Source organism: Erpetoichthys calabaricus, chromosome 4, assembly GCF_900747795.2.
Source record: "Erpetoichthys calabaricus chromosome 4, fErpCal1.3, whole genome shotgun sequence".
In the NCBI taxonomy this organism is placed as follows: Eukaryota; Metazoa; Chordata; class Cladistia; order Polypteriformes; family Polypteridae; genus Erpetoichthys; species Erpetoichthys calabaricus.
This window is the reverse complement of record NC_041397.2, coordinates 242,795,728-242,939,906: the sequence shown is the minus strand read 5'-3', so window position 1 is coordinate 242,939,906 and position 144,179 is coordinate 242,795,728. Positions and strand designations below refer to the sequence as shown.

Genomic DNA, 144,179 nt, shown 5'->3' with positions numbered 1-144,179 from the left:
TCAGTGGAGTTTGCCCCTTAAATTGTATCCAAATACTGACAATTAGTGATGAGCAGTGCAGACACAAGTGCAAATGACACTGAATGTTAAAGAGGAGCTGCTACTTCAAAGTTACTTTCATTTGAGTGCTAATTAGTAATAAAAGACTTAACTAAGTGGTCCTCAGGTTCACTCCTGTGGACCACCTTAACTGCAGGTGTTCATCCCAGCCACCTTCTGCTTTTAACTGCACTCCTGCATTTATTAAACATGTTGTTATTTCACAGTTTGTGCCTTTTGTGTCAATACAGTAATTACAAAATGCACTTGCTAAAGCTTTATCATTTTGAAAATGCAGGAAAAAAAATGGAATTTGGCATCTGTTGGTTTGATTGTTAAAAAACACTTGCATAATTAGAGCCAGTTAGGTGTGGCATATACTCATGGACACATGCAAGTAAGAATTTCACTGTTCCTGTACACGTGACAGTAATGAACTTATAAACCTATAAAACTTTGGGTCTTTAAAATAATAATGATATTGTTTATGTAGAAAAATAGCTAATTTAGATTATTTTCTGTTGATCTGAACACTTTATTATTAGGATATACAGTATGTAAGACCGATACTCACTGTAAAGACATTGTATTTATCAGATACAGGCATTAACCAGTTCATCCAGCTATTTCATAAATCCACTAAACTTTTACACTTGGGATCCAGGGTGGTGAACTGGGTTTATTCTAATCCCATTGATAATAAGAGAAAACAGCCCTGGGTTTACTTTATCATTATTATTGAAGTAGTTAAACATTTAAAACTAATCACAAATCTCAAACTCAAACCACCTACAACTGAACACCAGCAAAACCAAGGAGCTGGTGGTGGATTTTAGGAGGCCCAGGCCCCTCATGGACCCCGTGATCATCAGAGGTGACTGTGTGCAGAGGGTACAGACCTATAAATACCTGGGAGTGCAGCTGCATGATAAATTGGACTGGACTGCCAATACTGATGATCTGTGCAAGAGAGGACAGAGCCGGCTATACTTCCTTAGAAGGCTGGTGTCTTTCAACATCTGCAATAAGATGCTGCAGATGTTCTATCAGATGGTTGTGGCGAGCACCCTCTTCTACGTGGTGGTGTGCTGGGGAGGCAACATAAAGAAGAGGGACGCCTCACGCCTGGACAAACTGGTGAGGAAGGCAGGTTCTATTGTCGCACGGAGCTGGACAGTTTGACATCCGTGGCAGAGCGACGGGTGCTGAGCAGGCTCCTGTCAATCATGGAGAATCCACTGCATACACTAAACAGTATCATCTCCAGACAGAGGAGCAGCTTCAGCGACAGACTGCTGTCACTGTCCTGCTCCACTGACAGACTGAGGAGATCGTTCCTCCCCCACACTATGTGACTCTTCAATTCCACCCGGAGGGGGGGGGGGGGGGGGTAAACGTTAACATTATACAAAGTTATTGTCTGTTATACCTGCATTTTTATTACTCTTTAATTTAATATTGTTTTTTATCAGTATGCTGCTGCTGGAGTAATAAAGTAATAAAGTATCTATCTATCTATCTATCTATTAGAAACAGTCTCACAAACTGCAGTCTGCCCAATAGATAGGTGCCTACCTTCTTTGTAACAGGAACAATAAGAAATGTTTTCCCCAGTAGTGTCACTTTCTGGAGCTTTAGGGACAGACTGAACATGTGATCTATCCTTCTATTTAGAGATTACGCTACCTATCAGATTCTAAATTCAAAGAGCAAGAAATTCAAACGCAAAAATAAGAAAAATGATTTTATGAGCATGTTTGAAAATTACACTGCCAAGAGACAGTTTCAAAAAGATGTTTGGGGACTGTGATGGATATATTTTATCCTTGAAGAGTGGCAAATGGTGAAAGAATACATGTGTGTAAAAATTTTTAACCCAGGATTTGAAGTCTGAGATTATAATTCTGTAACAGCCCAGTGTACGGTATATCACCGAGTAAAATTTAGAGTCATTTGAAATGATTGGCTTTTGTATTTTTCCATTGGAGTAAAATGTGATGGCAGACTTTGAAACCTTTCATGTTTGCCTGCTGCATTTTTCTACTGTAATTTTTATGGGTTTGTTATTGAGCAACAAACCGGTCAACTGACAAATGTAAATAAATGACTGAAATTCAGATTTTAGTGAAATACTTTTAGGGCATTTCTTTCTAGTTTAGTTTAAGGATGCCTGTCACGTATCTCTGCCTAAAGGCTTAAAAGTCATCTTGCACACCTAAAGTAGTGGAACCTGTTAAACAAGTGTGTAAACTTGTTAGTATGTTTCAAATGCCAAATTCGAAGTTTACTTCAAAACCATAATACTTTTTAGATATAGATTTACATGTATTTTACTTTGAACAGAAATTTCAATGTTTAAAAAAATTGCTGTACTGTAGTGGAGTATTTTAAAAACACCAACTATCTTCCTCTTCTTCATCTTTGGGCTTCATCCGTTAGGGGTCACAACAGTAGATCATCTTCTTCCATATCTTTCTGCCCTCTGCATCTTGCTCTGTTACACCCATCACCTGAATGTCCTCTCTCACCACATCCATAAACCTTCTCTTAGGCCTTCCTCTTTTTCTCTTGCCTGGCAGCTCTATCCTTAGCATCTTTCTCTCAATATACCAAGCATCTCTCCTCTGCACATGTCCAAACCAACGTAATTTTGCCTCTCTAAATATGTCTCCCGACCGTCCAACCTGAGCTGACTCTCTAATGTACTAATTTCTAATCCTGTCCATCCTCGTCACACCCAATGCAAATCTGAGCATCTTTAACTCTGCCACCTCCAGCTCTGTCTCCTGCTTTCTGGTCAGTGCCACCGTCTCCAACCCATATAACATAGCTGGTCTTACTACCGTACTGTAGACCTTCCCTTTCACTCTTACTGATACCCGTCTGTCACAAATTACTCCTAACACTCTTCTCCACCCATTCCACACTGCCTGCACTCTCTTTTTTACCTCACTTCCTCACTCCCCGTTACTCTGTACTGTTGATCCCAAGTATTTAAACTCATCCACCTTCGCCAACTCTACTCCCTGTACCCTCCCCAATCCACTGACCTGCCTCTCATTTACACACATGTATTCTGTCTTGTTCCTACTGACTTTCATTCCTCTCCTCTCTAGAGCATATCTCCACCTCTCCAGGGTCTCCTCAACCTGCTCCCTGCTCTCGCTACAGATCACAATTTCATCAGCAAACATCATAGCCCACGAGGACTCCTGTCTAATCTCATCTGTCAACCTGTCCATCACCTTTGCAAATAAGAAAGGGCTCCGAGCCGATCCCTGATATAATCCCACCTCCACTTTGAATGCATCCGTCACTCCTACTACAGACCTCACCACGGTCACACTTCCCTTGTACATATCCTGTACCACTCTTACATACTTCTCTGCCACTCCCGACTTCCTCATACAATACCACAACTCCTCGCTAGGCACGCTGTCAAATGCTTTCTCTAAATCCACAAAGACACAATGCAACTCCTTCTGTCCTTCTCTATACTTCTCCATCAACACTCTCAGTGAAACATTGCATCTGTGGTGAACTTTTCCTGGAATGAAACCATACTGCTACTCACTAATCATCACCTTACTTCTTCACTTAGCTTCCATTACTCTTTCCCATAACTTCATGCTGTGGATCAATTTTATCCCTTTGCAGTTACTGCAGCTCTGCACATCCCCCTTATTCTTAAACATTGGTACCAGTACACGTCTTCTACACTCCTTAGGCATCCTCTCACTTTCCAAGATTCAATTAAACAATCTGGTTAAAAACTTCACTGCCATCTCTCCTAAACACCTCCATGCTTCCACAGGTATGTCATCACCAACAGCCTTCCCATTCTTCATCCTGTTCATAGCTCCTTGCTAATCTGTTGCACTTCCTGGTTCACTACTCCACATCATCCAACCTCTTCTCTCTCTCATTCTCTTCATTCATTAGCCTCTCAAAGTACTCTTTCCAATTGCTCAACATATTCTCCTTGCTTGTGAGTATGTTTTCATTATTATCCTTTATCACCCTAACCTGCTGCTCATCTTTCCCAGTTCGGTCTCTCTGTCTAGCCAATGGGTACAGGTCCTTTTTTGCCTCCTTAGTTTCCAACTTCTCATACAACTCATCATACGCCTTTTCTTTAGCCTTCACCACCTCTCTCTTCACCTTACGCCTTATGTCCTTGTATCCTTGTCTACTTTCTTAATCTCAATGACTATCCAACTTCATCTTTGCCAAACTCTTCCTCTGTATACTCTCCTGTACTTCCTCATTCCACCAGCAGGTTTCTTTGTCCTCCTTCCTCTGTCTAGATGTCACACCAAGCATTCTTCTAGCTGTCTCCCTTACTACTTCTGCTGTAGTTGCCCAAATATCTGATAACTCTTCGTTGCCACCCAATGCTTGTCTTACCTTGTCCCTGAACGCCAGCTTAGAGTCTTTATTTTTCACCTTCCACCATTTGATCCTTGGATCTGCCCTCACTCTCCTCCTCTTCTTGATATCCAATGTCATCCTACAGACCACCATCTTATGCTGCCTAACAACGCTTTTCCCTGCCACCACTTTGCAAACTCCAATCTCGCTTTTTCTATATTATATATGCTTATTAATTTTTAAATCATACTGTATATTTCCTTCTACATACAAGAAAAGCTTCTACATATGAACAGCAAACTGGACTGGTCTGACAACACAATGGCACAGTATAAAAAGGGTTAGAGCAGACTGCACTTCCTGAGGAAACTCTGATCTTTTGATGTGTGCAGCAAGCTGCTGGAAATGTTTCACCAGTCTGTTGTAGCCAGTGTGTTGTTCTATGCAGTGGTCTCCTAGGGGCCAACTTGAGTTCAAGTGATTGAAAATGAGTAAACAAATGTATCAGTAAAGCTAGCTCCAACAGGACTCACTCTGGACACACTGGAAGCTGTTGTGGAAAAGAGGATGGTGGCAAAATTGGATGCCATCCTGAACAATTCTGCCCATCCCCTCCAGGGGCTCTTTCTTGGATTATTCTTAGCCACAGGCTCATACCTCCACTGTATCACAAAAAGCATATATGTCTTTATTCTATTGTCTTATATTGTACTTTGAGTTGATATCTGTGTATTTTATGTTTCTGTGTTTTTTGTTTTGCTGCGGAATGCATTTGAATTTCTTGTTGAGGATTAATAAGGCATATCTAATCTATTCAGAAGTGAATTACATTCTTCTGCACTGCATTACCATGAATGAAACATTAACTTGTTAAAATCGCTTTGTTCAAAGTTTATAATTCACTGTTTCTACTGGACAGGCTGACACTGCTGTACATGTTTAAAATAAAAAATATAAAATGACACACAGCACAGACAGACATTAATCTACACACTTAGACTTCTTGACGTAAGTTTTTAATGCTGGTTCACAACAATATGCAACCAGTAGGGGGTGCCATTGAGCCCCAAACCACAGACACATTTTTTTAATTTGTCACCAACCTTTCCAAGTGAACACACACAGCAAAATGCTGTTCTACTCCTTGAGTGTCGCTCATTGACTCCCGACAATGACTCACTAAGGTTGCAGTGGGATTCTTTTAAACTGGCACTTGGAATGCTTCTGGTATTACAGCAGTAGTCATATGGAGCACTTCCAGGTCATATGGAAACTAGGGCAGTAATTCCCCCGGCAGCGCCCTCTTGAGACACCCAAGGACCCTGACAGGGCTGCTCTTTGTGGAATGGAAATTTTCAGTTTACAGATAACTGTCCTTTTTATATTATAAGAAAATGTGTACTTGACAGTTTTGCAGAAACTGTATATGTGACCTTTAACATATATTACTGATGCTGACCTGTGTGAGCAGTTCAAAAGAATCTGACCTCACCAGAAAGCTGCCTTTACCAGAAATGTATTTTTATAAACTGTTCTTCCTGTTTTACGAATAAGCTAAGCTATGAACTCATCTGTAACTGCCGTCTATTTTAAGCCCTAAAAGGCTCATGCATTAATCTGCCTTTATACGAACTTGTAAAGTGTGCACACAATCAGCTGATATAAAAGAGCTGAACTCTTTCCTGTCAGCGCGCATGCTACTGACACTCCAGTCTAGGTATCTATAATAATAAAAGGCAAAGCCCTCACTGACTGACTGACTCACTCACTCACTCACTCACTGACTGACTGACTCACTCATCACTAATTCTCCAACTTCCCGTGTAGGTGGAAGGCTGAAATTTGGCAGGCTCATTCCTTACAGCTTACTTACAAAAGTTAGGCAGGTTTCATTTCGAAATTCAAAGCGTAATGGTCATAACTGGAACATATTTTTTGTCCATACACTGTAATGGAGGAGGCGGAGTCACGTATCGCGTCATCACGCCTCCTACGTAATCACGTGAACTAAAAACAAGGAAGACATTTACAGCACGAGTCACACGCGGGAACGAAGGTAAATGACGTTAATTTTTGACTGTCTTTTAATACTGTGTAAGCATACATATTAACACATGTGCAATTAAACGTGTGCATTTACGGGGTGATTTCTCAGGCTTAAAAGCTCACCTTTTATCAAACGCGGGAAGAAAGGTAACTGACGTTGTTCACTGTCTTTTAATACTGTGTAACCATACATATTAAGACATGTCCAATTAAACGTGTGCATTTACGGGGTGATTTCTCAGGCTTAAAAGCTCGCCTTTTACTAAAAAGGTAAATGCAAAACTATTTTCAATCAGTTTATTGAAACGCTCCCGTTAAGGATTGCAATAACATATTCGCGAGATAAAAGAACGAAGTAGGGGGAAATGGAGGAACAGCCGCAAACAGCGAAGAGCAAAAAATTAATTAAACAATTGAGAACGGAGCGAGTTAAGCATACAAGCATGTTCATAAGGGAAACAAAGCACGGTGTAAAACGTAAGTCTAAATTAAGTTTATAGAAACGCTCCCGCTGCGGATTGCAATAACATATTCGTGAGATAAAAGTTTAATGAGAAGACACGAGGTATAAACGAACCACACGCCGTGGCGCAACGTTAGGGGCAACAGTTTCAACCATTCTATGATCTGCTTCTCGCAACTGAAAGACGGCACATGGCGGATGTTAGCCGACTTGCTGACCACAACGTTAGGGGCTTCAACTATGGCGCTGACGCCACATCTCAGTGCCAACACTTTGCAGACTGTACTTAAAAGACACGCCCTCCTCACTGGACAGTTAAAAACACCAATCAATCTAACGATGACATCAAGTATTACCCAATCAAAAGTAGGAAAGGAGGCATCTTCATAAAATGCGTGTGGGATGATTTGCATGAGACGCTGCTTTAAAAAAAAAATGATAAAAAAAATACGGGATAAATCCCGTCCAGTATTGATTCAAAACGGGACGCGCAATTTCATTCTCAAACGCGGCACGATTCCGTATTTTAAAGGACGGGTGGCAACCCTACACTGCCAGGTAACCACCCATACAATCAGATTGTGATTCAGACTAGGAATGCAATGAATGTAATTACCCCGATCTACATACAAGGCGAAAGACTTGCAACATTCAAAGATGATGGTTTGGGATAAGTACACCATAGAACATAAAAGAGCTTATGAAGCCTTGAACCGAAAAAAGCAAGATCTCAGAGATCGTAAAAAAAAAAATAGGAGGTAATGTCGTTTTACTCGCTGTAGATTTTAGTCAAACATTACCAGTTATTCCACGAGGGAGACCAGCAGATGAACTCAACGCGTGTTTAAAATCCATGCTTCTCCCACGCTCGGTTATATGTCGCGTGTTCTCGGGTAGGTGCACCAAAAAATGTATACATTTAAGCATGTAATGGGCAAACAAAAAATGAGGTATACCCGAAGGCACTGCAGTAGTACTTAATGTAACTTTACTTCTTAAATGTTAATGTTTTACTGTTTAATAATTTATACGCTTCTTATATGTTGTTCAAATTCTTTTATCAAAATACCACTGACAGCGCAATGCACGATAACATGGAGTGAATACACCATACGCATCCGCCCACGGCTACCCTGCTGTGCGCAGATAGGAGTTGATTCTACAATAAAATAAAATAAAGATAAAAAGAGTAAAACAATCATCACCCATAAAGCGTGTGTGTGTGTATATATGTGTATATATATATATATATGTTGATATGTGGATGTGTATATGTATATATATATATATATATATATATATATGTAGATATGTATATATATGTGTATATGTATATGTACAGTGGTGTGAAAAACTATTTGCCCCCTTCCTGATTTCTTATTCTTTTGCATGTTTGTCACACAAAATGTTTCTGATCATCAAACACATTTAACCATTAGTCAAATATAACACAAGTAAACACAAAATGCAGTTTTTAAATGATGGTTTTTATTATTTAGGGAGAAAAAAAATCCAAACCTACATGGCCCTGTGTGAAAAAGTAATTGCCCCCTTGTTAAAAAAATAACCTAACTGTGGTGTATCACACCTGAGTTCAATTTCCGTAGCCACCCCCAGGCCTGATTACTGCCACACCTGTTTCAATCAAGAAATCACTTAAATAGGAGCTGCCTGACACAGAGAAGTAGACCAAAAGCACCTCAAAAGCTAGACATCATGCCAAGATCCAAAGAAATTCAGGAACAAATGAGAACAGAAGTAATTGAGATCTATCAGTCTGGTAAAGGTTATAAAGCCATTTCTAAAGCTTTGGGACTCCAGCGAACCACAGTGAGAGCCATTATCCACAAATGTCAAAAACATGGAACAGTGGTGAACCTTCCCAGGAGTGGCCGGCCGATCAAAATTACCCCAAGAGCGCAGAGACGACTCATCCGAGAGGTCACAAAAGACCCCAGGACAACATCTAAAGAACTGCAGGCCTCACTTGCCTCAATTAAGGTCAATGTTCACGACTCCACCATAAGAAAGAGACTGGGCAAAAACGGCCTGCATGGCAGATTTCCAAGACGCAAACCACTGTTAAGCAAAAAGAACATTAGGGCTCGTCTCAATTTTGCTAAGAAACATCCCAATGATTGCCAAGACTTTTGGAAAAATACCTTGTGGACTGATGAGTCAAAAGTTGAACTTTTTGGAAGGCAAATGTCCCGTTACATCTGGCGTAAAAGGAACACGCATTTCAGAAAAAGAACATCATACCAACAGTAAAATATGGTGGTGGTAGTGTGATGGTCTGGGGTTGTTTTGCTGCTTCAGGACCTGGAAGGCTTGCTGTGATAGATGGAACCATGAATTCTACTGTCTACCAAAAAATCCTGAAGGAGAATGTCCGGCCATCTGTTCGTCAACTCAAGCTGAAGCGATCTTGGGTGCTGCAACAGGACAATGACCCAAAACACACCAGCAAATCCACCTCTGAATGGCTGAAGAAAAACAAAATGAAGACTTTGGAGTGGCCTAGTCAAAGTCCTGACCTGAATCCAATTGAGATGCTATGGCATGACCTTAAAAAGGCGGTTCATGCTAGAAAACCCTCAAATAAAGCTGAATTACAACAATTTTGCAAAGATGAGTGGGCCAAAATTCCTCCAGAGTGCTGTAAAAGACTCATTGCAAGTTATCGCAAACGCTTAATTGCAGTTATTGCTGCTAAGGGTGGCCCAACCAGTTATTAGGTTCAGGGGGCAATTACTTTTTCACACAGGGCCATGTAGGTTTGGATTTTTTTTTCTCCCTAAATAATAAAAACCACCATTTACAAACTGCATTTTGTGTTTACTTCTGTTATATTTGACTAATGGTTAAATGTGTTTGATGATCAGAAACATTTTGTGTGACAAACATGCAAAAGAATAAGAAATCAGGAAGGGGGCAAATAGTTTTTCACACCACTGTATATATATCTTTATATGTGTGTGTGTGTATTTTATATATATAAAACACAGCAACACTCATAACAATGACAACACAATTACATTGACAATCATGTTACGTTATTTTTAAAATGTTTCCTTTTTTTTTCATAACCTCTTTAACACACTACTTCTCCGCTGCGAAGCGCGGGTATTTTGCTAGTGCAACAATAAAAGAAAGCTTATGAACATTTCTTCTGGTGTGAGACTCTGACTCCTTCCATTTTACGGGTCAACAATTCTTTCTTCGACAGTTTTTTGGCACCCCAGATGGGACCAAAGACGATCGGTTGACTCCTTCAACGGAATTCGGTCCGGTGATCTGACCCAGACGGCAGACTGTCTTTGAGCTCCGACAGCAGGAAAAATCAGTTCCGGCAAACCTTAGGACTGCCCTGCGCTGGTCGACTTCTGTGAACGGAGTCTCCGGTCTCCTTTGGACGTCCCAGAGTACAGGTCTCCTTTTTACTACACCAGTCCTAAATATCTAGACTGGGGTAAGTACCCCCGGGGGAACCGTTGGGTATTTTGGGAGTTTTTTAGTGGTATGGGTGATATTGAAAATTAAATAGAAACTAACTGACGGACCTGGAAAAATCTACTCATATAAATAAGTGTTAAACTGAACAGAAAGAAAGATTAGATATCCTTATCGGAATAAAAATTAAGGGAATAGTTGACGGGACATTAACGTGCGTGGCACACCAGGAAAAGAACCCGTGTTCTATTATATGGCGATAAGGTTTTAAGGCTGGGACAATAGTTTAACACAGGAAATATAGACTCTTAAAAGAGGAAAAAGAAGAATAAAGTGTACACTGGAAAAGAGTAGATCTTCATTGAAGGAAAATGGGTTCTGTCAGTAGTAAAGAAAAAATAAAAAATAATGAACAATCCGGGGAAAGGGGGAAGGGGATGACATTGGAAGGATTATTTTTGGAGGATCAACAGACGCCGAAAAAGGGGTCGCCGAGAAAATTAGTCGAGAAAAGTACAGGTTTAGATTTTAAGTAAGCATGTAAAAAGTGGAATAAACAAAGTGGGGCCGTTGGCCACTAGAGGGAACAGGTGAAGTAAATGAGATACAAGAGATAAGGAAGATTCTGTGTAGAAATACACAGGGATGTTGTAATGGAGGTCCATATCGGATGGACATGTTTGACAGGTGGGAATTGGTCATTAAAGATCGAAATCTGGAGACTGTCCAGAAACAAAATAAATTATTGAGGGTTAGTGAAGATAAGAGTAAAAAAGAGAAAGAAGAGTTATTAATTGCGTTACAGAAAGCCCGAACCCCTGAATCAGGAACGTCAACAGTCAGGAACAAAAAGAAAAATGATCCCAATAAAGACCCGATGTATCCCGTAATATGTCCTCCACCACCCTACCAACCACCACCACCTCCCCCTGCCCCTCCAATAATCCCGAGTGCCCCTCAGGTGTCAAGTGACTCGTCAGAAGATGATACTGATGTCCCTATAGACTCAGGGTCCCCTCATACGAGTTCTGGTCAAACCCCTGTTGGTCGCAGAACCAGAGCACAACTAATCCAAGGCCCAGTTTTCTCTGTTTCTTCCGTCCCTCCGAGTTCCCAGAGATCCTCAGATTTCACCACCTCTTGTCCACTAATAGAGGTCCCCAATTCCCGCTACAACCCTGCCCAAGCAGTGAATGCCCAAAACCCCACCACTGTTATGATTCATCGAAACTGTGACATTCAGGAATTGAAAGATGTTGTTGCTGAACTGCCGGACCCTAAGGCGGTGGGTGGACTGAAATTTGTGGAACAATTGGAACAGTTGGATAGTATGTATAAGCCCAACGCTGCGGAATGGACGCAGGTGTTAAGACGAAAGCTAGGCACTACTTGGGCCACTGTAAATCGAGGTACCCAAACGGGCAACCTTGGGCTTGGAATACTGCTCTACATCGAGGGGACGGGGTGGATGGAAACGTCGCATTCCAGGAACAATGGGAAACTTTGAAACAGAATATTGCAGGAAAATATAAAAAGGGCACAGATTGGTCACTTATTTCTGCCGCAAAACAAAAGAAAGATGAAACAGTAGATGAATGGGCACATAGAGTACAAGACTTGATGGCAAATCACTCTGGTTTGGAGAATGTGGACGACCGACAACGTGCAGCTGTGCCTCCTTTTGTTTCAGGACTGAGATCTGACATACAAAGTAAAGTACGCACTTCCAGTATTGGATGGGAAAGTGCTGCATTTGAGGAGGTGAAGCGTCATGCGGAACATGCAGAGCGCCAGACATCACAAAGACAAGACCAAACTGCTGCTAAGTTGTTGGCAGCTCAAATGAATTATTACACTGGGGGACGAGGAGGTCCTCCAAATCGCCGTGGGTTTGGTCCAAGAACAAGAGGACGAGGAAGAAGCCGAGGATTTGCCCAAGCCTCAGGCCCAAACCAATCCTCCTCTAGTCCCTACTGTTGTTACAATTGTGGTGAACCTGGACATTTCAGACGAGACTGTCCGAATAAAGGAAACCCTCGCCTACAACCGGGTCACCCCACTTTCAACCCCATGTTCCCTTCTGAGGACTATACTCCTGGTTTTCCAGAGAATCAAGGATGGCCATAGGAATCCACAGGGACCTACTGTTCTGCTTTACTTTCTCCTCTTTTGACTCCAGACTCTGAGACTGATCCTTTTCTTCCCCTGCATATTAATCAACAAGAGACTATGTTTCTAGTGGACACTGGTGCCACACGTTCAACTCTTTCTACAGTTAAGGTCCCTGCCTCGAACGATACAACCACCGTCCTCACCGCCTCAGGCCAACCCCATGTTCTTAAGGTCTTTGTCCCGTTACATGTCCAATCTAATCTGTCTGGCCCTTCCATCTCTCACCGTTTCCTCCTCAATCCCTTATGTCCTGTTAACCTTCTAGGCCGTGACCTCATGTCTAAATTATCTCTTTCCATGTCTGTGACTGAACATGGTTTTCACTGCTCTTCCCCAAAGTTATTTTATCAGGCCACCCGTCCTCGCCCCTCCTTCGCAGCTTGGACCTTTCTTCCCACCCCCACTTCCATGCTCCTCATGGCTGTACATTCCTTCCCCTCTTGTGTGTTTCCCCTACTCCAAGTCCCCGAGATTGCTCACTGTACAGCCCAGTATTTTCCCTCTGAGGTTGATATTCCCTGGGTCGAATCCTTCCTACGATCTGCTACTCCCCAGGAATCCCTATTTGTTCCATGTCTGTTTATTTCTTCCACCATGGCCGCAGCGGCTGTCCAACTTGATCACACCCAACAACCCTACTATTTAGGTGGATCTGTCACTCACATTTCTTTAGCAAAATCATGCGAGGTTACTTGGGTTTCCATAGGTCCATGGGTGCAACAGTGTCTCCAACGCACTGATTGGCTCCCAGTAAAGCCTAATGTCTACGATACACCTGACCATCGTATCTTGAAAGTACTCCTCTACACCACTGTTTATGTCAACCACTCATTCTGCACTCCTCCCCCTCCTGCCCACTCCCTATTACATGTTGGTATCCCTCCTTTCCCGTGGTTGTCTGACATTCCGGATTCTCTTTGGGCTCAGGGAAAAGATGATTATGGTCATATCGCCCAGTGCGAGCCTCTGGTGATCCACCCAAAATCCTTCTTCCGCCCGCATCGCACTCAATATCCGCTCTCTCCTGAGGCGGAAGCTGGTATTTCTGTTGTTCATGCCGACCTCGTAAAACGGGGTGCTATTATTCCTATTTCTTACTCACCTGTGAATTCTCCTATTCTTCCTGTAAAAAAGGCTGACGGTTCATGGCGTTTCGCCCAAGATCTGCGTCAAGTCAATGCTGCTATTTTTCCTCGGGCTCCCATTGTTCCAAATCCCTCTACCATTCTCTCCACTATTCCTCCTTCTGCCCGATATTTCTCTGTAATTGACTTGCACAAAATTTAGAGGGTTTCTGGCCAGAAGGAGGCAGCACACTCATTCAATATGTAGATGACATTATGTTATGTAGTGACACACAGGTCTCCTGTGAACAAGACACACGAGCATTACTTTTGTTTTTAGCAGAAAATGGACATAAAGTTTCTAAAGCTAAGTTGCAATTGGTTCGCACAACCGTGAAATATTTAGGCCACACCATTACCAACGGTACGAGAGCTCTTTCCTCCGATCGTGTGACCACTATTCAAAATCTTCCTCTGCCCGTCACAAAACATCAATTCATGTCTGTCCTAGGTATTCTAGGCTATTGCCGGCAATGGATTTTAAATTTCACAGAAAGGGCTCAACCACTACAGACATTGGCTAATACCCCTGACCTGCCTTTGACAGGCCGGGTAACCTGGACTCCGGATGCTGAACGCTCCTTCACTGATTTAAAGGCGTCTCTTCTTGCTGCCCCTGCTCTTGGATTGCCTGATTATTCTCGTCCATTCACTCTGTTTGTGTACAAAAAGGGGGGATATATGAATGCAGTCCTAACACAACTACACGGGGATAAACAAAGGCCAGTAGCCTATTTCTCAAAAAAGTTAGACCCGGTAGCAACTGCCCTACCCCCTTGTCTAAGAGCAGTGGCTGCAACAACTGAAGCCGTTCTAGCCAGCACCGACATAGTACTCATGAGTCCACTGATAGTAAAAGTACCACATGCCGTACATTCCATTTTAATACAGGCAAAAACCTCACATTTAACTGCCGCTAGGGTAATACATTATCAAAATGTACTATGTACCCTGTCTAACGTTACCATAGAAAGGTGCTCCACCCTCAATCCAGCCACGTTATTACCAACTGAGGGGGAAGGAGAGCCTCATAACTGCCAAGAAGAAATAACTCGTATAAGTAAACCACGTCTAGACTTACAGGAAACACCTCTAAATTCAGGTGAAACACTTTTTGTGGACGGCTGTTCACTAAGACTGGAAAATGGAGCTCCATCCACCAGTTATGCGGTGGTCCAAGGGGACCGCCTACTGGAAGCAAAGCGACTCCCATCAAATTTAAGTGCACAAGCAGCTGAACTCATAGCATTAACCTGAGCCTGCCAATTGTCTGAAGACAAGGAAATTACTATTTACACAGATTCCCGATATGCTTTTGGGGTGTGCCATGATCATGGGGCCCTCTGGAAATTGAGGGGTTTTAAGACCAGTACTGGCAAACCAATACAACATCAGGCATTGATTGAGGCATTGCTGGATGCCATAACCAAACCCTCAAAATTGGCTATTGTAAAATGCCAGGCACACACTGGTAAACAGGATCCTGTCAGTAAAGGGAACGAATTGGCTGACTATTATGCAAAAGACACCGCACACAGTAACTCTCCGATTTCTATATTTCAGCAAAGTCAGGACCTGAACATGGATAACTTGGTTGTTTCTTTGCAGAGTGCCGCCACTGACGCAGAAAAAAGACAATGGAACAAAGCAGGGTCTCTTCAAGAAGGTGTTTGGACCCACAAACAAACTAACAAACCTTTCCTCCCTAAAGCTTCTTTCCCAGGAATGGCTAAAATAGCTCATGGACTGGATCATGCAGGAAGGGACGCCATGATACAGGACATAGAAAAAACCTGGGAGGTAACTGGGTTCTCGAATTTTGCAGATCAGTTTTGTAAACGATGTGCCTTGTGTCAGAAATTCAATGTAGGAAAAGGCACTCAGGTAAGTCCCGCCGTCACCCCTAACCCAATGGGGCCATTTGAACATTTGCAAATGGATTTCATTGAGTTAACTCCATCAAGGGGCTACCGATACTGTCTGGTCATTGTTGATGTGTTCTCACGGTGGGTAGAGGCTTTCCCTTCAAAACATAACGATGCTAAAACAGTAGCAAAAGCTTTGGTCAAAGAAATCATTCCGAGATGGGGTATACCACAGAAATTACAAACTGACAATGGGACTCATTTCGTCAATACGGTCATAAATGAATTGACCACCTGGCTCCAAATTAATGTGCACCACTATTGTAAATATCATCCACAAAGTGGAGGCATAGTCGAACGGTGCAACGGCACCCTAAAATTAAAATTAGCCAAAATATGCGAACAAACTAATCTGTCTTGGCCGGATGCCCTTCTCTTAGCTCTGATGGGATTAAGGGGTCGGACACATCGACAATTGGGACTCTCGCCGTTTGAAATTCTTACCGGTCGGCCCATGCCCATTGGTATGGTTGTGGGAAATGTGAACTTGCATACTGTAGACAATGATCTTCTTTCTAGTCTTACAGGTCTTAGAACCGCCCTAAAAGAGGTTCATCAACAAGTGCAGCAGGCCTGGAGAGATTCTGGTCCGCGATACTCGGAGGAAACATTGGCATCAACCAAGGTGGAGAGGCCCATTCCAAGTCCTGCTGTCCACTCCCCACGCGGTAAAGGTTGAAGGACTTCCTGCCTGGATCCACGCGTCTCATTGTAAACCATGGCGATCCTGAAGATGATTCTTACTCTGTACCTCATTGTCCCTTCTGGGGGGCAACGGCGGACGGGAGGTGACAGGCTCCTTTATCAGGCCAAACTGGCTAACAACGATAAATATCTGAACATTTCACTCACCACCGGCATCACTACTACTATGAGAGTAGACTTTTGCTATATTGTGGACTGTGGTGACGGTCGCCAAACCGATTGGTTTTGGTCAGATAAGTATGTCTGTGTTTCAAGATGTAATCCTCTCATTATCACACTTAAGGGCCCATCTTTTTAAATCAGTTTGTATCTCCCTCGCAATAGGTCTCCTTTTGTTACTACTCACTTTGTGCTGCATCGTTCCTTTAGTCAGGCATCTGGTTTCCCGTCTTTTTTCCAACACCGTGACAAAAGCTTTCCTCCTCCATGAAGAACGCACTCTCGTCTATGATCCTGAGAATGTTTCCCTTTAGTTACCCGATTCTTTTTTCTGCTCAAAAGGGTCGAGTGTGGAATGGAAATTTTCAGTTTACAGATAACTGTCCTTTTTATATTATAAGAAAATGTGTACTTGACACTTTTGCAGAAACTGTATATGTGACCTTTAACATATATTACTGATGCTGACCTGTGTGAGCAGTTCAAAAGAATCTGACCTCACCAGAAAGCTGCCTTTACCAGAAATGTATTTTTATAAACTGTTCTTCCTGTTTTACGAATAAGCTAAGCTATGAACTCATCTGTAACTGCCGTCTATTTTAAGCCCTAAAAGGCTCATGCATTAATCTGCCTTTATACGAACTTGTAAAGTGTGCACACAATCAGCTGATATAAAAGAGCTGAACTCTTTCCTGTCAACGCGCATGCTACTGACACTCCAGTCTAGGTATGCAACAATAAAAGAAAGCTTATGAACATTTCTTCTGGTGTGAGACTCTGACTCCTTCCATTTTACGGGTCAACAATTCTTTCTTCGACATCTTCTACACTACAATTCCTACGCAACCTTGCAGGTGTCCTAACTGAGACCAGCCTAGAGGGATGCTGCAACCTATTGTGTGGGGGAATGAACTGCCTCTGGCATCCCTGTTTGCCGAGTCCATCCATTAGCTTTTTACCCTGACTAGAATAAGGACTGCTAGCCATCTGGCTGGATTGCAGCTCCTTCCATGCTGTCCTTCCATTATGGCCTCCTGACTCAGTAAGAATTCACTCTCTGTTCCAGTTGGTTGCCAGTCTTTTCACCTTGGCACCTATAGTAGTAAAGAGGCCAATTAGCAACAGAGAAAATGAAAATAAAACTCCAGGGTTCACGAGTCTTGGAGAAGGTAAACCCAGAAAATTCCAAGTCTCTCTGTTCTTGTCCAAGTGGATTACTGAACTGTAACCAGTTCAGACTACAATGCACTATGGTATAGGGAAGAATTCATGAATTTGGTGGAATACAATGTAGGTTCAAGTCAGGTGCATTGTTAGTTTTAGCAGTGTGGTGGATTGCCGGCTTCCTATTCCGGCCCTCACCCCCAGGCCGCCAGAAGGAGCTCTCCCAACAGCATGGACGTGCCCCGAGTTCCAGCAGGGCCTCATGGACTATGTAGTTTTTATACACAGCCCTGCTGGATACCTTGGGGACTACTGGGAGTCGCTGTCGGGAAGCCCGTGAACTCATATGTGCCCTATAACCTGGAAGTACGTCCTGGTCACGTGAACAGGAGAGATGACGTACTTCCAGGTTGAAGAAAAGGACTTTTACCCTGACCCGGAAGGAATAAGGAACTGTGGACTGTTGGGCAGGAACACTTCCGGGTCAGGGTGTATAAAAGGACTCTGGGAAAGCCCAGACACTGAGCTGAGCTGGGAGGTAGGGTGGCTAAGTGTCTGGGAGAGGAGGATTGGTATTGTGAGTAGAGAGTTGATTTATATGAGTACAGTAGTGTGGAGTGGAGGGTGCTTGGTGCACTGTGTTATTGTACAATAAAGAAGAACTGTACTATTACCTGGTGTTTGGAGTGGTACCTGAGGGTTCAAGAGGTGGACACAGGCCTCTACTGCTACAGCAGTTAGTTCATACAGCGGATCAAAAAGAGTTGAGTTGCTGTACATTGGAAGTGCCAAATTCTGGTATCTTCACATGCATCTTATTAATATCTGCTACTACACTTTTTCTGCTCTTGCTATTGCCACTTATCTATGCCACTAGACCCCTCTCACCTTCTCTGCTATGCTGTGCTGCTTCTCTGCTACTATCACATAAGTATTGTGCTATGCTAAAATACTCTTGTGACAAATTCCTTCATATTAAATAGTTTGTCCAGAACAAATGGTCAGACTGGAATGTCCTAAAAGACACTGGCATTGTGTGATGCCTGAAATATTTACATCATGGGCCAGGTTGCCACCACTGCCAGGCTGCGAATGAAAAGTTCAACAGCAGCATTTGTTCAGGAATACAGCATCCTATTCATCGCTTTGGAAATAGGAGTTTCAGTGCAAAATTTGCAGTTTGTTGAAATAAACTCTGATCATGGATATGTCCACAATGAACCCTCGCCAGCTAGTATTGCATTGTTTAACAAAAGATCAAAAGAATGGGAAAGACAAAAGAATGGGAAAGTGCCCGTGCTTTCAGAATTCATTAAAGAATCCAAACTTGACATGCTTTGCCTAACAGAAACTTCGAAGAGCCTAGCAGCTCAAGACAAGGAGGAGGAGTTGCAGTAATTGTTAGAACTGAACTAAACATCACAAGAATCCCAATTGACTCCCTATTGTCTTTTAAGTGCCTGGCTCTGAAACTAATAATGAAATCAGGTCCTGTCTTACTCATTGTTCTCTATCATCCCCCAAAATACAATCTTTCTTTTTTATCTGATCTGACTGAATTATTAACCCACTTAAGTTCTCTTTTGCAGAGAGACATTCTTCTTGGTGATTTCAATATCCATATTGACATTACTACATGTAATCTGAGAAGTCCTTACTGGACTGTTATGACTTGGTGAAACATGTAGAGAAAAGCCAAGCAAAATGACACCTTTTATTGGCTAACTAGAAAGATTACAATATGCAAGCTTTCGAGGCAACTCAGGCCCCTTCTTCAGGCAAGATGTAATCTTACATCTTGATGATGATTACATCTTGATGATTACATCTTGCCTGAAGAAGGGGCCTGAGTTGCCTCGAAAGCTTGCATATTGTAATCTTTCTAGTTAGCCAATAAAAGGTGTCATTTTGCTTGGCTTTTCTCTACATTCATAATGGCTAACACGGTACAACACCCTAGTACTACTTGGTGAAACATGTTAATTTTCCTACTCACTCTGGTGGTCATATATTGGACATGCTGGGTATCTCTGGCACTGCCCCCCAGTGGTTTAAGTCCTATCTGATTGACATGAAAGAGTTTGTTAGTCTTGGCAACAGCAGATCGAGCTCAGTGCCAGTCACACAAGGAGTTCCTCAGGGCTCTGTCCTTGGAACCTCTGCTCTTCTGCATCTATATGCTTCCCCTTGGCCATATTATTTGCAGCTATGGACTGGGTTATCATTTTTATGCAGATGATACTCGACTCTATTTCAATGTTAAAAGTGAAACTTCATCAGAGCTTTGTCAACTCACAATTTGCCTCAGTGAAATTAAAACCTGAATGAAGCAGAACTCTTTAAAATTAAATTGCAACAAAACTAAACTCCTGCAAATTGGCACTAAAGCACAACTTAAGAAAATGAGCTACTTCTCAGTCACTCTTGATGGTGATCTCATCAGACTTTCTTCTAATGCAAGAAATCTTGGTGTCATTTTTAATTCCTCCCTTTCTTATTCCTCCCACAAAAAATACATTAAGAAAGTTTCCTACTTTCACCTCTGTAACATATCCCGTGTTCGTTCATTCCCCTCCTTTTCTTTTGCTGAGAAACTTGTCCATACTTTTATCACATCCCTTACTGATTATTGTAACTCCCTATTGGCAGGTCCTCTGATACTGGCAATCTTGTTGTACCCCATACTAACTTGCACTCTATGGGTGACAGGGCCTTTAGCTGTATAGCACCCAGACTTTGGAATGACCTCTCAAAATTAATTGGATCAGCTGACTCCATTCATCTCTCTCTATATAAAAGGAAATCCTGGAATGGAAAGCAAATGCAAGGCTACGATACGTGATAATCTCGAAAGACATTTAAAAGACCCGCGAGACCAACAAGACTTGCCACGGTGCGTCTCGTGGGGACCGTAAACATGAGACTTGGTGCCAAGAGATTGTCCCAGGGCCATGGAAAAAAGGACAGCGGCTGTACAGGCTTTAAAAAGATCGAAGGGTAGCGCGATGGCAGCTAACCATACCCCCCCGAACGCGAGCAGCGTTATACATCCTACAAGAAAGAATTCAAACACGCCCGGAGCCACAAATAAAAGACAGGTATTGCTTTTACAAAGTCATGCGAGACCAGGCAGTGAGCCATCATTTAAAACAAGTCAACAGACCTCTAATCTAGCAGTTGTTGGATTGCTTTTGGCAGGCAAACATCATGTGCTCGGAGCTCTTAAAACAATGACATGCGACAGGCAGAAGAACCAGCTAGCAAGCAGCAAAAAGACAGCAAATGATCCAAAGGCATATCCTTAGCGTACGTTCAGCCGCAACACCCTTCACAACTCGAGCGGTATTATACGTCTGGAAAGAAAGAGATGTAAACACGCGCGGGGCAGGAAATAAAGAAACAAGTATTGTTTTTACAAAAGGTTTTAAAGTAAAAGTGAAAATAATGCATATGTAACAATTCACAAAAAATAACAATCTCTTTAAATTGTAGATTGCCTGCCTAAGGTAAAGTCATCCCTGATGAATGGGGACGTGGGAATGAGGGGTTCTTTCATCGGATTAGCGCTATTTCAGATGTGGAATGGCAAAATGGGGGAGGCAGCTTGATGAATGAGGTCTCCAGGACTTAAAACAAATCCAAATCATATTACGTGATATCATCTAATGTGAAATTCTACTCCGTACTTCTAGAATTTTAGCAGGTTGGAAATGGATGGATGGATGTATTGAGGATTTATTCTGTTCTATGTATTGTACTGTACGGCTCAGAATTAAAAGACAATGAGTAAAATGACAAACTAGAACTTCATAAAGACGTTTACAAACGTTGACGCTAAACACATGCAGAGCAGGTTAGAGACTATGAAACCAGTGAAATTAGAAAGGCTCAAAAAAAAAAACAAAACAAAAAAAAACGGCGCTATACACATGTGGAGAAAGTTAAAGGATATGAAAGTAGGAAAATTAGAAAATATAAGAAAAGAAAGTATAGATCGCAGTAGTGCAAACAAACAAACAGCCTCATTTAACTATGCACCAGTCTAACTTTGGTTTTTCACAATAATTACTACACTATTGCACCTTAACACTTAATTCTACTTTATTCACATAATTTTACTTATTTATTATGTTCTACTATACTGTTATCTTTCAATCTATGACTTTTTATTAATTTAACTGATATTCTTCTAACTTTGCACAGTTTTTGATAAGCAGATCAGGATGCATTTCACTGCGTGTTGTCCTGTATAACTATGCATGTGACAAATAAAGAATCTTGAGAATTTCAAAAACGGAGTTTACCGCACATGCATTTATTGGTTACTTTGTTCATGTATATATATTTATCTGTCTGCTTATTTAAAAAGCTACATTTATCCCATGAGTCAAAAACGTTCTGTCTAGCCCTTGTACAAAAACCTAGACAAAAGCTGGGGTATCACCTTGGTAACCCCATGTATGTTTGGAACTGTGAGAGGAAAATAGCACGACTTTACAGACAGGAGTCCAATGCAGAACTCTACTTACTTTTTTACTTTGTAAAAAAAAATTATTAATTGCTGATGATATAGATCGTTTTGTCTGTGCTGAAATTCCAAACAGAGAAACCTGTCCTGACCTCATTAAAAAGATTAGGCATATTGGGACTCGCAAGATTACAAATATTGTTTTTACAGAAGTTCTGAAATAAAAGTGAAACTAATGAAATAGCAACAATTCAAAGAAAAAAAATCTTAAAAGTGTGTATCCGGAAAACCAAAAACGTGGGGGTGGCGAGCGAAGCGAGCACGGGGCGAAGCCCCCTAGTTCTTTTAAAAAACAACTTAAAACTCCTCTGTTCAGGAAGGCTTTTAACTTAACCTGACATTCTGCCTCTTCTTTCAGTCTTCTTCTCTGTCCAGATGCTCAGGATAAATTGTGTGTGTGTTATATCACAAATTATGTTATTTGATAGGCTTTCTTTTAGTATTCAATCAACTATTTTACTCTGGTTTATTGTCTTTTATTCTATTTAGTGCCTTTGTATATCCTGTATCTATCTGTTTTAATGTTCTATTCAGGAAACATCTGTATCCAATGTTACATACTGTATACCTGCTGTTTCTTCACAAGACTCTGTGAAGTGCCTTCAATTGGAAAGGTGCTATGTAAATAAAAATTATTATTATTATTATTGTTATTGGGTGGGGCGTCAAAAGCTGGACGGCAAAAGGTTCAAGTCCACTTGGTGGTCCTAATCAAAATCAAAGAAAAGGCAGTATAACTTAGTCAAAGTAGCACTGAAAGCAACAGTTTGGCATTAACTATTAAAAAACCTAAATTACAGTATAAAATTTTACTGAAATTTTCCAATATCTAAAGATATCCATACGTTGCATTTCTTGTGTAGTTTTTATTCACACCTGCAAATCACTGAATCACTGATCCATCACAGGAGGCGCAGTGGTATTGCTGCTGCTTTGCAGTAAGGAGACTGTGGGTTCGCTTCCCGGGTCCTCCCTGTGTGGACAGCGCTTTGATTAGTGAGAAAAATGCTATATAAATGTAAAGAATTATTATTATTAACCCTCATTCTACTCCTGCCAAAACAGATTCGATGAACACAAAGACGCGTATTAACTCCTTGCTACAGACGACCTGTGCAGATCGCCGCGTGGAAGCAAAACAAAGCAGGAAGATCAACGTGTCACATAGCCGTTGAGTAGCCGAAAGCCTGCAGTTTACCCAAATGATGTGTGTCCCCTCCTTCAACCGCCACCTTATCGTGGTGGAGGGGTTTGCGTGTCCCAATGATCCTAGGAGCTCTGTTGTCCGGGGCTTTATGCCCCTGGTAGGGCCACCCAAGGCAAACTGTCCTAGGTGAGGGATGAGACAAAGAGCGGTTAAACAAACTTCCTATGATGAAAAACAATTTTGGACGGCGTTTTCCCTTGCCCGGACGCGGGTCACCGGGGTCCCACTCTGGAGCCAGGCCTGGAGGTGGGGCTCGATGGCGAGCGCCTGGTGGCCGGGCCTGCACCCATGGAGCTCGGCCGGGCACAGCCCGAAGAGGCAACGTGGGTCCCCCTTCCCATGGGCTCACCACCTATGGGAGGGGCCAAGGAGGTCGGGTGCAGTGTGAGCTGGGTGGTGGCCGAAGGCGGGGACCTTGGCGGTCTGATCCTCGGCTACAGAAGCTGGCTCTTGGGACGTGGAATGTCACCTCTCTGAAGGGGAAGGAGCCTGAGCTAGTGTGCGAAGTTGAGAGGTTCCGGCTAGATATAGTCGGACTCACCTCGACGCACAGCTTGGACTCTGGAACCAATCTCCTTGAGAGGGGCTGGACTCTCTACCACTCTGGAGTTGCCCCCAGTGAGAGGCGCCAAGCGGGTGTGGGTATACTTATTGCCCCCCGACTTGAAGCCTGTACATTGGGGTTTACCCCGGTGGACGAGAGGGTAGCCTCCCTTCGCCTTCGAGTGGGGGAACGGGTCCTAACTGTTGTTTGCAGTTCGGAGTACCCACCCTTTTTGGAGTCCCTGGAGGGGGGTGCTAGAGGGCATACCTTCTGGGGGACTCCCTCGTTCTGCTGGGAGACTTCAATGACAGTGAGACCTGGAAGGGCGTGATTGGGAGGAATGGCCCCCCCGATCTGAACCCGAGCGGTGTTTTGTTATTGGACTTCTGTGCTCGTCACGGATTGTCCATAACGAACACCATGTTCAAGCATAGGGGTGTTCATATGTGCACTTGGCACCAGGACACCCTAGGCCTCAGTTCGATGATCGACTTTGTGGTCGTGTCGTCGGACTTGCGGCCACATGTCTTGGACACTCGGGTGAAGAGAGGGGCGGAGCTGTCAACTGATCACCACCTGGTGTTGAGTTGGCTTCGATGGTGGGGGAGGATGCCGGTCAGGCGTGGTAGGCCCAAACGTGTTGTGAGGGTCTGCTGGGAACGTCTGGCAGAGCCCCCTGTCAGAAGTAGCTTCAACTCCCACCTCTGGCAGAACTTCGACCATGTCCCGAGGGAGGTGGGGAACATTGAGTCCGAATGGGCCATGTTCCGTGCCTCTATTGTTGAGGCAGCTGACCGGAGCTGTGGCCGTAAGGTGGTCGGTGCCTGTCGTGGCGGCAATCCCCGAACCCTTTGGTGGACACCAGCGGTGAAGGATGCCTTCAAGCTGAAGAAGGAGTCCTACAGGACCCTTTTGTCCTGTGGGACCCTGGAGGCAGCTGATAGGTACTGGCAGGCCAAGCGGAATGCGGCTTTGGTGGTTGCTGAGGCAAAAACTCGGGCGTGGGAGGAGTTTGGGGAGGCCATGGAGAACGACTTTCGGACGGCTTCGAGGAGATTCTGGTCCACCATCCGGCGTCTCAGGAAGGGGAAGCAGTGCAGTGTCAACACTGTATATGGTGGGGATGGTGCGCTGCTGACCTCGACTCGGGACGTTGTGGGTCGGTGGAGGGAGTACTTCGAAGACCTCCTCAATCCCATTAGCATGCCTTCCAATGAGGAAGCAGAGCCTGGGGACTCAGAGGTGGGCTCCCCCATCTCTGGGACTGAGGTCACCGAGGTGGTCAGAAAACTCCTTGGTGGCAGGGCCCCGGGGGTGGATGAGATACGCCCGGAGTTCCTCAAGGCTCTGGATGTTGTAGGGCTGTCTTGGTTGACACGCCTCTGCAACATCGCATGGACATCAGGGACTGTGCCTCTGGATTGGCAGACCGGGGTGGTGGTCCCCCTCTTTAAGAAGGGGGATCGGAGGGTGTGTTCCAACTACAGAGGGATCACACTCCTCAGCCTCCCTGGAAAAGTCTATTCAGGGGTCCTGGAGAGGAGGGTCCGTCGGATAGTTGAACCTTGAATTCAGGAGGAACAGTGTGGTTTTCGTCCTGGTCGCGGAACAGTGGACCAGCTCTATACCCTTAGCAGGGTCCTGGAGGGTGCATGGGAGTTTGCCCAACCAGTCTACATGTGTTTTGTGGACTTGGAAAAGGCATTCGACCGTGTCCCTCAGGGAATCCTGTGGGGGGTACTCCGAGAGTATGGGGTACCGGCCCCCCTGATAAGGGCTGTTCGGTCCCTGTACGATCGGTGCCAGAGCTTGGTCCGCATTGCCGGCAGTAAGTCGAACCCGTTTCCAGTGAGAGTTGGACTCCGCCAGGGCTGCCCTTTGTCACCGATTCTGTTCATAACTTTTATGGACAGAATTTCTAGGCACAGCCAGGGTGTTGAGGGGGTCCGGTTTGGTGGGCTCAGGATTGGGTCACTGCTTTTTGCAGATGATGTTGTCCTGTTTGCTTCATCAGGCCGTGATCTTCAGCTCTCTCTGGATCTGTTCGCAGCCGAGTGTGAAGCGGCTGGGGTGAGAATCAGCACCTCCAAATCTGAGACCATGGTCCTCAGCCGGAAAAGGGTGGAGTGCCCTCTCAGGGTTGGGAGCGAGATCCTGCCCCAAGTGGAGGAGTTCAAGTATCTCGGGGTCTTGTTCACGAGTGAGGGAAGAATGGAGCGTGAGATCGACGGGCGGATTGGTGCGGCATCCGCAGTAATGCGGGCGCTGCATCGGTCTGTCGTGGTAAAAAAGGAGCTGAGCCATAAGGCAAAGCTCTCAATTTACCAGTCGATCTATGTTCCTACCCTCACCTATGGTCATGAGCTATGGGTAGTGACCGAAAGAACGAGATCGCGAATACAAGCGGCTGAAATGAGTTTCCTCCGCAGGGTGTCTGGGCTTTCCCTTAAAGATAGGGTGAGAAGCTCAGTCATCCGGGAGGGGCTCAGAGTAGAGCCGCTGCTCCTCCGCATCGAGAGGAGTCAGATGAGGTGGCTCGGGCATCTGATCAGGATGCCTCCTGGACGCCTCCCTGGTGAGGTGTTCCGGGCACGTCTAACCGGGAGGAGGCCCCGGGGAAGACCCAGGACACGCTGGAGGGACTATGTCTCTCGACTGGCCTGGGAACGCCTTGGGATTCTCCCGGAAGAGCTAGAAGAAGTGGCCGGGGAGAGGGAAGTCTGGGCATCTCTGCTCAAGCTGCTGCCCCCGCGACCCGAGCTCGGATAAGCGGGAGACAATGGATGGATGGATGTGTGGCAAAGCAGTGCCACCTTAAATACTCGTCCTCTGATCACCTGCATTCGCGCACCAAAACGGCTCCAAAACATTAACATCATATATGGAGTCGTGATTTATGTCCCCATCCTCCATATATTAAAATCTGTTCCAACTCTGTTCAATTTACCTTGAGTGGCACGACTTCATGTAGAAGAATAGCCAGCCACCCACCCCTCCTCCCCGCCACTTTGTCGAGCCCTTTCCGTTGCCACCGGTCAAGTGAATAGCCCTGAAGAAAGGATGAACTTTGGCCCAAATCGCGATCCTTACTTATTGCGCCCCTCTCTAAGGCCGGAGTGTTTCTCCTCCTCCTATCTCTTCTTATCTCCCGCCCCTCTCGCTTTGCACTTTACTGGTTAGATGTTTTATTCACATCTCTTGTTTTTCATTCGCTAGCAAGTCAAGGTCTATTTAGTGTTGTCTGTGCATCTTTCATGTTGGTGATGCCGGGATTTCCGCCGTCGTGTTTCAGGTAATCCAGTTTTTGATCGATTTGAGTAGCCAATGACATTATGTTCTTGTTGTTAATTGTGGTAAATGTCTAAGGAACGGTATTTATTGTAGTAGGTGTAGAAAGGGTTGCTTACGTGCTGAGTATAAAATATTCGGCTGCAAATTTAAGTGGGTAGTGTGATGGGTTCTGTGGATTTCTGAAACGTCCAGTTCGTGGGCTTGGATTCTTAAGTGTTCGGAGGTATTTGTGAGTATATGCAGACTACAGCCTTTGCCTCTTGATTGAAGACTCCGTTAAAGTCCGAAACTGCGGGTGGTATTCTGGTGTTTAGCATATACCTCTGTCGTCCACTAATCGTTTTCTAATATAGCTTTACTTTTTGCGCGGTTATTCAAGATTGCACATGTAACAACTAAGGGTGTCTTCGAACTGGATGCTTAGAAGCAAAAGTAAGGTAATGCATTGATGAAAAATAATATACTGTATTTTTTAACTGAGGTCTATTGTGTCCCTATTGCTCTGCATATGTTCATCACCTGAGAGGAATCCCTGGCCGCAGGCTATCGGCCTCGCCACGAGACCGCATACTCGGGCAGCTTAAACAGCCGATGTAAAGAAGAACCTCTCATTAGACATTGTTTCTACTAATACTTATAAAAGGCATGTGCGCTAACGATTGTTATAGACGCCTTTGGCTACTCCGGCTTAGTCTCTCACTTTCGGAAGACGTAGATGTTAGGTTACCTGACGATTCAACACTGGCCCCGTGCGAGTGTGTAAAATCTTTGACGGACTGGTGCCCTCTCTGGCCAAGGCTGATTCTTGCCAGGACAGACACTAAACCCTTAAACCCATAATTAGCATTTGTACATTAATATTGTCTGGAAATTGATGAATTTCTTATTATAAATGCTCGGAAAAACTTAACTGATATTAGTGACATATGCATGACATGTTCGCTGTACACGTTTAATAATGATTTCATTGCTGTGATTATCAATTGGCAATTCTCTTATCACTGTTATCGTTTTGCTCATTTTATATGAGGGTGAATGCAAGTGTTTAATTTTACTATTGTAGATATGGGTAGACAATAAAGATTTCCAGAGTGGTTTGAAGAGAAATGTGTAGTGCTCATGCTTCCAAAGCTTTACAGTCCAGGGTTCAAAGTCCAAAGACCAGGTCTGGGCACTACTTGTGTGTGGTGTGCTTGTGCTCCCCAGTGTCTATGTGGATTTTTCTCTCACCTTCCAAAGATGTGGGGTTAGGTTACATTGGTGTGTGGTTAGGTATTAGGCTGCCCTGAGGGTGACTGCAGCTCCTGCTATTGCTGGTCTTGCATTGTCCATGATGCTGATGGCATAGTCATCACCGTTCTGTGACCCTGAATTATCCAAGTGTAAAATGTTGGGTAGCTTAGGTACACCTTCTTGCCTGAAGAAGGGTTCTGAGTTGCCTCGAAAGCTTGCATATTGTAATCTTTTTAATTAGCCAATAAAACATGTCATTCTGATTAACTTCACATTACATCCATAATGGCTAACACAGTATAACACCCCAGTTCTTTAGGTACTCCAAAAATGCATCCATTACTCATTCACTCTTATGTAACAAGACCTTAACAAAGACTTTTTTGCCTTCGTGACACTTATAAAACATTAGTAGATTGGTTATTCATCTCTGTGCCGAGTGGCATATTGACCTGATGGTAAAATGACTTGTTAATATGTAGGATTCACAGGTCTTGTACTAAATATATAAGAGAAATATGTCTCCATTAATGCACCTCTGAGTACTCCAGAGTGAAGTTTTATTAGCAGGTTGCATTGCAGAGATGAACAAAACATTTTACTGATGCGTTGTAAAGACCCATATGTTTGGTAAGGTCTTATTACATAACAGTAATTGAGTAATGCATTTTTACAGTACCTCAACTGAAGTTTTACCAAATTTTAACGGATTAAAAAAAAAACCAAAACGGCTCTTTTGAATTTAAATCTGTTTCTCATTTTGTGTTAGGTCTGCTTTCTCCAAATAGAAATGCAAAACAATTAATTAGAATGTACTATTGTACAAGTCAGTAATACATTTAGTAAAATGATATGTCTTATAATTATGAAGGGTGTACCATAATATGTGATTTCACTTTTACTCCTGAAGTGTATAATGCAGTATTGAAAGGAATTCCTGTTGCTCTAATATTAAAAAAAATACATGTTAAAATGCTATAAAGATTGTAATGGTTAACTTTTTTTTAATTAAAAATGTTTGTTGCTGGTTGCGGTGGGCTAGCGCCCTGCCCGGGGTTTGTTCCTGCTTTGTGCCCTGTGTTGGCTGGGATTGGCTCCAGCAGACCCCCGTGACCCTGTGTTAGGATATAGCGGGTTGGAGAATGACTGACTGACTGACTGACTGTTTGTTGCTGGCTTTTTTTCAGTAAAATGCACTCTGACAAATCCCTTTGTAATGTATGAAAATTTCCAAAATTAAACATTTGCACCATCTGCTTGATTAATTTGGTTTATAATCACAGAGTGAAATGCAAGAGTTCAAAACATTGTACATTTTCAATGTTTCCATGTTAATTGTTGGGCTTGAGGACTATCATTATGTTAATGTTGGACACCAGTGAAGTTGCTTGTAACCTCTGCTCATTATTAACTTAATATTCTGAAATCTGCTGAATCTACTTGAGGGTTGTGAATTGCTAGAGTCTATCCCAGCTGGAAACTGCTGTGGGCATTGGCACCAGGAAGTCACGTTGCTTACACCGGGCCCAAGTCACTATTAACCTAAACCTACATGTCATTGGGCACGTGGAAGGAAAGCAAACATGGGCACTGGCCAGGTGTGAGATGTGAACTCAGGATGTTGGATCTGCAAGATGGCAGTGCAATGCACTGTGCGAGTATGCATCTCTACTTATTTTTTTTGTTTTATAAGAAGGTTAAAATTTATATTTTTTTACACACCACCTACTTATTTTCTTATTTGTACTGATGACTGATATAATCTAAAACTGCATTTCCTTAAGGCGGATTTGGCTGCACACTTCTAATTGAAACCAAGCACAGAAAATGTTTTTTTTTCTTCTGGTATTTTTTAAAATAAAATCTTTCAAAGTGTTTGAACTAATTTTATTCAATTTCTTGAGATAATTGGATTTATTTATTACATTTTACTGTTATGGGACCTGAATGATGAGTATGGTTAATTGATCACTATAGTCATTAAATTTACTTTTTTGTTCTTTTTTTTTTTTTTTTTTTTTTTTTTTTTAGAAGACAACATTACAGAGCAGTATATGTTCTTATGCTCTTTGTCAGCAAATGTATTTTCTTTCATACAGGGTTGCTGGGAGGCAAGGTGTGTCTTTATGCTGAAACAGAGCTTTCATTTATTAATTAAAAAAAGCTTAAAACTTTGCTATAAAACAATGTGTGCATTTAGAAATGCGTAGAGTCACAGAAGGTGAAACAGACTTAGTTGCAGTCTGTAAAGTGATGTGGGGCCAGGTAAAGGGGAATGAACCTTCTACTACTCTCGTTTACTACTGCTGTTTAATTCACCTTTTTTTTTTTTCCTCTGGGCATTGTGTCTTTCATATCAATGTACATGTAACATACAGTATATCTTTCAAAGGATTGAATTCTCCCTTAATGCCTGCCATGGCTCACTGCTTACTTGGGATCAAAGCTGAACGCTTGCAATGAATCAGACACTCAAGTAATTTAATCCTTTATTCGTATTGTGCTCCTGTGCCAGAAGCGGGTCTGTTTAGTAAGAATTAAAGCAGTGCCATCAATGTGTAAACTAAAATACCTTCTGTAAAGTATGAAGTGATTAGTAGGCAAGCTCAGGGGCCTAGGTTTAAAGGTTAGCTGTATTTCTGTTTGATTTTCAGTGATGGCTATTACCTTTGGTATAAATGAAATGAAATCACAAGAAACTTTGGTGGGACAACTAAGTCAAACGAAAGCTGGAACTGATTGAAATATATCTAAAGTAAAGAGCACAGAATTCAGTCTGATTATAAATATAAACTGTCCTGTGAGGCTCCAGCTTAATCTAAATTTTTAGCACAGAAATGTTCATTATTTTCCAAATGACGAATAATAGCTTGTTATGAAAATCACCACTACATCTTGATTTGAAAGAGCCTTGTATGACTGAACTGGGAGTGTCTGAGCAGCCAGCACACCAGCTGTACTCGCTTCGGTACTAACATCAGAGCAGCTGTCCACACTTGGCGTACTGTATGACCTTTAATGTTAAAGCCACAGATTTTGCTATGGTATTGTTACATATGATATGTCTGTGTGGTGTGAAAAGTAGCAACTTGCATTGGGTTAACATTTGGCCCACAAACTGACCATGGCTTTTTTTTTTTAGGTATGTGAAAAAGAGAGCTGGCTGAGGTAAGACGTAACAGAGTTGAACTAATTCAGTAGAGCAGGCACAGATTTCCACTAGGCAGGAAGAACAGTTCTGTAGAATTATTGTACCTCTTTGGCAGAGCTTGGAGATGTTTGAATTAGTACTGCTATCCTGAGGTACAAACTTTATAGTATGTGGCCTCACTTTAGCAATATATCTAAGGTGCACACCTAACTTTTTCACTTGGCAGAATGGCATAGAATTGTAAGACCCTAGTTCTGAGGCTGTTCATCACTATTGCTCAGGTATAACTTGTAGTCTTGTCTGTAACATATCCAATTTGTATGCATCTGTATGCCCTTGAGCTTGATTCAGTTCCAGCAGTGTAAGAGGGGTGGTTTTGGGGCATTATGCAAAATGATTGCCACTCAATGGGAGCTTGTAGAAGGGGTTGGTGGGTGTTGGGTCACAGCATTTTGCAGATATACACTGGCATAATGCCCAGAGGTTAGTATGCATCTGGCATGCCGTCAGGGTATCTCATAAAGGTGCCTTTGTTTCACAAGGTCAGTCACGTTTATGGATCTCCTGTGGTGTGTGCCTGAGCTGCAAGAGATACTTATTGTGAATTGCAGACATAGCCTAGGTCTTAGAAGTATGTAACTCTTGTCTTGTACCTATTTCTGCCAGAGTAGCCTGCAGCCTTCAACTACGTGAAAGTTAGTATATTAAGTTTAAACAAATTAGTGAATGGACAAAAGTATAATAAAATCTGTGCAACTGTGTTTACGTTAGACACATTTGATGTACTTCCTGCCCAGCCCAGTGGCAATTTTCAACCTAATAAAATCAGTCCTACCTTTTTAGAAATTTACCCTATTTCCCATGCTGTATCTAGTTGAAAAGTGTGCTGTCCCATGTGCTGTTTTGCTCTCAAGCAGACCATTGATCAGTTGCTGGTGGGAGTTTGCTCTCTCTATCTTTTATACAGTGCCTTTGTCAGAGTGCACCATCACAAGGTGGTTTATCCCGCAGTACGGTTTTCACTGTGATAAACATTTATTACCAGTGTGGCCACAAGGGAGCACCCCAGAACCACAAACACCACGTACTACTCAGTGGAACACAATTTTAGGTTAAATAAAATGATATTTATTTTACAATAATACCTTCCCATGGTTTAAGGCAGTCCAGAGACTGAGAGTGAGATACTCTGTGCCCGTGCTCCAACTTTGTATCACCCACCATGGCACACAAAGAAGCAATGTACATGGCCCTGTACTACTGTTATTTTTACTAGTTGAAACTATTTTCTTCTGTGAAGATCTTGCATGTCTACCTATGATTTTTGTTAAACAGGGCTCTTTTGTAACTTTGGTTGAATTTAGAGTTAACAAGATGCAATGTCTGCTGAGTAACAGAATTATTTTATTTCAAACTGTCAATGTACATTCATATTTGAAACTATCGATGTACATATCAGACTTCTTGTCCACAGTTAGTTCATAGTGCCATGTAGTGGCAGGCTGGAAAATTGCCATCGTACAGTCACACTGGATGTTTATAGCAGTATTTGGGATTTAGATAGCCGGCCCAAGCCACAGATTATGATACCAAATAGTTGCCTAAACCTTGCCATGTGGTATGTGTAGACTGCCATGGAGGTGGGCAACATGGAAAAAATCAATAATGAGCTCCTAAAATTTAACATTGATCTCCCTGTCTTGACCTAGCTAAGAATGCAAGGTCCTGGCATTAGTGAAATCTTTAAATTTACTCTGTTGAAGTGCAGTGTCACTGAAGATAACTTCAAAGTATGCAACATATTTCTTGCACTTATCTAAAGTCAAAATGTGGTGCACTCTTTCTTCATAACTGCCCCTGTCACAGATGAAAAGGACCACCATTACACCAAACTCCAAGATATCACAAATGACTTGCCAATGAAAGGTCCTCTCATATTAAAAGGCAAATTCTATGACCAACCAGGCAATCCAGGCTTGGGAAGAGATCTTGGTTTAAGTCTGAGTGAAAAAGCCTAAATGACGATGGAATTCATCTGTTTATGTTCATTTTGTAAAAAATCATTTGCAGCCCTTGGTTTAGGTACAGACCAGTCCACCACCAACTGTACTGGTAGTCTTTTGCACAAAGTGCTGTCAATAAAAAGATATTTTAGATTGTCACGTCATTATGTGGAAACTGGGATCAGGGAAACTCACCCGATTTAGAAAGTTGTAAGTTAAAGATAAAGCTGAAAGTTTTTCCATAGTACTGACCTCCACCTCTATCCCCTGCTCAATATACTCCAAATCAAGATAATATCAAACTGAATTTCAGATTGAACTGCAAATCCTCATTGAGGCTATCAGACTTTCTGTACACATTGAAGAGCACACTACAAATAATAAAACAAAGCAATGCTGCCAAGCTGGTGCGTCCAACAAAAGCAAAGTAGCTAACAAAACCGGTCTGTCACAAGATAAAAAAATGTTTCTGGAACAATGCAAATGTGTACATATTAGTAGTTGCTGGCAGTGGTGATCAAAAAACTCTTGACTTGCCACTGAAAGTATTCAGTTTTAAGTATAGCTGACTAAGTGCAACCATCTGGTATTACATGGGCTGAGTTGTAAAGTGTAATATGGTGGAAACAGTACTTCCATTTGCTTCTAAACTTTGAACCACCTTCAGCCTTGGACCAGGAGTTTGACAATCAAGCCCCACCTGGAGCTATTATGAATAAAGAGCAACACCTCAAAGATAAGACTCTTAGCTATCATGAGGCTTGAAAATGGTAAATCTAAAAGTCCAGTCCAATTCCCCAAGGTCCTTTGTGGTGATTATCTACAACAAATTTCCTCTCCATTGTAAGGAATGAAGAGCATGATTTAATATTGACTTTTTATTGTCCCTGTCTTTAAGAAAAGTGATGTAAACTGCTGCCATCACCATGTTTATGAATTGAGAAGCAGTGAGTGAGTGAATCAATACCCTAGTTGATAAGTCAATAACCAGTTCCTTGATTTTGAAGATTTGCTTCCAGCATCTAACAATACAGCAGAAGATCAAAGAGGTACACCTTCAATAGTATCAACATGTATGCCAAATGGACACCACCAAAAGACTTTTAGAATGGAAGCACCCACAGGGTGGTAAGGTTGCCAAAAAAACACAATAAAAAAACCTGACCAGCTGTTCAACACTGAAGGAAAGAGGTTTTGCTAGAAATTGGAAGAGTTGGCCCACTTTACCCTGTACTAACTGCAGTGGAAGGTGATTGTTGGAAATGTGCATGTCATGGCCACTGCAGCACCTGTGGGACTGCCATAAAACTTACTGATGCTAGAGAGATGATTGTATGGGCAAATTCAAGTTTGCTACACTTTGAGGGCAATGCACATCCAATACAAGGGGGAAAATGTTGAACACAGTTACTGATGGAAGTAGACATACCTTCCTATATCCTTTTTTTAACTGGTGAAGGGAATAGATACTGTATACTTAAGTGGTAGTATACCAGCATTGAACTGAGCTTGTGTGGCGCTTGTCTGGTGAAGACTGAACTCTGTGTGAATTTCTAAATCAAAATGTGCAGTATACATCTTTTGGATCTTTGCTGGTTTGTATTTATTGATGCAGCCAATGTATTATTTGTCTTAAATCCATCAGTATGAATGCCATCGACCTATGAAATTACTGACTTGTTCTGATATCTGTGTGGTTTAGGTTGGACTCTTTAAACTATTTTGGTGGTTATTTTTTTTTTTAATTTATTTATGATCGAATGTAGTTACAAAATCTTATTTTACTAACCATTGTTGCTGTCCAATATTGTTTGATAAATGTTTTGTGTAAGATCAATTTTAAGCAACAGATGCATTTTCTACACCATCCATAGAGAAATACAGCAGGCATATTGTAAAAGAGGAAAGAAGAGGAAATTAAACCTTGAATTTTGACATGTGAACAATGTATTTCTGCAATACTAAAGTTAATGTTGAAATATATTCTTATGCTTTTTTCCTCATGAGTTTCAGTTTGCAGTGCAGACTATGATTTTTTTTCTGTTTAAATAACATGTTTGTACCACTCTTAGGCTGGAATAAACAAGACTTCAAAGCATACCCCAAAGGCACTGTATATGAGCAGGAATTTAATTTGGTTGCTCCTAAATGCGCACACACACATTGCCAACTGTAGTGAATTATTATCCAGTGACTGGCTTCATATTTAAATAGGTTGTGTGTGGTTTTGCTGACTTTCAATATGTTCTTTGAATTTGTGTACTGTAACCTTTATGATCATGTTTAGGTTTTGAGCCTTTATAGCCCATTTTTCATCTTTTGTAGAAGTTTGTATCAATACCTGAACAATATTTGGTGCATATATAAAATCTACAGTATGTCCAGCACATAACTTTTCCTACAAAAAGATGTGATTTGTACTAGTAAAATATTGAAGGTGAAAAAGAAGAATTATTTTGAAACAAAAGCAAAGACAGAGATCACTCCAAAAGTGGTCACATTGTATTCAGGAAGCCTACAACATATAAATCCATTAAAAAGGCAAAACTAGGGTGTTGTACCGTGTTAGCCATTATGGATTTAATGAGAAGACCAGAGAAATGACACGTTTTATTGGCTAATTAACAAGATTACAATATGCAAGCTTTCGAGGTAACTCCGGCCCCTTCTTCAGGAAAGATGTGAAAGTGAACTTTATTGTCATCTCAACCATATACAAGTATACAGATAGATGAAATTGCGAAGCTCAGGTTGCGCAGAGTAACAACATGAAGTGCAAATAATAAATTAAAAATAGAATTAACAAAACAAAACAAGACAAGACATTGTGCAAAGACAAGATAAAGAAGTAGCAGCAATATTGACGTGTAGTAAGCAATATGAACATTGATGAAATGTATGGTATTTGCAATCTAGATACATAAATACAGTCAATAGATATGTAATATAATAAATAGATATAGATAATACAGAAATTATCAGTGTATGATAATAGTTGTTTAAGACATGTGTAAACAATGACAGGTCAGAATGTTTCACAGCAGAAGGATATCAAGAGTGTCAAAATAGTTAAAGGTCAGTATGAGATTTTCAGTTCTTCTCTACATGCACACTCGTCTTTACAGGACAGTGGCTCACATGTATAAAAGTTCTGTTTGTAGAGGTGGTTGAGGCCGTGTGTAAGATCCCAGAGGGCAGCATGGTGTTAAGGAGTCTAACAGCTTTGGGGTAAAAACTCTCCTGCAGCCTGGCAGATCTGGCTCTTATGCTGCAGTATCTTCTCCTGGATGGCAGAAGTGTGAAAGTCCATGTGAAGGGTGTAACGGGTCCTGCACAATGCTGCAGGCCTTGCGGACACTGCGTTTGTAAAATATGTCCTGCAGTGAAGGGAGAGGCACCCCAATAATGTTCTCTGCTGTCTTCACTATTCTTTGCAGGCGCTTACGGCCGGACATGTTGCAGTTGCCATACCAGACAGTGATGCAGTTGGTCAGAACACTCTCAATGGTGCTTCTGTAGAACATGGTGAGGATGGAAGGGGGAAGACTTGCTCGCTTCAGCTGCCTCAGGAACTGTAGTCTCTGCTGGGCTTTCTTGATTAGTGATGAGGTGTTATGCGTCCACATAAGTTCCTCAGTTATGTGCACACTGAGGAACTTGGTACTCCTAACAGTCTCCACATCTAAACCGTTGATGCTGAGTGGGATGTGGGCAAGATGTGATTTTCTGAACACCACGATTATCTCTTTTGTCTTGTTGACATTGAGAGATAGATGTAATACAGAGACTGGAATTCCCTGTGTTTATATAGACACTAGGACACATACAGCATTGGAAAACCTTTAAGTGAGACATGTTAGATGTAAAAAATTAATAGACCTCTCCAGGCTAAGATTCATTTAGTGAGAGAGGAGAGCAATGTATAGTTAAGATGTTTTGATAAGATAACTGTCCAACAAAGTCTTTTGAAGTTTTTGATGAGTTTTTCCATACAAAATGGATTGGTAGTCAGGTTGTCTTGGACAGTCGGAGAGATGTAAACAATTCTCATATCTGGCCATAAAACTCTTGTCACAGTGCTTATGGGCAACTTTAAAACGCAGCAAGAGAGAAAAGAATGGGAAGTTAAACTCGTGCTAAAATTTAACACATTACAACATGGTTTAAATAGAGAACAAGAGTTTTATAACCAGATATGAGGATTGTTCGCTGACTGACATCTCTCTGACTGACCCAGACAACCTGACTACAGATCCACATTGTATGGAAAAACTCGTCAAAAAACGTGAAAAGACTTTGTTGGACAGTTTTCTTATCAAAAGATCTTGACCATACATGACATACATCTCGCTAAATGAGTCTTAGCCTGGAGAGTTCTATTAAATTTTTACATCTAAGATGTCTCTCTTAGGGTGTACTCACACTGGTTATTCATTCTGTGTCAGAGCATGCTTGTTCGCATGTAACCCCACAAAGTCTAGTTCGTTTGACTAGTGTGATCCCTCTATGCCAGGTCAACTGTAACGTGCCCTTGCCCACTTGGAAGAGGTGGGCCTGAGCATGGTTCAGTAGCATTTAGGAACATTAAGGAACAACTTGATCGCTAAATGTGCCCAAGCACGGAAAACAGACATGACGTCAATGATGCGACAAGTCAGATATTGGAATTTTCATTTCATTCAATACCTTTCAAGTTAAAAACAGGTTTTTACTCTCACCTTACACATAAACGTGAATTGTAGTTTGCAAGAAAAGCTGCAAATTCCTCCCTCATCATTTGTCACCATAAAAATCTTCTCGTATGTGCAGCACAATTTAACATCAAAATGCTGCATTGTACACTCCATAAATCTGTAAGAGGATAGTGCGTTATCCTGTCATAGGTAACTCTGGAACAACCACAAAATACGTAAAATTGTTTTGACGTGCCTGCAGTCAATCCATGTTCGGATCTTGTTTTGGTTTTACATGAAGTCACATGTCGATAACGAAAGCGTGCCCAGGCCCTGAACATTAAGTGCAGTGTGACTGCAGGCCAGCGGGGGAGTGGGGAGGGGGGACAGTTGCACTTGGGCACAGTACAGAACAAACGTGCCTAGTGTGAGTACACCCTTAAAAGTTTTCCCAATGCTGTATCTGTTATTGTGTCTATATCAACACAGGGAATTCCAGTTTCTGTATTACATCTTGCCCGAAGAAGGGGCCTGAGTTGTCTTGAAAGCTTGCATATTGTAATCTTTTTAGTTAGCCAATAAAAAGGTGTCATTTTTCTTGACTTCTCATTAAAGTCAAAACTAAAATTCTAACTTTGTCACAAATCTTTCCCTTTGTGTTATATGTATATACAAGCATCTGCCAAGTGCAAAACCTGTTCCTCTAAGGCCAATTTCGTCAAAGTCACTAGGCCTGTCATTTTTAGCCAAAAACAGATTTAAAGTTTTATTAAAAAAAAAATATTTTTACATATATTTAAATGAGGGTAAGGGATGGTGGTTTGATTGAAACACATTTTTTAGACTGTGATTGCCTGTCAGATCTTTAAAGCCTGAAGGTGTGTGCAACTTGCAAGGAGACGATTAACATACTGTTCTTTCAACTAATTGTTAAACGTCTTTACATTATTTAAGTAAGAGCACTTAAACAAGCATAAAGTACTTATTTGTTCTGATTACTGGCAAATGTCTTAAGTTAATTAACATTTTTTAATATACTGTTGTTAATGGAATTTTCCTGAACCATGTAAGTTGCCACAAACACTCTGGCCGGACTTGCAGTGCACCATGCTATGAACAGAGTGCACCACAGCTTGAAGGACACTGAAGAGAAACCAATACATAAAACATCTTGGGACTACTTAAGATTTGTATACATATAGCCAGTTTGCATCGAGCCTTACAACTAACTGTAATGGTAGGATTTTCTGATCTGGTTTACAATGTTTACCCTGCCTTTTAAAAATTTTCCTAATCACTCAAATATACTTCATGTATTTATTTATTTTATTTTTAATTGATCTGAATAAAGGTTCCTACTAAATAAGGATGAATCTCTAATAGTTCATTAAAATACAACACAGTACATTCATTTGTCCCATTTGTGAAACAGATAAAATCTTGGAATGTCCAACTTTATACACTATAATGAAGAGACTGGCAATGAAATAAAGTGCAACATCCAGAGTGAACTGAACATAAGCATCAAAAACTGTTGTTTGTAATGTGTTTTACAGATCACTAACTGTTTCACTGTGGGTTCTTCTCCATGCATTTTGTGCAGCCTCACAGTGTAAGACATGTATTAAAAGACCTATAGCGCATTGTGTGTGCTTCTGTGCCTTCTCTGTGTTTACAACAATATGCTTGTTTAGAGAAACTACAATTTCATAAAGCCAGCATTTAATCGCTAGCCATGAACTACTCAGAATAGACAGATGCATTGCACTGAGTGTTGTGTGCCTCTTTAGTTGTATGATTGTAGAAGGTTACAAGTAGTTTCTAACTTTTGAGTTTGGGTGTAATTACTAGAAGGTATTTGGCTTAAACACAGTTTAAAATATTGAGAACTATCCAAACTGCTATAGTCATTTGACAATAGTAATGGGATGAGCCAGGACCAGGGCATTCTTAATGAACAATATGGGAGTTCAAAAGGAAGGTGTTCATGAAAAAGTAAGGGTCTTGTGCAGGGTGGCAGACACAAGCACATCTTGGTAAAATAACTGGCCATTCCTGAACAGGGAGGTCCTGTCATAGTGAATGTTACGAAATGTACTAATTAAACCTTTTGTTACTTTTTACCACCTAATGTTAAACTGTGGTATTTGTAATCTGTTTAATTGTCTGTGTTATTTTTTTGGAATGATCAGTGTAGAGTTTTGGTGCACTTTCATGGCTGATTTGTTTTGGTTGTATTTCAGCTGCAAGTGTGGAACTGGAGAACAGCGATGAACTCAAAGCCTTGAGAACAGTAATCGCACAAAGAATTAGCATGCAGCTGAACAAGTTTCCAAGAGGCTGAATGCTTCCTTCCATAGCACATCATCCCTATCTGCACTTTTATGATGGTTGAGCAACATGTCAGCCTCATCTGGAACGTCATGTGTAAAGTGATGGTAGAGACAATCCTCCATTGGGTTTAGGAGCCAAGTTCTTGTCTCTCTTGGGCAGTATGGGTTGTCTTCCTGGTTTCTGCAGCCTCTCCCGGAGGGTGAAATTCCTACTCTTCATCGGCATCTGTGTGATTTTCTTGACATGGATCTCTTCTTTAGGCAGTCTTGGTGAAATTCGAGATGCTACACAGCTTGTAAAAGAGCTGTCCCTGACAAGGAAAGTTCAGCACATGGGCCTGTTCAGAGCAAATAATGTTCAAAGTGTTGAGCCTTTGGCTGTTACCACTGCAGTTCCGTTGCAGTCCTGTCCACTGCAGTCACCTTACCTGAGTAAGTAGTTTGTCTACATTTGTAATACATTGTTTTTTACAAAATTGACCTCATCTGTTTGACATCTTTCTGCTTTCTCCAGGCCAATAGGGTAAGCGCATTTGCTGCTTCCTCAAGGCTAAGCTAATGTTGAATGTTGTGGGAATTGCCAGGAAGACCACAATACAATATTATGATATTTTACGAGCATATTGCAAATTTATAAGTCTTACAACATATTAAGAAGAGCTTGAATTTCAGTGCAATTGAGGGAATTGTATCTTTTTGTTTAAAATCTTTTTGTATCTTTTTGTTTAAAATCTCCACATGATTTTACATAAAGCAGCAAGACAAGAAGGGTTTTCTTTTTGTCAATTGTTCCCCATTAGATAGATAGATATATGGTGAACTCAGTAATAAAAGAGTGAATCATGCTTTTAGAGCATGTTGATGTGACCAGTCAGCTGAAAGTTACAACTGTTTTTGTAGTGTCTCACATTGGACAACGCAAAGCCCAGACAGGGAAACTTAGCATCTGTGTTCATCCACTTAATGTAATCATTATGGTTTCAGTTGTTGGTTTGTCTACCCACTTTCTAAGCTGCCTGTTACAGCAGAACTGGGCACAAGGTGGAAACCGGTCATGGATATGGCAAAGCTCCATCACAGGGCACACTCACGCTTACCCCCACCTATACATATAGGGACAATTTAGAGTTGCCCCTTAAACTAAAGAGCACATTTTCAGGATGTGTGAGGGAAAGCCACACAGATGCTGGGAGACTGTGGAACCACTACATATAAATGATTAATAATAAAATGATAAATGTGAAAGAGGAAGGAGAGATTTGGAAAGCTTAAAGCATCAGTAGTTCATGACAGTTGACATTTCAATTAATTTGACTTGTGTTTTTAATGCTGCATTCGAGTAAGTCTTTTTAAGTAATTTACTGCATGTAGATATGAGGCACTTTATTTGTTCCCAGGGCAATTTGACTTTTTACAGAAGCTCTTTAAATAAATGAATAGATAGAGAGATTATATTATGTAAATAATATATATAAATGTATGGAAGCAGAAGTCTGTGATACAGTTTGCATATCTGTAGCTAGAGATCCACAAAGAGAGAAAATGAATCGCGTATCTGAAAATAGTTTTTTATTCCTAAGCTTTTGTCAACCTGCCAGGTGTCATCAGAGGAAAATGATTAGACATACAGGAATCAAAGGCTATATAGCAGGTGAAGTGTGGGGGGATGGATTAATAAGTTGGAGTTCGGAAGGTGTTGGTCATCAAGTCTTTTTTATTATTTGGATTTTCTTCTTTTTAAGCCTGCGTATGCTGAGTTCAAGTCCAAGTGTCCTTTAATGGCGTTTTCATTAAAGAGCCAATATTCAGCCAGCTCTGGCCCTGAATTTTACATTCACAGTGTCCCAGTTATACGTGTGTCTGGTGGAACTGGTATATGTGTAAATTAGAGACCTTGGGTCTTTCCTTCTAAAGGCACTGCAATGTTCCTGCATACGTGTTGCGAGTGCTTCAGATGATTGTCCCATGTATACTGCTGGGCATGCATTACATGGGATGCTGTAAACTGTGTTTCATATCTCTGTGGTGAATATTGTTCTTTTTTGCTTTTGGCATTGAAAAATACAGTTGGTAAAGTGTTTGCCACTTTGCGCATTATCTTGATCCCAGATCTGGACAGGACACTGCTATACTTTCTGACATGCCACAGTAAGAAGGGAGGGTGTGATAAGTGTGGTGAAGGACTAAGTTGAGTCGAGTGCTTGTGGAGGTCTGGTGCATCTCCTATATAGACATTATTTAACTAGTGTCTTGGGGTAGCCGTTTGATGTGAACAGACGAAAGGATTATGTCTTTCATTCTCTCTGTTTTTTTTTTTTTTTGCAATAATGGTATTTTGTATCTTTTGGTTTCCTCCTCCTTTGAAGTTAAACTGCAACAAAACAGAACTCAAGTTAACTGGCATCCAAGCTAAGCTTAAGAAAATGAGGTGTTCTTTCACTCAATGGGTCTTTTAGTGTATTGTATTTCTGAGGTGGCCATGATAGTTTGGCCGTCTAGCTCTGTGTTTTGTGTATTGTATTTACCCAACCTACTTGGAATGGTTGGGGGATTTCTTCCTTCTTTCCCACCCCTTGTCAAAAACAAGGTCTGTTGAAGCCAATTGAGGCATTCCTTGTGTGATTTTTGGGGTATTCAACAAATACTTGTTGTTGTCTTCTGAAAGGTACTTTAATTTCTTATGTTTTCCCCTTATTCATTCCATATAGATCACAAAATGTTCTTATTTCCACCTTAGCAACATATCCCTTGTCCACTCATTCGTCTTCTTTCCACAGCAGTGACCACATAATGCTTTTGAATACAAAGTCCTGCTGCTAACCTATAAAGCTCTAAAAAGTGGTAACCTTCTGCAGCCCCATTCATCTGGTCCGGTCCAATCTTGAAGTGCCCAAAAACTAACTAACACTGTATACAGCAGCACACTTTTGAATTGTTTTCCCTAAAGTAATAACATTTGCTGACTCATTTCATTCTTTCAAAAGACAACACAAAACATCTGTTCAGGAAGGCATTTAACTAACACTGACATTTTTCACTTTCCTCTCAGTTCAACCCCTCTGCCCTGTTTCATATGATGGACTTTGTCTCATAAATAGTGTTATTTGTTGTCCAGCACAGTGTATTTTTAATTCAGTTTATAGGTTTCTTGTGCTAAAACAGAACTTTATTTTTATTTGTGGTTTAATGCTTTGATGCTATCTCATATCCAGTGTTTCTTATTGAAGTTTACCAGCTCTTCTGACTGTATTGTGCCTTTACATTTTTGTGAAGCACTTTGAGTACTGAGAAAAGCGCTATATGCATAAACTTATCTCGGATTTGCAGTGCCTGCGTTTTGCTAAGTCCCTCCTGTTGGTACAGTATACACTTCATAATGCTTGCAGCACCTTTTTCATTGCAAAATACAACACGCTGAAAGCAGTGCATTTTATTACTGTCTGAGTTAACACAGATGGCATTTAGTAAACATTAATATGGACTCTCAGAATCCCATACAAATACATGGCACAGGCACAAAAACACATCCTTGATACTTTTCCTGAGTTTCTTGATGACGTGTCACAGAAAAATACTGCAATGCTTAGCAGATGTAATCAACAATAGAGTTGGTTTGGAGAGATGTCTGACCATTACTTAGCCACATGGATTGGGAGAATCCTCAGACGTGATTAAATTTTGATCAGTGCTACAAAGCACACTGAGAGAGAACTTCTGTACAGATGTGGTTTTTGAATAATGAATGCTGCATTAAAGAGAGGTTGTGTTTCATCTCAAGCAAAATCCTTTTATAAATTGATAATGCTAGTGAACAGTCAAATAAGCTCCGATGTGCATGGGATTATGAATTCTAACGTAAAGGCAGGACTTCCACTCCGCTTTCATGATCTTCTCCTTTGTAGCTTTGCATTGCACAGCACATGGAAGTAGAAATAGCATCAATAAGCAATTCGTTGTGCAGACGTAAACTCAAATCACACTTCACGCTTCTGTCACACTACAGTATGTGATGTGCATCTCTGACAGTCATGTAGTGTGACATTGCCAGGGACTCGGGCATAGGGGTCAGCGACAAGCCACAGGTTTGATGCTGTCTTAAGTCACTGAGGTGGATTACTGTGCGGACAAATGTTGACAACCAATGAGTGCTCAGCTGGGAATATAATGTATACGATTGAGGCCACACCTCTGGCGATTCAATCATTCTGATTTGCAACATAGGGACAGGCTCCTGTGTATGGGAAACAACCAATGAAAGCTCAGCCAGAAGTACAATGTGATGTGTGTGCGTGTGTGCGTGTGTGTGTGTGTGTGTGTGTGTGTGTGTGTGTGTGTGTGTGTGTGTGTGATAGCCAATGAATGCTCAGCCACAAGTACATTATACACAGTACCAACCAAACAATAAGACCTTAATGAAATCTACAAGAAAAAGAAGAACAGGGTAGAGTGGTGATGGCCTTAATAAATGAAGGAAAATGGGTGTAGTGGACTTTGCAAACCAAGGAGAGCCGTGTGAGACTTTAGAGCCAACCCAAAAATCTTCATGTTGATTGGTTACCTAAATGTGTCAAGTAGGGATGCTTCAATCGATTGGCTGCTGATCTAAATTGGTGATTTTCACTAAAAAATACTTAGTCACAAAAATCGATCTTTTCAGCCCCTGCCTTATTTAGTTGCAGTGCTCCTTCATACAAGATATTATGGTAGTAGAGCCAGCGGCATGTGTTTTTTTTTTTTTTGGCAGCAAACTTCCTGCAGTGTAAACAAAGAGCAGCAAGTTGAGGCTTGTTTTACATTTACTTGACGTTAAAGAAAGTGGAGCAATAAACTGAGAAAACGGAATCAGAGGGGACATCGTGGGCAATTAGACAAATGGCAAGAAAGGGTAATTTAATTAATTCAGACCTATATATTTTGTCCTTTAAATTAAAACAGACACTGTTTGAGTTTGGACAGAAAACTTATTTTAGGTGAGGCAGCTTACATTTTTAGTTAAAAAAGGAAAAGATAAAGAAAATTTGAAATTGCTGCTTAGTAAACATTAGGCTTGTTAGCTTAACAGCCAAATGCATCTTTTACTTATAAACCTGTTTTAAGGATGTTAGTCTTGTGTTTTCTTGATAAACAACTTATGAACATTTGAACTACTTTTTCATTAAGCCTTTTTCATATACAGTGGAACCTTGGTTCACGACCATAATTCATTCCAAACCTCTGGTCATAAACCGATTTGGTCGTGAACCGAAGCAATTTTCCCCCATAGGATTGTATGTAAATACAATTAATCCGTTCCAGACCATACGAACTGTATGAAAATATATTTTTTTAAAGATTTTTAAGCACAAATATAGTTAACTAGCAAAATACCCGCGCTTTGCAGCGGCAAAGTACTGCTTTCAAATTTTAAATAATAAATCCATCCATCCATCCATCCATCCTCTTCTGCTTATCCGAGGTCGGGTCGCGGGGGCAGCAGCTTGAACAGAGATGCCCAGACTTCCCTCTCCCCGGCCACTTCTTCTAGCTCTTCCGGGAGAATCCCGAGGCGTTCCTTGGCCAGCCGGGAGACATAGTCCCTCCAGCGTGTCCTGGGTCTTCCCCGGGGCCTCCTCCCGGTTGGACGTGCCCGGAACACTTCACCAGGGAGGCGTCCAGGAGGCGTCCTGATCAGATGCCCGAGCCACCTCATCTGACTCCTCTCAATGCGGAGGAGCAGCGGCTCTACTCTGAGCCCCTCCCGGATGACTGAGCTTCTTACCCTATGTTTAAGGGAGAGCCCAGACACCCTGCGGAGAAAACTCATTTCAGCCACTGGTATTCGCGATCTCGTTCTTTCGGTCACTACCAATAGCTCATGACCATAGGTGAGGGTAGGAACATAGATCGACTGGTAAATTGAGAGCTTATGGCTTGGCTCCTTTTTCACCACGACAGACCGATGCAGAGTCCGCATCACTGCGGACGCCACCCCGATCCGCCTGTCGATCTCACGCTCCATTCTTCACTCACTCGTGAACAAGACCCCGAGATACTTGAACTCCTCCACATGGGGCAGGATCTCGCTCCCAACCCTGAGAGGGCACTCCACCCTTTTCCGGCTGAGGACCATGGTCTCGGATTTGGAGGTGCTGATTCCCATCCCAGCCGCTGCGAACCGATCCAGAGAGAGCTGAAGATCACGGCCTGATGAAGCAAACAGGACAACATCAACTGCAAAAAGCAGTGACCCAATCCTGAGTCCACCAAGCCGGACCCCCTCAACACCCTGGCTGCGCCTAGAAATTCTGTCAATAAAAGTTATGAACAGAATCGGTGACAAAGGGCAGCCCTGGCGGAGTCCAACGGAAACAGGTTCGACTTACTGCTGGCAATGCGGACCAAGCTTCGACACTGATAGTACAGGGACTGAACAGCTCTTATCAGGGGGTCTAGTACCCCATACTCTCAGAGCACCCCCCACAGGATTCCCCGAGGGACACGGTCGAACGCCTTTTCCAAGTCCACAAAACACATGTAGACTGGTTGGGCGAACTCCCATGCACCCTCCAGGACCCTACTAAGGGTGTAGAGCTGGTCCACTGTTCCGACTATCCGACGGACCCTCCTCACCAGAACCCCCGAATAGACTTTTCCAGGGAGGTTGAGGAGTGTGATTCCTCTGTAGTTGGAACACACCCTCCGGTCCCCCTTCTTAAAGAGGGGGACCACTACCCCGGTCTGCCAATCCAGAGGCACTGTCCCTGATGTCCATGCGATGTTGCAGAGATGTGTCAACCAAGACAGCCCTACAACATCCAGAGCCTTGAGTAACTCCGGGCGTATCTCATCCACCCCCGGGGCCCTGCCACCAAGGAGTTTTTTGACCATCTCTGTGACCTCAGTCCCAGAGATGGGGGAGCCCACCTCTGAGTCCCCAGGCTCTGCTTCCTCATTGGAAGGCATGTTAATGGGATTGAGGAGGTCTTAGAAGTACTCCCCCCCACCAACCCACAACGTCCCGAGTCGAGGTCAGCACCGCACCATCCCCACCATACACAGTGTTGACACTGCACTGTTTCCCCCTCCTGAGATGCCAGACGGTGAACCAGAATCTCCTCGAAGCCGTCCGAAAGTCGTTCTCCATGGCCTCCCCAAACTCCTCCCATGCCCGAGTTTTTGCCTCAGCAACCACCGAAGCCGCATTCCGCTTGGCCTGCCGGTACCTATCAGCTGCCTCCAGAGTCCCACAGAACAAAAGGGACCGGTAGGACTCCTTCTTCAGCTTGACAGCATCCCTCACCGCCGGTGTCCACCAACGGGTTCGGGGATTGCCGCAACGGCAGGCACCGACTACCTTACGGCCACAGCTCCAGTCAGCCGCCTCAACAATTGAGGCACGGAACATGGCCCATTCGGACTCAATGTCCCCCACCTCCCTCGGGACGTGGTCGAAGTTCTGCCGGAGGTGGGAGTTGAAGCTACTTCTGACAGGGGACTCTGCCAGACGTTCCCAGCAGACCCTCACAACACGTTTGGGTCTACCAGGCCTGACCGGCATCCTCCCCCACCATCGGAGCCAACTCACCACCAGGTGGTGATCAGTTGACAGCTCCGCCCCTCTCTTCACCCGAGTGTCCAAGACATGTGGCTGCAAGTCCGACGACAAGACCACAAAGTCGATCATCGAACTGAGGCCTAGGGTGTCCTGGTGCCAAGTGCACATATGAACACCCCTATGCTTGAACATGGTGTTTGTTATGGACAATCCGTGTCGAGCACAGAAGTCCAATAACAAAACACCACTCGGGTTCAGATCGGGGGGGCCATTCCTCCCAATCACACCCTTCCAGGTCTCACTGTCATTGCCCATGTGAGCATTGAAGTCTCCCAGCAGAACGAGGGAGTCACCAGAAGGTATGCCCTCCAGCACCCCCTCCAGTGACTCCAAAAAGGGTGGGTACTCCAAACTGCTGTTCGGTGCATATGCACAAACAACAGTTAGGATCCGTCCCCCCACCCGAAGGCGGAGGGAGGCTACCCTCTCGTCCACCGGGGTAAACCCCAATGTACAGGCTCCAAGTCGGGGGGCAATAAGTATGCCCACACCCGCTCGGCGCATCTCACCGGGGGCAACTCCAGAGTGGTAGAGAGTCCAGCCCCTCTCAAGGAGATTGGTTCCAGAGTCCAAGCTGTGCATCGAGGTGAGCCCGACTATATCTAGCCGGAATCTCTCAACCTCGCGCACTAGCTCCGGCTCCTTCCCCTTCAGAGAGGTGACATTCCACGTCCCAAGAGCCAGCTTCTGTAGCCAAGGATCGGACCGCCAAGGTCCCCGCCTTTGGCCACCACCCAACTCACACTGCACCCGACCTCCTTGGCCCCTCCCATAGGTGGTGAGCCCATGGGAAGGGGACCCACGTTGCCTCTTTGAGCTGTGCCCGGCCGAGCCCCATGGGTGTAAGCCCGACCACCAGGCGCTCGCCATCGAGCCCCACCTCCAGGCCTGGCTCCAGAGGGGGGCCCCAGTGACCCGCTTCCGGGCGAGGGAAAACGCTGTCCAAATTTTGTATTCATTATGGAAGTTTTGTTGAACCGCACTTTGTCTCATCCCTCACCTAGGACCAGTTTGCCTTGGGTGGCCCTACCAGGGGCATAAAGCCCTGGACAACAGAGCTCCTAGGATCATTGGGACACGCAAACCCCTCCACCATGATAAGGTGGCGGTTCGAGGAGGGGTTAAATAATAAACTGAGGGAAAATGTACCAATAATTATTTGTTAAGGATCTCTTTCTATACCACGTTGTCAGTTCGCCCCTCCGGTTGTAATATGTCCAAGCTGTGCGCTGAGCTTACTCTTGAGCATGCAACGTATAGTTGGCCATGTGAAAAGCAATCTTGCCTCAAATCAATGCCAACCTTATGTAGGGTCTGTCCCTGAGACTTATTAATTGTCATTGCGAAGCAGAGCCTTACTGGAAATTGGAGGTGTTTGAATTGAAATGGGAGATGAGAGGGTATAACAAGGATACGAGGAATAAAAACTCTCTCCCCTGAGCTACCGCCAGTAAAAATAGTTGCCTCAATTAGGTTCTTTTGCAAGCATGTGACCTGAAGTCTCGTGCCATTACAAAGTTTCGTTGGCTGAAAGTTTCTCAGTAACATTATTGGTGCCCCAACCTTCAAAATTAGATTATGCTCAGGAGTGCCTGGAGGATTCAGAGTGTGGACCGAGCTGCAGGCTATGGACGTATATATGTACGTAAGTAGGATTCAGTTAGCGTTGGGAACCCGCGTACCAAATTTCATGCAGATGGGGCCATAAATAAGAATGTTTAACATGGCGGACGTTGTCGACTGTTATGACCGTTACGTGTAGAATTTCGAAATGAAACCTGCTTAACTTTTGTAAGTAAGCTGTAAGGAATGAGCCTGCCAAATTTCAGCCTTCTACCTGCACGGGAAGTTGGAGAGTTAGTGAGAGTTAGTGATGAGTGAGTCAGTGAGGATTTTGCCTTTTATTAGTATATATATGTATATGTGTATGTATATATGTGTGTGTGTGTGTGTGTGTATATATAATATATATGTGTATGTGTGTGTATGTATGTGTATGTATATATATATATATATATATATATATATATATATATATATTATACAAAATACCCGCGCTTCGTAGCGGCGAAGTACTGCTTTAAAATTTTAAATAATAAACCGAGGGAAAATATACCAATAATTTATTTGTTAGGGATCTCTTTGTATACATGTTGTCAGTTCGCCCCTCCGGTTGTAATATGACCAAGCTGTGCGCTGAGCTTACTCTTGAGCATGCAACGTATAGTTGGCCATGTGAAAAGCAAATCAAGAATGGCAAGACCGCGTCAGCTGCGGAGCTCAGCTCGAAATGAAGTGAATGAAATGAGGTGAATGGGAGGGGAGATGATCACGTGACTCCCCCACCCCCCTTAACTCTCCATCCCTCCACAAACACACAAAGACAGTCTCTCGGATCCCAACTCTCCTTTCGCACACCGCATCTACTAAACACTAAGAAACACTAAGTGGAAACACTAAAGGAAAAAATACTATTCAGTAAGTAGCGCGTCTACTAAACAGTAAATCAGTAAAGGAGAAAGGACTTTAAACACTAAGGGAAAAGAACGGCAAAACCGCGCCAGCTGCGGAGCTCAGCTCGGAGCGAAATGAAGTGAATGAAATGAGGTGAATGGGAGGGGAGATGATCACGTGACTCCAACACCCACACGTGTTTCGCCCTAATTTACCTGGTAGGTAACCACCCATACAATCAGTTTGTGACACAGACTACGAATGCCGTGAATGTAATTACCCCGATCTACATGCTGTCAAATAAACGAACCACACGCCGTGGCGCAACGTTAGGGGCATCGCCTCTGGCGCTGATGTCCAAGGTTTGATTCCCGAGAGGGAGTGCAGTATAGTGTGTATGCCTGATGAGCCCAGAATTAGGGCGAAACACGTGTCGCGTACTCTTTGCATTATTTGACAGTAAACTATTTCAACCATTCTATGATCTGCTTCTCACAACTAAGGGCACCGTGGCGGATGTTAGCAGACTTGCTGGCCAACCACAAGCGTTACCTGGTAGGTAACCACCCATACAATCCGATTGTGACACAGACTACGAATGCCGTGAATATATATATATATATATATATATATATATATATATATATATATATATATATATATATATATATATATATATATATATATATATATATATATCTCTGTAACATTGCAGCAGTTCGCGCTATAGCCTTACAACCCGATCGCTGTATAAACACTTTTTTTTAAATGAGTTTTAAGCACAGGGGAAAAAAAAAGGAACATTTGAACAAATCCAAACTTTATTTAAAAGCCAACCAAGACAGTAACATTGCAGGAGTTCACGCTAATAGCATTACAACCTGATCGCTGTAAACACTCTTTTTAAATGAGTTTTAAGCACAGGGGGGAAAAAAGGAACATTTGAACAAATCCGAACTTTATTTAAAAGCCCACCAAGGCAGTAACATTGCAGGAGTTCACGCTAATAGCATTACAACCCGATCACTGTAAACATTCTTTTTTAAATGAGTTTTAAGCACAGGGGAAAAAATAAACATTTGAAAAAAAGAGAAAAGTAACATTGCAACACTTTCTTCTCACCACTCTTCACTTGCTTAGAAGCCATGGTTAACTGCAAAAGCACACAAAATACTGTAGAGCACAAAGAGTTCACAGGTAAAGCACACACATCTGACTGAGAACAATGAACAGGGAGAGGCTGAACACGTGCTTAAATACAGTAATCGGCGCGCACGAACCGGAAGGGAAATGAAATAGAGCACAAAGAGTTCACAGCGAAAGCACGCACGTCTGACCGAGAACAATGCAACAGGTGTGGAAATCATCGGCGCGCACAAACCGAAAGGGAAACTGGCTTGTTCATATACCGAGTGTGTGGTCGTGAACCGAGGCAAAAGTTTGGTGAATGGTTTGGTCGTAAACCGAGTTGTACGTGTGCCGAGACGTTCGTGAATTGAGGTTCCACTGTATGAATATTACAGAAAAAATAAACAATATGACAGTTTGTAATTACGAAAAGCATTTTATTTTCATTTATGCCATATGTATTATGGATAATTATTTTTGTACATATTTTATTAAAATATGCATTTTATGGAAGTTTTATTTATTTTGGTATTTTTATGATCACTGAACAATAAGCTTAATAAAAATGAACATTTACCACCTGTGGCCTATAGTTTAATTATAAAAATACACTTTAAGACACAAAACTTCTGTTTATCTGGTTATTCAGGAGATTAGCGTAAAAATATTTTAAAAGGATAAAGGGAAAGAAAATCTATATTGGCCTTTTTAAAAAAAAAACCAAAAACAAAAAAAAAACAAAAAAACACTTGATCGGAGCATCCCAAATCTTGTTATGCTTTCAAGGAGCAATAGGAAATCTGAAACAGTGCTGAGAAGTTGTGGGGCAGACATGCCACTTGTCATCCCTGCTATTTCTAGTTCTGTAATCTGACATCCTCAGAGCAGTGAGATCCACCACCTGTAGTCATCAAGTGTGACATACTCTTGACCTTGAAGTTGTGCAATGTGACACCAGCCTTGAAGGCCCATGGCAAATGAGAAACTAAATGTAAATGGTGTCGGCTCTATAACAAGTAAGGGTTATATTTTTCCTGAGTGTAGATAGTCAGCTGATAGGTTTTCTTGTGAATTGATGGCTTGGGTATTTGGTGATGGTGGGGAGGGCATTGGGGGCACAGTAGCTGTGCCACTTTTTTTGTTTTTTTTTCACTGCACTAGTATTCAGTAGAGTACAAAAGTAGGTGCAGTCCCAGGACAACTAACCCTAACCCTACAATCCTTGTCAAGTGTATTAGACTAGTAGTGAAGCCTACTGTGGCAGTGAGCCTATTAGTCCTCTACCATTTTTTGGCTTTTTTATACTGTTAGTGTATGCAAGCATTTTCTCTGATGCTATCCCATAATGTATTTGTGCAAGCACTTGACATGTTTGTTTCTTCAATCTACACTTTTGTGTGTTTATATTTCCAGGGGGACCTATTGCCCTGTCTTTCAGGCCGTCATTGACTCTGCATGATGTGGAGACTGAAAACCCAGAGGTATCAAATGGGATATACCAACCAAAGGAGTGCTGCCCTTTGCAGAGTGTGGCTATTCTCATCCCACACCGGAACAGAGAAAAGCATCTTCTCTACCTGCTGCAGAATTTGCACCCTTTCTTGCAACGGCAGCAACTGCACTATGGCATATATGTTATCCACCAGGTAATTTCTGAAGGGGAATATGTTGTTCGGGAAATTGTAAGTATGTCTTGTGGTGGGCGTTTTATTTATTTATTTATTTTTAAATATTGGTTTAGATGTTAATCTCTGTTTGGGTTATCTGCTAACCAAGACTGGTTCTGAATATTAGAACAGACTATTAGGATCCCTTCTTACTTCAATGTTTTTGTTTTGTTCCAGGCTGGTCATGTCACTTTCAACCGAGCCAAGCTACTTAATGTAGGCTACCTGGAGGCTTTGAAGGATTTTGCGTGGGACTGCTTTATTTTCCATGATGTTGATCTGGTGCCTGAAAATGACTACAACCTGTACCAGTGTGACCGCCAGCCCAAGCATCTGGTGGTGGGGAGGAATGCTACAGGATATAGGCAAGTCCAGAGCCAAGACCTCATGAGCCTGTCTGTGGGCAGAGTTAACATAAGCTGAACAGGCTCCTAAAACAGACTAATTCAGTCATCTGCTGATGTCAGCAGAGACTGTTATAGTCAGAGCTCCTTATTTATGGAGCTTTAGTTTACTTAACTAGCATTTTAGGTAAAGAATTTATTTTTCTAAACAGGTTGCGGTATAAAGGATACTTTGGGGGCGTTACTGCAATGACAAGGGAGCAATTTTTAAAAGTGAATGGATTTTCCAATACATACTGGGGCTGGGGTGCAGAAGACGATGACCTCAGGATAAGGTAAGTGTTTTTTTTTTTTAATTAGTTTTTGAACCTACTTTCTAAAGTAGAAATTCTGGTTTCAAAGCAGAAATGAGAGGAATAGTGGCATAGTTATTTTGGTTGGTAAAGGCTTCGGTATTATTTTAAAGTGTGCTTATTATATCAACTGTACTAATACGTTTAACACCACATTCAGTCAAAGAAGGTTGTGGATGTCTGCACGGCAGCCTTTCTGTGCAACTCGACATTGGTTGTAAATGTTTTGTGTTATTGTCTGTGTTCTACTGATATTTCATTGCCTGAGTGTTCTGGTATCATACATGCCTGCGTGTATGATCGTAAACCTCTTCTACAATACTGAAAACAGAACAAAGCAACACTGGACACAACAGTCCTGAAAACCATGTGGGAGTTCCACTTACTTTGCAGAGTGGGGCACAGGACCTTGGAGCAGCGTGGGACTACTTGTCTGTGGAAGTTTGCCCGAAAATGGTGTAACCTAACCCGAAAGCACAGAAAGGGGGCATACTTTTATACTAAGCTAAAAGTAAATCCAGCAAGACCCGCTCTCCAATTGCTTCTACTAGTAAATACGTGTTCTTTGCACAATAAAATGGATTATTTAAAGGGACATGAAGGACTGTTGTGCTTTGATTTTTACTGAAACTTGGTTGCAAAAGGCATTGTGGGCTCAGCGGTGCAGCTGGCCGGCTGCTCTTTGTTCTGCATGGACAGAGACAAAGCGAGGTGTGGTAAGAATTGAGGTGTGCATTTACATCAACAATGAGTGGTGTACTAATGTTACAGTAGTCTCTAGATACAGTTCTGCTATGGTGGTGTTTACAGCAGGGGTGATAACTGTTTAGACCATGTTTACACCAGCATTAAAGATGCTTACCGAGCCAAGCCCCATCCCCACTTCAGTAACTCCGACCAAATCCCTGTGAAAATGATCCCAGCCTATAGTTCTCTGCTCAAACACACTAAACCAGTCCAGAGAGACATCTGAAGTGCTGAGACAGCCCCCTCAGGACACACCCTGGACTGTTTTGAGTACACAGACTGGTCATAGTTTAGAGAGGCTGCCACTCCAGAGGGCTGCATTGATGTGGAGGAGTACACAGCAGGATATACAGGTATTCTTCGACTTACGACCTAGGTGTCTTATGGCCATTCGACTTACTACCCTACCACATCTCACAGACAAACAACATTTTTCGCCACGCCAGCTGCATATGCCATGACTCATTAATCTCAATCTTATTGTATTACCTGCAGTAGATTTGACTATGTTCAGTTACATCTGCCTTAGAATTACAAGAAAAAAGGCAATTGATCTTGACACAAAAATGAAGGTGATAAAGCTGAATGTTGGGTTGAAGGAAAGTGAATATGATCACTTGTGCCTATCCGTTATCCCATTGTAACTGATGTTCACCGCACGTGCTGTACTACTGTTCTCTGGCTTTGAATCCTGGTTAACCTCTGAAACTCATGATGTTCCGGTTTGTGTAAACTGCCACGAAAGGAAAGTGAAATCACACAGAACTCCTTTATCTTTTAATGTTTATTATTAACAGGTGTAAAAGGTGCTATATAGCCCCTGACCCGACACAGACTTACGCAGAGGCACGTGTTAAAACACACAAGCACTTTATTTTTTCTTCAGCTGGAGGGCACGTCTTCCCTGTAATCCCTCCAGCCACAACACATTCCCAAAAAACACTAAAATCACACAAAACACTTCTCCTCTGGCACCACCACTCCTCCCAGGCAACCTCGTCCTCTTCCTCCTGATTCTGGCTCCTGAGTGGTGGATGCTGGCCCTTTTTATAGCCCACCCGCAAGTGTCCCCTGTTGCTAATTGCACCTCTGGGTGGGGCTGTAGAGGTGTTCACAAAGGCTCCGGGATCCATGCAGCACTCCCTGGCGGCCACCCCAGATCCCCACAGGGTTGTGGAGAACTCCATCTCCCATGGAGCCCTGCGGGAAACTGAGGCACCAACGTCACCCAGGGAGGCTGCCACCAAGCGTCCCGGGGGAGGTACTAAGGAGCCCATGGCTGCTCCCCCGGAACATATGCAGCAGGTGCATCCCGGCTGGGCATGGGACCCGGCCGACCGTTACACAGGCTGAAATGTTAAAACAAAAAACATGAGTGCTGAAACTCTTCCGGTTCAACTCCTCCTCTCACAGTCAACACAATGAACGCTGGGAGAGACTCACAAATATAACGTAACATAACACAGATAAAGAAAGGATTTGTGAAGCTGTTAAACTTTTGGCACTCGTGAGCAACAGTAATAACAAAACAAAATAGTAAAAGGAAAAAATAATTTATAAAAACTGATGTGCTAAGAATGATGATTAAATAAAGGATATAAAACAAACAATATGGCTTAAAGGACTTATTATACAGTACTGTACATACAGTCAGGTTTGAATACATATACTGGTCCATCTTACATCTAGATAGACTCACGACTAGTTTGTCAGAACAGAACGTGGTCGTCAGTTGACAACTATCTGTATTAGCAAATGGACGGAGGATGTTACCTTCTCCAAGAGGGTAACTATAAGAGCCAACCAGAAACCCTGGATGTCTGCAGAGGTCTGGCGGATTCTGAAAGTTCAGGATACTGCCTTCAGATCTGGAGATGAGGCTACCCTCAAAGCTGCAAAAGTCAATCTGGCTAGGGCAATTAAGTAAACAAAACTATGCATATTCTCAAAAAAATCCAAGGGCACTTTTAGAACATCAGTTGTGCTCAGAGCATGTGGAGGGGCATTCAGGTCATCGCAGACTATAAATTGGTACCTTCTCTCTGAAACAGTGATGCCACCCTCCCTGACATGTTGAATAATACCTTCGTTACACGGTTTGATGCTCTCAATAGCGAGCCCACAAAGAAATCCACCCCTCTCCCACATGAGCAGGTAGTATGTCTGACCACAGCCACAGTGAGGCAAGCTCTAATGAGAGTAAACCTACACAAAGCTTCTGGTCCTGACAACATACAGTACCAGGACGGGTGCTCAAGGAGTGTGTGGACCAGCTGGCTGACGTTCTCACTGATGTATTTAACATCTCCCTGTGTCAGTGTGTTTTAAGACCCTCACAATCATCCTAGTTCTAAAGAAATCATCTAACTTGCCTGAATTACTACCACCCATGGCACTTACATCAGTCATCATGAAGTGCTTCAAGAGGCTAGTCATGAGCCACATCAAAGCCCCCCTCCCCTGCTCACTGGCCCCTTTCATTTTGCTTACCGCCCCAACCAGTCTATCACCGATGCCATAATCACTGCACTTCATTTGTCACTGACTTACCTGGACAAGAGGGATTCTCATGTAAGGATGCTATTCATTGCCTTCAGTTCAGCATTCAACACCATTCCACAGAGACTGTTCACCAAACTCAGCTGGCTGGGCCTCAACACCTTCCTGACATTAGGGTCTCTGTGAGACTGCATCAGCATCAACATCCCCAGAACCATCACACTGAGCATAGGAATACCACAGGGCTGCGTCATTAGCCCTTTGCCCTTTACACTGCTGACACATGACTTCTCTGCAGAGTTCAGTTCAAACCAGATCATCAAGTTTGCAGAAGACATGATGGTGGGAGGTTTCACTATGAACAATGATGTCTCAGTATACAAGGAGAAGGTGCATAGAGTGGCTGCCTGGTCAAATACATCAATCTCTCTCTTAATGTTGAAAAGACAAAAGAGATAATAATAGACTTCCAAGAAATCCAGCACTGCTCATGCACCTCTCACCATCAACAGTGCTGTTGTTGAGAAGATCAAAAATAGCAAGTGCCTGGGAGTCCACATCACGGATGACCCTTCTTGGTCCCTCAACTCCGCCTCCATAACCAAGAGAGCAGGGCAGCGTCGCTATGTTTTGTGATGACCGAAAGGAATGAGCCACCCCCCATTGATCCTCGCCACATTTTATAGGAGTACCATTGGAAGTCTGCTGTCTAGTTGCATCACTGTCTGGTTTGGATTGCAACACACTACAGCGGATAGTGAAAGTAGCTGAGAAGGTTATCAGTTCACCTCTACCTCCCCTGAAAGACATTTACCAAACCCACTGCTATAACAGAGCCAGTAACATTGTGAAAGACCATTCCCACCTGTTACACGGACTCCGCTCTCTTCTACCGACTGGCAAACAGTATCAAAGTTTCCACTCTGGTTCTGCAAGACTGAGTAACAGTTTCATACCACAGGCCATCAGAATTCTGAATGCACAAGAAGGTCTAGTTCCTGTCTAACCAGTGTCATTCCAGTGTACTACTACCTCAATTCATGATTTATATGTTTATCATAATACACTTTTTTGACTTTATCTTCTGTTCAGTGTTACAACAAGCACACTTATGTCCTGTTATGAGCTTTGATAACTTTATACTTACCACTCACTCAATGTGGTTTAATGATGCAAATGGCCTTAATACAATATCTGACTTACTGTATAGTGCAATATTACTGTATTCTGGACGGTTTAAATCCCTTTCACACGTTACTGTTTTAAGGTTGTATCGCCTATGTATGGTATTGTTTCTGTCGTACCTTGCACTTTCTTGTATGTTGCTATATGCTGCACTGGCCCTCATGGAGATACGTTGTCTCATCTCACCATGTATGTTTACACAGCTGCCAATGACAATAAAGCAACCTTGACCATAAAGTTGTTTTTATTTTTAATTGCGTCCTGCATTTGTTGTTTAAGGAAACTTTTATATCTAACAGGGAGTGTTAGCTGCACAGTTCCATATTGGGAAGCATACTGTGAAAAGGTTGCTTTGCTTATAGTACAACCTCAAAGTTACTTTGGTGGCAAAATAGCCATAACACCACAAAAAACATGGCAGCATTTTATAATACAGTGGGGGAAATAAATATTGAACGCATCAACATTTTTTTTCCCAATGAGGCTATTCACATGAAATCCTCACCAGACATTGGCATTAAATCAAGAAATCCACAAATAGAAAGAATTCACAACATTAAAGGCCATAAATAAAGTGTAATAAAGTGGGATGACACAGGAAAAAAGTATTGAACACACTAAGAAAAAGAAGTACACCAAGGCAAGGAGCCAGCTGAAATCTGTAAGTAGTTAGAAAGTAATTCCACCTCCTATCTGTGCAAGTTGGTATCGGCTGGGTTAGTACATATTGATGGGCCATAAAAAGGTGTTTTGCTACCAAGGTGCCGCACAAGAAACATGATCGATAAAAGCAAAGAGCTCTCCCAAGACCTTGTTGCAAACCAGATCAATGGAACTGGTTATAGACATACTGTATTTCAAAACTTCCGAATCTTCCAGTAAGCACCACTGAGGCCATTATCTGCAAGTGGAAGGAACATCATTCCACAATCAACTGGTCACTCAAAAGAACTCCTCGCAAGATTTCTGACCAGGGAGTCAGAAGGATTGTCAGAAGACTAACCCAAGAGCGAAGGACCACTCGGAAAGAACTCCAGAAAGACTTGAAGGCAGCAGGTACAGTCATTACAGAGAAAGCAATAGGCAGTACACTCCACCGACATGGCCTCTATGTGTGCTAACCGCGCAAGACTCCATTACTGAAGGAAAGGCATGTTGAAGCTCATTTAAAGTTTACTACACAACATTTGGACAAGCCTATGAAATGCAGTCTGGCCAGACAAGATCAAAGTTGAACTTTTTGGTTGTCATAGGACACGCCATGTTTGGAGAAGATATGGCACTGCTTCTCATCTCATGGTACTAACAGACTTCATGTAACTGAAGGAACGATGAATGTACCGATTGATTCTTGAAATGAATCTGCTGCCATCCACCAGGACGATGAAGATGAGGGCTGGGTGGACCTTCCAGCAGGACCACAATCCAAAACATACAACAAACAAAACTCTCAGTTGGTTTCAGAGAAAGAAAATCAAGATGTTAGAATGGCCCAGTCAATCACCCAACTTAAATCCAATTGAACATTTGTGGAAGGAACTAAAGATCAGGGTTCAAAAGAGGGCACCTCAGAGTCTTCAAGATTTAAACACAATCACTTTAGAAGAATGGGTCAAGATCACACCTGAGCACTGCAGACGATTGGTTTCTTCATACAGGAATTGTCTTGAAGCTGTCATTACAAAGAAAGGCTTCTCCACTGACTGTTAAATTAGTGTGTTCAATACTTTTATCCTGTGTTATTCCACTTTATTAGACAATGTTGTGAATTTATAATTGTGGATTTCTTGAGTAATTAAAAAAAATGGTGAGAATTTCATGTGAATAGTCTCATTGGAAATATATTTACTGAAAAAAATGTTAATTTTCCCCCACTTTATGTTGAATTAAGATATTCCCGCCGGGAAGCCACCATTGAACAATAGCAGAGTGGTTGGGATGCTTATCCTCACTCTGTCTGTTTGTTAGCTGAGGTACCCTCAGTTCTCCGGCTGTTGTCTTCTCCAGGTGCTATCCAAGCGTGGAGAAGTTTGCATGGTGGAAGGTAATGTAGCGCTGCAATTTGAAAGTCTCAGGGTTGGGCAGATCACCATACTACTCCAGCATGTCTGGGCTTCCACGGCTGTAGGGTTTTTAAATGCCATAGTGTTATAACACTATTTGTAACTCTCAGATACACAGGTTTTATACCTGCTATACAGGTTTTAAAATGATTGATGGGCAGCGAGACAGCAGCAGAAAGACAGCAGATGATCCGATGGCATCTCCTTAGCATGTGTTCAACCTCCCCTTCTCCCCTTTCCCCCTTGACAACACAACCAGCTTTGTCATTTCTTCTCCCCTTACCAAAAGCAGACACTGGGCATTGAGTGAGAGGTGGATATTGGATGAGATTACAATGTCTACATGAAATGTGCCAGATAACACTTGCTTCCTTATTAAATTATAAAGTCCAACAGAAGAGCATCTTATTAATCAAGAATAGCAGCTAGTCACAAAAAACAGTGAAATCACATCCTTCCTGTATGATGTCATTGGCCAGTTTAAAGCTGTTTGGTTGAATGTGAGTGATGGTCTTGACAAGCCAGTGCTGTCAGATTCACATGTGAAGGACTGGGGCCTGCCTTGTAGCTAGTGCTGCCAGGATAGGCGTCATGACCCCCCACAACTCAGGATTGTACTGAATAGGTTTTAGAACGTTCTGTTCCAAAATGACACTGGTACAGTTTAGGAAGCCCATGCCAAAAGTCAATCAACCAAAAGCCTGAAGCTAAGCATGTTTGGGCCTAGCCAGTACTTGGATGGGAGAACATCTAGGAAAAATGTGGGTTGTTGCTGGGAGAGGTGTTGATGAGGCTGTCAGTGGTTGCTTACCATGTGGTTTGTGTGCAGATCCCAATGCCCTACTGCAATGACAGGGACATTGTGCTCTAAATGTTGGCACTGTCCTTTAGATGAGATGTAAAACTGAGTGCTTGACTCTCTGTGGTCATAAAAGATCACTTGGCAGGGTTTCTAGATAGCCAGGCCACATTGCCCACTGCAGCCTGGTCATTCTTCTCCCGTTAGTAGTTGCCACAGCGGATCATCTTCCATATCTTTCTGTCCTCGGCATCTTGCTCTGTCACACCCATCACCTGCATATCTTCTCTCACCACATCCAGAAAACTTCTCTTACGCCTTCCTCTTCCCTGGCAGCTCTATCCTTAGCATCCTTCTCCCAATATACCCAGCATCTCTCCTCTGCACATGTCCAAACCAACGCAATCTCGCCATCTCCCATCTGTTATTGGCTATCTCTCTCTCTCAGCCTTTCACCTCCTAATAGCTAATGTGTGGTGAACATACTAGTGCAAGAATGGCTGCTGTCCCCTCATCCAGGTGGATCCTGCACATTGGTGGTGGTTGAAAGTGACTCCCCACTGTCTATGGAAATCATTACCAGGGAAAACTATCAGTATTTCTTTTTAAACACCATCTATCTATCTACATTGTAGTGAATTATTATGTTGTTAACCTCTAGAATGGGCGCTAAAATTCAAATATTTAGAACAAGGAAGAAGGTCAACGGTTTATAGTCAACTGCAACGTTACAAGAGATAATTTTACTTAGTTTTTTTTTTTTATAATTTTATTGTAATCATTCATACAAATCAATCAATTTTTTACAAAAAATAGGATTATAAAACAAGTCAACCCCCACCCCTGTGAGAGAGAGCATGGCCAACGGGTAAAACTTAAGGCTTGTAAACATACCTAAACTGATGAGTTTAATAGGCCAGTAGAGATGAATAGACAGGAAAAAAAAATGCGGAGATAATTACTCCCTCGGTGCTTTAAGAGCTTATTCTACAATTTTATTGATTATATCCTGCCAGGTTTTAAAAAATTCTGTACAGACCCTCTAACTGAATATTTGATTTTTTCCAATTTCAAATAGTATAAAACATTTGTTACCCACTGACTTAAAAGAAGAGCATTAGGATTCTTCCAGTTTAGCAAAATAAGTCTGCGTGCCAAAAGTGTAGTGAATGCAGTCACAGTTTGTTTGTCCTTCTCCAATTTAAACCCATCTGGAAGAACACCAAACACAGCTGTTAATGGGTTAGGAAGAACTGTGACACCAAGGCTGTCTGAGAGGCACTTCAAAAGTTTTGTCCAAAATGATGTTAATTTGGTGCAGGCCCAAAACATGTGACCCCGTGAGGCTGGGACTTGATTGCAACGTTCACAGGTTGGATCTTGCCCTGGAAACATTTTGGACAGTTTTAGGCGAGACAGATGAGCTCAATATATAATTTTGAGTTGAATAATTCTATGCTTTGCGCATATGGAACTCGAGTGAATTCTCTGCATTGCTACCTTCCACTCCCTTTCTGATATATTGATTAAGAGATCTTTTTCCCATTGTCCTCTTGGATCTTTGAAAGGGAGGAACTGTAAAATAATTTTATATATTTCAGAGATGGTGTCTAAGTCCTTGAAATTGAGCAATATTTTTTCCAGCATGGATGAGGGTGCAAGATGAGGAAAATCGGGCAGATTCTGTTTAACAAAGTTCCTAATTTGAAGATAGTGAAAGAAATGTGTAGCTGGAAAGTTAAATTTGGAATGTAATTGTTCATAGGATGCAAAGATGTTGACTATATAAAGATCTCTGAGCAATTTAATCCCAAATTTTTTCCAGATATTAAAAACTGCATATGTTTGCGAGGGTTGAAAGAGGTGGTTCTCTTGCAGAGGTGCCACAGATAAAAGCTTCTCCATCTTAAAATGCTTTCTACATTGGTTCCATATTCTGAGTGAGTGAAGCACAATTGGGTTATTAGTATATTGCCGATACCTTGCATTTATTGGGGCACAAAGCATGGAATATAAAGAAGTACTGCAGGATTTTACTTCTATTGCGGACCAGGCCTGTGTATGTTCATCTATTTGTGTCCAGGTTTTTATAGCTTGTATGTTTGCTGCCCAGTAATAAAACTGAAAGTTAGGAAGAGCCATGCCACCTTCTGTCTTAGGTTTTTGTAGGGTCGCTCTTTGGGTACGTGGATGTTTTGAGTTCCAAATAAATGAGGTTATGGTTGAATCTAATTGCTTAAAAAATGATTTATTGATGTACACTGTCTGGCCAAAAAAAAAGTCGCCACCTGGATTTAACTAAGCAAATAGGTACGAGCCTCCTATTGGATAATTACTGCATGGGCGATTATCTTTCAGCTGGCAACAAGTTATTTAACCCCAACTGGTGTAATGAGTTGCTTTTCATTTCTTAAACAACCATGTCGAAAGACACGTCTCGTGGTCGTGGAAAAGATGTTAGTCTGTTTGAGAAGGGTCAAATCATTGGCATGCATCAAGCAGAGAAAACATGTAAGGAGATTACAGAAACTACTAAAATTGGGTTAAGAACTGTCCAACGCATTATTAAAAACTGGAAGGATAGTGGGGACCCATCGTCTTCAAGAAAGAAATGTGGCCGGAAAAAAATCCTGAATGATCGTGATCGGCGATCACTTAAACGTTTGGTGAAATCAAATCGAAGAAAAACAACAGTAGGTCTATGTTTAATAGTGAAAATAAGAGCATTTCCACACGCACAATGCGAAGGGAACTCAAGGGATTGGGACTGAACAGCTGTGTAGCTGTAAGAAAACCACTAATCAGTGAGGCAAACCGGAAAAAAAAGGCTTCAATTTGCTAGGGAGCATAAAGATTGGACTCTGGAGCAATGGAAGAAGGTCATGTGGTCTGATGAGTCCAGATTTACCCTGTTCCAGAGTGATGGGCGCATCAGGGTAAGAAGAGAGGCAGATGAAGTGATGCACCCATCATGCCTAGTGCCTACTGTACAAGCCTGTGGGGGCAGTGCTATGATCTGGGGTTGCTGCAGTTGGTCAGGTCTAGGTTCAGCAACAGTATGTGCTCCAAGAATGAGGTCAGCTGACTACCTGAATATACTGAATGACCAGGTTATTCCATCAATGGATTTTTTCTTCGCTGATGGCACGGGCATATTCCAAGATGACAATGCCAGGATTCATCGGGCTCAAATTGTGAAAGAGTGGTTCAGGGAGCATGAGACATCATTTTCACACATGGATTGGCCACCACAGAGTCCAGACCTTAACCCCATTGAGAATCTTTGGGATGTGCTGGAGAAGGCTTTGCGCAGCGGTCAGATTCTACCATCATCAATGCAAGATCTTGGTGAAAAATTAATGCAACACTGGATGGAACTAAATCATCTTGTGACATTGCAGAAGCTTATTGAAACAATGCCACAGTGAATGTGTGCCGTAATCAAAGCTAAAGGCGGTCCAACGAAATATTGGAGCGTGTGACCTTTTTTTTTGGTGGCGACTTTTTTTTTTGGCCAGGCAGTGTATATTGTAATGTTTTGAAATAAAAAAAAGCTTAGGAAGGATATTCATCTTAACAATATTAATTCTTCCAGCTAGAGTGAGATGAAGGGTTGACCGTCTATGCAAGTCTTGCTTAATTTTTTCCATATAGACGACGAAATTTTGTTGATAAAGAGCTTTGTGTTTACTTGTGATGTTTACCCCTACGTATTTAAACTGATCTGTGATGATAAAAGGGAAGGTGTCCAATATGATATTGTATGCTTGAGAATTCACTGGAAAGAGTATACTTTTATTCAGATTAATTCTGAGACCAGAAATCTTTTGAAATTCTGCAAGTGCTGTTAAGACTGCAGGCACAGTGTTTTCTGGGTCTGATAATATATAAAACCATATCATCTGCATATAGAGAAATTTATCTGATCAGCATTTCAACAGTGGACCGCCAGTGGTTCAATGGCGATTGCAAATAGCAGTGGTGACAAGGGGCATCCTTGTCTGGTTCCACATTCTAGTTTAAAGTAGTCTGAACAAATGTTGTTAATACAAACTGAAGCTTCTGGATTGGTACACAGTAGTTTGATCCATGCACAAATGTTCGGACCAAACCCAAATTTCTCATTTTTACTTAGTTTCTATTGTAACCTAAAGTGAAAGTTAATGTGGTAAGCTATTGTGAAAAAATGTGAATTTGAAGACATCCAATAAAAACCGTGAATAAAAATGTAGATTTTCAGCTTGAAGGAAGAAAAGGAAAAATGCAATTTTAATCAGTGTGACGGAAATAACCGATCCCCTTGCTCTTTCTTCCCAAGGCTAATATACATCTGGACTGCCCAGTTTCTGTCCATACTCCTTGACTATGCCAGTATGGCCTACATCCTTACTCTACATAACCAGCTGTCACTCTTTGTGCCCTGTGTATCTTAAACTTCTCATTTCCCTACTTAGGGTGGAACTTCAGAGGATGAAAATTGTGCGGCCTCCACCTGAAGTGGCCCGGTATACCATGATTTTCCACACAAGAGACAAAGGCAATGAAGTGAACAAAGACAGGTGAACTGAAAGATATCTGAAGGCTATTTGTTTTCCACAAAACAGCGGTTAACTGTTAAATTCCTTTTTGCATTGCAGAATGCGCCTCCTGAACCGAACACCTAGAGTGTGGAAAACCGATGGCTTGAACTCGTGTTCCTACAAGAAGCTGTATGTGGAGAAGCAGCAGCTCTACGTCAACGTCACTGTGGACATTGGCCGCCCTTCCCTGTGGCATAACTAACTTTTAGGCAGGAGAAACAGTCTGATTAAAGGTTGCACATCTAGTATGCAACCCTTTTAGCAACTTACTTTCAGTTCTTAATTGTACTCTTTCTGTGGTGATGTCTGCTTACTTGAACCCCTGAAACCACAAGACAAGGGGGCTGAGATATGCCTGTAATACAGAAGGTTGAACGTCATGTAGTTTGTTAGACTGGGACCATTTCCAAACAATGCACGAATGTATAATATTTATATAGGATCAGAGACTTGCCTTGTGCACTGGTGACTGTCTTTATAGTCACTGAAGACAACCTAAGAAGTTTTGGGACATTTTGCCCAGATCTGGGATGTTGATTCAGATATTTTTGTTTTAGAAATGTTTCTTTAAAAAAAAAAAAAAAAAACTAAAATACACCTCAGATTTCCAAGTCATTTTTAATTTTAACTAACAAACTTTTCATCAGTAATAAGATAATCCTGAAACTTGCAATACAGTAGAACCTCAACTTTACACAAATTGGCGACAGAACATAACAATAAAATGGAAGGTAAAGAATGCAAAAATTGAAACAATGTAGCTTGCTGGGTGATTTTTTTCTTTTTTCCTCTCGTCCCATTGATCTGTCTCCCAGTGTTTCCAATGTACTTGCACGTTCAGACAGCAGTGCTAGGAAGAAGGAAGCACCCACTGGCTACTCTCACCAGTGCAAAATGAATCCCACCAACTCTTCCTATGGTTCACCCAGTGTTGTGTACGGTGGTGCAAAAGTGAGCAAGATGTGTTCCACAGGCCACTCTCGCTCTCTCACACTTAGGGTGGCACAAAGAGTGTGAGGAAGAGTGAAATGCAGGCTGCTTGTTCACTCATCTGGTCCCATTTACAGCAGGATAAGAAAAAGCAATATGTGTACTCTCACGCTGTCTCAATCGGCATGCAATGGTGTGCAGACAAAGGAGTCTTCTGCCTTCTGTACACTCACAGCGATGTGAATAAGACAGAAAGAGAGAAAGACATGGACCTCTCATGTTCTCGGCAGTCAAACGTAATGTGACAGGTACGGCTGCTCTCTTACTTGCTGCATGCAGTCTAGTTGTCACTCGGCTATCATGTTTGTAAAACGATGTTCAGTTCTGAAGCGGACTGGAGTGGCCTACTGTAGCAAGGGGCTGGGTCTGTCACCCACAGAATGACATTATTGTACATGGGATGTTATAATCAAAACTACTGAGGTGCATTCATATGTGACGTAACTGATGTGTAGTATATACACTCAGGTCCTTGAGTATTTGGACAGTGACACAATTTTCATAATTTTGGCTCTCTACGACACCACAATGGATTTGAAATAAAGTTATCATGTGATTGAACTGTAGACTTTCAACTTTAATTTAAGGGGTTTACCAAAAACATTTTATTAGCCGTTTAGGAATGATGGCCATTTTTATACATGGTCCCCCTATTTTCAGAGGTTCAAAAGTATTTGGACAGACTAACATAATCATAAATATAATAATCATTTACAATATTTGGTTCAAAATCCTTTACAGTCAATGACTGCCTGAAGTCTGGAACCCACGGCCATCTCCAAGTGCTGGGTTTCCACTCTAGTGATGCTCTGCCAGGCCTTTACTGCAGTTGTCTTCCATTGCTGCTTGTTCATTGGACTGTCTGCCATCAGTTTTGTCTTCAGCAAGTGAAATGCATCTCCAATTGTGTTGTGGTCAGTCGATTGACTTGGTCAATGAATAGTGCACTACTTTGCATTGAAAAGCACTCATCCATCTGTACTGTGAAGTGCTGTCCTCTCGGTTTTGCAACATTTATTTGAATCTGAGCAGATATTATAGCCCTGCACACTTCAGAATTCATCCTGCTACTTCTACCAGCAGTCATATCATCAGTAAACACTAGTGATTGACGTCCATTCACAGCCATCCATAATCATGCCATAAAACTGCCTCCACCATGTTTCACAGATGAGCGTGAGCAGTTTCGTCTTTCCAACATTCTGGTATGTATTGATCTTAGTTTCCTTTGTGCAAAGAAAATTGCTTCAGAATTGGACAGGCATTTAAAATAATATCTAATCTGTCTTTCCAATGTTTGAGGTATACCAGTGGTTTGCACCTTGTGCTAAAACGCTGTTTTTACTTTCATGAAGTCTCCCCGGAGAATGTTCTTGGTTTGGATAAATGTTATGAAGGGGTTCTTCTTCACCAAGGACAGAATTCTGCAGTCATCCAGCACAGTTGTCTTCTCTGGTTTTCCAGACCTTCTGATGTTGCTGAGCTCACCAGTGCATTCCTTCTTTTTAAGAATATACCAAATGGTTGATTTGACCACTCCTGGTGTTTCTGATCCCTCTTTAAAGAGTTTGTTTTGTTTTCTCAGCCTAATGATGACCTGTTTTTACTTGCATGGACAGCTCATTGGACCTCATATTGAGAGTTCACAGTGATAGCTTCTAAATGCAAATTCCACACTTGGAATCAATTCCAGACCTTTTACCTGCTTAATAGTTAATGAAATAATGAGGGAACTTCTCCCACTTGGCTATGGAGCAGCTTGTCAGTCAAATGTCCATATACTTTTGGGGGAAATGGGGGGGCTATACAGAAAAATGGTTCCTACTATAATTTTAATAACCCCCTTAAATTAAATCTGAAAATCTATTTTTCAATCACATAATAATTGCTTTATTTCAAATCCATTTTGGTGGTGTACCGAGCCAAATGTATGAAACTTGTGTCACTCTCCAAATACTTATGGACTTAATTGTACATAATGAACATATTAGTGGGTATAAGTTAAACTTTGTTTTCAGTTTTTTTTTCTTTTTAGGGGCAATGTAAGGGATTATCTACAGATATTTCACTATGTAAAATTCTACTATACATGAACCTAGGAATGTAACTCTTACATAAGATAAGCTTCTACCCAAGCCCAGAGTTCGACACCCCTGCTCTAATTGAACATGAGCATGAACTTTTTCCCTGTGATCTGCCCGTTTTAAATTGAGAGAAATGTGTAACTGCAAGTCATTAACTAAGAAGGGGCAAGACATTAACTGCTGGCATGCTGCTGTTAACGGGCAATTGGATGGCAAGCTGAGCAAGCAAAACACAAAAACAGACTAGCTGTAAAGTGGTTAATCTTGGTATTGATCTTTTTCCACTGTTCACTGCAACAGCACTTAGACATGAGGATCATCTCCTCTTAGTACCGTACTACATAGTCTGGTCTTGACCTGCAGCTAACATGGTACTCTCTTGGGTACGCTGCAACTGACCCAACAGATCTAACAATCCAATCCCAAGTGAACAAAGAAGTGCAGGAACTCCCAGTTGATTAAATATTTTTGTGATAACATGTTTGAGATGACAAAAAGAGTAAAAGCCACAGAAAAATAATACATTCCCCACCTGTTCCAAAGAGAAGGATAACAAAAATGTAAACTGTGTTTAAATAATTTAATCAAGTTACCATACAAATGGGAGATGGTTTTAATTTACAAAAACAATTTTTATCTCCTCAATAAATATTAAAAAAAAAAAACCTGAAAGATGTGCAAACCAAGAGACTTCCTGGACTCGCCGAGCATCACCTATGTTTTTTATCCAGCCTCAAGAAGGTGCAACTCATGAGGTCCAATTCCTTTGAGATGGTATATTGGGATAAGGTGAACACTTTGTGTCTTCCAAATTGTAATTTCAGGCAGAAAGGAGTACTGGCCAAATTCAAATCTTTGCACTCTTGCATATCTCCCTTTTTCCCCTCAACACAAACATTTTAAATGTAAGTGTACAGCCTCTTTACACCATTTCTTCATTCTTGTGCTTGGCCTCTGGTATTGTGGGTGCAAGCTATATAGCCTTTCAATTAATATCCATAAGAAATAACCATGAGGAAACATTGTGCTCCAAATGAAATGTTGAATTTTGATCAACTAAATCAATATTCACAGCAACCATGCCCGAAGTGGATCAGGAAAGAAGACAATGTCCTAAGTCCCAGGCAGATCAAGGAGGTTCAAGGGTTAAGTATGGCATTTTCTGTCTCAGGATTCTGGGACACTATTTTTGTCTTCAATAGGAGCTTCCCCAATATCAGCAGTAATGTTTGTATACAAAGATGTCAACTGTTTTGAGATGCATTTGTATTCCAGGGAGTTCATTCCATCCACTTTCCAGTATTTATGTGACTTTGTTAACATATCAAACCTGCAAAATAATACAAAGAAAATTAATATCTAACCATAAACAGTTGGATGAGTTGTGCATTTAAGGAAACTACCCGGACCAATTACAAACCTTAGTTTTGCAAGCAAAAGCCCACAATTTGGTATGTAAGTTTCCTTTTGCACTTGTTCAAAACAATACTGGGTGAAACTGCCTGTTCTATACAAGCTTTCAGCAAACAAACTTGGGACAGCTCACTCACTGTATATGGAATGCCATAAACAAAAAAAAACTTATAAAATGCACCTGGACTTTTTAAAAGGTGTGGTAGAAATTTAACATCTTATTAAAGAAACATCCTGTACCAGGACAAATCAGTTATCAGGCAGGAGAAAAGGTGTTCATGGTATCTTTAATTACTCCTCGGCAAAATGCCTTACTGGAAGCATTCTTCAAAAGCAGTCTGTTACAGCATGGTCAGAGAAACAAAGAGCAGAGGTTCATTTTATAAACTACTGAATTTACATACAGTGTCAATCAATGAATGCATTTTACTCTGGTTGGTTTGTGGGTTTACACCCAAACAACTTTTATAAAATAAACGTCTATCAGATAATATTCTGTTTTTTCTTATACCTTTTGAGATAAGCCACCCTCCTTGATATTTCTGTGCATATAACAACTATCCATTCTGTTGTTTATGGAACATCTGCTGATTTCTTAGTCATCTTTCAGTACATTTTGTCATTCACTTGACCCCTATGCCCGCAAAGATTTCTGACATTCATTTACCCTTTATGCTATTTCTTTAAGATATAAGCTATGTTACCCTAGAATTATTCCTCCAGAAAGGTCACCACTTTATTTTATACAAATTTCCAAGCCCCACAGAAACAGCGCTTATGTAAGCAGCTAAACACTCTTAGATAGAATGAAAAACAAATGATTTGAGGTACTCCCTAGTAGCCCTCCATTTACCTTTTTTCATTGGCATTATTTCCTTCATCTGGTCCATGTTTGATCATTTTATAGCGGCCAATGTCCAACGGGACTCTGACAATATTCATTCCTGCATAATTTACTCTGTTATATCAAAATAAAAAAAAAAAGCAAACTGATACAATTAACCAAACAGATAACACCTATAGAAGCAGAAGCAGGTCTGAAGAATCATTTGTAATTGATATAGAAACATGTGGAGGCAGTTTTTTTTTTTTTTAATTAATTACATACAATAGTAAATGGCAATAAAAATATCAAAGTATAACAAATTTTAATTCAGACAGGCAGTAGGACTTAAACTTTCCTTCTGTACCACTACAGATCTCATGAGCAGGGCACACTCTGACTACACACAAATATTTTGTATGAAACAATGAGTGTAGCAAAGGCTCCCCTAAACTGGCCCAAGAGAGTGTGTGTGTGTGCATTTAAATATGCTGCTTCTCGCTCTGCATCTAATGCAGGCTGTGGACTTTTAATTGTTTCACTTATTGATAACTCCAATAGTAAGTATGAGACATAAAGTACCAAAAGCCAGTTTGGGTGTACTGTAGTCCACTAGTTCTACACACTGGAATAATTACATTCAGCCTCAAACTCAATTAATCTCCAACCTGCTGAGACACCTAACAATTCAGAAACGGTACTTTTCAAAAAAATGTAAAAATCCACAGCAAAAGCTACTGCAAGTAGTGGATGAATTGTTAAGCCATATTTTTTTCTTATTGTTCTGTATTTGTTATATTGTGCATACCCTTCGAGTCCATCATGTGATAAAGGCAGGACAGAAGAAAAATGTAGAATTTGATTTTGCTTTAGTAAAATGAACACACCAATTCTCTGAGATTCCAGTTTAGTCAGCACGTATCATCTTAACAAAATCTTTGAGGCTAACAAAAGGTACACTTCCAAAAGACTGTTGGATTTTTTGTTTTCCTTTACTTCATATATGAGAAAGTAAAAAGTATTGTAGTCATCCAAAGATTCGATGTCGAGATTTTGATGAAACTCAATGTTTTAGACCTCCCCGAGTCAGAAAATACCATTTTTGGCATTCTGTCTTTGTGTCTGTGTATGTAAACGTGATAACTTGAGTACACTTTTTTCACTTAGATCAACCAAAATTTGTATACAACTTTTGGGCTATTTCAGTTAACCAGAAGTGGTATTTTACCTTTTATTCATGCAGCTGCAAAGTCCGATTTAGTCAACTTTACTTTTATAATAATTGTTCAATATATTATTAATTTGATTTGTTGTTGATGGTTCTTTAATGTACATAACATAAAAATATAATCATTGTCTTGCGGTTTACTTCTCAAATATCCATCCCCATATCTGAGTATATGAGAAAGTCTAGGGGAGACCACTCCCGATTTTTTATTGTGGTACCTGAAAGTTACCCAAATAAGGGATACAGTAAGAAATTTATGGAACACTGCAGAAACCACAAGTGTCTAGGAGAAAGCTTTAATACAGAAGTAAATATCAGAGCAAAACACCTACCCAGGTCTGCAGGATTTAATAAATACACTACTCATCTAAATTCTCCAGCCATGATGGTGTGAATTTATATTAACCGAATGAAAGCATGCACACACCTGTTAGCAATTTCATCATCCTCCCCACCCCAGCCCCAGTAGGAGTTGGGAAAACCATTCATCCTCAAATACTGTTCAGGTGTTACTGCAGTTACTCCTCCAAAGAAGGTTCGGTATGGTAGCCTAAAAAATACAAAATTATCACCATCAGGATCAAGTACAGAACATGGCATAGGAGTGATTTCATAACAGAAAAGTCATCTTGGTTATATGGTTTTCCCTTTTGCCTCAAACACCAAGCCCAATTATAACAATTCTTACATGATATACCCAAGTTATGTCACAGCATATGATAAAACAAAGCTTGGTTTATACCTTTGCACTATACAAGGAAAAAAATACATTAAAAAAAATAATTTTACATCATTGAAAATATTCAACCAAAAATTACAACTCTAGTTAGTGACAGAATATAATGATAAATGTCTACAAGTAATGACAGCACAAAGAAAACTTTACTAGAACTCCATGTGTGTGCAAACAATGCCAAGTCAGCAGCTCCCAGCACATACTGCATCAAAAAAGCAAATTAACTGACACTGCAAGGCTCACGATCAAATGTTTAACTTCTATAGTGTCATAAAAGTAAAAATTCTGTTTTTTCCTGTGATCTATAATATGTGATCCCTTTTGCATGTCCACTGTAAATATTGTGAATTTCTAGATGACATAAATCAACTCAACTTAAGCATGGGCACCCATTCATATACAGTATATATAGGGAGCCAATGAATCACGTATCTTAAAATAGGAATCAAAAGCTTAAAAAACTATCAGGAATCATCAGCAGAGGAAAATGATTAGACTTATAGGAACCTAAGGCAATATATAGCAAATAAGAGATGGATGGGAGGGGGGGCAGTTTGGGGGATTGATGAGGTGGGGTTCGGAGGGTGTTGGTTATAAAGTTTTATTTATTATGTTCATGTTCTTTTTGAAGCCTACATATGCTGGGTTCATGTCCAAATGGCTATCCAGTGGAAACACCATTAACAGACGTTTCAACCAGCTCTCTGGCACTTTTCGTATTTGACTTGAATTTTACTTGTGCAGAGTCTCATTTAAATGTGTGTGATGTAAAACTTGTATGTGTGTAAATCAGAGACTGTGGGTCTTTTCTTCTGACTGCATTGTAATGTTTCTGTGTGGCAAGTGGTTTTAACGTTTGTCCCGTGTATACCGCAGGAAACAGTATATTCAATGAATATGTCCAGGAAACTGATGCGTTGATTTATTTCTTTTTCTATAGTAAACTGGATTGCAGGGAATATCGCGTTGATGTGGTTATGAAAATCATTCAGCGGGTCATTTTTTTAATATGACAAATGTGTTGTCAATGTAGCATATTCAAACTTCCGGTGTGTACTGAGTTACAGCCACACTTTCAAATTGCTGAATCATTTTCCTTTGATAATGATTCCTGGTAGGAATTGAAAGCTTAGAAATAAACTATTTTACGATATGTGATTCATTGGTTCCCTTTGTGGATTTCCAGTGACAAATATGCAAACTGTACCAAAGATCATCTGTATCTATCTGTATATACTATGTAATCTCTATCTATCTGTGTATCTGTGTGTGTATATATATATTTTTTTTTTCTGAACTCTTTTAGGACCCCCTCCAATGGGACGACATGCCAAAGCGCGACTGTCGCATCTGTGGAGTACTGCTTGTCCGTCGCCGAGGCAACTGCAGGTTTGCAGCGCAGCAGCATAGCACCGTGGAAACAACTGCAAGCCAATCGCAGTCGCGCTATAAGCACCTGTCACCGATGGGTGATGCAAGGAATCTTATAAATGCAGGAAACAGTATAGCTTGGCCACTGACCTGGCCCCAAATATGCCCGTTTGCTGTGTCTCTGTATAGGAGAGTGGTAGCTCCCGCTGCAATAAATAACCCTGCTATTCCTGTTTCAAGTTGAATAAAGCTGGTATTGCTAAAGTACTGAGACCCAGCCTCGTGTTTTGGGGTGCAAGACAGTGACTCACGCATCATATGGTACCAGGAGTAGGGTCTTGCTCCAATGGAACCCCAAGAGGCATAGGATATCCAGATACCAGCGGAGCTACATGAAGCTCCTGCGGGCAGTCCGATCTTTGCACTCACCAGGGATGTGCTGGTAAAGATGGCTCCCTCAGACAACCCAGAGTGTTTCTTGTTCTGCTTCGAGTGCACGGCAACATTGATGTGCTGGAACAGGGGAGCCTGGCTGGCTATCGTTGCCCTGTTTTTAACTGGGGAAGCTCTACTGTATGTGTCGTGTGAAACCTCCCTCCCAAAATGCTTGATGATGATGACTTCCTAAAGCAACACATCCCCCTCCACACGGCTATGAGACCGCTGGCCAAGGGGTGACAGTTTAGTCTGTGGTACATTAATCCAAACTGCCCTATATGAGGACAGATCCAGGGCTTAGTGGACCCGATTCAAAGCTGGATCCACAGAGACACTTTCAAGCACATTGTATTCTTCTCAATACAAATTAACCATCAATATAAAAAAAAATTATATATACATATACACACACACACACACATATAGTGTGTGTGTGTATATATATATATATATAAGATTAATTGATCCTTCCTCTAAAAAAGGAGGCAAACCTGATGCCACTTTACACCACCACCAGGAAGCAACACTCTTGCGCCAACAAGTTTTGTTTGCTTTCAGCTCATAGCTCTTCTCAAACACAATGTGTTGCAAATCATGAGGAAAGAGGTGTGCCCAAAATAAATATATCCTAAAAAAGCTGTCCTTTCCTGTTACACGTTTTAACCAAATAAACTCACAAACTGCAATACTCACTTTACACTTCAGTGCTGGAAATTCCTCAAAATATTTAGATACCATTCAGAAAAATGTGAAGGAAAAATATAATAATATTCACTATAGTTGTGACACTGCAATTGCTCTTCTCTTTGACATGACAACAGTCACATTTACCAACAAGCAGTGCAAAGAACCTATGCAGAAATTACCTTCAACCAGGGATATTTATTGAACAGTTATCATGAAATTAAAATCACTACATATCTAACAGACAGTCGTAACACGTTTTGCTTTCCTTTGAAAATTCAAGCATTAAATTCTCGTCTTGATTGAGTCAGAGATTCAAGACAGTGGAACAAAGAGAAAAGTAAGACAACACAAATTAAGAATAAGAACCTTTAGCAAATAAAAACTAACAATACAACAATGATCCATCATGTATATATTAAATAATGCAGCCTCAAATCAAACTGAATTAATTCAACTACCACTGTCAATCGGGGTAAGTTAAGCACTGACCTAAACTACATTTTATCATTAGTACACTAATTCTTAAATTGTAATTTTTTAAATTTTTATTCATTGCTACACTAAAACAACGGCTATCATTTTCAGATTCATTAACCCACTTCAAAAGGTTTGTACAGGACACCATGAAAGGTAGATGCAGAATGCTGGACAATGCTAATAGCAGAAAACAAAACTAGATTTCAAGGGCTAGCCTACCTGTAGTTGAATTTGTTCATTGCACTGGACACATGCTTGGGGCATAACTCGTCACACACATACAAGTTGTAGTCATTCTCTGGGATGAGGTCCACATCATGCAAAAATAGACAGTCCCATTCATCATCTTTCAGTGCCTCTCGCACACCAATATTGAGTAGCTTTGCCCGGTTAAATGTGCCATTACCAGCCTGTTAAAGCATAGAGCAAACAAAAGTTCCAGGGTTAAGTTATGTGCAAGATAAATATGACATATTTAATTCCATTTTTTCTAACAGTGTTCGCATAATGGTTCAGTCTGACAAAGATGCACTTAACCATGGAATCATTTTGCCCTTCACTCTACTAGCTGTGGCTTCTGGTACCAAATCTACTTAACCCTTTTGAACCTTAGTTGTCATTAATATTGGCAACTTTGAACTGTGGCTGTGTCACAAGTTATTTTATTAAGAAAAAAATAAGTGAATACATGCAGTACATAAAAGCTACAGATTAAATGCAATAAAAGAGTATTGAAAGGTTCTGGTAGAGATAAAATAGAACCAAAAATGAAAAAATAAATGCTTAGATAAAAGTATACTTGACAGCCAGTGAATGCCAAAGAAGAGGCATGCTAGGCTGAATTTCAACTACGACTGATTTCTCTCTTGCTTCAGTCAGTTTATGAGTTATTTATTCATACAGAAATGATTAGGTATGGTTATAGTGCTTACAAGAAATTGAAACTCATACATTTTATTGCACTGTGACTGGAGAGTTGAAAGAAACATACCTGGAAGGTGTAAGAAAAAAAAGTTATGTCTCCTAAAACAAAAGGGCCCAATGACTGCACTTTTTTCTCCCGAGCTTGTGTATCTATCTCCCTGTTATAGGTTTCGTGCTATATTGGAACTAGATGTGTGAGGAACAAGTTCATGGAAAATTCCCACCCTGAGTATTACATTTTATATGCATTTTCAAACACACAAAATATTTCTTAAATCAGTTTAAATTGTTAATATTTATTATTTCTTCTTCTTTATATATGAAATTAAAATAATTAAATTCATACATAATTTTTTTTCATAAAGTCCATGAAATACGAAACTAAATGAATATGATAATGAAAAATAAATTCTTATTAAGTTTTTTTCAGGACAACAAAAAAGTCTCTCTATTATAAAAAAAAAATCTTGGGAGGGAGACGAGACATGATCTTCTCAGAAGACACTTTCATGTCCCGCGAGACAAAAGGACAGCTGCTGTACAGGCTTTTAAATGGTGGACGTGCAGCACGAAAAGAAGAAAACGCAGCTCGCAAGCAGCAGCAGAAAGACAGCAGATGATCCGAGCGCATCTCCTTAGTGTGCATTCAGCCCCCTCTTTCACAACGCGAGCAGCGTTATACGACCCGCGAGAAAGAAATTTAACCATGCCTGGGGCCAGAAATAAAAGACAGAGTAGATGACAAAGTAGAACGTTGTAAAGAATTCAAAAATGTTGGCACTGTACACATGCATAGCAGGTTAGAGATAATGTAAGTACGAAAATTCCAAAGCCTCAAAAAAAGGATAGGAAAGATCGCATTAGTGCAAACAAACGGGAATTATTACTTAGTGAAATAATGGAACAGCGAAAAGAGATCAAATATATTGTTCGGATTTACACTTTAAGTCGGAGACTTGTAGGTCGTCTAATTCGTGTTGCAGCAAGAATTAAAAGTTTCCAAAAACGTTGTTACGGTATGAAGTCCCGTGAGACTGAGACTTCTAACATGAGATTCTTTTAAGTCATGCCCTACTTACAACTATTTTCAAACAAGACCACAGTCATCTAACCTCAGTTGTGTGAATGCTTTTGTCAGACACGCTTCCTACGCTCTCAGCTCTTATAAATTTTATCAGCACAATAATTTTATACGTTCAACAAACATTCGTGAATGTCGTTCTATTTATTAGAGAGAAAGAAACAATATTTACTCACAGGCAGTTATAAGTTGCGTTGTCATAATGTAAGTCCAAATACGGAATCAGAATTCAATGCAATCTTGAAGAAAAGTTAATTCGAAATATTTTTATAAAAGTTTTAAAGTAAAAGTGAAAATAATGCATATGCAACAATTCCCATGAAAATAATCTCTTTAAATTGTATATCCGGGAAACCAAACCCAGGGGTGGGCGAGCGAAGCGAGCAGGGGCTGAAGCCCCCTAGTTTACATAACAACAATTGATTCCAGATAAATATCCTTTCTGGATCCATTTCTGATCTTTTACTATCTGCACCTATTCCGTCAATACTAGATAGTCTTGTTGACCACTATAACTCAGCCCTTCATTCAGCATTAGATAAAACAGCTCCTTTAAAACATAAGGAGGTTTCCTTTAAACGTTCAGCTCCTTGGTATAATTCAGAATTGCGATCTATGAAAGCAGCTGGCCGACGCCTTCAGAAAATGTCACGTAAGACTGGCCTCACCGTGCACATCCAGGCTTTCTCTGACCACCAAAGAGCTTACAGAGAAGCACTAACTTCTGCCAAGAACACCCATTATGGCAGAATAATAGAAAATGGCCACGATAACCCAAGTGTTTTGTTCTCTGTAGTTAATAAACTACTCGAACCCGCATCTGGCCCAACTATCTCTTCTACTGAAGTCTGTGAAGAATTCCTCCACTTTTTCTAAATAATTCAACTAACATAAATACATTATCTATTTATATCTCTCCCTGTTTTCCCACTCCATCCAGCTCCTTCTCCAAGTTCTCACCAGTCACATCTGCGTTTGTTAATAACCTGCTTTGTAAGATGAGGCCGACTACTTGTGTACTGGACCCCATCCCCACCACACTACTTAAATCCTGCCTTCATGCCATAACCCCGACTGTTACAACAATAATAAACTCATCACTTGACACTGGCTCTGTGCCACTCACTTTTAAAATTGCTTCTGTAACCCCAATGTTAAAAACATCTGGTCTTGATGCTGACAATCTTAACAATTTCCGGTCTATTTCCCACTTACCTTTCCTGTCAAAAGTTCGAGCGTGTTGTAGCTTCCCAACTCATCAATTACTTAACTTCTAATAACTTGATGGAACCCATTTAGTCTGGTTTCAGGGCGCGGCACAACTGTGAAACTGCTCTGCTACGGGTAACCAATGATTTGCTTATGGCAGCAGACTCTGGACAAACCAGCATATTAATTCTATTAGACCTCAGTGCAGCATTTGACATGGTCAGACATGACATTCTACTGTCCAGAATGGAGAATATGCTGGGTATCTCTGGCACTGACCTCCAGTGGTTCAAGTCCTATCTGAATGATAGGCAAGAGTTTCTTAGTTTTGGCAACAGCAGATCCAGCTCAGTGCCAGTCGCACAAGGAGTCCCTCAGGGCTCTGTCCTCGGTCCTCTGCTTTTCTGTATTTACATGCTTCCCCTTGGCCAGATTATCCGTAGCTATAGACTGGGTTATCATTTTTATACAGATGATACTCAACTCTACTTCAATGTTAAAAGTGGAACTTCATCAGAGCTTTCTCAGCTCACAACCTACCTTAGTGAAATTAAAACCTGGATGGAGCAGAACTCTAAAATTAAATTGCAATAAAACTGAACTCCTGCAAATTGGGACTAAAAATGCACCTTAATAAAATGAGCTCCTTCCCAGTCTATCTTGGCGGTGATCTCACCAGACCTGCCTCTACTGTAAAAAATCTTGGTGTCATTTTTGATTCCTCCCTCTTATTCCGCCCATATAAATCATATTAAGAAACTTTCTTACTTTCACCTCCGTAACATATCCGTGTTCGCTCCTTCATCTCCTTCTCTAATGCTGAGAAACTTATCCATGCTTTTATCAGATCCCGCATCGATTATTGTAATTCCCTACTGACAGGTGCCCCTTCTAATCTTCTGTCACAGTTCCCACTTATTCAAAACTCAGCTGCAAGAGTCCTTACTCGAACCAGCAGCAGCAAGCACATCACACCCATCCTGCTCCGTCTTCACTGGCTCCCTGTGTCTTACAGAATCGAATATAAAATCCTACTAATAACCTACAAAGCCTTAAATAACCTTGCACCAAACTACATCAGTGACCTTCTCCATCACTATGTGTATGTCCGCCCCCTAAGGTCCTCTGATTCTTGCAATCTTGTTGTACCCCACACTAATCTACACTCCATGGGTGACAGGGCCTTCAGCTGCATAGCACCCAGACTCTGGAATGACCTACTGAAATTAATCAGGTCAGCTGACTCCATGAATTCTTTTAAAAAACAACTCAAAACTCATCTGTTCAGGAAGGCTTTTAGCTCTACTTGACTTTATTACCCTTCTCTCAGTTTACTTCTCTGTCAAGATGCTCATGTAACCTATATGTGTGTGTGCGAGACCATCAATTATGTTGTCTGTTTTTTTTCTCTGAATTCACTGTCGTAATTCTTATTTATTTATTTGGTTTGTACAATGCTACATACTGTATACCCTACCGTTCTTTCTTATATTCTGTAAGTGCCTTGAGCATGGGAAAGGCGCTATATAAATAAAATGTATTATTATTTTTATAGGCGGCACGGTGGCGCAGTGGGTAGCACTGCTGCCTCGCAGTTGGGAGACCTGGGGACCTGGGTTCGCTTCCCGGGTCCTCCCTGCGTGGAGTTTGCATGTTCTCCCCGTGTCTGCGTGGGTTTCCTCCGGGCGCTCCGGTTTCCTCCCACAGTCCAAAGACATGAGGTTAGGTGGATTGGTGATTCGAAATTGGCCCTAGTGTGTGCTTGGTGTGTGGGTGTGTTTGTGTGTGTCCTGCAGTGGGTTGGCACCCTGCCCAGGATTGGTTCCTGCCTTGTGCCCTGTGTTGGCTGGGATTGGCTCCAGCAGACCCCCGTGACCCCGTGTTCGGATTCAGCGGGTTGGAAAATGGATGGATGGATGGATTACTTTTATAAATATTTCAAGAACCCTGTAAAGTCTTTGTCTTTATTAAAGAAGAAATGCCAGATGTTTCCAAAATAATATCCATCTCTGAAGATGTGGTCTTTTCTACTCATAAACTATAATGTTCAATTGCATAATGATTCATCAGTTTGTACTGCACAGATGACAGTTTTTCTGAAAAGTTAGAACATAGCAAAAATCTGCATTTAAAAAAAAATAAAAAATTTTATCTGCCCTATCAGCATAACACATGGCAATTTTCAAGACTTTAGTACCTGATTGATGACATAAATCCTGTAATGAAGCTGCTGCCTCTGCAGGAAGGGATGGAGAAAATACAGAAGGTGACGAAGGTGAGTCTCTCGATTACGATGAGGTACTAAAATTGCAGTCTTGTACTGTGCCACACAGTGTCGTGGAGTGTACAAGCCTCCTCGCTGAACATACGGGTTCTTCCTTATAATTCTCTTCATGTTGGGAACATTATGAAAATTTACTCTTATTGGGCCAACTAGAAGAAAAAGACAACACAGCAGTCAGAGCACTGGAACATGCTATCTAAATGGTGCTATTTTTTTAACCAGTATGTGCACATTATGTAGAAAATTTATTTTCCTAATTGAATCATTTTTCCACCTTGTTGTGTACTATGCTAAAACCCCTCATATCAAATTTTATTTAAAATTAAAATAAATTGTAATTTTAGATCTCATGTCTGGTTAACTGAAGAGGAATGATGACCAGGCATCAACAATAACTAAGATAATTTCCTCTTTTTTCCCTTATCATTTTCATCATTTGACTGTTTTTAACAACATCAAGACCTAATTTTAATAATCATCTGTGATTTTTCTTTTCACAATACAAAACTAATCTTCATCAATTAAGGTCACCAGAGGTGCATTGCAAGTAAGCTGAACAGTTTCAGGGAATGTTAATAAATTTATTTTCCATCTCTCATTTTGGCATGACTTTGACAATAAATAACTAATTCATATTTATGTTTTATTAGTGTAGTTACAATTTAAGCTTCCTCTATTGTAGAAACATAATTGGAAAGAGCAGAGTTTAAAATGAACCGATTATACTTTAGTAGGGGTGTATCATCTTTACTGAAAATTCAGGAATTGCCTGAAAAATATACTCTCAGCAATACATAATACATCCTCTTGTCTTACAAAAAAATTGCAATATGTTAGTATTTCCAGGACTCTAGTATGCTAATAATTTGAGAAAGAAAACTGGAATATTTTATTATTTGGGAAATGATAACATGAAAAACATGTCTGAAAAATGAAAAAGTCATGCTATTTTCACACAATAAGAATTATTTTTAAAAAATGCCATTGCCTTTATTAACAAAATAAAATCCTTTATCCTTTGGTATACAAATCGTGGGTCGCTAGTATACCGTTTTACGTTATTACGGAACAATGAAATTAACATGATACTCTGTTTTATCCTACAAAATGAGAACTTAAATGGAATTAATAACACCACACTGCTCTGCAAACTGATTAAGAATATTTACTCCCTTTTAAATGTGTTTCACCTCCACTCAGTTTCTGTGATGTTTAAAACTCTTCCTTAATCTTCAAAACCTTCTGTTAAAAAGTTTGGAAAATTTTGGATCTGTGTTTTATTTTGAAAATTGGAAAGATTATCAAACTATTCTCATATTTTTCAGTGGAACTGCACTCCACAGTTATTAGCTCAATGGATGAAATGAATTATATTTGTTGACCTATTTGGTTACTTAACCAGTTTGTTCGCACAGTCATAAATAACTTCAGCATGAAGGGTGATGTTTTACGGATGCACCTGTGCTGTGCAAATGGTTGCAGTGACTCTTTAGGACAAGCATGACACTAAGGCGTATACTAAATCTACTTTTATCTGGATACGCCGAGATAAAACTGGAATTTGTCCTTAATAATGTTCCCAGCAGCATGAATAGTGTGTCAGACAAAGTTTATAGCCTGATAATATTCACAGACTTAAGCAGTTCAGCATAACAAGTGCAAATTTTGAACTTTTTACATTTTAAAAATAAAAATCATCCTGATTCTGAAGCATAGCCATGCATCCCTAAATTGTAGGAGTGTGTTTTTGCCAAGAATTGGAATTACCTATCAATACTTTCAAACTTTCCAACAAATAAAATGCAAATTACACTATAACAACATTTATTTATATAGCACATTTTCATACAAATAATGTAGCTCAAAATGCTACAGGAAAAGATCACAAGAAAATCACTTCAGAATAATCTTACAACTCTCTTCACTCTTCCAAGAAGATTTTATACGTCATTGAAAGAAGATTATACTATGCTTTTATAATTAAATTCTTCATATAAATCACCAAAGGCAGTTACTACTATTGCAAAGCTTCCTGATGCATTTATTCATTATCATTCTTTGAGCTTTGAGACTGCTATTCAAACTTCCTTGCAAACATGCCAAAGTACTTTATACATACAGTAGATAAATTATTAGGGTCTCATCTTTGAGTGCCCTTGGTGTTTGTGAATGCATATGAAAAATCATACTTTTATCCATAACTATATAACACTGTCTCTCTGACGGTCTCTCTCATTTTATATTCAAGTATAATTTTAATGCCAATGCACAACTAAATGAGTGATGCCAGAGGCCTACTACATGACTCTAGACTCCAGGCTGCATTTTAAAAATGGCACTAGGCATTTATCAAGTAAATATTATAGTTAACAATGCAGCAAATTAACTAAATGAGGCAATAAAATTCTGATTTGTTGTTAAGAAAAGGAAAAAAGTAATACTATTTTTAAGTGTTCCACTTTGAAACATTTGTTAAACACATTGAAACTAACCTACACATTATGTACACCAATATGGTATATTTACTCCAGGAGGGAGTTAACTCCACATTGAAAATTAAAGTTAGTGACATAGATTATAGTGTTTGATCTCGTATTGATGTCAAAAGCAAATATGTAAGATAGCATCTCTCTAGACAAATATTAAAGACTAGTTTGAACATTTGCCTAACCACTTTGAATAGTATGGGGCACAGAATGGAAATTGAAACCAGGACAACCAAATAAAAAGAACTGACCCTGAATGTCATACTGGAAATGAAAGCATCAATTTAGACAAATCCCAAAAGAAAAGATGCTGGTTGTCAAGACTCCATAAACACAGTAGCAAAAGCTATACCTTCACTCTGAACAATAAGCTTTTTATAGAGGATTCTACTTAGCTGTTAACAATTTTCAATTATATACCACCTATGCTACCAGACTGCAATGAGGAATATTTCAAGTAGTGATTTAAAAATTACCTTAAAGCAGGTATCCAAAGATCAAATTGACAAGGCAAGATCTTACAAGAATGAAACTGCAATTCAGAGATATGATAATCCAATTCAGGGAGGTAAGAGATAATATTACAAACAAAACGTACAGAAAAAACAAAGCTAAATTAAGGAGCTTGCTACTATATCTCATTGTGGTCCAAGAACAAGCGTTCACAAATACAAGAAGAAAAAAAAAAGAAAGAAATTTAAATTACAAAACTTGAGATTCCCAAATTAGCTCTAACTAAGAACCCCATTTTTGGGCAGGTTACATTACAGAACTAAAAAAAAGAATCAAACTGCAAGACACAGAAAAAGGACATCTTATAGTGTTTAGCACAATTTTCTTCAGATGGATATGTGTAGAAAGCTTTAACAAAAATAAAAAACAACAGAGATCATTGCTTAACTAACTAACAATCCAAGCCAGGTGCACTATATCTATACTATTTATATTATTTATAGTGAGGCTTCCTTACTACCAGGATATAAAGAAAAACAGCAGCACTGGGCATTTGTCTACATGCAGCAAACCGTTAAACAAAAAATAAACAATTTCGGGCATGAAATGATTATTTAAGATAGTAATTACACTTTCCATACTTTAACATTCTTTAATGTAAGGGGTGCCTTAGAAAGGTCAATGTATAGTACTTAAATTTAAAATTACTTTTAAACTAGAAATAATCAACTGATCAGTGGGTATATCACTTTAGATCTGGGTTCTGACTCAACTTAAACCATAACCATTCAGCTAGTCACAAAGTTACAACATCTTTGAGGCTTATTGAAAGACCCTTTTCAATCATTGCAATTACCAATCCTCTTCACTTCAACTGATATTGATGCCTGATTTACGAACAACTTTGACTGTTTGTTTAACAACATCAAGACCTAATTTTAAGAATAATCTGTGTATTTTTGGAAATTTCTCTGGATCACTACCAGCATTGTCCATTTGTGATTAATGTGAAACATGCTGGACCTTACTTGACCTGGCAGACTCCTCAAACTGTTGTTTCTGCATTTTTTTAAATGCATCTCCTACTATATTTCAGAGTATTTTACCAGACTGCTACTCATTTAACATTAGCTCACGTCCCTGCAGAACTGTGTGGACACCTTTCAATAGCCTGTGGTTTTAACCCCAGCTACATACTCAGGCTTGCTGGCTTATTCCTATAGTTTTCTGTGCATCTTATATAATTATTCCAAATGTTTTACGGGATCATAACTCCAATAACACCAGTTTGTGTTTCCTGTTGCAACTTGCTACACTAGTGCCAGAGCTCATCTTTGCTCCCTCCTTCTCCTGCCTGTACAGAACATGGATAAAGCCCCATTTGTGATTGCTATTAGAAGTGATGTTGTGCATTACCAGTGCATTTAATACTCACCAGGATATGGCAATCTATTCTATTTCAATAGAGAACACAATATACTATGTTCAAAAGAGCATTAGCAAGTGGTGCATTCCCTTTTTTATCAGCACACTTATGCTTTACCATTTTTACAAAGTACATTATATCCAATATCTAAAAATATGTAACCATACTAAAGTGATCGGAGTGTATTTTTTGCAGGTATAACAAAAATAATTTTCATCTGACATTCAATTTTAAATCAGGTATTCTTTTGTATGTTGCACTTATAGATAAAAAACAAAACTTGTCTTCCAAAAGTGTCCTTTTCTCTGGTAGGAAAGTAGGCTATTAATTAATTAATACATTTTTACAAAACACAAAACCACACTGTTAGCTTTGTTCACATATGGCTTGTGTATAATGTTATTTGGTCATCTTAAGAATGAACTAACCAATGGATAAAACTTGTATCATGGTAACTCTTCTGCTTTCTCCTAAAACATCATTTTTAAGGGGCTCACATTGTAAAGGATTTCATAGCTCAGAGCTGGGAGCCACCAGTATGACAACCATTCTGTCCACCACTTTGTTATGGAGGACAAAAGACCCAGCAAACATACCCAAAATATTAAACCCAAAAAACACCAAATTACTTCTACCACAGTAAGGCACTTAGATACTCTGGTTCTCAAGTATCTCTGTCACTGCTAATTTTCTTTCTCACCAATGTACCTATTAGAAACACGCTGCTACATCTGCAGTTCTTGTTAATTCAACATTTTCGGTGTTAAATCTTTAACTCCTATATTAAAGAAGTTACCTTAGCTTTTCTCAAACTGCATGTCTCCTAATCAAAGACAGTGTTCTTACTCACTGTTGTATCTACCAATGGGACTGATTATATTACTTGCAAATGCAGTGAACCTTTGTACACCTGGACTATGATATCATACTGACTTAGATCCAAGATCATCTTTGGATGGCTTTAATCATTATCATTATATTTCAGAATTGACTTGGAACTACGAACAGATGTCAGGCAATTGGGATGTATATTCCCCTTCTCCCATTTTTATTACCAGGACTGAGAATGGTATGGAGCACAATCCAGTTATAGAACTTGTAATACTATCTACATGTATTTTTAGCTGTACTTTTTATTTGTTGTCTTTGTAAATAATTCAGTGTTGATGTTGGGAGTATTTGTTAAATTTAATGAGCACTATACAGCAATACATATGACTGAAAAATCAAAATGCACACTGATGATAATGCTTTATAATGCAGAATTAGGAATACAACTCTAAACAGGACCAAAGCATTATAAGGCACACCTACCCAAAAGCGGTGACTTGGGAGGACAGTGGTGTAAATCTTCAGTGGAGGCTGGTGAAAAAAAACTAAGGTTGAAATAGACATCATGCAGTTTTGAATAATCCCATTTGTCAGGTAGTTTTTCCATAAATGCACCTGACCAACTGCTTGAGCTACGTTGGTACATTAGCAACAAAAAAAGCAACTGAAGGCAGGCCATGACAAAGCAAAAATATGGCCCTTCTAATGTTCTCACAGAAAACATTCTTTCAAAAAGACACCTAGTCTGACACAAAAAGGCCTTGGCAAGTGCCTTGTAAAGTGAGTAAAGTTTAGCAGCTGTACATGATGAGTAGTGTATCATTTGCATCTATGTCACAGGCTTCCAACAGTCCTCTTCATTTCCATACTGAAAAGCAGCCAACCGAAAAAAACCTAAAAATAAAAGAAATCTAGGTATTACAGTGTCATAAAAGTACATTCAAAATGAAACAAAAACACATGACATCTTGCTACATTGCATGGTATATGGAGATTTGCACTCGGATTTGCCAATGCTGTTTTTGTAACATTCATGATGAAAAACAACCCTTGGTAAGCATGTATAGGGAGGGAATAGACTGTGAAATATAACTTCTCCAAAAAAAAAAATCACAAGTTACACACAACTTAAACATTATAAAAAATAGGAGTTAACTTCTAATTCATAAAACTAACGTTTTATAGTTTGTCAGCGACTCCAACATGATAAACATTAGTCTTAAGGACAGAAATGGTGCCTCATAAGGTATTAATTACTGTTTATTAATGAAACAGGACCTTCTAGTATTAATATAGTGAACTCGTTTCAGAAATTCACGTCTTTCTTTATCTTCCCTTTCACTGTAGAATATAGAGTAAATCAAGGGACATTATGCTCAGACTATACTGTATAATGCACTAGTGAGACAGCACCTGGAGTTTTGTGGCCACCTTTGGTCACCAAACTACAAAAAATGGCAGCAGCACTTGAAGCTGTGCAAAGGAGACCAAATGCATCCCAGGACTTAAGAACATGTGGTACTCTGACAGACTTTGAGCAGATCAGAGTGTGGGAACCTAATCCAAGTTTTCAAAATTCTCATAGGCATTGATAGAGCAGATCCTTCAGAATTTAACTTAAGAGTTATTTGTATAGTCACGGACACCAGTGGAATTTACGGGGAAGTGCAGTTAGAACTGAAGATAGAAAGAACTTATTTATGTAAAAAAGTTGTGGGAATGTGGAACAAACTACCAAGTCATGTAACTGAATTAAAACATTGACAACCTTTAAGAGGTGTTTATATGCAATATTGGGACATTTTAGCTATTATCTAAATAAATGAGCCTGATGGATTGAATGTTCTCCTCTCTCATTTGTCAAATTGTTTTATGCTTTTATGTCAGTTCAACAATGTAATGCAAAAAATAATAGCATCAAATCTAACTCAGTTTCATTTGCAACTGTGTGCTCACTCATAGTGCGTCTCCAAAAAAGTTCTCAGAAATGGCCAATTCCATGATAATATAAACATCTGATGTGGTACAGTGAGAATGCTAACAAGTTACATAACTAAATGACACTGTTCATTAGGAAAGGACTGGCTTCTGATTTATAAATTGAGCAAGACTCTGAAGCTACCATGGCCCTCCAAAAGGCAAGTCTGACACCCATATATGCTTTCCTATAGCAGCCTACTTTCTAATAAAAGAAAAGATAATGAATTTTGATGTTCTTCTCCCTCAACTCGTGTAGCAAATCAACATCCAGTACAAAACATCTTATATGCAGTCCTATGGGTCACTTACCAACATGTTTTTTTTTTTTTGGTAACGTATCATGGCTGCCAGCTTCTTTTCCAGTTTCTTACTTAATTTTAGAGACTCCACACACAAATACCAGTGTGTGATTCTCAGAAAATGAATTACATTACCTAGCTTACAACAATTACATCTTCAGCTTTGGTTTTCCAATTTGTGTTTTGTTATATACTTGTAAATGCACTCAGTACCAAGCAAAGTTGTATCTTGCTAGTCTACCTACCCAAACAGCAGTTAATAAAAAAGCAATGAAATCCTCCACATTTTAAAAAAGGCTCAAAGAATCTGTACAAAATAGCACCGAAATGGAAGATCATCATGTTGAAAAAAAAAATCTTACCAAATTCTGCATGACAACACGAAAAATAAAAAGATCTACAGAACAAAATCGGACAGAGTGCTCAAAATACAAAGGTTTGTACAAATTAACAGTGTTAAAAACAGTGCAAATTGTCATTTGGGTGAAGTGGTTAAGTTTTTAATTTTGTCATCCATGGATGGGCTCACCTTCTTCACAGACGCACACCACTGTGGGCAGTGGGCAAATCTGGGGTTGCCAGACATCCCTTATATACAGGACATATCCCATATTTGATAATTTTGTCCCCTGTCCCGTACTTAGTTCATTTTCAAATTTCGTAATAAAAATATATTTTTACTACCTTCTTACGGTACTTAGTTGTAACTTATAAGTAATTATACTTTATTTTCTCAGATTCTCTTGATGAAAATAACCCAAATGTAACGAGGAAACTAGTGTTTGCTGCCTGTTTGCAACTTGTTCAGTTGCTATGGTTGGCTGAGGACAGCGACACTGTTACTCTTTTGCACTCCAGCTGCGCTGCTGTGCAGTTCTGCCTGTATTCAATAATAATAATAATATTTCTCTGTTGTCTGTATTAAATAAATATTTTCAAATGATTTCACTTTTACAGAATTTTTTTTTAGCTTGTATTAAATGATTTTCAAATGATTTTACTTTTGTTTTCCTCATAACCCATTAAAACTCTTGCTTTATGTTTTTAACTTGTGTCTCTACTATTATATATCGGTTTGGGTGTGTAGGGGGTGTGTATAAATGTATATATACAGGTATAGTAAAACAAAGAGAGATTTTACAAAGAGTGTCTCGTATTTCTAATTTTCTAATCTGGCAACCCTAAGCAAATGTGTACTGTCAAAGTCGAAAATTTGACCCCATCACAATATTTTCCCTCGATATGTATGTAAAGTAGTAAAACATGGCGATTTCAAACCTTGGCAGACTCTAAATGTTTGGAAAGCAACAAGTTGGGTTGGTTTGTGACTGCATTTACGCAAGTACCGTGTTATAGAATGGCACCTGATCTACCAGTTTAAGTTATTAACAATCCTGATCTGTACTAAACAGGTTGAGTAAACTTGTGAATGGAAGCAACTATGAAAAAAGAAAGAATCAGAACGGTGTGAAGTAATTTTAAAACTTGAGACTATCGATTTAACAATAGCTCCTTCCCGAAGATGTGCAGCTCTGGTTAGATGAGAGCATGGCATGCAAACCAAAAATTTAAAAAAAGGATCAAGACTTCTAGACAAAAGGAAAGTTAGTACCAGCTTTACCAGTTACTTCAGGGTTTCGAGTTGTGCGTAAGGTTTTTAAAGAAAGGAAAAAAGAAGGGAACCGAGGACTCCAAGATCTTAGAAATGTCACATCAATCCACCCCGAAAGGTCTTTCCTGGACGTCACTTTGACGCCCACTTACATAAATCTCACTCGGGTGGCCTCACCACCAGTACCAGTACCTCTACATCCTAACAGAAAGCCGCACCGGTTGGTTTCACTGCAATATTAAACGGGTCATCCACGTGGGTTTCGTTGTGTGGCCACCGCATCAGCAAATCCCACGAGAGTGCGGGTTTGCTGCACGAAAACAACGTGTAGAAGAAAAAAAAACAGGTGCATGGCTTGCTCACTTTTCCAGGAAGACACATGACGTAATTCGTCATCCGTCAGTGTTTGAAAGCCGACCTTCCGTCAGAAACCGACCTTAAAAGCAATGCAACAAAAACACTTCGAATAGCAGACACTTGCGTGGCAGCTTGTTGCTTTCCTTGTCGTTACCTTCACACGCTGTCCGTAATCCGTAAGCTTCTTGGTGTCTCGTCGTTTTACTCACCATAGTTTCTTCTAACACGCCAGCACAGGTAGAGTGCCACTTAAAGTTCCGCCCCGCGCGCCACCCTCTATCTCCACCCGGAAAGCCTCTCGTCACGCCTTTTGCGCAACCACAATTTCAGGAAGACTCGCCGCGCAGTCCCTCCCTGCGCTGCATTGATGCTCTTCGCTTTGATCTTCCCCTGATAATGCCGCAAAAAAAAAAAAAAAAAAGAACAGAACCTTCCAGAATCCATTACAGGTAAGGCAACTGAAGGAGAGTTTACAGTTACATAAAATTTAAGTTATAGATTTCTGGGGGTTGGTTGGGATGGGAATGGGGGAATTAGCCCCTAATTAAATAAAAGTACTAGTTAATACAGTGTTCATTTCTGTAATATGCTTTCCTCAATGCTGTTGATCAGCGCAAGAGGCTTATTTCTACCAAGTTCTGTGAAGTTTCCCTATACTCTGGGGGGGAAAAAAAAGGTTGGAATAACTTAATCTAGTCATGTTCCACATAACTAGCAGAATTAATTTAAAAGAAAAACTGTATGTCTGTTTTATACATAAACTTACATTAGTAAAAAGTTTTTCTTGTTGTGTAGCTGCAAGTCTGCAAAATTCTTTAATTTGCTCAAACCTAACATGTCACTTCTCTTTTCACATCGCTGCACTGGCTTTCTGTTACAGCACACATTAAGCTCAATTACTTGATTCTCCCCACAGAGTAGTCAATGGGTCAACACCTATATACTGTATATGGAGCCATTTGAGAGGTCCCTTGACCCTTCTTGACCACTCAAGTCTGCTGATGAATGGTGTCTGGTGATGTCACCTATGCATGGTATAAAATCTCAATCCAGACTCTTTTCATGTGTAGCTCCTAGCAGGTGGAATAAGCTGCCCAGTCCATTGGAAATTCTGACCCCCTTAATGAGTTGAAGATTAACATAAAACAGGTGAATAATGACAACTGTCCCAGAGGTTTATTATGTTTCTGTCTAAAACAACATAACCTGATGACTTTGTTTAATTGTGTTATTGTGATACTTTGAGAGTTATTTCAGTATACAGTGGGAATAGAAAAGAATCACCCCCTTCGAAATATTCCCATTTTTTTTGCTTTACAGCCATAAATGAAAACATACAACCCAATATTTTTTCCAGCTTTACTTACTCAATGCAACCTATAACATCCAAGTGAAAGTTATCACAGCTAGAGTTCAGAAAAATTATAAAATATCAAAAAGAAGACATACCGAGATACCGAAAACTGTAAGCAGTAACACTGTTGACTTTTCAATACCTACCAGACTAAGTGCAGTTCTTGTTTTGTTTCCAGTACATTTCTTGCAAACATCTCTTGCACACACTGATATTATTTCATTAGGATTATTGCTTGGTGTTAATGTGAAACATATATCGCAGCCTTGCAACACCTTGGTACATCATGGGTCATTGAATACTTACAACCCACGTCGTCATGCATATAACAACCGTTTCTCCAAATTTTTATTTGTCTTCATGTTTTTGAAACACTCTTTTAATTTGTCTAATTCTATTTTATCATATGCAGTACTGTATTTCTGTGCAATATGGAGTAGCAACTGTTGTGTATCACCACTGCGCTCGTGAGGAACACAGTTATTAGTGGTGTTCAATCTGATATGGAAACCTCCATCTTTATGAAGTCTTGAATGAAGGTGAATATAAAATAAGAAGTCAAAAATTTAAGAGTTACAAAAAAGGGAAAAAGAGCACTCCCCAAGAGTGGGAAGTATCTTTCACTGACATCTAATGTCAGCTGTGAAAAGTAATATCTTCTTTATAGTTAGTAATTCCTAGTGATAATAGAAACATTATTTGTGCACAGGCTTGTTATGACAAGACAAAATTAATGAGCAAATCACCAACTGCAAGATCACCACAGATCTGCAATGTAATTTTTTGGGTTCATAAAATGAATGGATAGATGGTTCCACTCACTCTTGGCTGAGTTACCTTTAGTAGGGTTGCATGTTCACCACATGTTTAGATGTGTTCTTATCCTTACCCCAAGGACTTTCTGGTTAAGTAATTACTTAGAGTGAGTGTTCTCTGTTTTGGCCTGTCATTCTCTTAAATGTTTGTATCCATCTGCCCTTTCTCATTGTTGATAGAGTAGGCACTGGAACCCGGCAACCATGACAGGAATGAGTACTCTTATAAAACAAAATATGTCTGTTTCTTTGCCAGAAGCATGATGGTAGAGCAGATAGCCTTGTAGATTCAGAACTGAAAGGTTGCTGGGCTAGTTCCTGGCATGGTCACTCACTCTGTTAGCACATTTACCCTGTGTTTACATGTTTTGTCTGATTCCTTCAGTTTTTTCTCCAAACACTTTAAAGATGTACTGGTTAGGTGGATTGGTCATTTTGAATTTGGCCCATTGTGAGTATGTCCAGTGATGGGCTCACATTTTATCTTAGTTTAGACCCTTCCTTGCATCCAGTTATGCTGGGATAGACTGAAGCTCTCTTTGACCCTGCATAAGAAGATTCAGAAAATTCATGGACTTTCACATACTTATTTAGCTAACATATTCATCCAAAGCAACTTAAGTATTTTTATATTGGCAGCTGAACTTTAGACTTGTGGCTTATAATTCAACTGTTCAGCCAGGCTACAATTAAATAAAAATAAATACAGGCCTTAGGAAAGTATTCATCCCCATTCGTCTTTGTCCTGTTTTGTCGCATTGCAATCTAGAATTAAAATGGATTTTCGTTTGGATTTTATGTAATGGATTTAACAATATAGTCCAAATTGTCCAACCAATTTACTCCAGAAGTCATATAATTATCTGATTAGGATCGAACTGTGTGCACTTCAAATATCATATGATCTGTCACATGATGTCTGTATAAATAGACATGTTCTGAAAGGTCCCCGACTCTGAAACACCATTAAGCAAGCAACATGAAGACCGAGGAGCACTCCAAACAGATCAGAGTTAGAAGTTGTGGAGAAGTATAAATCAGGTTTGAGTAATAAAAAAATATCCCAAACTTTGAATATCCCACAGGCACCAATAAATCTATTACAACAGAATGGAAAGTATATGGCATCACTACAAACCTGACACGAGAAGGCTGCCCACCAAAACTCACAGACCAGGCAATTAAGGAATTAATCAGAGATGCAACGGAGAAGGGCTGCCCTTTGTCACTGATTCTGTTCATAACTTTTATGGACAGAATTTCTAGGCACAGCCAGGGCATTGAGGGGGTCCGGTTTGGTGGACTCAGGATTGGGTCACTGCTTTTTGCAGATGATGTTGTCCTGTTTGCTTCATCAGGCCATGATCTTCAGCTCTCTCTGGATCGGTTCACAGCTGAGTGTGAAGCGGCTGGGATGGGAATCAGCACCTCCAAATCCGAGACCATGGTCCTCAGCCGAAAAAGGGTGGAATGCCCTCTCGGTGGGAGCGAGATCCTGCCCCAAGTGGAGGAGTTCAAGTATCTTAGGGTCTTGTTCACGAGTGAGTGAAGAATGGAGCGTGAGATCGACAGGTGGATTGGTGCGGCGTCCGCAGTGATGTGGGCTCTGCATTGGTCTGTCATGGTGAAAAAGGAGCTGAGCCGTAAGACAAAGCTCTCAGTTTACCAGTCAATCTATGTTCCTACCCTCACCTATGGTCATGAGCTATGGGTAGTGACTGAAAGAACGAGATCGCGAATGAGTTCGCTGAAATGAGTTTCCTCCGCTGGGTGTCTGGGCTTTCCCTTAAAGGTAGGTTGAGATGCTCAGTCATCCAAGAGGGGCTCAGAGTAGAGCTGCTGCTCCTCTGCATCAAGAGGAGTCAGATAAGGTGGCTCGGGCATCTGATCAGGATGCCTCTTGGACGCCTCCCTGATGAGGTGTTCCGGGCACGTCTAACCGGGAGGAGGCCCCAGGGAAGACCCAGGACACGCTGGAGGGATTATGTTTCTCGGCTGGCCTGGGAACGCCTTGGGATTCCCCCAGAAGAGCTAGAAGAAGTGGCTGGGGAGAGGGAAGTCTGGGCATCTCTGCTCAAGCTGCTGCCCCCGCGACCCAATCTCAGATAAGCAGAAGAGGATGGATGGATGGATGGATGGATGGATGCAACGGAGAAACCAAGGATAACACTGATGGAGCTGCAGAGATACACAACAGAGATGGAATACCTGTCCATAGGACCACTTTAAGCCATACACTCCACAGAGGAGGCGTCTTATGAATGAGTGATAGATAGATAGATAGATAGATAGGTACTTTATTAATCCCAAGGGGAAATTCACAGAAAAATTCTAGAGTGGCCAGAAAACAAGCCATTGCTTAAAGAAAAAATAATAGAAAACACGTTTGGAGTTGGCCCAACAACATGTGGTGGAAGCATGATGCTGTGGGAATGTTTTTCATCGGCAGGAATAGGAAAAATTGTCAGGAATGAGCAAAAGATGGATGGCACCATATACAGGTCTGCAAACAATCATTTACAAGCAAATAACATCTTTATATGTAGTCAATATGATCAGTCATAGCTCTAGAAATAATGTTTCCAATCACCCTTTGCTCTTTTATCCACACATTTAAATTTTAAAAGAATGCTCACAGTACATAAAATGTACAGATTCAGGTTAAAGGTTAAATAAATACAACCTATTATTTATTTTAAACAAGCAAGCAAACAACTCTTAACAATTCAGGGCATAATTAGGCACTCTGTTCCTCCCCCATTATTTGAACCCTAAAACACCTTACACTTAAGATGGGCTTCATGATTCCTGTATATTTGAGAAGAAGAATAAATAAATTAGAAAACTTTTTAATAAACCCACAAAATACACATTTGTAACAATAAGATTGTGGGCAAAACAAAATGATAATTTACTATGTGTCTCTGTTGCGTCATTTCCCAAGTTTCATTAGTATTTCTTGAAACCACATTACTGTTTCTGCTTGTACTGTAATGCTTCATTTATTTTTTTATGGTTTTCACTGTTTTTCATTTTGATGCTGTATTGTAATCTTGTTTGACACACACTAGTATAAAACAGCGATGTATTCTGAGTCGAGCCTTCTTGCTAATCCTAAATTCTGGTATGATAGATAGATAGATAGATAGATAGATACTTTATTAATCCCAAGGGGAAATTCACATACTCCAGCAGCAGCATACTGATACAAAAAACAATATTAAATTAAAGAGTAATAAGAATGCAGGTAAAAACAGACAATAACTTTGAATAATGTTAACTTTACCCCCCTGGGTGGAATTGAAGAGTCGCATAGTTTGGGGGAGGAATGATCTCCTCCGTCTGTCAGTGGAGCAGGACAGTGACAGCAGTCTTTTGCTGAAGCTACTCCTCTGTCTGGAGATGACACTGTTTAGTGGATGCAGTGGATTCTCCATAATTGATAGGAGCCTGCTGAGCGCCCGTCGCTCTGCCACGGATGTCAAACTATCCAGCTCCATGCCTACAATAGGGCCTGCCTTCCTCACCAGTTTGTCCAGGCGTGAGGCATCCTTCTTCTTAATGCTGCCTCCCCAGCACACCACCGAGTAGAAGATGGCAGTCGCCACAACCGTCTGATAGAACATCTGCAGCATCTTATTGCAGATGTTGAAGGATGCCAGTCTTCTAAGGAAGTATGCATTTCCTACCAAATATTGTTTCAGCTTTGTGGCAACCAATTTGTGGAACTTTCCTTCCATAGGTTTTATATGAAGGTTTCTCAATCATAAAACTATAACCATGTCTGAAATATCCACTTGTTCTGCTATATTTTATGTAATATACTGAGCCTCAATCTGCACATCTCATTAATAATACCTGCTTTTATCCATCCATCCATCCGTTATCCAACCCGCTATATCCTAACACAGGGTCACAGGGTTCTGCTGGAGCCAATCCCAGCCAACACAGGGCGCAAGGCAGGAACAAACCCGGGGCTGTGCGCCAGCCCACTGCAGTACCTGCTTTTATTTGACACTTAAGTACATTCTGTTCAGAAAAGCCACATACCTAAATTGAAATGTTACATTCAGTTCCTTTTATAAGATTGAAATCTTTCAGACTAAAATTGGGTTTTATGTATTTGATTCATACATTTACTTAAACTGGCTTAAAAGTTTAAAATAAATAACTGTTCAGAAGTATTTGTTTTATAACTACTGAATTAGCTACTTTTGACCCATTTCCCAAATTTAGGGATACATGACTAGAGTAAGGTGACTTATAAAATATAAGAGACCTTGCACCATAAAAAGATATAAGAACTTAGTGTGTAGCCGAGGAGTTAAGGACTGGGAGAGACTACAAGTTAGTAATGCCTTTTTCTTGAGTATGGGAATTAGTAATCAAAGGTGGATCAAGTTTAAGGGAGCAGCCAGATATCTAATGCCTACCCACTGGATAACCACTTATACTCATTCTCCTGGCGTGACCACTTACAACATGAGAATGCCTTAGTAACAGGGCTAGGAGGCATCAATGGGGTTGAGTACAATTAGTGTTAATATAACAGGCTTCCCTAATGATTTGGTAGAGTGTCCAGGACTTGTGGCCATGAAAACGGATATAAATGCAGGGCAATGTAGGATATGGGTCATCTACATATTCCCCCCTTTTGAGTTGTATGACTGGATTAGTCACTCTTTTCTGCATTAAACATTGTTATGCAGTATGAAAAATATACAAAAATTGTATATTTAGTTTAGCAGCTTGAATGATGGTTTTACTCTCCTGGACAGTCTAAAGTGAGGAGTTTACCATTAAAGGAACTACAGTAGAGTCAGTCCCACTTGGCACCCTGCACATCCATGTGTTGTGAGGATAATACCCCACCTACCAGAAAAGGAACCTTTGCTTGTATTTTTAAGCCCTACAGTTTATTTTAAAAGTTAATTTTCAATCATTTTGATTGTATTAGTTTTATTCTTTTCATGTTTTATATTTATCCAGAGTCTTCTTGTTAATTACTTTGGTAGTAGCTTGCCTGTTACATTTGTGATAATAAAGGAAGCATTTTTTTCCTCTGATTTCCAAAATCAAAAGTACAGCCCTTTTCTATATTGTGAGTATAGTGCCTTTTCAAAGTTATATTTTACAAATGTGTCTTAACATCTCTTGCCTGGCAGTTTTATTGATATTGAATCATCTCTTCCATGTGGTCAGAATCTGCAGATGCCCATTGATTCTGACAATACAGAAAAAGTCATCAGCCTAATAAAGTGTTACTTATCTGTTGTTACATGTGTTGAAGAGCTGACAATACTGTGGAGATACTTAACTATAAAATGAAAGAATGACACAGATAGTTTAGTCTAATATGTAGAAAATAAATAAATGGAGAAATAATCATTACTTGCAACTCAACGTAAAGGATATTTTGCTTCTATAAGTTTGAATATTGCAGTTCAAGTTAATATAGTTTCATATTACCATTGTCCTGTTTTTAGATTTTAAATTTCGTATGAAATGCAGTGTTCTTGAGGAGCATAACAAGACTGGTGTCTGTGCAGAAAAAGTATTACAAATATCAGCAGTAAAAATAAAAAGAAGAAAACTATTACTGTGTGTTTTAATAAAAGTTAGAAAAACCATAACACTAAAAGAACATTTGTGCACAGTTTGTGCCACCAGTCATGTTACCTGCAAAACTTTTTAATATGCACAAATTTAGAGGTACTGAAGAAGCAATTAACTGAACTATTAAATATTGGAAGGCATAGTAGTGCAGTAGTTAGTACTGTGTCTTGTATACTTAGAGCATTGGGTTCAGATCCCAGTTCAGGTATAGTGTTTTTTTGCTATTTTGGGTACTTTGGTTTTCCTTCCACATCCCGAAGATGTGCACAATAGTTTTTTGGCAACTCTTAACTGGCCCAGCATGAGTAAATATGAAGGAATGTCCTCTGTGCCCTTTCCAAAGTTGGTTTTAACCTCACAACCACTGTTGTATGTGGTTGCTAGATGAACTCTTTAAAAGTTCTTTCCAGACTTATATAAGCCCAGGAAATACTGTATATGCTACATACACATGCAATGAAAAAATAGTCAAGTGTGTCAATTTTCTTTGACACTAGAACCAGGCAGGCTGTCTTCCACAGCAGATTCATCCTTTGCAGGATGAAATTCAGATTGATTATGTGCTAATAATTCACTGACACACACATTGAGCACATTAGAGTTGATTCTATCAGACCTGTATCCTTGCAGTGTGGAGTCTATCCAGTTCTCTCTTTACCTGGTCATCAGTAATGGAAAATCTGTAATGGAATGATGAAAGAGAGAGATGATCATCTCACAGTTTGTACCAGTGGTAGTAAAGAAGGCAACAGTAGGACAGTGGTGTGGTTTGCTTGAAAGGTTGGAGATATGGAGGACTAATTGCGATGGGCTGGCATCCTGTCCGGTGTTTATTCCTACTATGTACCTGCCCTGTGCTAGCTGGGATGGGCTCCAGCAGCTTTTCAGGGTTGTCTTTGGCTTTTTTATCCAGCCCAACTTTTCATAAAGTGTTACTACTGCTTAGTAAGAAATATTCTTTCATGACTGAGTTTGTTTGTGTGTCTGCGCAAGGTATATGCATTTAAAAATAACCTACAAGATATATTTTCATGTTACTTTTACCACACATGTATTTTCTGTCTCATCAGTTACATTGTTAATGGGGCTTTGCAATTATTTGTTTGTAAATACTACTGTCCCTTAAGTCAAAAAGTTACAATAGACACTGTGTGGTATAATCTATATATATAAAAGCCAAATACCACTAACTCACTCATCACAAAATCTCCCGAACCATGAGGACTTGGGATTTGAAATTTGGAATGTAGGTTACCCTTGGCCCATTGGTGCTTGCTAAGAAACAGTTTTAAAAATTTCGTGATCCAAGTGCGACATTTCTTATAGTTTTTTAGACCCATTCACTCCATTTGTTTCTAAAATAAATTTCTTTAAAGTAAATGAAAAATACTTTAATTTTTATGTTTTGATATTTTCAAGTTTCCACAAAGTGTTTATAATTTGCCATTTATTTATCTTTTTAAAATAATTTAGTAAGGTTATTCTAAGGTATATTAAAGCAATTTTTTTTGAGGATTTTGATTTTCATATTTTTTTAATTTTATTCTTTTTCATACTGTGAAAGGGCGCTTCCCGCACACAGACAGGCAGACACGTTCCAGTCCCTCACCACACGTTTATTTACACAAGTCACACTATATACAAAGTCACTAGTGCACCTCACCAAACCCCCACAGTCTCTCACAAGCCCGGCTTCTTCCTTAAGCCTCCTCCTCTTCTTCTTCACACAACACTCAGGGCCTCTCCTTGCCGCCTCCTCTGCACCGGCCTCGTCAACCTCCTACCCGACTCCAGCCTTGATTGCCGGGCGGCGGCTCCTTAAATAGGCGGCTGATTGCGGGCCACACCCAGCCACCTGTGACATAATTCCCCCGCTAGCTGAGACCTCCCGGGACCAGCGGACCGTTCCGCGAGGACGAGAATCCCTCGGCAGCAAGCCGACACACTGTAGCCTAGGGCCCGATCCTGCAAAGAAAACAGAAAAACAAGGGGCGGGGACGTTGCCCTGACTCAGCCCATCGGCTCGTCTTCTCAGTTGGGCCAACGCTCTCCACTCCGATCGGCACCCCGATGCTCCCTCTTTCGGCTTCCACCTCGGCGCCTTCCACGATCCCCGCCACGAGACCACCAGTGGGATCACGCTTCGTTTCCACCTCCCAAGCTGCGTTTTTCTCCTCTGCAGAGGACGGCCCTTCACAGGACGTGCGCACCCAGCAGCACGTCCTCCCATATCGGAGGAACTGGCTTCCCCAAGCCGCTTCCTCCGTTTACTTTGGGATGCCGCGACGGTTCGGATCTGCCCATTGTAAGAGGGCAGACCCAGCCCCGCTGGTGTCCGGAGCTTCACGGGGTCGGTCTCCCTTACCTTCCCCACTGTGCCTCTCCATCCAGGAGCTCCTGCAGCGCGGCGATCCTCTCCTGCCTGAGGCTCTTGATCCGACGCCACTGCCATCCCTCCTGACTCCAGCGTCTTCCCCCGGAGGGCACATCGCTCGGCCGGCGGCGACAGCACAAGGCGCAGTTGTTCTTGCAGGCCCTGTAAAATCGCCGCCAAGGAGAGAGAAGCAGCCAGCGGTGGGCTTACCTTATGAGTAGTTCCACTTACCGACTGCTGTCTATGGGCCCTTCCCTGCGGCCCATTCGGGTTTCTTCCTGGCACGAGATGGACATTCCCTGCTCCCGCCTCTGACCAATCGTTGGCGGGACGACAGGACACGCTGCCCACTCCCGTGCCTGTTACGAGGAGGGACTTCCGGTCTGCGGCCTCCTCGCCCTCATTCCACACTCGAGGGCGAGGTTCAGGGCACCTCCGCGGCTGCTGCGGCTGTTGTGTGTGCAGCGTCTCCTTCCCGGCAGCCCTCCTTGCTGTCGCCGCACTCTCGAGCTGCCCCTGAAACAATAATTAGTCCAACGGCGGACCTCCCGTGGTCCGCGACACACTCAATAGATGCGGGGTTGGGTGCACACCGCCCCTGCGGCATGTGGGCAAGGTTGCCTGCTGTGCCGGGCCTTTCACAAAACTCTCCAACAATACAGGTCCCCACCTTGACCCAGGTGGAGCATCCTGCCGGCTACGCCACTGTGAAAGGGCGCATCCCGCACACAGACAGGCAGACACGTTCCAGTCCATCACCACACGTTTATTTACACAAGTCCCACTATATACAAAGTCACTAGTGCACCTCACCAAACCCCCACAGTCGCTCACAAGCCCGGCTTCTTCCTTAAGCCTCCTCTTCTTCTTCACACAACACTCAGGGCCTCTCCTTGCCGCCTCCTCTGCACCGGCCTCGTCAACCTCCTACCCGACTCCAGCCTTGATTGCCGGGCGGCGGCTCCATAAATAGCGGCTGATTGCGGGCCGCACCCAGCCACCTGTGACAATACTTTTTTCACAAATTGTTCTATTAAGTTAATACCTCATTAAATAAACCAGTAAAACTAGTGACAGAGGAAGAAATGATTTATATTGACGAAGTAATGGTCCCACACCACGTGGTGCAGATGAGTGGTGACGGCACGTGCCTGTTCTCCTGGCTGTCCTACCTTGTGCACGGCACCGCCTCTCTGGCTGCTCAAATGTGGGTTGACATTGTTAGCCACGTCTCTAATAACTGGCGGAGGTTCAAGCCGTACACCATGACGCGAACCGGCGACCCCTACCGCACCAATCCTCAGTAAATCTCCAAAATGTCCAGACCCGCAACCTATGGTACTTCCTGTGAGCTCAAGGTGGCGGGAGAGATGTTCCCCTACAAGATCCAGATGTACCTTGATGGCGCCCTCCTTGCACAAACTCAATCCTCCTAAGTTGTGCAATAGTACCAGGCTGTAGGTGATGGCTCTACACAAACATGTAATTGAAGCCACAATATTTACAGGCGTCGGACAGGCAGAAATAGTCTTCATTCCCCTAATCTGGTCAGACTACCCCTTTCAGTTTAAATGGCTGCAGTTCCCTGTGAAAGTCTGCTACGCCATGACCATAAACAAAGCTCAGGGGCAAAGTTTGAAAATGGTTGGCATGGATTTGAGGAGTGACTGTTTCTCCCAGAGCCAGTTGTATGTGGCCTGTTCTAGAGTAAGCTCCCCTGACAGCCTGGTCATCCTCCAGCCTGAGGAGAAAACTAAGAATGTAGTGTACAAGGAAGTACTAGGTTCTTAAAACATCAGTGTTCAACTCCATGGATTTTTTTCAGAGGCGGTGGTAAAATCCCTGGGCTTATCTTAATCTGTTACAGTCTATGTAAATGACAATGTTATTTTTGATTTTGATTTTTGTTTTCAGGTTTGGTAGGTTGCTTAGGATTTGTAATTTTTTGATGATCTAAAAACCCCTCGAAAATCTATTTTTAATATAATTAATATTATAACATTCACCTTCATCTATTTTCATTAACATAAATTTAGCACTTAAAACGTACGTGGTCTGGTTACTAAATATTACCGGGGTGGTGATGGGATCACTGGAGCTTTAGTCCAAAAAGTTTTCATCATCACTGTTTAAGTCTTCTTTACTTAAAACAGTTTATATTTGAGTAAACCATTTCAAGAAATAATTAGTAACCTATTTTGTTTTGTTTATGTGCTAAATTTTGCCTTACGATCTTTACAGGACGTATACTGTCACTCTGTATATTTTAGAACACATTTTTCCATGTTGCTATCCTGTAGTGAAGCACGGGTATTCTGCTAGTGAGATATAATTATAATAAGCTAATATGGCATAATCCATATGCCCTGACCTTCTAGAATCATTTCACCATATTCAAGGACCCAGCTCAAGTTAAAGACTACACTCTGATGCATTCATAACCATGATGGCCTTTCATTTCCAGTCTTCAGTGTTTCTTTCCTAATCTGGTCACTAGATCAAAATGAACTTTGAAAGATTTCACCGATGTTAATACAGTTCGAGTTACTCTAAATTATCCCAGTATGACTGAATGTGCCTTTCTGTCAAATACTGCTTATCTGCTGGCTTCTTTCTTGTAATGCAATAACTGGTCTCTTATAACATACTGTATAAACAATTGCATGAAACATTAATCAAGGAACCATCATAAATTGAATTCAGCTTTTTGTTTGAACATTTGTGTTATTATATTAGGACATGTTTTTATAAAATGAAATTTTAATAACCATTTTGACATCCTCTAACTTGGGGAATTAAGGACATGAGCATAATAAACAGGCAAAGAGTTCAATCAAGGACATGAAAGAGCCTTGGGTACCGTTGGTTTGACTTGTGTCAAATGAGCAGTTGCTCATGAAGTCCCGAATGAGGCACATTACCTGCATTGTGAGGGAGCGTCAGTTACGGCACTATGGCCATGTGGCGCGTTTCCCTGAGGGTTATCCGGCTCGTAAGATCCTTATTGTTGGGGACCCGAGTGGCTGGACCAGGCCAAGGGGTCGCCCATGTAACACCTGGCTGCGATAGATAGAGGGTCATTTCTGGAGGGTGGGACTGGACCACGTGTCTGCCTGGGGGGTTGCAAACCAGGATCCTGAGTTATTTTGTCATGCAGTGGGTGCGGCAACACACTGTACCAGTGCATGCTCCCCAACTTGAATTGACTTGACTTGTAGCAACCAACTAGCGAAGCTGTTCAGTGGCGTCTTTAATAAAGTATTTCACTGACAGAACCTGTTCTAGCAACCAACTAGCTAAGCTGTTCAGTGGCGTCTTTAATAAAGTATTTCACTGGCAGAACCTGTTCTAGCAACCAACTAGCTAAGCTGGTCAGTGGCGTCTTTAATAAAGTATTTCACTGACAGAACCTGTTTTCTCTTTCTGCTTCAGAAAGATAACAATTATCCCTGTGTCTAAGAAACCAAATGTCTGAAAGACAACAAACCATTGCACTGACTTTAGTCATGATGAAGTGCTTTGAAGGACTGATTCTAGGACACATTACGCAAAATATTTCAGATAGTCCTGAGCAACCTCAGATTGCATACTGTCAAAACCATACCATGTAGGATGCCATATCACTTGATTTCCCATAATTTCGTTGTATTTGTTACAATGACAATAAAGATATTCTGATTCTGATCCCTTGCACTTCATACCTTCTGGATAACAATAACTGCCGTGGCAGAGTATAGATTACAGCTCAGCCTTTAATTTCGCTGTTAAAGCAAACCTGGCCATGAAACTCCTCAGTTTAAGACCTAGCAATGCTATCTGCATTTGGATTTTAATCTTCCTAACCAAAAGACTCCAGCATGTGTGGATTGGCAGCAAGTCATCCTCCATGCTGACACAGGCACTAATGGGTAGTGTGCTGAGCCTTCGTCTGTACCCCTTGTTCACCTGTGATTTTGTGACCAGAGACAGGTTTAACTCAATCATTAAATTTGCTGATGATGCCACCATTATAGACCTGATGATCAACAATAATGTGTTTGCTTGCAGAGTAGAGGTCTACATGCAGACTCACAGGTACCAGGTCAATAATCTTCTTCTTAATGTCAACAAAACCAAGGAGCTGGTCATAGATTTCAAGAAGCAGCAGGTAGACCACACTTTTGTCTGTATTAGACAGGATCCTGTTGAAAGAGTGAACTGCCTTAAATTACTTAGTTTGACTATTAATGATGCACTGAAGTTAACACTTCACATTTTGTTTCTTGTCTAAAAGTCTCACCCCTGCCTCAGATGTCTGTTGGCAGCTCGTGTTTCTCCGTCTGTTCTCATGAACTTCTATAGGTGTGCAGTGGCATTCATCCTCCTTGGCTGAATCCTACCCTGGTACAGTACCTCAAGGTCATTAAGGGACTGCAGAAGGTGGTAAAGGATGGACAGAATAGTGATGACACTGAGCTCCATTCTGCTTAGGACATACAGTATGCAACACTTGCTGACTTAGAAAGGCAAACGGTATAATATAAATTAAAGGAACCCTTTGAAAACACATCAGATCTCAATGGGGAAAAAAAATCCTGCTGGATATCTATACTGATATGGACCGGGTAATATGTTAGGAACGAAAGGATGCTACATCATTTGATAGAAATGAGAATTAGCAACTTTACAGAGGCATGAATTCAAAGACACCCTGAAAATCAAAGGAAAAAATTATGCAGAAGGCTAGTTAGTCCATTTTGCCGAAATTTTATTAAAGCAACTCCAAATCATACTCGGTCAGGCCACCCTCATGAAGTCTGTTTCTGATTGTTTGGTCACAGACATTCACACCAGTGGCCTGCTGGAGGTCATTTTGTAGGGCTCTGGCAGTGCTCATCCTGTTCCTCCTTGCCCAGAGGAGCAGATACTGGTCCTGCTGATGTGTTAAGGACCTTCTACGGCCCTGTCCAGCTCTCCTAGAATAACTGCCTGTCTCCTGGAATCTCCTCCATGCCCTTGAGACTGTGCTGGGAGACACAGCAAACCTTCTGGCAATGGCACGTATTGATGTCCCATCCTTAAGAAGTTGGACTACCTGTCCAACCTCTGTAGGGTCCAGGTATTGCCTCATGCTACCAGTAGTGACACTGACCATAGCCAAATGCAAAACTAGTGAAAAAACAGTCAAAAAAGATGAGGAGGAAAAAATGTCAGTGGCCTCCACCTGTTAAACCATTCCTGTTTTAGGGGTTGTCTCATTGTTGCCCCTCTAGTGCACCTATTGTTAATTTCATTAACACCAAAGCTACTGAAACTGATTAACAACCCCCTCTGCTACTTAATTGACCAGATCAATATCCCAGAAGTTTCATTGACTTGATGCTATACTCTGATTAAAAGGTTTTCCTTTAAATTTTTGAGCAGTATATATACTGTACATATGTCACATGGTGAATATATTTTTTATTCATTTCATTTTATTTATTTTATTATTGAATTTTTGCCAGTTGCTATGACAAGACATGCAAGTAAGATTTTCATTATTCTTGGTACACATGACAATAACAACCAGAATGAAATCCAGCAGATGCCGCAGCCCTTAAAGCCTCAAATTTGATACATTTCTTTTCATCTGTCAAAAGTGTTTGGAAACAAAGAAGCAATAAACTTTATCAATAAAGGCATTCCATTCAAAGAAAGAATCAACGTCTGATTACAAGCCCAGAAGAAAAATAACAGAAAAAAACAAACAAACATTATTCAGCATGTCCTTTAAAGAACAGAAGAGAATTTGATACCCATGATCTCAGACCTTAGCTGCTGTAGAATGGCATTTGGAGAGCCACTCAACAGAGCAGAAGTATGGCAGACAATTTTAAAACTCTCAGCACATGACCATAGCTACAAAATTCTCCTTCATGATCAGGAGATGCCTAATCCTGTAGTTCAAGGCTGTATCTTTTGCTGAAAGATGCTTTAGTTGTCATTGGCAAAAGTTAAAAACATTTTTTGTTAAGGTCTGTTTTCTGCAACTTCATAAACCTGGGCTGTTTTGGCAAAAATTAAAATTGTTGCATATCTTTATCTGTCTAGGCTTGCGACACTAAATTGGTGTTTGTCCGCCTTGATGATCAACTTTGAGAAACTGATTCCTGCATGTACTGATGTCTGCAATAAAGTGTAAGATGTCACCTTATCTTAATTAACTGTGCTGTTATCAGATGGGGAGATCAACTTTTGCTGCCAACTGTTTTTCTGCATGTTCAGTTACAAATGCATACCAAGAGACCAGTCATCCACAAAGAAACAATCAACTTTTTTAGTTTTATAAGAAATTCAACCTGGCTCTTAAAAGTTGGTGTACAGTGTAAAGCACTATTTTATGCATAGTAGGTAGGTGTCTAACATAAAGGGATATTTTGTCAGGCTAAACGTAAAAGACCCTTCTTGGTAGTTGAAGAAGTTGGTAGTGCAGTCACATGCAACAGAAAAGCCTAGCTATGTCACAGCTGTGCATCTCTGGGGAAGATGTTCTAAGTGGTGCACAGTTTCAATGTTGAAGCTTATTCAACATTGTTTGGGGCATAAAAATCTCAGGAAAAGCAGAAATTCAAATTAGATGTGTTTGTTACATAAATCTTGTAATGAACTGGCATCCTATCTAGACTGGGATGCTGCCTTGCACCCACTGCTGACCTGATAGGTTTTGGACCCTTTATATCTGAACTGGATTAACTGGATTTGACAATGGCTAGTTAGATGAACTTTTCATGATTGAGTTCACAGAAAATTGTTTTTATTGTACATTTGAATTAAGTCTTTACTCAAGACAATCAATCAATTTACAAACATTTTTTTTACAGTTGGAGCAAAAGCAGGTAAATTGATCTGCTCAGGGTTACACAATAAGGCAGAGGCGGGAATTGCACTGGCAGCCTAAACAGTTTAATGTCCAGAGCCTTGGCCACTGTGCTACACGACCTGTAATTATAGCCACACACAAGTTTAGCAAACCATTCAAACTCAGATTAAATTACAACACTATTACTAGTTACAAGTACTATTGAGATTAAATAATTAGTGGCTCTTCGTGATAGTCTCATATGCAAGACTAGTCACTTGCATGTCATATCTGAATATATATGATCTAGCTAGCATAAGTGTAATTTATACTAACATACTAGAAAAATGAACATTGATGCCACACCAATTTGCAAATACAGAATGCAACCAGCAGTAACTAGAACAAACTAGGCACTGTATTCTGCATGGATACCAGATCTAATATATAACATAATTCTGAAATTCAGTATCCACTAAACATGAACATAGCTAACGGTGTGGCACTGGATTTTAAATCACAGAACTGTACAAATTTACTGTTTTTGTGCTCATCTGAACTGACTCAGTAATTGGGTAATATTGGGATCAACACACAAAACTGGCTGTCCTGTTGAGTTCAGATGAGAAAATTCCATTTTAAATGTTCAGTATTAGGAAGCTGCATTTACTGATCACCTTAAAACTGGTCTAGAGTTAATTCTGTTTATAATCTTATTTTAGAAATATATAGGAAAAATGTGGATGGTTTGTCAAAACTTGCACCTGAAGGAGTGCAGTGGCTCAGTTTTAGGGTTGCAGGGGGCCGGAGCCTATGCCACTCACAAACACGATTATGCTGACTTGTGCCAGGACAATTTACAGTTGTTAATTAACCTGACCTTCAGGAGGCAAACTGCTGCCTCTCAGCTCCAGGAGACTTGGCCTGAATCCTGAACTCGTCGCTGTCTGTATGTACAGTAGCTTGCAAGGTCTCCCCATTTTTACATTATTTTTTCTTCAGGTAATCTAGTATTATTCCAATATCTCATATACAAAAACATGCAAAATGATTAACTGGCACCTCAGAACTGGCCCAGTGAAACTGAATCGGACCTGTCTTTTATCCCCCAGGTTGGGATAGCTGCAGCTTCCCTGTGACCATAAAAGTGGATCAGGAGAGTTCAGTAAACTGATCTTTGTTTCATATTGCTGTACAGTTAGTTTTTTTCTCTATTTGTTTTATAATATTGTGTAAAATAATTTATAGATAGTGACATAGGGAAAGCCAGAGTATTTTGAGAAACACAAATCTACAGCAATACCTATTTATTTTATATTCCATTACGAGAGGTATTGTACGCGTGTGTAAAATAGTTCATCGACGAAAGTTCTTTGCGTTAATTTTGACTTCAGTTTTTGAACGGATTACTCAAATATGAACAAACGTGCTGCCCTCTGCTGATTGCTTGACTACATAACATTACATTACGCGGATTATGCAGAGCGCTATTGCCTCGCTTATGCGGCTTTCTCGGTTACATTCTCGCGCCCTCGCCTTGTGGAGTTTGCACCATTGCAAGTTCGCGCGGTGTCTGCGCCACTTTTCTTCGAAGTACTCCGGTTTTTTCTTCCCATGTCCTCAATAATGTGCTGGATAAGATGACGGGTGATTCATAACTGTGTCCTATTGATGGCCCGGCACTTTTTTTCATTTCATTTGTTTCTAGTCCCTATCGCCCAGAGCAGCCGGGTTTGAATTAAGCGGTCCGAGAATATTACGTTTGGACAGAAGAACCTTCATTAGTTTAGTGCTCCGTGGTGAGATCGACTGAACGCATCAGTCCTTTTGATAAATGACGTGCTCACTGAGAGGTTGGCATAAGCGGATGAACAGTACATCATATTTGATAATACTATCGTTTGCTGGAAGAAGCGCGTTATATTTTTGTATGTACAGAATATTTCTTAACTGAGAACTGTTAACATGTACCTTAATACTGAGACGATGGCTTTATTGTATGTGACGGGCAGCTTAATAATGTACGTGATTGTTTAATCAATATTTAAAAGACCACATCTTATAACCCCCCCCATGCACATTGTTGTTTATGTATAATTGTAAAATATGACTGCAAGTGTAATGTTAAAGTAACAATATAATTGCATTGAAATCCTCCTGAAATTATTTTGAACGAATATTTGTTCCTGCCCCACTCAGGTAATTGTTTAAGCAATATATGTGCCCCACAAAGAGTTCATGCTTCCCGTGTTACTGTTATTTTTGTTATATTATTACATTACCTATAAAGTGCCGAATATTAATACTTTGAAGCTCGAGGATCATCGCTTCTTTTCTCCTCAGCAAATTGCTTGATAGCATAGCAAGCTGTTTGAACAGGTAATGGTATGCTTTAACAAACTAAAATGACTTTTTACATTTAAAAAACATTATCTTCCATGTTGGAATTGCCTTTTGTTAGACATGTCAGAATTACAATTTAGATAGTTTACTGATCGCATTGTCTTCAATTTAACACTTTTAAGGCATCCATAATTTTGTGCTATTGAAAATATAGTTACAAACACCTCAGACTAAAAGACTCAATTGAACAGTTTGACTGTTAAAAATGAAACTATATATTAACCATCTTAACCAGTTCATTGTTACAGGGGCTTGGACCTATTCTAGGACCATTGGGTTAAAGCAGGTACCTAGCCTAGATTGGACACTAGTAAAAGACAGAAATTTCGGTAGCTGTAATTCTGATTTTTACTATTCAAAAAGTAATTACAGATTTGATTATTCTGACTGTTTTGACTAGTGAAGATGTAATTTCAAAAATAAGAATTTACACACAATCTTTGTCAATATAAAGAGCTTTGAGTATAATGGAAAAGCCACAATCAGTTTTTTGCCAAGGTGCGAAAATACTATGTTGTCTTAATTATTTATTCTAAGGTAGGCTGGAAAGATACAAAAAAAGCAAGGAAGATATGACAAGCAAGTCTGAGACTTGACAGACACCATATTCATAAACTTAACCCTTCAGTGTGGTGGCAATTAAAGTTATAGTATGAACACTGAGTAGGCATGCAGTGATCACTTTAACAGTAAATGTTTTGTTAAAAGTAAATGCAAATGTATCACTTCCAGGTAGCTTTCAAACTCAAGTCACATAATATATGTTGGTTTTCATTCTATTAAATGTCTTAATCAGATTTTACCTTTTAATTTAACACAGTGAATTATATCAATTCCTTGTCTCTGTTTTGTCAGTTTCATTTTAGAGATCTTTACACAAACATACAATTTAGGTAGCCCCTTTTTCTACAAAAAAAGTGCTTACTACACATGCTATGACCTCCGGAGGTTCAGAGTGTATCCATAGCTTCTTTGATTCAATGATTTTAATTGAAGTTACTAGTCCAGCACACCGCAGTGTTAAAGATTACACTGGCCATCACAGAGTTGCAGAAGATATGAAGGACATAACTATTCACATTAAAAGAAAGATAGATAGATAGATAGATAGATACTTTATTAATCCCCAAGGGGAAATTCACATACTCCAGCAGCAGCATACTGATAAAAACAATATTAATTAAAGAGTGATAAAAACACAGTGCAAGTTAAAAAATGCAAGGTGGAGAGTGTGAGGCAGGTATAACAGTCAATAACATTGTATAATGTTAACGTTTACCCCCCGTGGAATTGAAGAGTCGCATAGTGTGGGGGAGGAACAATCTCCTCAGTCTGTCAGTGGCGCAGGACAGTGACAGCAGTCTGTCGCTGAAGCTGTTCCTCCGTCTGGAGATGATACTGTTCAGTGGATGCAGTGGATTCTCCATGATTGACAGGAGCCTGCTCAGCCCCCGTCGCTCCGCCACAGATGTCAAACTGTCCAGCTCAATGCCTAGAATAGAGCCTGCCTTCCTCACCAGTTTGTTCAGGCGTGAGGTGTCTCTCTTCTTTATGCTGCCTCCCCAGCACACCACCGCGTAGAAGAGGGCGTTCGCCACAACCATCTGATAGAACATCTGCAACATCTTATTGCAGATGTTGAAGGATGCCAGCCTTCTAAGGATGTATAGTCGTAGAAGTATAGGAAGTATAGAACACAGTCTCCTAAGAAAAAAAGCCTAGCCTGCCCTTTCCCTTTCTTTTATAGTTCTGTATTATGATACCAGTCATTGATCTGGACCCCCAAGTACTTGTAAGATCACACTACCTCTACATTCACTTCCTAAATAGTGACCCAACATAAAGACTGTTTGGTATGGTGAAAGATAACCATTTCCTTGGTTTTGCTGATGTTAAGTTGCAGACAATTCTCTTTGCACCAAGAAACAAGCGTCTCCACCTGACTCCTATTCTTTGTCTCATTCCTCTTATCAGTACACCCCATAAGTGCAGAAGCATCTGAGAATTTCTGCAAGTGACATGACCTGGTGTTATATTTGAAGTCTGAGGTGTACAGAGTGAAAAGAAAAGGAGACAGGACTGTTCCTTGTGGTTCTTTAATGTTTTTGTCATCTGTATTAGAAACAGTCTCACAAACTCCTGTCTGTCCAATAAATAGGTGCCTGCTTTCTTTGTAACAGGGACAATATGAAATGTTTTCCCCAGTAGTGTCACTTTTTGGAGCTTTAGGGACAGACTGAACAGGTGACAAAGGATACCTGAAGTTGCTCAGCACAAGCCTTGAGAAATCGAGGACTGGCTCTGTGTGGTCTTGCAGCTTTTCCTGTGTGTGGCTTCCTCAGTTTTCTCCTTATTTCATCTTCAGTTATGGACAGCCCATACCTATGGTCATTGGTGGACTTGCTAATTGCCATTCCAGTTGATGTGGTAGATGTTGTTAATGTAGTAGGGATGGTTTGGGGAGACTGTCATTGTAAGAGGGTGACAGTGAGAGGGAAAATATGTCAAAATTAGTTTGGGGCATTAGCTTTATCCACATCCCTTTCTAGCATATGAACTCTGGATTGCTTGAGTCCAGTAATTATGCCCAGTCCATTCCAGACATGCCTCACATTATTCTGAGTGAGTTTGTTTTCTATTTTAGCTTTGTAAGCCGCCTCTTCTTCACTCAGCTTTTTCTTTAACACATGCTGTATGTCCTTCAGAATCTCTTTGAATGCACTCTTTTTCTCATTCATTCTCTTATTCCTTAGTAATCCGAGGCTTGTCGTTTGTGAAGCAACTCTCTGTTTTTGTTAATACCACTGTGTCAACACAGAAGTTAATATATTCTGTGATTCAGTGACGGAGTCCCTCAAAATTGTTTCCATTTGACTCACACATCATTTCCCAGTCTGTCATCTGAAAGCAGTCATGCAGAGCCATTTCAGCCTCCAGGCTTCACATTCTCTCTCTTCTAGTGGCAATAGGTTGCCGTCTAAAAACAGGCTTATAGCTGGGAATAGGATGAATCCGGTTGTGATCAGATCTGCCCAAAGGTGCCAGTAGTTTACATTTAAAGGCTGCTTTAACATTTGATAGAGTAGGTCCAGCTTGTTATTTCCTCAAGTGGATCAAGACACAAACTGATAGAAATGTATCATAGTTCCTTCCAAAGTCACATGGTTGAAGTCACCACATGGTATAACTGTAGGGTGAAAATGAGTCATCAGTGCTGGTGACAAGAGTGAATAATTTCTGTTGCTGAATTCCCCTTTGCGGAGGAAGGAATGTAAACATTAATAAGGATTTTGTGAATATCTCCCTGGGCAAATACCAAGGACAAATTCTGACAGCCAGAATTTTAGTGTCTGAATTGAGTCTCTGTCTGCTCAAATAAGATGAAATCTGTTTTGTCATGGGAGTTAAAGTACGCATGTGCAGAGATTGTGAAACCTTGAATTAACAACATTTTCTAATGACATAGTATTTGGGTGGATCAGCATTAGTAGTGTGACTGCACGCATCAGTAAGTTGTCAGATCTTCAATAATGATGTTTCAATAACCACCTAAACCTCAGTGTCACAAAGGCAAATGAGCTAATAATGAACTTAAGAAGAAGCAGTGAAAGCCAAAGTCCTAAAGCATCAGTGTGAATTATCACCTGCTTCAAATACTTTGGACTGCATATCCTTAAAGTCCTGGCTTGGACCCACGATGCTCATGTCATACTGAAAACTTCACAATAGCCCCGTCACTTGTTGTAGAACACAGAAAAGTGCAATGTGATTAAGAAGATGCAGTTTATTTTTACAGATCTGTGCACCAGTATTTGATTCCCACTCTGTCCAGTGTTGGGATATTCTATTTATATTGGCATTGGTTCACAAGCTCACTGGGTCACTCAGACATCCCAAAGATATTATAGGTTATGTGAACTGGCTACTCTGAACTGATCCAAGTGGATGTGCATGTGAGTATGTCCTACTGTGGACTGATAGTCCTCCAGGACTGTTTTCTGTTGTGACCGCTGCTGCCGTGGGACGTGGCTGCCCTTCAGAAACGCCTTCATAAACAGTTTTTCAATGTGAAATAAACACATTCTTGCACCTTCTCTTTGTGGGATCAGCTTCAGGCTTGCCAAATGATGTGCTCCTTGTGTGGGGCTTCGAACATTTAAAAGACCGAGCTGCGGCTATTCTGAGGTTGCACTCTCCTGTGCATCATTGTGACCCAAGCTTTACACTATGTTGTACTCAATTTCTTAAGAGTATCCACTTGTTCCCCTTTTACCTTGCAATGGGAAAAAGCTGGATAAGATAAGGATAAAACAGCATATAACATTAAAAGAAGTAAGGACACATACAATACAATAAACAAATTCTTATACAATTGTATCTCTCACATTGTGCATAGATTGATTATCCATATCAATGGATGAACAAAATAAACTAAACAAGCATTCATTTGACTTGGGATAATGGTGCCTTTTACACAGCATGCTACCTATCTGATACATTTTTACAATGAAAAATGTACATTAACTAATGTGTATTTATTAATTTTGTTATTCTTTTTGTTCCATATTTGAATATATACCCATGTTCTGTGGATGGATTTCAAAGTAATGACTGAATTAGAGCTTTAGCTGTCTATTTCTAAAAAGTATATTGCAATTACTTTTCTGAAAGCATGCTCTTTTTTTACTTCCTGGCAAAGAAAAAATTTCAAATTAAAATTCTGAGTTCTACAGTTTATTTGCTACTATTTGACAAGTAATCATGCTTTAGCACAATGTCATGGAATAGCCAGTTATTCAGGAAATTTTGTATTTTGTAAAATAAATTAATATAAATTGGTGTCATTTAGGGGGCACTGCATGACATGTGCAGGGCTTTAGAGGGCCCTGACGATGATATGAATGTAAATTCTGGCAAGAGCAGCATGACTTCCTCTTGGGTCTTGCGGGTACCGCCAGGGTATGTTGCAGGGAATGGGGCGCCCTACTTTGTCAGACTCCCACCTCACTCAGAAGTCCTTCTGGACCACTTTAACAGGCCACTGGAAGTACTCCCGGGTGTCACATAAAAGAAGCCCATTGCCACAGTTCCAGTTTGTGTTTATTGTATTGTGTTTTACACTATGCTTCTGTGGGAAACACTTGGGGAAGAGTTTCCCACAGCCAAATAAAAGCCTACGTGTTGCTGGACTTGTGTCTGTGTGTCTGTGTTGAGTTAGGGGAGCTGGAGCACCACCTGCAGGCCACAATATTCAGTGGATTCAGAAGGTCTTCAGACCGTGCACTTTCTTCACATTTTACTCTGTTGCAGCCTTAATGCTAAAATCCTTTAAATTCATTTATTCCACTCATATCAAGGAACACTTAATACTACAGAACAGCAAAGCCAAAACAGAATTTTAGAAATTTTTGCAAATTTATTAAAAATAAAAAACAGAAATATCACAGTGACACAAGTATTTAGACCCTTTTCTCAGATACTTGAAATTTGGCTTAAATGCATCACATTCTATTGATCACTGTTGAAATTTTCAGCACCTTGTTTAGAGGCCAACTGTGGGCAATACATCTGTAGCTGACAATGTGTATCAGAGCAAAAACCAAGCCATGAGGTGTAAGGAACTGCCTGAAAAGCTTAGAGACAGGATTGTATTGAGACACAGATCTGGGGAGGGCTGCAAAAAAATTCTACAGAATTTAAGGTTTACAAGAGCACAGTTGCCTTCATAATTCTTAAAGAGTGGTCTGGAATAACCGCAGCTCTTCTTAGAGCTGGCCACCTGGCCAAACTGAGCAATCATGGAAGAAGAGCTATGGTAAGAGACTTAACATAGAACCCAACTAAGCTGCAGACAGCCTGTGAGAAGATGGGAGAAATCTCTCTTCAGCCATTCTTTTTGCAAAACTGATCTGGGCTGTATGACAGAGTGGCCAGACAGAAGCCTCTCCTCAGATAATGACAAATAGAAGCCCCACTCGAGTTTGTAAAAAGTCATCTAAAGTACTCTCAGGCTGTTGGAAACATAATTCTTTGGGCTGATGAGACTAAGATTAGTATAATTTCTGGAGGAAACCATGTACCACTCGTCACCTGCTTAGCAGCATTCTTTTTTTTTTTTTTTTAATATTTTTATTTTATTAATTTTCATTGTAATCATTCCATACAAACAGATCAATTTATAACCCAACAAATTTGAAGACTAATCAAACCCCACCCCTGAGAAGGAGAGCTTAGCTAAAGGAAAATTGCTTAAGGCTTTTTAATAAGGCAACATTAAACAAAAGAAAGGGAGAAGTAAATATCTATGTAAATAAGAGATGGAGAAGGGAGTTAAATGCGGTAATAGTTATTTCTCTTATTCTAAAATAATATTGATTAAATCCTGCCATGTTTTGAAAAAATTTTGTACAGATCCTCTAACTGAAAATTTGATTTTTTCCAGTTTCAAATAATATAAAACATCGGTTTCCCACTGACTTATAAGAGGAGAATTAGGATTCTTCCAATTTAACAAAATAAGTCTGCGTGCCAAAAGTGTAGTGAATGCAATCACCGTTTGCTTGTCCTTCTCCAATTCAAGTCCATCTGGAAGAACACCGAACACAGCTGTTAATGGGTTAGGAGGGATTGTGATACCAAGGCTGTCTGAGAGGCACTTAAAAATTTTTGTCCAAAATGATGTTAGTTTGGTGCAGGCCCAAAACATGTGACCCAGTGAAGCAGGAGCTTGGTTGCAGCGTTCACAGGTTGGATCCTGCCCTGGAAACATTTTGGACAGTTTTAAGTGAGACAGATGGGCTCGATATATAATTTTTAGTTGAATAATTCTATGCTTTGCGCATATAGAACTCGAGTGAATTCTCTGCTTTGCTACCTTCCACTCCTTTTCTGATATATTGATTAAGAGATCTTCTTCCCAATGTCCTCTTGGATCTTTGAAAGGTAGGGACTCTAATAAGATTTTATATATTGCGGAAATAGTGTTTATTTCCTCGAAATTGAGCAGTATTTTTTCCAGCATTGTGGAGGGTGCAAGGTGGGGGAAATCGGGCGATTTCTGTTTAACAGAATTTCTAATTTGAAGATAGTAAAAGAAATGTGTAGCTGGGAGGTTGAATTTTGAACGTAATTGTTCAAAAGATGTAAATATGTTGTCTATATAAAGATCTCTGAGCATTTTAATCCCAAAACTTTTCCAGGTATTAAAAACTGGATATACTTGCGAAGGTTGAAAGAGGTGGTTCTCTTGCAGAGGTGCCACTGATAAAAGATTTTCCATCTTAAAATGCTTTCTAATTTGGTTCCATATTCTGAGTGAGTAAAGCACAATTGGGTTATTAGTATATTTGCGATAACTTGCATTTATTGGAGAGCAGAGTAGGGAATATAAAGAAGTACTACAGGATTTTACTTCTATTGCGGACCAAGCCTGTGTATGTTCATTTATTTGTGTCCAGGTTTTTATGGCTTGTATGTTTGCTGCCCAGTAATAAAACTGAAAATTAGGTAAAGCCATGCCACCTTCTGCCTGAGGTCTTTGTAGGGTCGGTCTTCGGATACGTGGGTGTTTTGAGTTCCAAATGAATGAGGTTATTGTTGAATCTAACTGTTTAAAAAATGATTTATTGATATATATTGGAATGTTTTGAAATAAAAAGAGAAGTTTAGGAAGGATATTCATCTTAACAATGTTAATTCTTCCGGCTAGAGTGAGATGAAGGGTTGACCATCTATGCAAGTCTTGCTTAATTTTTTCCATACAGACGCCAAAATTTTGTTGATAAAGAGCTTTATGTTTACTTGTGATATTTACCCCTAGGTATTTAAACTGATCTGCTATGGTAAAAGGTAGGGTGTCTAATCTAATATTATATGCTTGTGAATTCACTGGAAAGAGTATACTTTTATTCAGATTAATTCTAAGACCAGATATTTTTTGAAATTCTGTTAGTGCTGTTAAAACAGCGGGGACAGTGTTTTCTGGGTCTGATATATATAAGACCATATCATCTGCATATAGAGAAATTTTCTGTTCCAGTCCTTCTCTGACAATCCCCTTTATCTGATAAGAATTTCGGCAGTGAACCGAAATGTGATTTGTCAGTTTATTATTTTTAATAAATTTGCAAACATTTCTAAAATTCTGTTTTCACTTTGTTGTTCTGGGATATTGAGTTTGCATGATGTTGGGAAAAATGAATATAAATGATTTTAGCACAATGTTGAAAAATGACAAAATGTAAAGAAAGTGAAGGGGTCTGAAGACTTTCTGAACCCACTGGATCTGTGGTATCCGGGATGAACTTCTCAAGGCTGGTGATAAGGCTGTCTTCCTGGCATTGCAAGCAATCTTTGCTTCCATTTTGGAGATGAGCATCATCCTAACTGACTGGAAAACAGGACTTGTCATCCCTATCTGGAAAGGGAAAGGTGATCATCTGGATTGAGGCAACTACAGGGAGATAACACTGCTCTCAGTGCTGGGTAAGGTCCTTACTAGGTTTGTCATCATTAGGATCCATGATCACTTGCAGTCTGGACATATGCCTAAGAAGTCTACCATCGACTGCATCCTGGCACTAACAGTTCTCATGGAGCGCAAACACTAATATCGGCAGAGTTTCTTTGCAGCCTCTGTCAATTTTAAAGTGTAAAGTGTTCGACTCAATTGATCGAGCTGCCATGTGGGACATCATGAGACTTCACGGGATCTCCTCAAATGTTGTTGAATATCATGGATGGGCTGTACACTGGTACTGTGAGTACTGTGCAGAGTGGAGGCAGAACCTCTGCGTTTTTCCCAATTGATTCTGGGGTTTGTCAGGGGTGCGTTCAAAGTCAAAGTGAACTTTAAAGTCATCTCAACCATATACAAGTATACAGATAGAAGAAATTGCGAAGCTCAGGGTCCACAATGTAACAACATGACGTGCAAATAATAAATAAAAAATAGAATTAAAATTAAAATTTAAAACTAAAACACAAACAAGACAAGACATTGTGCAAAGACAAGACAACGAAGTAGCAGCAATATTGATGTGTAAGATATGTAATAAAATAAATAATAGATAAAAATAATACAGAAATTATCAGTGTATGATAATAGTTGTTTAAGACATGTGTAAATAATGACAGGTCAGAATGTTTCACAGCAGAAGGGTATCAAGAGTGTCAAAATACTTAAAGGTCAGTATGAGATTTTCAGTTCTTTTCTACATGCACACTCGTCTTTGCAGGAAAGTGGCTCGCATGTATAAAAGTTCTGTTTTTAGAGGTGGTTGAGGCAGTGTGGAAGATCCTAGGGGGCAGCATGGTGTTAAGGAGTCTAACAGCTTGGGGGTAAAAACTCTCCTGCAGCCTGGCAGATCTGGCTTTGATGCTGCAGTATCTTCTCTTAGATGGCAGAAGTGTGAAAAGTCCATGTGAGGGGTGTAAGGGGTCCTTGCTCATCCTCTGCTCAGTGCTTGCATGGACTGGGTATTGGGCAAGGTTGTGGGGTCCAGCGGCTGTGGGGCATCTGTTGGTGAAGAAAGATTCACTGATCTTGACTTTGCTGATGATGCTGTGATCTTTGCAGAGTCAATGGAGGCTGTGATCGGGGCTCTCATGAAACTGAGCGAGGAGTCTGAGTGTCTGGGCTTGCGAGTGTCCTGGATAAAAACCAAGACCTAGGCCTTTAACAACCTCTTGGGCACAACCATCAGCAGTGTGTCTGTCTGCAGAGAGAGTATCAACCTTGTTGAGAGGTTTACTTACCTCGGCAGCAACATTCAGTAGATGGATTAATGGGGTCATGAGGTCACTGGAAAGGGCTGTGTTGTGCTCCTGATATCTTTGCTAAAGGGTGAAGATCCAAGTCTTTAGAGTCTTGGTGCTTCATGTCTTGCTATATGGTTGCAAAACATGGATGCTATCCAGTGACTGAGATGAAGACTGGACTCCTTCAGTACTGTGTTTCTTCAGAGAATCCTTGGGTACTGCTGGTTTGACTTTGTGTCGAATGAGCAGTTGTTCACGGAGTCCCGAATGAGGCACATTACTTGCATTGTGAGGGACCATCAGTTACAGCACTATGTCCATGTGACTTGATTCCCTGAGGGTGATCTGGCTTGCAGGATCCTCATTGTTGAGGACCATAGCGGCTGGATCAGGCCAAGGGGATGCCCATGTTAACACCTGGCTGCAGCAGATAGATAGTCATTTCCGGAGGGTGGGACTGGACCGCCTGTCTGCCTGAGGGGTTGCCAACCAGGATCCCAAGCTGTTTTGTCGTGTGGTGGGTGCAGCCTAGCGTTTTACCAGTGCATGCTCCCCAACCTGACCTGATCTGACCTGACCTGAATATATGTCATGTTTGTGTATCAACAATTTGTGTTATAATTTCACATAAAGATATAATTATACTGTATTCATAATTAATATGTGTTGTAGTGTAAGCATCCTTTATAAGAAAAAAATTAAGTAATTAAACTGAATTTCTTCATTCTCAGTGAGTGTCATGCTAGGATGTATTCTGGCTAAAGTAAGCACTAAGCAGAGGTTTCATACTGGTATGAGATACAGTGGGCACACAAACCAGAATAAATAATATCTGTGTAGTTATCAGTAGTTTTTGTAATAGCGCTAAAACATGTGGAATATAAACACACCACACAGAATTGAAGAAATGTAAATAAGAGAATACAATTTTGTTGTACATCCACACCAAGACATCTCCCCTGCCAAGATTTACATTTCTTAACTACTGTGAAGTGCTGTATCAGTGTGTCAATCAGTGAATACAATATGCACAAAATCGTAGTCCTTGCAATGAAATGTTGCATTTTCTGAACTGGAGAAATGTTATCAGGAGGAACAGTGCTGAATAACCGACTAGGAAATGCAGAAGTTAACTATTTACTTGATGCCTTAATCCAAGGTAACTTACAACATTTGATATACATTTGGTTACATTTTTTGTTTACCAAAATTGTAGTACAGGCAGGTGAAGTGATTTTCTCATCGGCACAGAGTGTCAGTAGTAGGATTTGAACCCGCAACCTTATGGTTTTTGGATCAAAAGGTTCACCACTACACTACCCTGTCTGCCTTTATGAAATATTCTGGGTGAAATGTTGAGTAACCCCTGCCCAATTATTCTGCACTGTGAATTGTGACCCCAGGACATGCTTTTAAAGTATAACTGTCTCCATAGATAATCAAAGGTGAATTAGTATGTATTGTGAGTTGGCTTAGTGGATTACAATAAAATTAAGTAATAAAACATTTAAGGCTGTCCCATACAAGCAAGATTGTTTTCTTCAAACAATTAGTCTTTCTGGTTATTAGTCACCTGTTTTTTATTCAATTACACCAGGGATCAGATTTATAAAATTTGTGTACATATAAAAAGAAGCATGAAATGTGTGTAGACAACTTCCCACACAAAAGTTAGGATTTATAAAAGACAAATTGATGGGAGAACTTGCTTCTATTTATGGCAACTTTGACCCATCTGTACGCAACATTTCAGACAAACTTTGAAATGAGGACATCCTTGCCTTAAACAAGTAGGGACATGCAGCCAAAGCAGCTAAATGACTACACGTTGTGGTACCTGTCGGGGGTTTATGCCCGGCCCGGATGCCCAGGAGGACCGGAGGAGGGCTTGTGCCTCCTCCAGAACACGAGGGGGCATCCTCCCTGGTTGCTGTGGGGGCCATGGGTACAGAGTATGGAAACTCTACCCTGTAGGGGCCCGTGGTCACCGCCAGGGGGCGCCCCGATGCCTTGGGAGCCCTGGACCTCAGTACTTCCGCCACACCTGGAAGTACTGGGGGGAAGAGTATTGGGGACACCCGGAGGACTTCCGGATACACCGACAGAGCTTCCGCCACACAGGGGTGTGGCTACAGAAGCCCTTAGGATGCACCTGGAGTCCATCTGGGGTATATAAAAGGGGCCACCTCCCTCCAGTCATTGGCAAGAGTCGGGTGGAAGAGGACGAAGCTTGGTGAAGAGGAGTGGAGGCGGACCAGAGACTTGGAGAAGGCATTGTGTTGTGGCCAGGACTTAAGGGGTGATTGGTGCTGCGGCACTGGGTAATGTGCACTATGATGTATGTAAATAAATGTGTGTTGGGTGAAACCATCGTGTCTACCTGTCTGTGTCCGGGCTGTTCCCCACAACGTGCATATATATATACTAAGTCATATCACCAAGCTGTTATGATAATGTACATTTATGTGACAAACATATTAAAACTTTACGTAATTACGCTCCCTGGGTAGTAGCTTTCTGTTGTGAAACGTGATGGGGTGTTCTTTCCCCACAAAACATCATGAGAGCACCACTTTTAAACCAAAAGCGTTAGCATCTGTTTGCAGAAAAAATTCCTTCAATAAGTCAGGATTGCACAGAACCGGGAATGAAGATAAACCGGCTTTTATGTCCGCGAAAGCTCTCTCACAGGCGTTGGTCTATACAACACTGCGATTCTTTCTTCCCATTGTCAAGTCCATAAGGGGGGTGACCCATTGTGCAAACCTGGGAATGAACTGCCTGTATTATCCTACGAGCCTGAGGAAGGCACAAACCTGCCTCTGTGTTTCAAAATGGGGATATGCAAGCACCTCCCCCACCTTGTCCATTTGAAGACTGAGCAAACCCTTTCCCATGGAATTAACCCAGATAGTGGGTTTCTGACATACCCTGTTTGCACTTCTTAGGGTTGGCCGTCAACCCTGTCAGCCACAAACTGTCAAGCACCACCCAAAGGCGGGCGAGATGAAATTTCCCAGACATTACTGAAAATGACCACATCGTCAAGATAGGCACCCACGTGCGTGGAATGGGGATGCAGGATCTGGTCCATCATATGCTGAAAAGTCAGTGGTGTGCCATGGAGACCTAAAGGGAGTGCTGTAAATTCAAACAACCCGTCTGGAGTGGCGAACATGGTTTTCTCATAACTAGATTCCTCCAAGGGGACCTGCCCATAACCCTTCATGAGATCAAGGGTGGAGATATATGAAGCCTGCCCGAGGTTTTCTAACAGCTCGTCCACATGTGGTATCAGGTATGCATCAAACTTGGAAATCTTATTCAAACTCCTAAAATCATTACAGAACCGAACCATCGGACTTTGAGACGAGCACGATTGGACTTCATCATTCACTGTTGCTCGGCTGAATAATGCCAAATTGGAGCATTTGTTGGACTTCCTCATGTATCACTTTCCTGGTTGCCTCTTGTAGGCGATACAAGGGCACCTGTATAGTCACACCAGGTTGAGTGTCAATCTTGTGTTCTGTAATCGTCGTCCACCCAGGTTTTGCTGAAAAAAGCGTCAGAGTACCCATCTATCAGCGATAGCAATTCCGCTTTCTGGGTGTCAATTAAATCATCCCGATAGGCTGTCTTCCATAGACGAGGCAATTGCACTTTGGGACGCTTGTGTCATCCCGCTGGGGGGAGCCCCAAAAGAGTTTAGAAACCTTACAATATATAAAACGTAACATGTTTTTGCCAATTTAAAAAGGCAATTTTCAGCAGTGTCCAGGCCTCTTAATGTAATCAGAGTACTTTACTGCACTCATATTGCAGTAAGGGCATACTGAGAATGAAGCTGGTTTTGTTACCTGTCAACAGTGACAAACCTTTAATGGACAAGTCATCTGAGATGCCAAGATGAGACTGACAAATGTCATGGTAGTGGATTCATTTATTTTGAGTCCAAGTAGCTGTGGCTGATGTGACATACTGTGGTGGCTGCCTTGTAGGTAAGATAACTAGCCAAACCCTCAATTTTTCATATGGTCTGTACTATTCATTGTAATCGCAATCACATAATTAACATGAGTCAGGTGATAGTGGCCAACTGCTCAGATGCTTCGCCTTACATACAGTGCATCCGGAAAGAATTCACAGCGCATCACTTTTTCCACATTTTGTTATGTTACAACCTTATTCTAAAATGGATTAAATTCATTCTTTTCCTTAGAATTCTACACACAACACCCCATAATGACAATGTGAAAAAAGTTTACTTGAAGTTTTTGCAAATTTATTAAAAAATAAAAAAACTGAGAAATCATATGTACATAAGTATTCACAGCCTTTGCTCAATACTTTGTCGATGCCCCTTTGGCAGCAATTACAGCCTCAAGTCTTTTTGAATATGATGCCACAAGCTTGGCACACCTATCCTTGGCCAGTTTCGCCCATTCCTCTTTGCAGCACCTCTCAAGCTCCATCAGGTTGGATGGGAAGCATCGGTGCACAGCCTTTTTAAGATCTCTCCAGAGATGTTCAATCGGATTCAAGTCTGGGCTCTGGCTGGGCCACTCAAGGACATTCACAGAGTTGTCCTGAAGCCACTCCTTTGATATCTTGGCTGTGTGCTTAGGGTCGTTGTCCTGCTGAAAGATGAACCGTCCCCCCAGTCTGAGGTCAAGAGCACTCTGGAGCAGGTTTTCATCCAGGATGTCTCTGTACATTGCTGCAGTCATCTTTCCCTTTATCCTGACTAGTCTCCCAGTTCCTACCACTGAAAAACATCCACCATGCTTCACTGTAGGGATGGTATTGGCCTGGTGATGAGCGGTGCCTGGTTTCCTCCAAACGTGACACCTGGCATTCATACCAAAGAGTTCAATCTTTGTCCCATCAGACCAGAGAATTTTCTTTCTCATGGTCTGAGAGTCCTTCAGGTGCCTTTTGGCAAACTCCAGGCGGACTGCCATGTGCCTTTTACTAAGGAGTGGCTTCCGTCTGGCCACTCTACCATACAGGCCTGATTGGTGGATTGCTGCAGAGATGGTTGTCCTTCTGGAAGGTTCTCCTCTCTCCACAGAGGACCTCTGAAGCTCTGACAGAGTGACCATCGGGTTCTTGGTCACCTCCCTGACTAAGGCCCTTCTCCCCCGATCGCTCAGTTTAGATGGTCGGCCAGCTCTAGGAAGAGTCCTGGTGGTTTCGAACTTCTTCCACTTACGGATGATGGAGACCACTGTGCTCATTGGGACCTTCAAAGCAGCAGAAATTTTTCTGTAACCTTCCCCAGATTTGTGCCTCAAGACAATCCTGTCTCTGAGGTCTACAGACAATTCCTTTGACTTCATGCTTGGTTTGTGCTCTGACATGAACTGTCAACTGTGGGACCTTATATAGACAGGTGTGTGCCTTTCCGAATCATGTCCAATCAACTGAATTTACCACAGGTGGACTCCAATTAAGCTGCAGAAACATCTCAAGGATGATCAGGGGAAACAGGATGCACCTGAGCTCAATTTTGAGCTTCATGGCAAAGGCTGTGAATACTTATGTACATGTGCTTTCTCAATTTTTTTATTTTTAATAAATTTGCAAAAATCTCAAGTAAACTTTTTTCACGTTGTCATTATGGGGTGTTGTGTGTAGAATTCTGAGGAAAAAAATGAATTTAATCCATTTTGGAATAAGGCTGTAACATAACAAAATGTGGAAAAAGTGATGCGCTGTGAATACTTTCCGGATGCACTGTATTTCCCTGAACCCCAGAATATAGAGGAGATGGCTATAATGCCTCACATGCTCTTTTGGCGCACAGATGTGGAACGCAGCATAGGACTCATTGTGTCAAGAGGGAGGTGGCTCAACTAGCCAATGAAATTCTACACCATCCTGATTGCATATTACAAAGTTGATTAGCATAGTCCATATATTATTGTTTCAGGGTGGCAATTGGGTGGTGTTTGAGGCAAGTTCATGTAGGCACATTTACAAGATGATTGTATATTGCAAGAAATGTCTTCACACCAGATTTTATGAATCATATCTTTTTTAGGTGTACACATTTTCTTCTTTTTCGGCTTATGCATATTTACATGTTTCAATCCAAGCAAAGCTTTCTAAATAGAGATCCCTGGTTATTAGTTTATTTCTCTTCTGTTTGGGGGAAGGAGTTAATTGGGAATCCGAGATTCAATTTCTGCTGAAAATGTTTATGCAATTCATTTGGAATTTTTAAGTGAAGCATCACTTTGACCAGAATGGAAAATTAGAGTTATTATTTTATTCTTGCACTTCAACTTGTTATTTTGTTTTGAACAGAAGCACAGTTTTCCAAGTGGCTCTTCTAATGGCATCTGCAGCACTCTGAATATATGATTCATACCACAGAAGGGCACTGTTTTATTCATTTACAATGAATTAGTGTCTACAAGTTTAAATCAATAAAATCATTTTTTTCTCTGTGACTACAATACGTACATTCATGTAGGACACACAATCACTTGACCCAGCTTCGCTTAGTGCTGCAGCCAAACTCCTGCATTGTTAGAGAATGACTCCCGCACTGATATTTTTGCTGTCCTTCATTCAAAATGTACCTCATTAAAAATCAAATTAGAATTACTATGTTTTGAGTTACACCAAGATGCCTGTTTGGTGGTGACTGGGTAATCTTGTCAAATTATAGAATTTAATAGATTCATTCTGTAAAATGTACTGCTGTCTAATCATTGTGTTTTGCAGTTTGATGCTTTGGTAGCATTGGAGGAGCACAGAGAGATTTTCTTAGAAATAACAAAACTTCATATAAAACAAAACCTGACAAGCAAAACTTGATAAACTTGAAAACTTGTGGTATTTTAATACTTGGGCATTAATAATCAACCATACCGTGATCAGTTGAACAGGTACTTCGTTGTTAAAAGTGAATGCAAGTTCATCACTCCCAAATGGATTTCAAACTAAAGGCACCTCATTTATGTTGATCTTAATTTCAATAAATGTCTTAATCAGATTCAACCCTTTAATATAACACATTGAATTATATCACTTCGCTTTCTGTCTTGTTAGTTCCATAATTCATGTACCCCCATTTCTACCAAAAAAGTATTTATCTGCACACAGTGTGTATAATGTTGCTTGATCATGGGATGTAAAATAGTATATGAAGAAACTTTGATAACCTTTTGAATTAGCAACACTTTCCGGTGACATGGAATTTGGGTTGATCCGCTCTAATACTGTGTCTACAAGCATAAATAAGCTGGCAGATATGAAATAATACCACCTCAACAACCACCTGCTCCTTAGTGTCACAAAGGCAAGTGAACTAATAATGGACTTATGAGGACAAAGTGAGATTCACAGTGCTAAAATATTAATGTGAATTGTCATGTGCTTCAGAAGCTCTAGGCTCCACATATGTGACATCCTGGCTTGGACCCACAGTGTTCAAGTCATATCGAAAAAGTCACAAGAGCCTTTTGTGGGACCAGAAGAAATGTGGTGTGACAAAGTAGATCCTGATTACTTTCACAAATCTGTGGCCCAGGGTTTGATTCCCAGCTCTATCACTCTGTTTGAGGTTTGGATACTCTGTTCTTATTTGTATTGGATCACAGGGTCACTCTGACACCCTATCTATCTATCTATCTATCTATCTATCTATCTATCTATCTATCTATCTATCTATCTATCTATCTATCTATCTATCTATCTATCTATCTATCTATCTATCTATCTATCTATCTATCTATCTATCTATCTATCTATCTATCTATCTATCTATCTATCTATCTAAAGATATGAAGGTTAGTTGGATCGACAGCTCTTAATTGACCCAAGTGAGTGTGCCTGTGAGTATGCCCTGTTGTGAACTGATATTCCTTCCAGGACTGTTTTCTATTTTGTACTTAATATTGATAGATAGATAGATACTTTATTAATCCCAATGGGAAATTCACATTCTTCAGCAGCAGCATACTGATACAATAAATAATATTAAATTAAACAATGATAATAATGCAGGTGAAAAACAGACAATAACTATGTATAATGTTAAATGTTAACGTTTACCCCCCCGGATGGAATTAAAGAGTCGCATAGTTTGGGGGAGGAACGATCTCCTCAATCTGTCAGTGGAGCAGGACAGTGACAGCAGTCTGTCGCTGAAGCTGCTCTTCTGTCTGGAGATGATACTATTAAGTGGATGCAGTGGATTCTCCATAATTGATAGGAGCCTGCTGAGCGCCCTTCGCTCTGCCACAGATGTTAAACTGTCCCGCTCCATGCCAACAATAGAGCTTGCCTTCCTCACCAGTTTGTCCAGACATGAGGCGTCTTTCCTCTTAATGCTGCCTCCCCAGCACACCACTGCGTAGAAGAGGGCGCTCGCCACAACTGTCTGATAGAACATCTGAAGCATCTTATTGCAGATGTTGAAGGACGCCAGCCTTCTAAGGTAGTATAACCGGCTCTGTCCTTTCTTGCACAGCGCATCATTGCTGGAGTTGTTCCCCTTTTACCCTGCATTGGGAAAAAACTGATTTTGGTTTGATATACTTTATTAATCCCAGAGGGCACATTGTCTTTTTGCATGACCTTTGGGTTGGGGGTCAGATGACAGGTTCGGCCATTGTACAGTACCCCTGGAGTAATTTTCAGATTAGGGGCCTTGTTCAAATAGTAGGATTCCTTCTGGAATAACAGGAATTGAACCAGCAACCTCTCAAATACCAGTGCAGATCCTTAGCCACAGAGCCATCACTCTGCCCAGTAAACAGCATATTCTTATATACATTACAATATAAAAAATGTAAGGACATATCACACTAAATATAAAGTACAATTTAAAAGGTTCTTATGAATATTTGTATGTGTCACATACTACATAGATTAGTTCTCCATATCAGTGGATTAATGCAATAGACTATTACATGGCAGACTACCTACTGTATCTCCTACATTTTTCACTATGAAAAATTTAACTACCGGCATACACTCTTCAATTGTATTATTCTTTTTGTTTTTATATTTAAAATGAAAACATTATATTAACAGTCTATCGATGTATTCTTTGGCGTTACCTTTGTTAAATCTTGTCAGTGCACTTTGCAGTATTGCCTCTTTAGGTCTTTACTGCTTAGGACCCCTTTGTGTTTCATCCTTAGATCCTGGTTTTATCAGGTCTCTGTGTCCTTCATAATACAGCCTGCTTTTAGCCTAAAAATGTCAGATTGCCTTTTCATTCCTGCATTTTTGCATTTCATCTCTGTCTCTTGCCTGACCTCTGTGTTGTTCACAGCTTAACCTTACTAATACCTGATCCTGTCTGATTTCTGTGTCCTTCAGAGCCCAACTGTGCTACGCTCTTCATAGCATTACTTCTGTACAGAATGATTCTGTCAGATCTCTGTACCTTTGGAGTTTGGTTCTTTCAGATTTCTTTGTCCTTCACAATTTAATCTTTGGTTGGTTTGTTTACAGCATTTCCTCTTTTGTACATCATGAAATCTATGATAGATCCATGTATTCCATTCTTAGATACTGTTCTTTTCAAACCTTTTTTGCCTCAGTTTTTTTTCCTTGGAATTTGACCCTGCCAGATCTTTGCTTTCTTTACAATATTATTTATGTCTTGTGTGACTTACCACATCAGATATCTTTGTCACCCACAGCATATTTAGGGCCTGCTGTTTTCACAATTCTCTGCACCTTACAGTATGAAATGAGAGATCCAGGCGCCCTTAACAAAACTCCCTTCTTTAAGTTTGATCCTGAAATATTTAATGGAATTTCACATCACTTCTCTATTGCCTGATTTTGTTAGACTAATAGTTGCATAACAATATTACTTCCTTAGTATGTGTTCTTTTCAGATTCTTTTGCCTTTAATGACTTTACCATAGTATAGCTGATCGTGTCCCATCTTTGTGCCCTTCAAAATACTGACTCCTTAGTGCCTGACCATGTGAGCTCACAGCATTTGCTTCTTTGAACACCTACACTGACAGGTCTATGGACAAGTCCTAGCACTACTTCCTGACAGACTGATCCTGTCTTCTGCTGTTTGTGCAGTTATCTCCTGTGGCCACTAGGGGGCACATCAGAGCCCCAGACCTCAGACACAACTGCCAACACAAAGTCGTGGGTTCAAAAAAAAAAATTTTATTTGCCTGAGTACCTTGACCGGCTTCTTTCTGTCAGTCCAGCACAGCACAGTACAATACAATACAATACTCTATAATGCAATACATTTTGTTCTTAGCCTTCCCTTTTCTCTTCTTACACTCCTCCCAGCCAGCCTTGTCTTCCAGCCTTCCGCCCAACTCCAAGTCCCTGGGTAAAGCAGAATGGATCTTTTTATGCCAGACCAGGGAGTACTTCTGGTGCTACAGCATTGCTCCCCAGAAGTACTTCTGGATTGGGCAGTGTGAGAGAATAATTTAGAGGTAGCAATAGTTAAGTATTTTGGTTTGCAGTGCACAATGAAATATATAAGCGTTTGTCTGAAATGTTATTAAGAGACTTCTGAAATGGTCAAGTAAACAAGTAGAATGTTCCAGGGGGATGGTTCAAGAAACTGGCTTATATAATGTTCTTTCATGCAACTAGTAAGACTTGCTCATTGGCACGTATATAGCTTTCATAACTTAATAAGATCTGAATTCAAGAGATAGATTGAAGAATAAGGATATAATGGAGAACGACTTTTATTTTATACTGGTTGTGCTCTATGCTAAAGCACCTCATATCTTTTAACCAAACAGTATGATTTGCAAGCATTAATTGTCTATAAATATAACCCTCTAACTGTATTTTTGATCATTCTGACCATGCTGTAACAGACTGCCGTGATAGATGCTCCCTCTTCAGCCTGATGCTGCAAGAATAATAAATGATGCAATGGATCATTTTTCTGCTGCCTTATTATTGACTCAAAAAAGGTTTTATCAAACTTGTCCTGATAGAGGATATGTTCCTTTTATTAATTAAGATGTCGATTTCTACCACAGCGGACCAGTGATAAAGTACGGGAGGACTCTCCTGGCAGCACCTCCGGTGGCCCCACAGCACCCAACTGGACTATAGCTCCCATAAACCTGCACATTGGGGCATACCAGTGAAGCAGCACCACCTAGTCTATTGGGGAGCTCATCTACTTTTGTCCTTTTTACCTTCCTAGGGCACCCATCCATCTTATTGCTCCCTCCAGCATGGTGTATTTCTGCCCTGGAAAGGTATGATCTTCTGTTCCGGCAGGTGGGTCAGTCAACCCATGTACATTACCCTCTACAGAATGTAATCATGCTGGGTACTTCTGTCCTTCAAAACATTACCCCCTCACAATCTGTTCTTCTTAGACATATTACCATTGCCTTTTTGAACCCTGATCCTGTCAGATCTCTCTGTGTTTATTGAAACTTACCTTTTCAGATCTATATACACCTAGGAGTTTTTCTTTCTTTTAGGGTAAATTGGTAATTATATTGAATATTTTCTGAGAGAAACAATAGGTTAGACTTGTAGTGTTAGACAGTTCAATACTTGGAAAGCCACTGGAAAACATATTGGCTGCTAGTTCTTTGTTATCCTTTTAAATTCCTTCTATTTAAATTATATATTTAATGTAAATGTAAAGTGATTATCATTGCCTTTCAGCCATCAGTGATGATTTAGACTTTCTGTGATCTCTTTTTCAATGCTTATAAATAAAAAATCATTTGGTCACCGAGACAGTCAACTTTCTCATGACATAAAACACATAAGGTTTGCCACTAGGTGTCCACATTTGCAACCTTATAGGTTTTATATAATAAACAACATCATTTTGTAATCCTTTCTGGACCTGAGAGCTGGAGTTGCTGGGATATAATACTAGTATTTGTAGTATTGGTGTTCAACAATAACAATCCATTTTTATTGCATATAACACCTTTTATACTTTGATGTGTAACATAAAACTTTATTAGAAAAATCACATTATGGCACATAAATGAAGCAAGGTATTTAATAGAAAGTAAGAAATAGGAGTAAAAACATCAAAATAATAAGGGAGAGAAATGGTAAGTGAAAATGCGTCAGAGTGTTAGCATTGTAAGTTTCGGAGTGCAATGCATAGGAGGTGGCTCTTCAAATGAGATTTCAATTTTTGAAGACACTGGGGAAAGAGTTTCAGAGAGTGAAGTTGTGAGATGCTGTGAGGGGAGTTTATTTTATGGTTAGTTAACCTGATACCACACTTGCAGTACAGCACTGTAGAGGGATAGTTTATTTTTTTCCCCAAATAATGAACCAGTGATGGGATTTAATCTTAGAAAAATGTTTTGGTATCAAGTCCCACAGCCACAATCAATACACCACAGAGATACTGGTCTTTTTCAAAATACTTCATGTTTGCATCCTTTAATCAATACATGAGTAAAGAGCACAGTGACTCTCGCCAGGAAAAGCAGTTTCAGAAGATTAGGTAAGATGAAAATAAAGGTTCAAGTGACAGGTCTTTGGAGCTTTTGTCATTTTATAGAATTGCCATCAGCTTAAAGGGTTAAAAAAAAAACAATACTTTTGTCCAGTAAAAAGCCCAGCTTATATGTCATAAATTGTCCACTACATTCCACTTTTCTCTGTAATATCTGAAACTATCCTTCTAGATGAGATGAGAAATTTCATACAGTCTATACAAAGAGTGGCCAAATCCGACCCTGGAGAGCCACAGTGGCTGCAGGTTTATGTTCCAACCCTGTTGCTTAATTAGAAACTAATCCTCACCAATAACAGACTTATATACTTTTATGGCTTGTTAGTGTTTTAACTCTACTATGTCAGTTCATTCTTAAATCATAGATTTGTTTTTTATCCAAGTGATGTGAAGCCTAAAATAGCTGAGTAATTTTCAGTTCATCACTTTCTCTTCAGTTTCCTACTTAATTTAACAAATAGTGAATAATGAATACACAACGGGTGGAAATGAAGACAAGCTACATGTAGAACTGCTGGTTCCTTTGTTTGGTCATTTGCATGTTACTGCTAATAAGGAGAAGTTAAAACAATGCATATAGCTGTTTAAGACTAAAATAAGCAATTAAGGGTTCAAAGTCTTAAAGAGAGAGACAATTAAAATGAAGCAGAACAATGTCACTTGAGCAATAAGTGCTTCTTCAGCAATGAATGATTTCTCATGAAGGAATATGTTGGAACAAAAACCTGAAGCCACTGCAGCCCACCAGGAATTACTTTGCTTAGTCCTGATTTAAAGAACCTGAGTCTTAAATAGCAAATAAATTAAGCTAATTAATAGTAAAAACTAGTCACTAATAAAGAAAATAGAATGAGACTGTGTAGCCACTGTGGCTCTCCAGGATCAGAGTTGGCCACTACTGGTCTACAACTTACTATTGTACATGTATGTTATCTTGTCCAGCTTGTTCCGTGATCTCACTACTTCCACCAACATTGTGAACAAACCATACCATTGTGTCTCCTGTTCAGTCATATAACTCTAAAACACAGCAACCAAGATTGCCATGATTAATTCCATATAACCTGTACTCCACAAATCTGTTTTTCCCCGAACCTGTCAATGAACCTGTTTATTTTTCATAAAATTTCCCTTACAAAAGTATGAAAGCACTCAGGAGGATTTAAAAGTCACTCTGATCAACCCTAGCTGGTAATACAGCCCCAGTCCCCTTACCTCACCATCCCCACACCTGCCTTATCAGGATCTCGGACCATAAGCCAAGACTGTTTCTGTGTGTCAGGAGTGGCGCCGGGCAGCCCAGCAGTGTCCACATTGCTCATTATGAATACAATAACAGGGAGGAAAAGCAGATACCAGAGAAACAATGCGGGCAGCCTGGAAGGGAGGGGTCCTTCCTAAAAATAACTTTTCTGGAAAGCGTCCCACAGCTCAGCTTATCAGCTGGAAGGTTTTAAATGTGTCTCAGTCTTGACTGCATGTGTAACTTGCCCACTTTTTGAATGTTTCGGACAGAACGTTCTTTTACCACTGAAGAATTTTATTGTGGATGTGATTTTTGCAAAATGATGCACAGACAAATGCGCACATATACCTTTATGCAGCTGCACTGGTGACATTTACAGACACATGTTTAGATGGTATTGCAAAAATATGGATTCTTACATGTGTGTTAGCTTTGAATGATTACACAAGTAAATAATTTTCATGTACAAATATGCTTGCAGCTGTACTGTACACACTATTGTGTACACTTACAGAGATGCAAGCACTTGTGTAGAAATGCATATATTCATATGCAAATTCTCTTAGACAATTAACACAAGTTTGGTTATAAACACACATTGTATTCTGCAAGCTGAAACCTGCAGGTAGTAATAAATAATAATAATTCATTACATTTATATAGCGCTTTTCTCAGTACTCAAAGCGCTATCCACACAGGGAGGAATTGGGAAGCGAACCCACAATCTTCCACAGTCTCCTTACTGCAAAGCAGCAGCACTACCACTGCGCCACCTGTGAGTGTTTACAGTATGTGCATAACTGTGATTATACATGCATTGGCAGCCACAATAAAATGGATTTAAAAAGAGACAAATGTGAATTCAGTCCTGTATTTTTCTACATTTATTAACATGTGCAATATATAAAGACATACAGTTACACACGTCACTGTTTACACAAGCTATCATGTTTGATAGTCATGGAGTGCAACATGCAGACTTCAAAAGCACACAAAGAGGATTGGTGGGGTGGGCAGCCTAACAATTGTTATTTTAGCTGGAAATCCTTTAAGTATCTCACGTGAACTGGGAGTTGCTGCACTAAAGTGTCTGGAAAGCTGAACAGCAACAGATAAGACGAATACAGAGGCTCTCAGAACACCTTAGTTGTTCTGTGTGTGCCAATAGTACAAAGAGCGTTTAGCTATTAAAGTGCCTTTAATATGCAAGTGCTACTGCAAATATTTCACACTCTCCTTGTCCATTGTCCTCACTATCAAGGTTTAAGAGAATTTTGTAGCATTTTTGCCATCTTTTATCATTTTTGTTTATGTTAACAGTATCAAGTCAATAGCTAAAGATATCACAAGCATCACCATTTTGATCAGCTGTTACTGTGATGATGTGTGCTGTCAGGGCCCATCTTGCACCATAATATGAGATGTCATTGTCAATGCCAATTTATTTATATAGCACATTTAAAACAACATAGGAATGCTGTGGCCAAAGCGCTTTACAATAAAAGAAGAAAAAAAAACATGCAATTAACAAAAAAAAGGCCAGCCTGTACATCACATTCCGGAATCCTGCATTTGTTTTATCAAAGTCTAACCATGCTGTGGGCTACCAATTTTTAAAAATCGTGGATTTCAGACATGTTCTGCAATATCCTGTTCCTTAATTTACTTTGTAATATAATTACACTTGGAACTTCCCATTTTAATGTTGCATTTATGAAACTCAACATAGACACCTTGCAGACTTGTCCCCTTTAGAGATTAATTTTGTCATTTCTCAGTTTCATGTTTCTTTATTACAGAATATTGTAATGCTATCATGTACAATATTCGTGACCTTGGGTGTGATCCTCATTAATCAGCATATTGAAGGTTTACTTCTAAAGACTTTGGTTCTAAGAAATCTATTAGAATAATATGAAAAGAAAGTACAGTACTATTTACGATATCACAATATAACTAGCAATATGGTAGCCCATTTGCAAATGTTAAAATTAGATAAATCTAATATCAGGTGACAAACAGCTAGTTCATTATTTATTAAATAAAATAGCCAAAAGGCACAAGTCAAGTGTGAAAATGTTAGTACCCCCTTACAGCTTCCATATCAGTTGCAAAAGGTAGTGAGATCCTGGTACAACTATCAAGCATACTTGATGAATTGGTTGTGAAGTTCTACTACCTCTATAGAAAAACAGAGTGTTAGCAGGTATGGAGTATTCAGGTTTGCGGTAACTCCATACCAATGATAAAACCAGCTGTAATGATCTCAGAAAAGTATTTCCTTCTGTCAGTTTGGGGAGGCTGTTTCTGAAAAGTAGATAGCTCGATCTTTGTCCGTTTTACATTTTTATTTTTTATTTGCCTATTGAAATTCTCTATTATTTTGTTGTGATTACAATTTTTTATTAATTTTCCTGGAGTTTTCCTTACACATTAAAAAACATATTTACATCATTTCTGGGGTTTACTTATCCATATTATCCATTTTTACATTTGCTTTTGTTTGGAGCATATATTTAATGGCTGTTAATTTAATAGCGTTATTTTCAATGCCATCTTGTTTTGAGAGCTTTTCGTCACCTGTTACCTTGTTAATGCTCCTATCATGCATCAGGAGTATGTGTTGATGATGTCATCAAGGGCAACGGTATAAAGTTTGCTCCTTGTAAAATTCAAACTATCCAAGACTGGATAATCTTACTGGCAATTACATTTGACTCTTTTTTTGTTATTTTGGTATTTGATCCTTGCTTGAAATAAGTCTTTGAATTTATATTCTGAAGTTGGGAATAGATCCTTCAGTGGTTCATTAATTTTTGGACAGTGCTGTCCTGTCATGAGTATTGTTTTTTTGGATTGTGGATTTTTGCTTCTGTTTTGTGGTATTAATTTTGGATTTTATTTTGGGACTTGTTTGTCTTGGATTTTTCTTGGTTTGCTTTATTTTGCCCTTTTTGCCAATTTTATTCTTCTTGTGTTTACGTGAAAAAAAAAACTTCTTTAATAAAGATTCTTTGTGCAATTATTTCTCAAGTCAAAAAAATGTTCCTTTTCCATGAGAGGTATTTTAATATATGTTGGGGAATTTAAAGTAATTAGAACTTTTAAGGTCCGTTTCTCATTTTTGGGGCATGGACAGGCCTGAAGCCTGCATGTGTAGTTGAGTGATCAAGCTACCTAAGGTGAGGTCTATTCTATGCAGGCCGGGGAGGCCCTGGCAGAGCTTGTAGGTTTGTTAGAGACCTTGCACCATTTTTCTATTTTGTGTGCTGTTCTGTTTCAATACCAGAAAATTCTCATAAAGATCAGACTGTGTAATGTTGTGAAGAACTGCAAAGAACTTAAAAAGCTACATCATAGTATCTACAGGTTTCAAAATGATAGCAGTTCATAACTACAATCAGAAACAGATAAGATAAGAATGGCGAACATGGAAGACAAGCCAGGATAAAGCCTATTTTCTCCAAAGGGAAAAAGGAAACATGAGTATGTGAATGAACTATAAAAATTTCAGAACAATGTCCATAAGAGAGAAAAGACCAGAATGGAGTTGTTTAGTTGATATGAACATCACCATGTATGGTAAAAACACAAGGTGATAATTTGTAGGACAGAATGTACTGCAAGGAACTGTTTATTTTCTCCATCTTTATAGGGCTGAGGGCAGTCCCTTGGTGGTGATAGAGAGGTGTCCCCGCCTCTTGTGGAACCACACACAAAATACAAGGAACACGGTAAAACAAGCATAGAAATTATAAGAACTAAAGACAGAGGCAGTCAGTGTTTTGGGGAACCCTCAGTCAAACCCTGTATAATTAAATGCATTCATTCAAAAATAAACTTCTGAAAATATGCAAAACAGTCTTCTCAGACATGAGCACTTATTGAGATTGCCTGTGATTGTGGTCATATGACAGCTGGGCAGGAAAAGTCAGGTCCGAGTAGATGGACACTGGAAGTGACGTTGGCGGAGGAGAGCCGACAGTCTTCCTGTCTGCAGAGGAAGGAAAAGAGGGAATGTTATCATACAGTGACACCCACTAGATTGATGGAGAATTACCTTCACCTGAGCCATTAAACTCAATGCATAGAAATAAAGCAATACACAAAACTAATAAAAAAAACACAGAATAATGCAAATAATAACAACAAATAGCATTATGAGCATAAGCAAAAGAAATCAAACCTGAACAAAAATAAAAATTGAATTTGAATACTGGCTGAAACATAACAGTATGCAATATGGAAACATGGGTAAGGAGTACATCAGGTCAGCTGAATTGTGTTTTCTAATAAATAAAATGTAAAGTATATAATGCATCCTTATTTATCATGGTAGCAGAGAGTAGTGACGCTTTACTTGTTTTGCTCAACATGTAAGTAAGATTTTCTTTGTACTATTTATACATGGCATTTCTGTTACTACTGCTACTACTACTTAAACAACAGGAAACTTGACATTTCTTGGAGCATGATTCTGTAAGACCCCAATAAAGCCTTACTCAACAGAAACTTATTGTGTCTCATTTTAACATGATGTTGTTTTATTAGATTGAATCTGATTGGGCCATCCTTATTCAGTGAAATGTGATGCTGTTAGATTTCTTGAGGTTTTAATCGGTTGAGTCTGATCCTTTTAGATCTCAAGATGTTACCATTTCACTACTGTGCATCCAACTTGACAGTGTCCTGACAAGGAATCAAGAGCAAAAAAGCAACCAAGAGATAAATGTTAATCAAGGATTCTAACCAAAATTGAAAACAGTGAAAACAATAATACCTACAATCAAACCCTAAACATTCATCAAAACCTGTAGTCATCATTCAGAAACTATGATTTGTAAACCAAAGAATTACTTAAACCCCACTCCTTGAAATTCTTCTGTCTTGTACTTTTAGAATGTTCATGATGCTGACCTTTATACCATCACACATTCCCAGCACTCCCAGTGCTCCTGACATACTAACATGGTAGCAACTGCTAAGAAAAGGACAAAACGGTGGCGTCCAGAGGAAACAGATGACATTGTGGGAAGATGCAAAAATAAATTATCTCTGTAAAAACAATGTGAAAAGTAAATATTGATAGTAAAAATTTAAATCAGCACCTTAAAAAAACCCCAAAGGAAATCTGAAACATGACAAGAACAAACAGGAACATGTAAATAAAAAAAAAAAAAAACAACTCAAAATTAAATCAAATCGTGACATGTTGTTTTGTTCAGTGGAATGTAATGGTTGCTTAGTTTATTAAGCAAGGAATCCTCAAGTTTTGGTCCTGGAGGGCCATAGTGACTGCAAGTTTTGGTTTCATGCCAGTTTCTTAATTAAAAAGTAATTATTGCTGTGGAAGCAATCATACTCAAGTAACTTTTTATTGTTTTGTTTTCATTAACTCACTTGTTGTGATTCAGAGCCCTCAATTACTTCTTTTAATCTTTAATAGCCGTATTCTTTGCTTTTAATTGCTTCTCGTTTCCTTATCCAGCTGCCAATTGACAATGAGATACAAATAGCAAAGGAACCCACAGTTCAGTACCTAACATGGTTCCATTTACATTTGGGTGGTCATCATGAATAAAATATTTGGAAATGGAAGAGAAAAAAGGTGATTGACCTGGAATTTCTAATCTGGTCCAGTTCACAAATCATTTTGGTGATATTCTAATTAATGATAGGTCTAGGAAATATAAAGAATGACCTGATGTGGCAGAATGAAAATGCTAACCAACCAAAAAATTAACAAGTTCCATTATCAATAAAGAATTTACACATTACATTAAAACATAAACAGCGGTGCAGGGGCTGCCTTGCAGTAAGGAGATAAGGGTTTGTGTCCCGGGTCCTCCAGGTGTGAAGTTTGTATGCTTTCCCTGTGTCTGTGTGGGTTTCCTCTGGGTACTGCTGTTTCTCCACCCTGTTCAAAGACATGCAGAACAGGTGAATTGGTGACGTTAAATTGGCCGTAGCGTATATACGTTTGGCCTGCAGTGGACTGACACCCTGTCAGGGTTTGTTCCTGCCTTGCGCCATGTGCTAGCTGGGATAAGCTTCTGAAACCCTGGTCTGGATTAAATGGGTTAAAAATGACATGACATTGAAACAAAAAACTGGAGCCACCACAGCTCTCCAAGACCAAATCTGAGCACACCTATGTCCTGTAGATTTATTCTGAGTAGTTAAATTCGATTGTATTTTAGTATTTGCTTAGTTAATTCAAAGGGGTTTGATCCTGCCAGATCTTCGTATGTTTATTCAGTGTTGATTGATTCTGTCAGTTCTTTGTATCATTTAGACTGAACCAGTCCTGTCAAATCTTTATATTTTTTTGGTCATATCGCTCTAGTCTTTTCCTGAAAGATCTCAGTATACCATGTCTTTAATCTGGGGAATCAGATATGTTTCAATATTCTACTGTTTTATATTTGTGTCTAGTCTTGTAAGTTGGGGTGCTCCAACTTTCTGACTCAGAACTTTATTCACATACTGTCTGATTCTGTATTATTTCAGGGCCATGTAGCTTTATGCAGGAAATTCTGATTCTGTCACATTTTAGTATCCAGTAGGTTTACTCAGTGAAGTCTGATCATGTCAGATCTCATATGTTGTACAGGGCAGGCATTAATACATTTGATAAGATAAACTGGGGGCTAAACCATATTAGGCTGCTCCCCTGACATTAACATGAGGTTAAAACAAAAGAAAATCCAATGAGTCACACTTATGAGGACAAAAAGACCTTATCAATGAGAGGGGTCAGAGGAGAATGGGTAGACTTATTTAACTTAATTAAAAGGCCACAAATACACAAATGACATCTCTTTACAATAGTGATGTACAGAAGTACAGCACTACAGCAGAAGACTATCCCGAGGTCCATTCCTGTCAGTCAATTACATTTACATTTTACATTTATTTGCTTAGCAGATGCTTTTATCCAAAGTAACTTACAAAAGAGGTCAAGATAATTGAGTATAATCAGTCTGGAGACTACTGCTTGGGGACAAGTGTAATAGGACAAGGGTACAAAATTGACCATCACGAGTGAAGAGTGAGTTACAAGTCCCAGATTTACAGAAAAATGTCAGATAGAAATTCACCAAATAACAGTCTTCAAACACCACTTGAACGCATTGAGAGAGAGTTTTGAATGGAGGTGTGCAGCTCATTCCACCAGCCACGAGCTGCACATGAAAAGAGTCTCAATTGAAATTTGATACCACACAGGTGGCATCACCAGACATCATACATCAGCAGACCTGAGTGGTTGAGAAAGAGCATAGGACCTCACAAGTGGGTCCATATGTATAGATGCAGACCCACTGACCACTCTGTAGACAAGCAAAAAGGATCTGGACTTAATACGTGCTTCTACAGGTAGCTAGTAGTGATATGAAGAGAGGAGTGGCATGTGCCAACCTTTGCTGGTTGAACACCAGACATGCCACATCATTTTGAATCATCTAAAGCAGCTTAGTGATATATGCTGGTGCTCCTGCCAGCAGAGAATTGCAGTATTCCAGCTGTGACAAAACCAGAGCCTAGACCAAGAGTTGTGCTGTATATTCTGTCAGGTATGGTCTGATCTTGCAGATTTTGTACAGAGTGAATCTGTAATACTGAGAGGCCGTAGCAATATGGTCCTTGATTGACAGCTAGTCATCAATCACCACTCCAAGGTTGCATACCGACCTGACGGGTATTAGTGATAATAAACCAAGCTAAATGGAGATAGGGTGCTGAATAGACAAATGAGCTGGGATAACAAGAAGGTCTGTTTTTGGTATGTTGAGCTGGATATGGTGTTCCTTCTTCCAGGATGCCAATATCAGTGAAACATGCAGAGATTCTAGCTGATACCATGTGGTCCTCTGGAGGGAATGATAGGTATAGCTGCATATCATTAGCTTAGCATTGATAGGAGAAGCCATAGGGCTAGATGATAGAACCTAGACAAAGTGTAAATAGAGGGAAAAGGTGAGGGCCCAACATCAATCTTTGGGGCACCCCTGTGCTCACCTAATGCACCCTTGATGTCTCTTCATGCCAAGTCACATGGTAGGATCTGCCCAAAAAGGTAGGACTCAAAACAACTAAGAGTTTAAGGTACACATAGATGAAGATATAGTGGGCACATTACCACTAAAACTACATATTGAATGATGGAATAATTTCACCTGGTCTAAAAAATACTGATTTATGTGGCAATAGGCAGAAAGATGGGTCAGAATCATGCATCACTGAAACTTTCTTGCTTCCTGTTGATTGTTCAGGCTGATGGTGGTAATGTAATGGTGTAGGAATTGTTTTCTTTACAGACATCTCATTACCAAGTGAGTGTCATTCAGTTGCAAGGTACCCAAAGAAAGGAGCATACATTCACTTTGATACAAATGAAAGACCTGAGTACAGCTATCCATATGGCCTAAAAAACTGAGATTTGCCAGACCAGGTCAAATTTATGCATTTAATGTATAGTGCCAACTGTAGCCTTATCTTCATGTTCTTACCTAAAAGGAGTGAAGTCGATGTACTTGTGCTGCTGTAGCCTTTCTGCTTCAAGGTCTGATACATAATGAATTCACAGATGCCTATCTGAAAACCATTGTTTAATAGAGCTCTGATTTGAGTATTTGTGTTCTTTTTATTTGCCTGGACTAGTGTGACCATTTCTTCTCTGACTTCTACCAGTTTGGTCTAATAACAGTTAAATCTCTTGAACATGTCTGCATACAAATTAAAATACCAGTTACAACACCATTTAAGGCCATGCTACAACATTGTGAAAATAGAAGTTTCTAATAAAAAATGTGTTTTTTCAAGATAAGAGTCAAGTTGTGAAGTTATGTTTTTTTTAGATAGCTGCTCTCATTTCATTAATTCATGAACAAGCAAATGCATCTGATTTTGTTATTCCTTTTTACATCTCTCATTTAATTCTGTAGTACTAGGTGTTGTACCATGTTAGCCATTATGAATGTAGTGAGAAGTCAAGCAAAATGGCACCTTTTATTGGCTAACTAAAAAGATTTCAATATTCAAGCTTTCGAGGCAACTCAGGCCCCATCTTTCATGAAGAAGGTGCCTGAGTTGCCTCAAAAGCTTGCATATTGTAATCTTTTTAGTTAACCAATAAAATGTGTCATTTTGCTTGACTTCTCATTTCATTTAATTCTGAAATACTTCTGATTGTTGGCAATTCGTCCATCCATTTAGTTTTGAACCCTGTAATCATGTGACAGACTACACAAACCACTCTAGAGAATGTTGGGGCTACAACCTTGTGAATCCCCATTTAATTGTACAAAGTAAAAGAAAATAATGGTTGCTCAAGGGCACAACAAAAACAGTAGTCAAAGCAGTGCTCTAACTGAGAATATAGAAAAAGCAAACTGGAGCTCCATCACTGTTGAACTTCAAGTCTAAAGGACACCTTCTGGTTGGCTGTCCTTCTTTATAGTGCCCAGTCCATAAGATGTAGGATTTGCTCTGGAAGTCCCAGGTGGTGATAGCCATCCTCACTGGGTGGTTCCACAGGGTGGTTCCACAGAGCTGTGGGAGAAGGAGAACAGGCTGTAAGCATTAGTGTCCCCTCTCATTACCTCAGCTAATCCTTCAAGGTGATCCCAAGGCGTGTATATGTGACAACTCTTTTACCCCATTTGAGATTAGAATGAGGTGTGATATGATGATGTGAGCAGCATTTTATTTTTTAAATGTGAGACTGTTTTGAATGTTTTGAGTTAACACTTAAGTGACACCCTTCTCCTTGAATCTTTCTAGTGAGGATTATTCCAAAGATAAACCAGTTTTGGTCCACACTTGGAATAATGTCCTCCTTAGTGCTAATCCTTGATCTCCTTCAGTAGTGCTTCTTCTTGATCTCACTGTTTCCTAAAGTAGGCTATAATACTTTTCTAAAGTTTTAACCATACATATGGATACATGCTACTTGTGCTTGTACATCTGCTTCTCTCGTGGAGTCAAGGGAGGCTCTGATCAGAGCACTCAAGAGACTGAGCGAGGAGTCTGAGTGTCTGGGCTTGCGAGTGTCCTTGGTAAAAACCAAGATTCAGGCTTTTAATGACCTTTTGGGCACAACCATTAGCAGTGGGTCTGTTTGTGGAGAGAGTG

The 144,179-nt window shown here is 40.5% G+C and overlaps 2 protein-coding genes across 3 annotated transcripts; one reads left to right on the top strand and one right to left on the bottom strand.

Moving 5' to 3' along the window:
• Positions 1 to 27,029: 27,029 nt before the first annotated feature.
• Positions 27,030 to 66,753, top strand: b4galt4 (UDP-Gal:betaGlcNAc beta 1,4- galactosyltransferase, polypeptide 4). The gene is made up of 7 exons (XM_028800497.2): positions 27,030 to 27,192; positions 40,495 to 41,016; positions 53,174 to 53,406; positions 53,605 to 53,792; positions 53,984 to 54,106; positions 65,872 to 65,976; positions 66,055 to 66,753. Exons 2-7 carry the CDS (start codon positions 40,746 to 40,748, stop codon positions 66,197 to 66,199), a joined length of 1,065 nt encoding a protein of 354 aa, XP_028656330.1. The 5' UTR covers positions 27,030 to 27,192; positions 40,495 to 40,745; the 3' UTR covers positions 66,200 to 66,753.
• Positions 66,754 to 69,632: 2,879 nt separating this feature from the next.
• On the bottom strand, positions 69,633 to 91,518 carry LOC114650697 (beta-1,4-galactosyltransferase 3-like). Of its 2 annotated transcripts, none has more exons than XM_028800491.2 (7): positions 91,341 to 91,518; positions 87,422 to 87,832; positions 81,656 to 81,891; positions 76,464 to 76,654; positions 72,963 to 73,085; positions 71,338 to 71,442; positions 69,633 to 70,401 (listed from the first exon to the last, which is right to left on the bottom strand). In XM_028800491.2, exons 2-7 carry the CDS (start codon positions 87,765 to 87,767, stop codon positions 70,239 to 70,241), a joined length of 1,164 nt encoding a protein of 387 aa, XP_028656324.1. In that variant the 5' UTR covers positions 87,768 to 87,832; positions 91,341 to 91,518; the 3' UTR covers positions 69,633 to 70,238. The 2 variants fall into 2 exon arrangements, with proteins under 2 accessions (XP_028656324.1, XP_028656325.1); XM_028800492.2 differs by having other exon boundaries at positions 91,396 to 91,518.
• Between the last annotated feature and the right edge of the window lie 52,661 nt (positions 91,519 to 144,179).

Coding starts and splice junctions, on each gene's coding strand:
- b4galt4 (XM_028800497.2), top strand. CDS start 40,746: ATGGGTTGTCTTCCTGGTTTCTGCAGCCTCTCCCGGAGGGTGAAATTC. Junction 53,407..53,604: donor GCATATATGTTATCCACCAG/GTAATTTCTGAA, acceptor GTTTTGTTCCAG/GCTGGTCATGTCACTTTCAA. Junction 53,793..53,983: donor AGGAATGCTACAGGATATAG/GCAAGTCCAGAG, acceptor TTTTCTAAACAG/GTTGCGGTATAAAGGATACT.
- LOC114650697 (XM_028800491.2), bottom strand. CDS start 87,767: ATGCAAATGATACACTACTCATCATGTACAGCTGCTAAACTTTACTCA. Junction 81,892..87,421: donor TCCCAAGTCACCGCTTTTGG/GTAGGTGTGCCT, acceptor TTTTTCTTCTAG/TTGGCCCAATAAGAGTAAAT. Junction 70,402..71,337: donor AATAATGCCAATGAAAAAAG/GTAAATGGAGGG, acceptor ATTATTTTGCAG/GTTTGATATGTTAACAAAGT.